The 144179-nt window shown below is 39.6% G+C and overlaps 2 protein-coding genes, 1 long non-coding RNA gene and 1 other non-coding gene across 4 annotated transcripts; 2 read left to right on the top strand and 2 right to left on the bottom strand.

Annotated features, from left to right (window-relative positions):
• Window positions 1-25995: 25995 nt before the first annotated feature.
• On the bottom strand, window positions 25996-31923 carry spry4 (sprouty homolog 4 (Drosophila)). The gene is made up of 2 exons (XM_020925041.2): window positions 31591-31923; window positions 25996-29736 (listed from the first exon to the last, which is right to left on the bottom strand). The coding sequence occupies exon 2, from the start codon at window positions 29689-29691 to the stop codon at window positions 28621-28623; it is 1071 nt and encodes a 356-aa protein (XP_020780700.2). The 5' UTR covers window positions 29692-29736; window positions 31591-31923; the 3' UTR covers window positions 25996-28620.
• A 26451-nt stretch (window positions 31924-58374) lies between these two features.
• On the top strand, window positions 58375-58446 carry trnaq-cug (transfer RNA glutamine (anticodon CUG)). The gene has a single exon. It is a non-coding gene; the product is annotated as a tRNA-Gln (tRNA).
• A 36838-nt stretch (window positions 58447-95284) lies between these two features.
• Window positions 95285-137891, top strand: LOC129407501 (uncharacterized). The gene is made up of 3 exons (XR_008631570.1): window positions 95285-95419; window positions 96027-96192; window positions 137543-137891. It is a non-coding gene; the product is annotated as an uncharacterized LOC129407501 (long non-coding RNA).
• Window positions 137892-143542: 5651 nt separating this feature from the next.
• LOC129407401 (uncharacterized) lies at window positions 143543-143992 on the bottom strand. The gene has a single exon (XM_055148268.1). It carries the CDS (start codon window positions 143990-143992, stop codon window positions 143543-143545), a length of 450 nt encoding a protein of 149 aa, XP_055004243.1.
• Between the last annotated feature and the right edge of the window lie 187 nt (window positions 143993-144179).

The raw sequence follows: 144179 nt of genomic DNA, 5'->3' as shown, positions 1-144179 counted from the left end.
TTGATCTAGTCGCTGGAGAGAAATTAAATTGAGCGGAGGCACTAGGTTGAAACAAAACACAACTCCAGGTCTGTTTTTGAGGAGGTAACAACATTCTAACATGACTTAAAGCTCAGTCAGTCACTTTTGTGTAATATAGGACATTTAACAATAAAATTCAACATCACCCAAACCCTATCCACATTTTTGTCTACATGTTTCACTGGGCCTCTTCAGCAGCGCACATCCGCCCGGTGCAGCCCTGCCCTCCCATGCGTGCTGGTGCATTGTGGTCCACCGCGGCGCTCCGTGGAGGGAGGGGGGACCCGGGGCTGCCAGTGCCTGGTGATAAGGCTCTCCCTCGGGGGAAGCGGTGCAGGACAGTGGCCCTTTGTCCTGGAGCATTACTTGGTCCCGTGCCAGTGGTCCCAGTCAAAGCCCTGCGATGCTTGGCTTGCTCCTGCCACTCCGGTGAGGGTGTGGAGGCCCCTGGTACATAGGCCCCTGCTCTGGTTGACTGAAATCTGGAACCTAAAATCACACCTATATAATCTCTGCTTTCTCCCCCACCTGCTTTTTTCATGCATCTGCTGCAGACTGAGAGGGTCAAGTGTGTAATTACATGCAGAAATTACTTTGGAAAAAAAAAAAAAAAAGCTTCCGTTGCTTTCTGAAAGTTGTATTCAAGTATTTTTAGTGCCTAGCTCAACCAGAAGGGCCTATTATGCTATTTTCTGTTGTTTCTTTATCACAAACAGACCTGGAGTTGTGTTTTGTTTCATTCACACATGTTTAACACACAGATCCTGCAGGCTGAGTTCTTCTCTTAAATGAAAAACACTTTGTTCCACCAAGTAATAGAGGAGGAAGTGCTCCGCTGTGTTTTTAAACTCCACACACTTGAATCATTTGGATAATTTTTGCTTTGGAATTGCCAATCTCTACTCATCTAAAGGTTAAAATGAGCTGTTAACTTGAAAACTACCATTGCATGACATCAGAAGGTGGAACAGAGCATTTTGAGCTTTGGAGATATAAACACATTAATCAAAACGGGGTCAAATGTGTGGATGAAACAAAACACAACTCCATGTACTGAAAAAAGAACTTGTAAGATTTAAAATCCTCGTTACAATTACACGAGAAGTTTTTATGTAAATTTTACTGCTGTATTATCAGTCAGTCTGTATTATCAGTCTGTATTATCATCAATTTACTTAGTAGTAGTTAGTAGTAGTAGTAGTAGTAGTAGTAGTAGTATTAAGTAAAATGTACTTACCACCACGATTAATAGTCATGAATTTGAGTAATTGTTATTGATTTTTTTTAAAGTTAGAAGTCATATATGTAAATAAATTAAGTAAAATATATAAAATGTTATATAAATAATTAATTAAAGAAATTATGGTACTTCAAAAAGTCCAGCCTTTGTCCCACTTGTTGGCTTGAGTATACGTTAACACTTTCTGACTTTAGATGCTTTAAGGTCCCCCTCAGTAAATAGACTAGTCTGTAGATGCAAAGGACTGAAATGGATCCATTGTAAGATGAAAACCAAACTATGCTATTGTCAAAGTAGCTGTACTGAACTTGTGTGAATCATTAACTGTCGTGCTCACGTACATTTGCACTTTATTACTGTAAAAAACACTGAAAAAGCTACATGTATGAACAAAGTGCAAATTGTGACATTGTGGTTTTGTCTTGGAACTTGACATTGCTCACACATGTTCTTTTGGTGCTCACTTTTATTCTTTAATTAACTGCATTGCTGTAATGGAATAATTAAGTAAATGGTCACGGTAAATGATCATACTTTTATACAGCGCTTTTCCACCTTCAAGATACTCAAAGAGCTTTACAACAAGAAACCACTCACACATTCACACACATTCATACACCAGTGTACGCAAACACTGGGGGCAAGGTGGGTTAAGTGTCTTGCCCAAGGACACAACGACAGCATTCATTTGTGGGAGCTAGAATCGCACTGCCAACCTGTGGGTCAGTGGATCAGACGCTCAACCAATGAGCGTCAGATCAACCAATTTTTTTTATTTTTTTATTTTTTTTATTGAGAGTGGGATTCAAACAACCACTTTTACCAACTGAGCTAAATTTTATATTTGTAGTATTTACTGAGGTATAATAGGCGAGTTTCATTGTTGACAAAAGCGCGCGTTGCATGCTGGGAATTATTTTGGTCGGCGGCAATAAACACTAATTCAACATGACGGACGGAGTGAGAAAGGATGTAAAGTGTATTGATCCCGGTTATTTATCCACTATAACGGCAGAGGACCCAAGACGATTTGACCAGAAATTGGTCATAAGCATCGACGCCAAATCACCCTTTTCAACCCCGACAGAGCCTGGACCAAACCAAATTTCTGGTCAGAATTGCCAACTACCTGGACAAATATTCACTTCGGCAATATCCACAATGACTTGTTGGAAACTCCTGGGCCATTCACAGCAGAAAAGATGAAAGCCTCCAAGAGTCTTGATGTGTTGTTGAACTTGTTGGAGTCCACAGTTTGCTAGGATCTTCTACGTTTGCTCTGCGATTGTTTGAAAGCCATTTAATTCACCGTTAGCGGTTCTTTTCACTCGGAATACGAAAAAGACATTTTCCTTCTTCCGTGCTTCTATTTGTGCATCCGATAATGCAGCAGGAATTTACCATTATCGGGGATAAATACGCGAGGTTACGCACTGTGTTTGACCGTTATCGTGTTTCTTGCCTCCGACCAAAATATTTCCCAGCATGCAACACGGGCTTTTAATAACAATGACGTCAGCTGTAACTCGCCTATAAATAAGTAACTTTTATTTATACATTTTTTGTTTGACACTTGAAATGACTTAGTTGCATTAAGTTACATTAATATTATGCAAATGCTACCACTTTTCCTTTGATAAATATTACCAATTATATTACCAATATCACCAACAGTAAACGTGTGCATAAAGGCTGACACATCACAATCTAAAAATACATGTATTAAAAAAAAAATCTTATTAACTTGAAATAGATGCCCGAAGGTGTTGCAAATGTGGTCTCCAAGTTCAGGGACTTATTTAGAAGGACTTTGGTGTTACTTAGTATTTTTGGGTTTGTGAGTAGCGACTAAACCCCTTAAAACATATTAGTGATTCTATAGTAGAAGTTACTCATTAAACACAAACTACTTCAACTACATGAGTAAAATAAGTAGATTTTGTCCATTTTCTATTAAATAAGTTGTAGTTTTCACAGAATGTTATTTCAGTGTAAAAATGGTCAAAGTTGATCTACTATATTTTATTCCCCCTAGAAGTGATTTTTTTTTTCAGTGTATATTTTTGTGGAGGTAACAAGAGTACATTTTGTGTCACACAGGACCTTTAATCTTGTACCAGCTTTTTACCGTGCGTAAATGATAGTAAAATACTTATGATGGACTTTGGATCAGATAAGCATATTCCTGCTCACGCACACACACACACACACACACACACACACACACACAGGAGCACACACAGACATGACAGAGAGAGAGAGAGAGACAGAGAGAGAGAGAGAGAGAGAGAGAGAGAGAGAGAGAGAGAGAGAGAGAGACTGGAGGAGAGAGAGAGAGAGAGAGAGAAAGATAAAGCAGACAGAGGAAGAGGAAGAGAGAGAAAGAGAGAGGAGTGAGGCAGAGAGAGTGAAAGAGAGGGAGGGAGAGAGAGGAAAGGAGAGAGAGGGAAATAGAGGGAGAGAAGGAGTGAGAGAGAGAGGGAGGGGAAGGGAGAGAAGGGGTGAGAGTGGAAGAGAACTAGAGAGAGGAAAGGAGAGAGAGTGAAAGAGATTGAGAGAGGGAGAGAAGGAGTGAGAGGGAATGAGAGAGAGGGAAAGACAGGGAGAGAGAGAGAGAGAGAAAAGAGAGAGGGAGAAAGGGAAGAAGAGGGAGGGGAAGGGAAGGGAGAGAAAGGGTGAGAGTGGGAGAAAAGTAGAGAGAGAAAGAGAGAGAAGTAATGAAAGAAAGAGTAAAACAATTGGGCTGAGGGGGAGGTAGAAAGAGAGACAGAGAGAGAAGAAGAGAACAGAGAGTGGGTGAAGGAAAGAAAGAGAGAGAAACAGTTGGGTGGGAGGTGAGGTAGAGAGAGAAAGACAGAGAGACAGAGAGAGAGGCGGTTAAAGCTGGAAAGAATGAAAGAGTTGGGGAGGTAGAGAAAGAGAGAAACTGTAGATTAGGAATAGTTTATTTGTTTTTTTGTTGTTGTTGTTTTTCAGACAATATAAGAAACGACCTTGACATTTTTCCACTGAAACTTCTGTCGACGGAGACTCACATTTGTGTTTGCTTTTGCTTTGCTTCATTTAGTTTCACCTGTATTTGAACCTGTGTGTGTGTGTGTGTGTGTGTGTGTGTGTATGTGTGTGTGCGAGCGCTCTGGTGTCACTTCTCGTCCATGTGATGTCAGGATGTCCTATTTAAACAGTGAGCAGCTCCTGTCCCACACAGACATGTCCTATTGTCTCTGTGATCACAAGAGTCTGGCTGAGTCACTGTCACTGTGTAAGCACAATGTGAAGAGGAACTCTGCATGTGACGTCATGTTCTCTTGAAGTAACCCGCTGGATGTCTACTGGTCTGGAGGCACGTTGGCAGAGTGGTTAGCTTTGGGCGTATTACTCAGCTTGCAATCATGTCCGAGAATATGCAAGAAAAGTGTGAATTTGCAGTGTAACCATAAACGAAACATAAGAACTTCTCCACAGTATACACAGTTTCAATGTACACTATATAACATTATCCACACCTTCTGTTTGCATGGAGATGCTAAAAGTCTGCCACTTGTTCTTTCACACTGACAGCAGTTGGTGCACCAAACGTTCCATTTGAACCAAAAGCTCTTAGTTCTGTTAGTTTTCGTTGGTGTGAAAGCATCAATCTTACTCGGATCTGCACTAAATCAAACAGACCGAGACCTTAAAAAAAGACATGGTCTCAGTCCACTTGACTCCGCACCAAATGCCAAAGTCTGGTGCAAGTCCAAACCACAGACAATAGAAACAAACTAGTAAACAAACTATTCAAAATGTATCATGGGAGGGCAAGCTTGGACTCCCGAATTGAGTGCACCAACCCGCCCCAGTCCTCAATTTGCACCGTCCCGTATTGAGTACGTGGGGTGTGAAGGAGGCTGGGGTTGGCTCTGGACGCCTGCCTCGCGGCTGGAGGTCGTTAGGTTTGCTTCCGGCTTCCACTTGAGGGGGATAGGGACTGGCCTGCACCCTCTGTACCCTGTGGAGGCGCTCCATGGGAAGACCACCAGGCGAGATGGTACGTCTCCGCTTTGCTTCCGACAGGTCTGACGTGCGGGAATGCCTCAGCATCAGGAATGCCTCAGCGTCCCCGAGTCGAACCTGCTGTTGAACCCACTGTGTGCAGGAGCCTTATATGTCATTCAGACCATTATTGGTTGGTTTGCAAATGTGAAATAACCACCCTGGAATCTATATGCTACATAACAACTTAAAGGTTGTATAGAGGATTTTTTTAAGGGAAGAGAAATACAGTGACAGTCCTTGTGCGCGTTCAGAATTACTGTTGAAGTTTCCTGTCTAGAGGTAATTTAGTGACCGACGCGTCAGTTTTTAGACCCTTCGTCTGTTTCAGTTGCACCATCGGTGGAAGGAATCTCCAAGAATCACCTCAGTTTGTCTTCGCTCCTTTTCTCCTTCTCTTCTTCTTTCAGCGACCTCAAAAACGGACTTTCTTTTGCGGCGAACTGGTCGTGGATTCTCGTCCGCCATCGCGACAAACTTTGTGCGAAATGCGAGGAAGCGACAGTTCCTCTAAGCCTCTAAGAACCGCTGCATAAACCACATAATCCCCACGCGCCGACGACTCAGTTACACTAGGGAGTTTGATTGACAACCTAACAGCCAATAGAAAATGAGGGAGCCTCGTTTTCTATTGGCTGATGTTTATCTGTCCTCACTACGTCCACAGTTGATAGATTTTCATTCTTTTTTTTTTGGTCATCATAATTACAAAGCTGCTGCGTCTCTGTAATGGTATTTTAAACTTTCATTGACAATTTGAAACAAAAAAATCCTCCATACAACCTTTAACATTATGACAAGGCAAGGCAAGTTTATTTGTATAACACAATTCGTACACAAAGTAATTCAAAGTGCTTTACAAAATAAGAACATTATAACATAATTTTATTGCCTGGTGCAGAGCAAATAATCAAACTAGCGGTGTGAAAGTACCCTTAAATTAAAAAGAGCGCTCCACAAACACGAGGAGAATCGTATGAGATTGTAAATGTTATGATTCTGAGCATAAAGAGCCACACCACCACAAGCTAAAAGTTGTTTCCTGTCTAGAGTTAAATGACTTGCATGTGTAAGTGTGTTATTATTATTTGTGAAATGCTTTTAATGCACAGAAGTTTGGCGATAAAGTACACAGAAAGTAGCATCTTGACTTCACCTGTCTCCTCGCTGTGTGGATGTAAACAAACACATGAGGAACTACTCTCACCTTTTTACTTTTAAAGAGCACTTCAGACTGGATTAACTGTGCTGTTTTGTGGACTTGGTGTCATTATGCACTATTTCCTGAGTTTGCATCTTGTGCCTCAACGTGTCCATCACTTGTCTGCCCCTGTGCTCTGTTTTATTGACCTTTGCCCTGGTGATGATTGGTAGTTATGGTCTGACAGAGCAGCTCAGGGTCGCACTAATCACACAGGAGGATTCAAAATTGTATTAAAAAAAATCCAAGGACGACATAGATCATAATTTTACATTTTGTTCATTGTAAACCACAACTACAACATACAAGTGGGTGGAGATTGACGAGAGGAAAAAACAGTTTTCTGAGCAGTCAAGTCTCAAATGCAGGATAATGTCAGATTATGAACCAGTCTATTTACAACTCTGAGTGAGGCGACCATTATTACTCTGGTTTAAAGGACACATATTACAGTATTTTCTGATCTACGTCCTAATGTTGTTTCCTCATCACAAACAGACCTGTAATTGTGTTTTGTTTCATTCACATCTTTAACACACAAACCTTGCTTATTTGGGCTTTAGGAGTTCTTCTCACAGAGAGAAAACACTCTCTTCCACCTTGTGATGTCATGTGGTAATACAGGAAGTGTTCTGCTCCATACACCTTCACTAGAATCAGTTGGATGAGTTCAGCTCTAGAATCTCTATGAACAAAAGGTAAAAGATTTTTCAGTTAACTTGAAAACTAAAACTACATGACATCACAAGGTGGAACAGAACATTTTGAACTTTGGAGACTTGCAGGGTGTCCCAAAGAATTTGACATAATTTGTTGAAATAACCTAAAATTTTCACAGAATGTATAGAAACATATCAAGATTATATATTTAATATTTTATAGTTGTTCTGTTTTCAGGTTGAGCCATTCACTCCCAAAGAGAAGTTATTTTGCATCTTGGAATCTGCAAAAGACTGTGCAGCCTTCAATGCAAAATTTGGAAAACCTTCACCAACTGGCAATCAAATTTGAAGGAAAGCTGATTATGCAAGGCTAAAGGATCTGTTACGCCAAACCATCATTCAAGGAATCTGAGTTTTCAAACTTGTTCTCCTTACGGACTTTTGGGGCTTCGCAAGAGTTTTTCACGAACTGCTTGACCTTCTCTTCTGATGTTGACGATGGTCTACCAGATCCTTTAGCCCTGTACAAGCAGCCTTCCTCTTAAAATTTTTGGAACCAAATCCAAATTTGTTTAGCCTGATTCATCTGCCGGTTTCACTTCGCAGAAACCGTCTGACCTTGCAGTGTTAGAATTCTTTCACTCGATGGTAACCAATCGCTGCAATTTCGTCATGATGTATGTAATGAGCCGCTAACGGGGCTAACTAGTATATTAGGTTTTCCCAAATCCTGTAGGAAGAAGAGCAATAACGTTTTTTCGACTTGATAAAATTCAACAAACGTCCTCTTTATTCTGGCTTTAAATCCACGATCTCTGGAATTGTTGACAACACAGAATATATGGCTTGGCTGGTGCCTGAACTTCCACTTCCAGGGTTTTTGCGAACCGTCTAGTGCATTTTGATTTCTGACCTAGTCACTGGAGAGAAATGAAATTGAGCGGAGGCACTAGGTGGCTCCAGCCTGGCTAAAAAAAATTTGCCAGTTGATGAAGTTTTTCCAAATTTTGTATTGAAGGTTGCACAGTCTTGGGTGAGTGTGTGTGAGCAGATTCCAAGACGCAAAAGGACTTCTCTTTGGAAGTGAACGGCTCAACCTGAAAACAGAACAAAAAACATTAAATATAAAATCTTGATCTGTTTCGATGCATTCTGTGAAGAGTTGAGTTATTTCAACAAGAATTGCCAAAATTATATAAATTTTTTGGGACACCTTGTACACAGACAAATAATAAAAGATTACTCAACTCCAGGTATGTTTTGATGAGGAAACAACATCATAACATGACTTAAAGCTCACAGAAGACAATTGTGTGTAATATAGAAGCTTTTAATTTTACTTTAATCATTTCTTCCAATTCTGTACCTTGAATATTTGTAAGTACACATTATTAGCCCATTGATTCCCGCTTCTGTATCACTTCTCCCACACGTTTAAGTCCAGCGCAGGATTACAGCTCAAACCTGCTCTAAGAGTCTTACATGTAACCCAACCTCATTCTGTGTGTTCCTACGTCCACCTCAGAGTTATTTTACCACCGCTATTACGAGTCAGATCCCCAAAGTGTCCCATATAATATCTTTAAGTAAGTACAAAAACACGGGGAGAGGGAAATGGTTGAGAAAATAAAGCGAAGTAAAGCGGGGGGCTGTGAGCGGTGCGTGGTTTGGGGATGGGGTGGGATGAGGGGGGGTTAGGATCAGGACTTTTGGGGTTGAGTACTTGACCAGATGTTAAAAATGGCTTTAGCAATATGTCATCTAAACAGCAAACTGTGGTGGGATTTCCAGAGGCTAAGTCCAAGCACATAACTGGAGAAGGTCGAAATGAGCGAGGATTCAGAGGCCAGCTGAGAGGAAGCGTCATTCTGCTGGTGTTTCTCCTCAGAGCATTAGAAGAAAATGGATTGAGACTGAGACAAAATGTTGCTGTAAGGAAGCAACTACGGGCTGCTACTTCTTAAATGCTTTCAAATGGTTTTAATTAAAGGTGCACTGTACGTAACTTTTTGGTTGGGGGTCCACCAGCTTCTTGTTGCTATGGATATGTCATTGCTCTGCCTAGAACGTTCCACGGTATGACAATAAACAGATTTACCTTACATTTATTCAATTACATGTCATTTTAAAGCCTCTCCACAGATCTTACCTGTAACTGGGTTTGATCAACATGAAAATAGGAAGGTTTAATACCATACTCTGTGTAGCAGGGTGGTCTATTGTCCACCCAATTTAGTGGTTGAAGAGGTGAGAGGGCACCTATAAAACGAGGGTCTGTAACGAGGCTTGCCCTGGCATAAAGCTGGGTGATTGCGTATCCAGTTGCGTACTTTGTTGACGTATGGTTCTAGCGGGGTTAGCCACACTGCGGCGGTATCAATTGTTGTTCTTTGTTAAGCTCTGTTCATGCTATGTCTTAATTGTGATATTTGCTGGAGAGTAAGATGATGGTGTCTAGTTTGGCTGGATGACTGGCTTCTGAAGTTTGCGCTCTACAAAGCATAATGTGGTATTTGTATTTGTTTTACCCATGTACTCCTCAAAACCTGTCTGATGTTTAAGTAAACAGTTTATAAATTCTTTGGTTTTAGCTTGTACCGGGCCTCCCCTTCTGTACCCCGTGGTTCTTCTGCGCCAGTTGCAAACTGTGATTGACAGACTGCTCCTCGGACCGTGTGCACGAGGTCCAGCTGACAGTCTAAAGGTCCGTTCCGACCAGAGTGTCAAAAAATGCCCTTGACACCTCTATTTGGACACCTTTGCATTTAAGTTTAGACGCTCCTGATGTCTTGGACACCGTGAAGAAACCGGAGAAAAGTGTGTCTGGTACCCAGTCCCGGTCTTTTCTCGAAACGATGATCAGATCAGATGATCAGATTGAGAGAGACTTTAGTGTTTTTATTATTACATAAAGCCATCAGCGGTGGCGATCAGCTCAACGGCTGCGGCGTTTATATGTATACTCCACTAATGACACTGGTTCAGTTCTGGTCTAGTCCTGGTTTAGTCCAGGTCTGGTCCTGGTTTGGTCCTGGTCTAGTCCTGGTTTAGCCATGGTCCGGTCCTGGTCTAGTCCTGGTTTAGTCCGGTCCTGGTCTAGTCCTGCTCTAGTCCAGGTCCTGGTCCTGGTCCAGTCCTGGTCTAGTCCTGGTTTAGCCCGGTCCTGGTCTAATCCTGGTTTAGTCCTGGTCTGGTTCTGGTCTAGTCCTGGTTTAGCCCGGTCCTGGTCTAGTCCTGGTTTAGTCCTGGTCCGGTCCTGGTCTACTCCTGGTTTAGTCCGGTCCTGGTCTAGTCCTGCTCTAGTCCTGGTCTAGTCTAGGTCCTGTCCTGGTCCAGTCCTGGTCTACTCCTGGTTTAGTCCGGTCCTGGTCTAGTCCTGCTCTAGTCCTGGTCTAGTCCAGGTCCTGTCCTGATCCAGTCCTGGTCTAGTCCTGGTTTAGCCCGGTCCTGGTCTAGTCCTGGTTTAGTTCTGGTCCGGTTCCGTATATATTTATCCTCCGCCAATGTTTGTGACTCTCGCTCCGGTTCTTGGGTCTTTCTCTTTCTTCTCCCTGATTGGTTGACACGGCGCGTCCGATGCGAAAAGTTCAGCATTTTCAACTTCTGACGCTGACGCCTTGGATGCACCGCAAAAACGCAGGACGCCCTAGACGCGCGTCCACATAGACTTTGCAAATAAACTGGCCATTTAACGCTCTGGTCTGAACGGGCCGTTACAGAAGTGATCTGGGCTATTAACCCCGCACACAGGCACAGCTAGGACGCCTGCGGTTTAGATTATGTGAAATGTTTAAATGATGCTGCTCAATGTAATAGTACTTAACTTATATTTTCTTAGTCTGTGTCCTGTCCAATTCAGTCCAACAAATCTGTGGGTCCTATTTAAAGCACATGGTTAAAATCCCTGGGTCCCTGAACACTTCTTCAGGGTGGTGTTGTTGACAATGTGAGAGCTTTGGGGTTAGTTGATGATGAGCCTGATCCATAAACTACAGTACCGCTCTCTATGCCACATTTGCAACATTCCAGGCAAAGCAATAACATCTCCATGGAGAAAAACATTTGACAGGCCCTCCACCAGAAAAGTTACACAATGCACGTTTAAATTTTAGTTATCAGTACTTTACTTAAGGAGATTTAAAAGTGTATACATTTTACTTTTACTTCATTACCTTTGAGAGCAGGTACACTTTCTATTCCACTACATTTTTGAACAGGACCTAAAAGTAAAAGTTCTTTTTATTATTGTCTGAGACCTGTCTGAGGGTTTATTTTTTTTTTTTTTATCAAATACATAGATTGAGCAAATAAATATATAGAAAAAGATTAAATTGTTTCTACTCAACAAAATTTTACACAATTCTGTATCAAAATCAGTACAATTGAAGCCTCATTAGATTTCAAGTTCAAGCATTTTTTACTTTTTACTACATTTTTAATCAGGTACTTTTTGTACTTTTTGTTTTATGTGGATTTTTTCTTGCTTCAAAAAACATAGATAAAGTTTTATGGTGGAATTTGACATTTAGGTCGTGTTATAAATCTGTTCCCTCATCAAAAACAGACTCAGAGTTGTGTTTTATTTCATTCACATATGTTTGAGTAACACTTTATTATTAGTCTGTCTACATTTCCAAGGCTCAAGAAGCTCTGGTCCACTTTGTGATGTCATGAAGTGATCACTTTCAATTTATCAGCCCCTTTTACCTTTAGTTCAGTAGAGATTGGCAGTTCCAGGTCTGAAATCATCCAAATAATTCTAGTGAAAGTGTGTGGAGTTTAAAAACACAGTCGAGCACCATCTTCCTGTATTACCTCATGACATCACAAGGTGGAATGGGGTGTTTTCAGTTTGTGACAAGAACTCAACCTCAATCTTTCATTTGCAGTTGTCAAATAATAATTCCTCTGTACATTAGAGGAGTTTTGACCCAGTCTACATCATGGATTTACAAAATTTTGAACCTAAAAAATGGCCAAACTGGTAAAACATGTTAAAAATGTTGAGTGAAATCTTAAAAATAATAATGTTAGCTGCGTTTTTAGTAAAGTGGGTGTCCTAACCAATCATAGACACTTGAATCTGGTATTGATTTGTATCTAGATCCGAAAACTGACATATATAACGTAAGAAGAAGTCCAAATATTTATTCACCGGGCTTTTGCAGACACAGAGTTTGAACAGTTCCTCTCTTGTCCTGTTCTCCTCTGTGGTACACAATGTTGAAAATAAGGTCGTCACACCCAACACACACAGACACACACACAGATAAAACACTGTCAGCTTTTGTCACAGGCAGGTATTTTGGTTATGTCTGTTATGTACACAGAGTACACAGAGTAATGTACATTTACTCTAACCAATACACAAAATACATACTAGATTTTATAGGATTTATATTATGCTGTTTTCTGTGTTTGTGTTTTGTTGCATTCACACATATTTAAAGGTCGTATGGAGGATTTTTTTTTTCAGTTTGAAATTGTCAGTGAAAGTTTAAAATACCATTACAGAGACACAGCAGCCTTGTAATTATGATGACCAAAAACAAAAAAAGAATGAAAGTCTATCAGCTGTGGACATAGTGAGTCCAGATAAACATCAGCCAATAGAAAACAAGGCTCCCTCTTTTTCTATTGGCTGTTAGGTTGTCAATCAAACTCCCTACGTTTCTAGTGTAACTGATTCACCAGCGCGTGGGGATTATGTGGTTTATGCAGCGGTTCTTAGAGGCTTTTTCAAACTGTCGCTCCCTCGCAGTTTGCACAAAGTTGGTCGAGATGGAGAACGAGAATCCACGATCAGTTCGCCGTAAAAGAAAGTCCGTTTTTGAAGTCGCTGAAAAAAGAAGAGAAGGGGAAAAGGAGCAAAGCCAAACTGAGGTGATTCTTGGAGATCTCTTCCAGCGATTGGGCGAATGAAGCAGACGAAGGGTCTAAAAACTGACGCGTTGGTCGTTAAGTTACTTCAAGACAGGTCACTTCAACAGTAATTCTGAACATGCACTGGCTGTAAACAAGCATGATTTCTAGAGTAAAGAGGCGGGAGGAGATGTTTCTACGGAGGGAGCTGTGGAGGAGGAAGGTGGTGTCATGCATGCACAAAAAAGACAACATCTTCCCTTAAAAAATCCTTTATACAACCTTTAACAGACAAATCCTGCATATTTAGGCTGAGTTCTTCTCTCAAACTGAAAACACGCTGTTCCACCTTGTGATGTCATGTGGTAATACAGGAAGAAAGTGCTCCACAGTGTTTTTAAACTCCACACACCTTCACTAGAATCATTTGGATGATTTCAGACCTGGAATTTTCAATCTCTACTGAACAAAAGGTAAAAGGTAAAACTTTAAAACTACAACTTGATGACATCACAAGGTGGACTAGAGCATTTTGAGCTTTGGAGATAATATAGACTTATAATAAAGGGTTACTCAAACATGTGTGAATGAAACAAAACACAACTTTGAGTATGTTTTTGATGAGGTAACAACATTCTAACATGACTTAAATCTTACAAGAGTTGATTTTGCGTAATACTTTTTCACAGAGCTACTTGCAGTACTTTTGTCCCTCAGTACCTCCTCCTCTGCCTCCTGTGCCCCTTCGCCCGTTGAAGTTTAAATGATTATTTGCGGTGAGTTTCCTCCTCGGATCCGGTCTGTGCTGTTTTCTGGAGCTCATAATGATGGGTTAGAGACATCCACCTGCCCCTGTTCCCTGCTTCCTGTCCTGATGATAGCTGTCTGTCCCGCTGCAGGAGGGGGGTGGGGGTACTCGGCGAGGAAGTGGGTGCAGGTGTCCCCGGGGCCATGTGTCGTTGCCGTTGCCGCTGCCGCTGACAGAGGCGCAGGCAGACCGTGAGCTCGCCCGACGGGAGAGACTGAGCAGCGCCTCGGGGGCTTATGGGTGCGGAGGAAACAGGAGCTTACGGGGGGGAGCTTTGGGGAGGGGGGGCAGGTCAGAGCTGGGCTGTGTCGTGTGTTCAGACAGGTGTTCCATCCAGAAATGAGGTGTCATGATAATGGTTAAAGGTTCTGTATTGGTCCGTGTCTCATTCGTTCTTTTGAATTTCAATTAACAAAGAAAAACAATAAAATGGGAAAACTGTTTGTTATTTCATTATTCTGTTTTAGTGTCAAACAAAGAAACATATTTCAACTTCTATTTCCAATATTTAATTTAAAGTTTATTTCAAATAACACCAATCAAAAACAGTCTCGGTGCCTATTTTAATTTTGATATTTTATTCTCTCTGGTTTATTTGCCCCAGAAGTTCTGTTGGTAGCAGTGGCAGTTCCAGGATTTTTCTGAAACAGGGGCCACATGTCACATTCAGGGGCCAACATCCAAGCACACAAATAATTAATTCAGTACGGTGTAAATACAAGCATAGGCAGTAAAAAAAAAAAAAAAAAAAAAACCCTACACAGGTCTATTTCTTCTCCCATTATGTTGTGTTAATGCAATAGGTCTAAAGCCGCCAAGAGTTTGGGGGTGGAATTGCATCAATAATCATTGAATTCCTCAGTTGTTCTTCTTGTCAGTTGATTGACAGAACAGTGGCACTTCAGGGGCCAATCAGATTAGCGGTGGTCCCTCCCCTAGAACCTCCCCGGGCTGCTAGAAGTACTTACATGAACATTGCAGTTTTGTGGCCAAACATGTTCTCTTCTTATATAGCGACGCGTTCGGTTTTGGGTCTTAGAATGTCACTGTTGAACTCCATGACGAGAAACAGGGAGCAGAGAGGTGATCAACTCCTTTGTTCAGTTTGATGAATTCACACTCAGTGTTCTAAGCAGTATAACAAGGGAGGGTCTATCTGGAGTATCTGAAGTATTAAATATATATATTGCTTTCTACTACTACTACTACTACTACTACCACTATAGAGGCTTTGCACCGTCACGTGACCCCTATAGCAACGGTACCTACGCCGCCATGACACCGGGCACACTATGCCATTGACTTCAGCAGCATTGGAGAAACATGGGCAGGTTTTGTTGTGTATTGGTTGTTCTAGACGCTTTGAAAGGGATAAAACGAATAGTTTCTTCACTGTTCCTCTGGAAATTACTCATCAGGAGCTCAAACATGGGAATTATTGGGGGAAAAAAATGGGAATTATGGCTAGAGAACATAAACCGCGAAAAGATTTCCTATGGTACTATCAAGACACACTCACGTCACTTTCATCAAGGTATTTGCTATTTAAATTGTTTCATAGCTTATTTAATGAGAGAAGCACATTTACTAATGTAACTAAAATTTTAAAAGTAAAAAGAGTGGCAGTAAAACTGTATCCAACGCACATATAAACATGTCACTCGTCGTAGGACCGATGTTTTCTTCATTGCCTTGCTTATCCACAACTATGTCTTCTAGAATGAATCGCTTTTTGTGAGCGGATCTTTCTAACGTTCACGAGGATCTTTTCATGGCGATTCTTTCGAGGTTCGGCTCACAGAGTCTTCGACTCGTGCGCCATGTTGATCATAGGAGCCTAATGTGGGTTCGTTGAATCGTAAACTAGTGCGGGTTTTCCTGGATAAATTAATGAAATTTTAGTTCAGTAAATGTGCTTCTTTCATTAAATAAACTATGAAACAATTTAAATAGCAAATACCTTGATGAAACTTCGGGTGTCTTGATGGTACCATAGGAAATCTCTTCGTGGTTTGTTTTTGCTAGCTATAATACGCAACTTTTTTTTCGATAATTCCCTTGTTTCCAGAGGAACAGTGAAGAAACAATTCATTTTATCCCTTTCGGAGCGTCTAGAACAACCAAATACACAACAAAACCTGCCCATGTTTCTCCGATGCTGCTGAAGTCAATGGCATAGTGTGCCCGGTGTCATGGCGGCGTAGGTACCGTTGCTATAGGGGTCACATGACGGTGCAAAACCTCTATTACTTCAGTTGTGTTTACTTTTATTTTCCTCTATATTTTGACTAGACAATATCTTCACAACATTACTTCTTACTACCAGTACATTTCATCAAAAAAACTATATAACGTTATAATTATTTACCTGAAAGTTTTCAGCAGTACTTTTTTTTTCTTTTAATTTATAACATTTGATCTAAAAAGAACCTATTGAGATGAAAAAACACAGTGGTGGTCATAAGAGCCTCTGTTGGTGCTATAAATAACTATGTCAATAAGATCTTAACTCTATATCTCTTTCTCTCTCTCTGTCTCTAGTCTAATCTCTCCATGTTTCCTAATTACCCCCCTCCTCCTCTTCTTCCTCGTCCTCCTCTGTCCCAGGTGCACTCGGATAAACACACCCAGGAAAGGAGTGTGTGGAGGGGAGGAGGAGGAGAAGAGAGAGAGAGAACGGCCCGGGGCAGAACACAACTACAGCACAGGTGGACCACGAGTGTGTGTGTGTGTGTGTGAGAAAGAAAGAAAGAGAGAGAGAAGAGCGGAAAGGAGGGTAGAGAGAGAATGAGGGGAAAGGGGGGTGACAGAGAGAGAGGAGAGAGAGAAGGGCAGAAAGAGACAAAAAGAAAATATTCAGAGAGAGAGGGGGGAGAGCGACAAAGAAAGGAGAGGGAGAGGGAGAGAAAGAGGGAGAGGAGAGAGGGACAGAGACAGGACGAGAGAGACAGAGAGTGAAAGAGAGGGCAAGAGAGAAAGAGAAAGAAGAAAGAGAGTCGAGAGAGACATGAACGAGAGAAAGATAACAAGGGGTAGGAAAAGAGAGGAGCCAGAAGGAAAGAGGGGTGAAAAGGGTAGAGAGAAGAAAGGAAATGTAATAGAAGAGAGAGAGCAATGAAGAGAGGAGAGGTGGCGAGAAGAGGGGGAGAGAGACAGGAAGACAGAGTAAGAGAAAGAAATGACAAGTCATAAAAGACTCTCTGGAAGAGAAAGAGTGAGAAAGAGAGAGAGGAGTGAGAGGGAGTGAGAGGGGGAGAGAGAAAGAGAAGGACAGAGGAGAGAGAAGGAGAGAGACAGAGAGAGAAAATGGAAGAGAGAGAGAGATTGGGTGTGAGAGAAATGGAGAAGGAAAGAGAGAGTAAGTGGAAGAGAGAGAGAAAAGCAGAGAGAGGGAGGGTGTGAGAGAAAAGAAGAGAGAGTAAGTGGAAGAGAGAGTAGGATAGAGAAACAGAGAGAGAAGAAGAGAGGAGGAGGGTGTGAGAGAAAAGGAGAGAGAGGGGAGAAAGAGAGAGACAAAGAGAAATGGAGAGAAGGAGGGTTTGAGAAAAAAGGAAAGAGAGGGAAGAGACAGTCAGTGGAAGAGAGAGAGAGAGAAAAGCAGAGAGGAGGAGGGTGTTAGAGAAAAGGAAAGAGAGGGAAAAGAGTAAATGTAAAAGAGAGAGACAGAGAGAAAAGGAGAGAGAGAAAGTAAATGGAAGAGAGAGAATGAGAGAAAAGGGGAGAGAGAGTAAATGAAAGAGAGAGAAACAGAGAAACAGAGAGAAAAGGGAGAGAGAAAGTAAATGGAAGAGAGAGAAACAGAGAGAAAAGGAAAGAGAGAGAGTAAATAGAAGAGAGAGAAATAGAGAGACAGAGAGAAAAGGAGAACGAGAGAGTAAATGAAAGAGAGAGAAAGAGAGAGGCAGAGAGAAAAGGAGAGAGAGAGAGTAAATAGAAGAGAGAGAAATAGAGAGACAGAGAGAAAAGGAAAGAGAGAGAGTAAATAGAAGAGAGAGTAATAGAGAGACAGAGAGAAAAGGAAAGAGAGTAAATGAAAGAGAGAGAAAAGGAGAGAGAAAGTAAATGGAAGAGAGAGAAATAGAGAAACAGAGAGAAAAGGAGAGAGAGAGAGAGTAAATAGAAGAGAGAGAGAATAGAGAGACAGAGAGAAAAGGAGGACGAGAGAGTAAATGAAAGAGAGAGAAAGAGAGAGGCAGACAGAAAAGGAGAGAGAGTAAATGTAAGAGAGTGAAAAAGAGAGAAGGAGAGAGACAGAGAGAGAGAGACAGAGAGAGAGTAAATAGAAGAGAGAGAAATAGAGAGACAGAGAGAAAAGAAGAGAGAGAGAGAGTAAATAGAAGAGAGAGAAATAGAGAGACAGAGAGAAAAGGAGGATGAGAGAGTAAATGAAAGAGAGTGAAAAAGAGAGAGAAGAAAAGGAAAGAGAGTAAATGAAAGAGAGAGAAAAGGAGAGAAAAGTAAATGGAAGAGAGAGAAATAGAGAAACAGAGAGAAAAGGAGAGAGAGAGAGAGTAAATAGAAGAGAGAGAAATAGAGAGACAGAGAGAAAAGGAGGACGAGAGAGTAAATGAAAGAGAGAGAGAAGAGAGAGGCAGACAGAAAAGGAGAGAGAGTAAATGTAAGAGAGTGAAAAAGAGAGAAGGAGAGAGACAGAGAGAGAGAGACAGAGAGAGAGAGTAAATGTAAGAGAGTGAAAAAGAGAGACAGAGAGAAGGAAGGACAGGGAGAGTGTGAGAGAAAAGGCGAGAGAGAGTAAATGAAAGAGAGAGAAACAGAGAAACAGAGAAAAGGAGAGAGAGAGTAAATGAAAGAGAGAGAAACAGAGAGAAAAGGAGAGAGAGAGTAAATGAAAGAGAGAGAAAAGGAGAGAGAAAGTAAATGGAAGAGAGAGAAACAGAGAGAAAAGGAAAGAGAGAGAGTAAATAGAAGAGAGAGAAATAGAGAGACAGAGAGAAAAGGAGAACGAGAAAGTAAATGAAAGAGAGAGGCAGAGAGAAAAGGAGAGAGAGAGAGTAAATAGAAGAGAGAGAAATAGAGAGACAGAGAGAAAAGGAAAGAGAGAGAGTAAATAGAAGAGAGAGAAATAGAGAGGCAGAGAGAAAAGGAGAGAGAGAGAGAGTAAATAGAAGAGAGAGAAATAGAGAGACAGAGAGAAAAGGAAAGAGAGTAAATGAAAGAGAGAGAAAAGGAGAGAGAAAGTAAATGGAAGAGAGAGAAATAGAGAAACAGAGAGAAAAGGAGAGAGAGAGAGTAAATAGAAGAGAGAGAAATAGAGAGACAGAGAGAAAAGGAGGACGAGAGAGTAAATGAAAGAGAGAGAAAGAGAGAGGCAGACAGAAAAGGAGAGAGAGTAAATGTAAGAGAGTGAAAAAGAGAGAAGGAGAGAGACAGAGAGAGAGTAAATAGAAGAGAGAGAAACAGAGAGACAGAGAGAAGGAAGGACAGGGAGAGTGTGAGAGAAAAGGCGAGAGAGAGTAAATGAAAGAGAGAGAAAGGGAGCGAGAGAGAGAGTAAATAGAAGAGAGAGTGAAAAAGAGAGACAGAGAGAAGGAAGGAGAGGGAGAGTGTGAGAGAAAATTCGAGAGAGAGAGAGAGAGAGAAAGAGAGAGCAAACAGAAGAGTATTAGGAGCAAGAGAGTGTGTGAAGGAGAGCGAGTGAGTCCAAAACATGAGTTTGTGCTTGGGCTTCGGGGAGAGAGAGAGAGAGAGAGAGAGAGAGAGAGAGAGAGAGAGAGAGAGAGAGAGAGAGAGAGAGAGAGAGAGAGAGAGAGAGAGAGAGAGAGAGAGAGAGAGAGAGAGAGAGAGAGAGAGAGAGAGAGAGAGAGAGAGGAATGTGGCACATCCCAAATATAAGAGACCACCCCGATAAACCATAAAGCCACAGGAAATGAGCACAGTCACAAACGTTTACACAAACTGACAGGGACCGAGAGACGAACTGTGACGAGAGGAAGACGAGCCAGACCTGTACACAACCAAAAACACACTCACACAAACTCATCGCACACGACAAATACACGCAAAGAAATACACGAAAAAATGACACATATGGAGAGAAACGTTCGAAAGGAGATGGACTTTTTAAAAACAAAATGATAAGACAAATACTACATACTAGAAACTATGATACGTTTTCACACACACAAACACACCGATCTGAAAAACATGCAAACCTCTCATATGTAAGTAGTAGTAGTAGTAGTAGTAGTAGTAGTAGTAGTAGTAGTAGTAGTAGCTAGTAGTAGTAGTAGTAGTAGTAGTCTAATAGTAGCATTAGTAGAAGTAGTAGTCTAATGGTCTAATGGTGGTAGTAGTAGTGGTGTGAGTCTAATAGTAGTAGTTGTAGTAATAGTACTAGCCTTATAGTAGTAGTAATAGTAGTAGTCTAACTGTAGTAGTAGTAATAGTACTAGTCTGATAGTAATAGTACTAGTCTAATAGTAGTAGTAACAGTTGTAGTCTAATTGTAGTAGTAGTAGTAATAGTACTAGTCCAATAGTAGTAGCAGTAGTAGTAGTTGTAATAGTCTAATTGTAGTAGTAGTAGTAATAGTACTAGTTTAATAGTACTAGTGTAATAGTAGTAGTAGTAGTAGTAGTAGTAGTAGCAGTAGTAATAGTCTAAATGTAGTAGTAGTAATAGTACAAGTTGTAGTAGTAGCAGTAGTAGTAGTAGTAGTGGTAGTAGTACTAGTAGTAGTAGTAGTAGTAGTAGTAGTCTAATAGTAGCATTAGTAGAAGTAGTAGTCTAATGGTCTAATGGTGGTAGTAGTAGTGGTGTGAGTCTAATAGTAGTAGTTGTAGTAATAGTACTAGCCTTATAGTAGTAGTAATAGTAGTAGTCTAACTGTAGTAGTAGTAATAGTACTAGTCTAATAGTAGTAGTAACAGTTGTAGTCTAATTGTAGTAGTAGTAGTAATAGTACTAGTCCAATAGTAGTAGCAGTAGTAGTAGTAGTAGTAGTAGTTGTAATAGTCTAATTGTAGTAGTAGTAGTAATAGTACTAGTTTAATAGTACTAGTGTAATAGTAGTAGTAGTAGTAGTAGTAATAGTAGTAGTAGTAGTAGTAGCAGTAGTAATAGTCTAAATGTAGTAGTAGTAATAGTACAAGTTGTAGTAGTAGAAGTAGTTGTAGTAGTAGTAATTGTAGTAGTAGTAGTTGTAGTAGTTGTTGCAGTAGTAGTAGTAGTTGTAGTAGTAGTGGTAGTAGTAATAGTACAAGTCTAATAGTAGTATTAGTATTATTAGTAGTTGTAGTAGTAGTAGTCTAATAGTAGTACTAGTCTAATAGTAGTAGTAGTAGTAGTAGTCTAATAGTAGTACTAGTCTAATAGTAGTAGTAGTAGTAGTAGTAGTAGTAGTCTAATAGTAGTACTAGTCTAATAGTAGTAGTAGTAGTAGTAGTAGTCTAATAGTAGTACTAGTCTAATAGTAGTAGTAGTAGTAGTAATAGTACAAGTCTAATAGTAGTATTAGTATTATTAGTAGTTGTAGTAGTAGTAGTCTAATAGTAGTACTAGTCTAATAGTAGTAGTAGTAGTAGTCTAATAGTAGTAGTAGTAGTAGTCTAATAGTAAGTTCAGTGCGTTTACTCTTGTTTCCTCATCATAAACAAACCTGTAGTTGTGTTTTGTTTCATTCACACATTTAACACACAAATCCTGCAGATTTAGGCGGCGTTCTTTTCTCAAACGGAAAACACTCTGTTCCACCTTGTGATGTCATCTGGTGATACAGAAAGTGCTCCACTGTGTTTTAAACTTCATACACCTTCACTTGAATCACACGGATGATTTCAGCCCTGGAATTACCAATCTGCACGGAACTAAAGGTGAAAAGGAACTTGAAAACTACCACTTCATGACATCACAAGGTGGAACGGGGCATTTTGAGCTTCGGAGACGTAGACAGACAAATAAGAAAAGATTACTCAGGCATGTGTGAATGAAACAAAACACAACTCCGGGTATGTTTTTGGTGACATAACAACTTACAGCTCGATAAACTTATGTAAGGGATGAGACAAAGCACTCAGATAGCACTTTCTTTTAAACATCCTTAAGTAAATAATCGGAGTGAGACTATCCGTTCTTCCACCTCTCCCCCTCTCTCTTTCTCTCCCTCCGCGTGCATATATATCACATTACGGCTCCATAGGAAGTGCGCGTTCCGGCCTCTTCCTGTGCCTTACGTAATGTTTGGATTTTCAGGTCAGCTCCTGTTTTATAGAGGTCTATCTATTCAGCCACAGGAAGGACCGTCAGGAAGCCCAAACAACTACAGCCTGTAAATGCTCTCGTAAAACGCAATCAACGGCTAGCCCGGGTTAAACACTTTTTGCCAGTTTTCTAATGACAAAAGAATCCCAGGGAAATATGAGGAAGACTGTAATGTAAATTTGTTCGCGGGGTTTAAAGGGTCCGTATTACGCTGTTTTCCGACGTGCCTCATAATGTTGTTTTCTCGACCAAAATGCCCCAGAAGATGTGTTTTGTTTCATTCACAGATGTTTCACGCGCAAAATCCTGCTTATTTACGCTGAGTTCTTCTCGCGAACTGAAAACATGTCGTTCTACCTTGTGATGTCATGTGGTAATACAGGAAGAAAAAACTCCACTGTGTTTTTAAACTCCACACACCTTCACTAGAATCTTTTTGATAATTTTTACATCTGGAATTGCCAATCTCTACTGAATCAAAGGTCAAAGGAACTTGAAAATATATATACTTTATATTTTAGAAGGGATTTTGTGTATGATGTGCAGTAGATAAAGGGATTCATTTAACTACCACTTGACTGGCATTAAACTATGATATGACTATGATGTTCACACACCATCCCACTAAGCAGAAAAACATGCACCTCTGATACCTAAGTAGTAGTAGTAGTAGTAGTAGTAGTCTAACAGTAATAATAGTCTAACAGTACTAGTAGCCTATTATTTGTAGTAGTATTCTAATAGTAGAAGTCTAGTATTAGAAGTAGTAGTAGTCTAATAAGACTAGTAGCAGAAGTCTAATATTAATAATAGTAGTAATCTAATAGTAGTGATAGTAGTAATAGTAGTAGTAGGACAAGCAGTAGTAGTCTAATAGTGGTAATAGCCTAATAAGTAATAGTAGTAGTAGTAGTAGTGGTAGTAGTAGTAGTAGTAGTAGTAGTAGTAGTAGTAGTAGTAGTAGTTAGTAGTAGTTGTTGTTGTTGTTGTAGTTGTTGTAGTAGTAGTAGTAGTAGTAGTAGTAGTAGTAGTAGTAGTAATAGTAGTAGTAGTAGTAGTAGTAGTAGTTGTTGTTTGTTGTTGTTGGCTATTAGTAGTAATAGTACTAGTAGTATTAGTCTAATTTTAGTAATAGTAGTAGTCTAGTAGTAGTAGTAGTAGTAGTAGTAGTCTAATAATACTACTAGTAGTAAAAGTAGTTGAATAGTAGTAATAGTAGTAGTAGAAGTAGTAGTCGTCTAATAGTGGTAGTAGCCTAATAAGTAATAGTAGTACTAGTACTACTACTACTACTACTACTAGTAGTAGTAGTAGTAGTAGTAGTAGTAGTAGTAGTAGTAGTAGTAGTAGTAGTAGTAGTAGTAGTAGTAGTAGTAGTAGTAGTAGTAGTAGTAGTAGTAGTAGTAGTAGTAGTAGTAGTTTTATAGTAGTAGTTGTAGTAGTAGTAGTAGTAGTAGTACCTAATAGTAGTAATAGTAGTAGTAGTTTTATAGTAGTAGTTGTAGTAGTAGTAGTAGTAGTATCCTAATAGTAGTAATAGTAGTAGTATAGTTGCAATAGTAACGTAGAAGTTTGATTTCGTTGTTCATTTTCCTATATCAGGGAAAAAAAAGATTATTTATAATTGACATGTTTTGATGGAAGCCTATATGTAGTAGTAATGACAGTGTTACTAGTAGTAGTAGTAGTAGTAGTAGTAGTAGTAATAGTAACAGTATAATTGTTTAAGGTGCTAGAAGTTAGATTTATTCATCTTCCTTTATCAGAATATAATTACACTGACATGTTTTGATGGAAGTCTGTAAGTAGTAGTAGACAGCCGTAGTATTAGTAGTAATCAGAGTTACTTTTACGCTATTCTAACAACATTATTTCCAAATTCAGTAAAGTTAGGCAACTATTTTCATTTTTGAGTCTTGTCCTTAACTCAGATTTAGCGGGCGAGCAGCACTCTGACACTGGCCTAGTATGGAAAGTGAAGCGTGTGAGCTGTGGAGCAGGCTCTTGTGCTTCCTCGGCTCACTCTAATGTTTGGGTGTAGTGCAGTGCAGCTCCTAAGCCCTGTTATAAATGACACCAGTGAAGGACAGCTGTTTCCGTGCATTTGGTTTTTAGGGCCTGTGAGGCATTATAAGAGCTTGTGTTATAGCTCTGTCCACACCACTGTTTCCTACGTAAAAACATGTCCTTTGACCTTTGCAAGTCATTTACACCGTGGACACACTCAACCTATAGCACTCATAAGTATTCAGTCACTATTTTGATACTTTATTCCTGTATCCATGACGACAGTTAGGTTAATAATATCATATTGTGAATGATGGACCTGGATAAAAGTATTTGATTACTACTACTGCTACTACTATTAGACTACTACTTCTACTACTACTAATTCTACTACTACTACTGCCGCTAATATTAGACCATTACTTCTACTAATACTACTACTGCTACTACTATTAGATTACTACTACTTCTACTACTACTACTGCTGCTACTATTAGACTACTTCTTCTACTACTACTACTATTAGACCATTACTACTAGTATTAGACTACTACTGCTACTACTGTTACTACTTCTCTTAGACTACTACTACTACTACTACTACTACTACTACTACTACTACTACTACTACTACTACTACTACTACTACTACTACTACTACTACTACTACTACTACTACTACTACTACTACTACTACTACTACTACTAGACTACTACTACTACTACTACTATTAGACTACTAGTACTACTACTACAATCATATCACTACTTCTACTACTACTTTTAATGAAATTGTATTGTAACTTTCTTGTAAAATTCTTAAATGAATACCTTATACCACTACATATACTACATTCATATGATTTTGAAGTAACTCTACTTTCACCAGAAGTTTGTGTCTTAAACTATTTTCAACGCTAATAATAAACTCAGAATTTATACCAGTGTACTTCTACTTCAAATAAAACTATTTGATTTTGAAGTAACTCTACTGTTACTTTTTGGTCCATACTTGCCTTGAATATTACCAAAGGTTACTGTGAAAGAACTTTTTTCAACACTAATGGTAAACTCAGAATTTATACCAATGTACTTCTACTTCAAATAAAAGTATATGATTTTGAAGTAACTCTATTTTTACTTTTACTTTTTGGTCGATGCATTCAACTTGCTTGAACATTACCAAAACTTACTGTTAAAGACCTTTTTTCAACACTAATGGTAAACTAAAAATGTATACTAATGTAATTCTAATTCAAATAAAAGTATATGTGTGAATGAGCTGATGTGTACTATAATTAGGGGTATTATAAAAAAAATTATTCAGTGATACATTGTGATACTTCAAAATGGATCCGAACCAATTTTTTAAATAATATTTTTCACAAAAGTTCATAAGTTACATTCAGTGTTGTCATGATTTTAAAAAGTTTATAAACTGTATTTCATACAATTGTGTTCTCTTGAAGGTGTAGTTGTATTATGAGAAGTAATTATTGATAAATCACAATATATCGTCCATGGTTTTAGTATTATATATTATATTATATATCATGATGTATTGAATCGTGACATGTGCATCATGATATGTTTCGTATCGTCAGACTCAAGGCAATGCACGCCTTGTAAATATAATTGTAAAGTATTTTGAGTAGACTACATGCAGTACCCACTGAAGCTAGTGTCAATTAAAACTATATGATTTTGAAGTAACTCTACTTTTACGTTTGCTTTTTGGTCCATGCATTCTACTTGCCTTGAACATTACTACAAGTTTCTCTCTTGAACTTTAACACTAATAATGAACTAAAAATGTATACTGATGTACTTCTACTTCAAATAAAAGTATATGTGTGAATGAGCTGGTGCGTGCTGTAACTATAAAGTATTTTGAGTAGACTACATGCAGTACCCACAGAATTGAAGACACAAGCCAGAGTAATATTTAACAATATATATTTCCATTGTCAATGTACATTCCATTTTGACATAAGCTTTCTTCACAAACAAAAAGTTGGCATCTAAATAAATACTATATAAAATAGAACTTCAAAATAAATATATCTATAAAGGGAACCTTTTATATGAGAGTTTTTTTTGTTGTTTTTTTTTACCATTTTGTTCTATCTAAACAAACAAAAGCACAGATTTCTGTATCCCCCAAACATCAACATCTGCAAAACGCAAAAATATAGGAATGGAGAAGCACTGTCCATTTGAGTGAGAGCCGTGAAGAGTCGTGTAAGTCGTAGCGCTTTCGAATAGACTCGCGTTTGAGTAAAGTATAAAGCTAACGTAAGCACACTTTTGAAGGGCGGTGATAATAAAAACGATTGGCGAAAGTTATGGCACCCAAAACAGCTGAAGAAGACATGAGCAGCGAGAGAGGGGAGAAAAGAGAGAGAGATCTGACTCTTCTTTCGCTTCCTCCCTCTTTCTGGTATGACAAGTTTATGCACCGCAGCTGTGTTTGTCAATCAAAAGGCCGAGCTGTTTGCGTCGGACCATTTTGTACTGACGGAGAGAAAGACAGAGAGAGAGAAAGAGAGAGGTAAGAGCAGGAAATGGGCGATCCGGACAGAGCAGATTATGTTCCCTGTGTGAATTCAATGCACCCAGTCTCCAGAATGCAGGAAAGAATTAGCCTAGCCTCTCGACTGCTAATGAGCCATGGATAGTGTAACCATGTGTTTTCTTTTTCTTATTGCAGAAGGACACTCTTTTACCGAATCAAGTGCTCGCCGCGACAGAAAGCATTGATCCTCTTTCCGCCTTTCCATCCCCACCCCCCTCCCCAAAAATATAAATCTAATATATTCTCTATATATTCTTGAATCGTAGTTATAATGTACCATGCAATCTTTCAAGGGACATTTAAAAGTCTCTTCTAAAGAAACACAAATGTTGTGAAACTATTTACAAGCAAAGAACATTTCACCTGCATAGCTCTAGTTCTAAATATATTGTCAAAACATTTGTGATTTTTGCTCCCCCTCGCGCACCATCTCCTAAGTCATTTTTGGCACCTTTCTTCGCAGACTTGTACATTCAAGACAAAGGACAGTGTCATTTCTAGCTGTTTTATAGTGAATGATATTAGCGTTGTGCAACTACACAAATATGAAAAAGGTGTGTTATGGGGTTGCCAAAAAAAGACTCCCCGTTATCTCCATTTGGTGCATAACAATCGTGACCACACAGACACGCTACGACTACTGTACGCTCGCTTTCCTTTGGCAACGTCCGGTCCGGGAGCTCAACGCAAGCCACATAAAAATAGACTTTGAGAATAAAACGATTTCGACGAACGATGCAGCATAACGGCTAAACGGACATGAAGAAGACACTTGTGTGCGCGTGAGGGTGTGTGTGTGTGTGTGGGGGGGGGGGGGTGAAGAGGGTGAGGGGAGGGGCCGGGCTAAATGTAGCGCGGGCCAACGTAACATGAGAAAGCTGAGGTGGTTCGTAATACTGTGCTTTAGTTCATCCGTCATAAGGGGTCTTCCTAAAAAAAGGTTGTGCAAGTGGCAGGTTGATTTCTGACTAAGGCTGACGAGATACCAACGACGTTTTTTTTTCACTCACTTGCAAAAAAAGTAAAATAAAACTGGCCTCTTCTGACTTAGCTTACGTGATTTTTAATGATTCACTATATTGCCTTTCACGTCCCTAAACGTTTCTTTGCCCGCGTGTGCAAAGAGGAAGTAGACTTAAAGGCCTTTAGGCAGTTGTAAACCAGCATGCTATCGGCCAGACGGTAACAGTCCCTGAGAAGATCGGGTGAACTTTATACATTTCTCTACGACACATGGACTCCTAGCACAGGTGGGTAACCATTAGACTAAAGCATGCAGGTCGTGACATGCATTACCTGGGAGGTGATTGGTGAACAGCATTCGCAATCTGTTCAGGAGGAATTTACCTCTTAAACTTACTATAAAGTGATTATGTCTCTGATCTGCTTCCACAGAGCACGACGCAATGGGGAAATTACTATTATCTCAAAGTCTCAACGTGTTTGTTTTTACAGCTCCTCCATGGAGATAAAATGTTAGCAAGCTCGCATCTTTAAGCTGAAAGAGGAAGCATGGCGACGCTAAGTGATGGTGATGGTCATAATAGAGGAGAGAGAGTGAGTAAAGTGGTGCTTTTACTCCTCTGAGAACTATCATAAACCACGTGGGAAGGGACTCAGGCGCAGACAGGGGCAGCGGCCTGTGCTTCTGGGGCAGGGAAGTTTACAGATATTAGACCATTCAGGTTAGTTTACCTTTACAAAATTAGCTGAGAAAATACAGAGCAGCAGAGAGGTACAATGACTTTGTGCCTTCAGCCATCTTTTGCAAAACAAACCAACTCCAGTTCCACAATCTAGTCCCATCGGCCTGTTACTCCGGCTGTTTCTCATCATTCACCCATTAAAATAAGGCCAAGAGCCACTAAGTACCGTAGTGTTACAGTCATGTTCCAGCAGATACACGGGGTCATACGGGATTGTTTGGATTGTCCTATCCATAGAACAAGCAAGCGCTGCATGGTCCAGTTCAAAGACTTTGGTCCACTATCATGACCCCGGCTGCTTCTCTATTGTCCCGATCTTTGCCTCCACACTTTTACAAACATTGGTGGGACCTTGTAAGTTCTTGCAGCGACAGCCTGGTCTGCTCACCTTGTCGTAACACTTGTGTCCCAGTTTGGCCAGTCCCACCGCGGGCAGGTAGCACACGAGGCAGGGCAGCACGAAGGAGAGCGCCGTCATGAAGGACCAGCGGGCGCAGCAGTGAGCCTGTGAACAAGAACAAGGTTTGTCCGCACACGACCCTTCATCGTCCTCATCCTCGGTGCAGTGGTAGAAGATCCCCTTAACCAGGCACATGCATGTGGCTGTGTCAACCAGGCTTTGGGCCGAGCACAGACACTCCTGGTTACACACCCAGCAGGAGGGCAGGGTCCGGGGCAGCGTGCATTCTGTGCAGCGGCACTTTCCACAGGCCTCACACACCACCAGGTGCTTCTTCTCTGCAGGAGAGGAGGGGATAAGAGACAGTGTGTGCTGGCCGATTGTGGGGCACGCCCCTCCAACAGACACCTGGGCTGACTTGAGGTCCAGAGATTTGGAGGTGCAAGAAGAGCTGAGGGCTTTAGACTCAGAGGAAGAGAAGCACCCAGGGGTGCGGCTGACCGTGTTGACTGCACTGGAGTGCAGGTTTGGGTGGTGGTCTACCACAGGGGTGGGTGCGGCATGGTCCAGCAGCCTCTGGTCTGAAGAAGTGCTGCTGCTGCTGCTGATGGAGCTGGGCCTCCCGCTGAAGGAGATCCAGGGGTGAGTGGTGTTGTCCTGGTGCAGGTGGGACTGTTGGTGGTTGTGATGAAGGTTGTGGTTGGCTCCCAGAAAGTTCTCTTGACCCTGTCCCACCCACGTGACTCTGCGGGGAGCCTTCTGACTGGGAGGCTGCTGGGACACCACGGCCGGGCTGTCGATGTAGTCGTTCTCCACATGGGTGGACTTGATCTGGTCCAGAGGGTAGATGGTGAGGTGCTGCAGGCGGCCATAGGGCACTCGACTGTCCAGCAGAGGCTGGGACATGAGAGAGGAGGACACCCCCGGGATGTGCTGTGGGACCCTGGACTCCATGTGTGGGCTGCGGCCGGGCACGTCTCTCTACAGCAGCATCCAACACTGCAGAGACAAAGGGTTATTAATAGGACAATCCTATTAGAGCTATCGATCCTTTACACTGGATCTGCCTGTTTCCCACCACACAACAGGATGCAAATGCAAGGGACATTATGAAGAGCTGCCTCCAAAGTGACTGAGGGCTGCATGAAATAATACTGTACACATTAGGTATAACCAGACAATTTAACAACATTAAAACCTCAAGTTTTATAAATCATTTCTGAAACCAAAAGCAACAAAAAAGATCAGCAGAATTCTTTTAGCTTTGTCCCTAAATTTATAAACAAAGATTTTTGAGTGAAAAGCAGCAGCATTTGAAACCTCCTCCATTTTAAGTTTGACATTAGAACAATGGAAGTTGGGCTCTCGTCGCCTCTTTGGGAGCACCACGGAGCAGGGCTTGCATGCAAAAGACCCAGAGATGTAAAACGGGGCAAAGCAAAGAGGAAAAGAGGTTGCCAACGGGGAATTTAACAAAGACTCTGGTAGGGTCAAGGAAAGCCTTTTGTATGGGGCACCACTTTAATGGGTCAGTTATTAACTCATTTCTATTTATGTGTTATGTAATTAGTAATATCAATTTAAAATAGACCATAAGAAAGAGAACCTCAAAAAGAAGCTCTGGGTTTTGTGAATGAAGCAGTGAAGGAGCCGCAGCAGGTTTTTATGAATGGAGGCTGATGGCTGACTCGGTGTTGCAAGTATGAATCAGAGAGCTCTCGTCATTATGAGCCTCATTGAAAAAAAAATAAAAAAATCAATTTTTATCAATGGGCGCTCGTCCGCGTGCGCAGACCTAACCTACTTCACAAAAAACTGAAGATAATCAGCTGAAGCGTCATTTCCACTGACCCACATGTGAACACTTTTACATTATAATAAATATAGCTCCACTGACAGCAATAGACTCCCGGGTTATTTTAACCCGTGCACTCGCCCTGGTTTTATTTTGGAGACTGTGTTTAATTTAGTCTAGAATGTACGGTATCAAAGCACGTCGTACGTTGCTCAAATCAAATTACTTTGTGGTTTATGGCAGTGTTATTACCACGGTAACCAAATCCAGCCCATTACCCGAGCTCCTTTTCGCCTGATTTCTACAGTTTTGGTGCGTAAAACCTGTTGCGACACTGTCGCTGCTGCTGGCACTGATTGCGCCGCGCTTGTGTGTAATCTCGACCATTATATGAGCTTCCAAGCCGGAACTGTGGACGTATGTGCGTGCGTGTGCGTGACTGTTCGTGTGTCTGCGTTTGTGCGCGTCCCTCCCTGCCTTCAATATGTGAATGGACTGAGTCATAAAAATACGGAGGCGGCCGCTCGGCATAGTCAAATAGCAAGTTTATATAGATATTGCGATCGAGTATTGGAGCATTATCGCTAGTTTGCGTGCTTTGGAAAGCTTTTGGAAGCGTATGGTACAGTATGTGCCCCTGAGCGAAGTGCTTGCTTAGTTTTATTTTAGCGACATTTGCCGAAGTGCGTATTGCGTAGCTGTTTTAACACAGGAATATCACGTATTTGCGCTCTAAAAGATCCCAACATATCGCAGTAAAACGCATCAACTGTGTTACAGAGTAAGTTTTATCGCCATTAAGTCGTAAGTAGCTTCGTGGCGCTTTAAACGCAAGTACAGCGCTGTGAAATGGCAAAAATATGACACTCCGCGTCTCAGTCTTCGTTTGGAATTTGCTTTCCGAGCGAAATATTAACTCATGCTTCAAAGATACAACATATGAAGCTAATGAATAGATTTGACAGTCATCTTTTAACCAAATGTCATGTTGTAAAGTCGTCTGCAGCTACTAGTGACACGAAACAATTTTAAAACGACACATAAATGCGCTCGCTTACCAATTCAGGGTAAAAGGGCCATCTCTCCGTCGTGCTCGCGTTATAGTCCAATCAGGGAATGAATAGTTCCACAGTGAACCGTATTAAGTCCAAATGTTTGAAGGATTAAAAGGCCGTGGCAGCGGAGAGCGCTCTCTTCTCCTCTCCTGTGCGTAAAAGGCAACTGACTGCGGTCGTGGACGCAGCGCTGCTTTGGATGTTGATGTTGCAACCAGCTCCACGAAAAGGGGGAGGGCCGTGCCTTTTTATGAATGGGAGGGTATAGAGACGGGGGAGAGGGACGGCGCTGCTGCTCGGTCTGTGTCTCTGCGTGAGCTCCTTGTGAATGGCAGCGCGAGAGAGAGACTCGGGAGGTGCTCAAATGCGGAGGTTACATTTTTATGAATGGGGAGGACTCCGAATGGAATTGCGCATGCGCCATGTGGAGATTTTTATGAATGGGAAAGAAATGGCGAATGAGGCGTGTGTGTGGAGAGAGAGAGAGGCGAAGGGGGAGAAATAGACAGAGGGAAAGAAGAGGAGGAGGAGGAGGGGGCTTTTTTTTTTGGTCACAAGGGCAAAGTCAGGACTGATTTACATAAAACTACAGATATTCTCTCCGTGATGGCGCTGCTTTCCTTGTGTAATAGACGGTCGTGAGTGGGCGACGAGCGCGGCGGATTTATGCTGTTGTGAGGTTCAAGAATAGCAATGAGCTGCTCCTGTGTCCATCAAAAAACAAAGATGAGCTCGTAATGAAATAGTGAAATGAAAATAATAATAATTTGCGTAAACGATGGACAAATAGTTCCACACAGTGTTATTTATTTATTTATTTATTTTTTACAATGTTCCAACTGAACACTGCATAAATGTTCTGTTGGGGGTCTGCTGCCTCTTTGTTTCTATGGATACGTCACTGATTTGTCTGGAATGTTCCACAGTGTGACATTAAACACCTCTACCTTACATTTATGCAAATACAGGTGGTTTTATAGCTCAAAAATGCACAGAAAAACTCATTGTTATTCGTTTTTTCAGTTTCGTTTTGGAGACAAATAATGAAGAAAATAGTTGTTTTCTTATTTTTGGTTTTATTTTGAAAAACAAATGAACGAATGATACATGGATTCACTCTGTTCCACCTTGTGATGTCATGTGGTAATACAGGAAGTGCTCCATTGTGTTTTTACTCTCCACACTCCTTCACTAGAATCATTCAGCTCATTAAACGATGAACAAACAATTCCAAATAATGTTATTTTTTTACAATGTTCCAATTGAACACTACATAAATTTTCTGTTGGAGGTCTGCTGCCTCCTTGTTTCTATGGATACGTCACTGATTTGTCTGGAATGTTCCACAGTATGACATTAAACAGCTCTACCTTACATTTATTCCATTTCAGGTGGTTTTATAGCTCAAAAATACACAGAAAAACTAATTGTTATTCGTTTTTTCAGTTTGGTTTTGGAGACAAATAATGAAGAAAATAGTTGTCATTTCGTTTTCTTATTTTTGTTTTTATTTTGAAAAACTAATGACAAAATGGTACACGGATTCACTCCTTTCCACCTTGTGATGTCATGTGTTCTGCTGGGGGTCTGTCGCCTTCTTCTTTCAATGGATACGTCACTGATCTGTCTGGAATGTTCCGTAGTGTGACATTAAACAGCTCTACTTTACATTTATTCCATTACAGGTGGTTTTATAGCTCAAAATTACCCTGAAAACAAATCGTTTTTGTTTTTTCAGTTTGGTTTTGGAGACAAATAATGAAGAAAATTGTTTTTTTAATTTTTTTCTTATATTTGGTTTTATTTTGAAAAACAGAATGAACGAATGATACACGGATTCACTCTGTTCCACCTTGTGATGTCACGTGGTAATACAGGAAGTGCTCCACTGTGTTTTTACTCTCCACACTCCTTGACTAGAATCATTTGGATCATTAAATGATAAAAAACAGTTCCAAATAGTGTTATTTTTTACAATGTTCCAACTGAACACTACATAAATGTTCTGTTGGAGGTCTGCTGCCTCGTTGTTTCTATGGATACGTCACTGATTTGTCTGGAATGTTCCACAGTATGACATTAAACAGCTCTACCTTACATTTATTCCATTACAGGTGGTTTTATAGCTCAAAAATACACAGAAAAACTCATTGTTATTCGTTTTTTCAGTTTGGTTTTGGAGACAAATAATGAAGAAAATCATTGTCATTTCGTTTTCTTATTTTTGTTTTTATTTTGAAAAACTAATGACAAAATGGTACACGGATTCACTCCTTTCCACCTTGTGATGTCACATGTTCTGTTGGGGGTCTGTCGCCTCCTTGTTTCTATGGATACGTCACTGATCTGTCTGGAATGCTCCATAGTGTGACATTAAACAGCTCTACTTTACATTTATTCCATTACAGGTGGTTTTAAAGCTCAAAAATACCTTAAAAATCAGCTTGATGACTGTGAGCGGGGTTGCCTCTCCGCAGATCTGGCCTGTAATTTGGTCTGGTTTGGTCTCAGTGAACATAGAAAGGTTTAATGCCATACTGTGAAACATTCCAGACAAAGCAATAATATCTAGAGACAGTTAACAAACAGCCATGACACACTATAGCCTAATGGAATATCCACAGTTCATATTTTCCGTTGCTTATCATATGTAAATCAACATACAAAACCACGCGTAACATTCTAAAAATATCACTAAAGAAATCGTTAATACGCAGAACTGAAACTGAAATTGTTTACTGTAACTGCAACAGAAACCAAGACCGGACCAGATTAGAATCTTGACGTTAACCATGACAACGCAGCCTATATCCTCCGCGCAATCTGAAGCCCTTTATTTACACTTCCTCTCTCTTTCCTTCCTCTGCTCCTGAAATGATCCTCTTTCCACTGCGGTGTTAAAGTCTGGGAGGGTGGGGGACAGTCGAGGATCAAGTACTCAGCAGTGTTACTTAAGTAGAAGTACAGATACAAGGGTGAAAGACTACTTAAGGAAAAGAAAAAGAATCAAATGGAAAATCAACTATTGTAGTACCTGCTTAAAATTACACTTTTAGAGTAAAAATTATAAGTACTTTAAGGAGATTTTTTAGAATCAAACTGTTTTCTTCATTTTTTAATCTGTTTTCGTGTATTTGTGTATCTATTTTGCTCAAAGTTGGGACGTACTAAAAATAATTCTCAGCTTTTTCGGCTGGACTCAAACCGTAAAGAAAAGTACTTTTTGTTTTTCAGTCTAGATCTAAAATGTAGTAATGTAACGTAATGTAATGTAGTGGAAAGTACAGATATATCCACTGTAAAATGTACTAAAGATACTAAAAAATGTACTTAAGTATTACACTTTCACTTTTGTATTTACGTAAAAGTAAAAGCACTTAAGTAAAACTATTGATGCACTTGTTTAAAATTGTACTTTAAGAGTAAAAAGTAAAAGTATTTTGTAGAGATTTTTAGAACTATTAAAGAATCAAATATAGAGATTTTAAGTGATTCAACTGGTTTCATAATTTTTCTAACTATTTTTTGTGTATTTGTGTATCTGTTTTGCTCAAAGTCTCAGCTTTTTCAGCAACTCAAACCATAAAGAAAAGTACTTTTTACTTTTCAGTCCAGATCTAAAATGTAGTGAAGGAGAAAGTACAGATACATCCACTGTAAAATGTACTTAAGTAAGTATATATACAAAAAATTTACTTAATTGTTATACTTTTACTTTTGTATTTAAGTGAAAGTAAAAGTATCACATGAAAAAATCTACTTAAGTGAAACTATTGAAGCACTTGTTTAAAATTGTACTTTAAGAGTAAAAGTAAAAGTATTTTGTAGAGATTTTTAGAACTATTAAAGAAGGAAATGTAGATTTTAAGCAATTCAATTGATTTTTTTGTGTGTGTAGTTGGTTTGCTCAAAGTTGGAACATTAACTCAAATGAAATGTGCTAAAAATACAGTAAGTCTCAGCTTTTTCAGCAGGACTCAAACTGTAAAAAAAAGTACTTTTTACTTTTCAGTCCAGATTTAAAATATAGTGAAGTAGAAATTACAGCTACACCCACTGTAAAATGTACTAAAGATACAAAAAATTTTACTTAAGTATTATAATTTTACTTTTATATTTAGGTAAAAGTAAAAGCAAAGTGAAACTATTGACGTTTTTTTTTTAAATTGTACTTGAAGAGTAAAAAGTGTAAGTATTTTGCAAAGATTTTTAGAACTTTTAAAGAATCAAATGTAGTGATTTAAGCGATTCAACTGATTTCTTAATTTTCTGTCTGTTTTTGTGTATTTGGTTGACTCAAAACTCTAACCAAATGTGTTAAAAATAAGTCTCAGCCATAAAGAAAAGCACTTTATACTTTTCACTCCAGATTTAAACTTAACAAAGTAAAAAGCACAGACACATCCACTGTAAAATGCACTTAAGCGAACTACAAATTGTACTGCAGTATTTGTACTTTTACTTTTGTACTTTGCTACCTTCCAGCCGTGGTTCCAGAGGGAGGGGGTGGGGCCTTTATAACGCCTGGCCCTGAAAAGCAGCATGAGGGCAGGCACGGCTCACAAAGAGACAGGATGTTGTTGATTTGTACCGAAACCACACGCAGGAAATGAGTGTGAATTTCCTTTCTCTGACCCCGAGATCCCCTTGTGCCTGTGTGTGCGTGTCTGTGTGTGTCTCTGTGTGTGTGTGTGAGTGTGTGTGAGTGTGTGTGTGTGTGTGTGGACTAGTCAAAGGTTAACTGTGCCCTCATTATCCCTTTGCACATAAAACCATGGCAACTACTAGTGCAAACGCGGATTGTTGTTTTCTATACTGTATTTTTAGCATATATAAGGTGATTTGACTGGCTTAAAAATAATGGAGCACAAGAAAATGTTGGGGGTGAAGGTTTAAAAAATAAGCGTTTGTTAAATTTAAATTCAGCGTTTATTAAAGGGTTCATATTACGCTATTTTCTGATCTGTGTTATAACGTTGTTTTCCTCGTCGAGATCGTACCTGGAGTTGTGTTTTGTTTCGTTCACACATGATTAACACAGAAATCCTGCTTATTTTTCCGAGTTCTTTTCTCAAAAACTCAAAAAATACTCCGTTCCACCTTGTGATATCGCGGTAACACCCGAAATGCTCCACTATGTTTTTAAACTCTACATAACTTCACTAGAATCACTAAGCTCTGGACGTGCCAATCTCAACTGATGTAAATGTCAGTAGTAGTAGTAGTAGTAGTAGTGTAATAGTAGTAGCAGTAGTAATAATACTAGTCTAATAGTAGTAGTATTAGTAGTAGTAGTTTAACAGCAGTGGTAGTAATAGTCTAATAACAGTAGTAGCAGTATTAGTAGTAGTTTAATAGTAGTTTAACAGTAGTGGTAGCAATAGTCTAATAATAGCAGTAGTAGTAGTAGTAAAAGTACTAGTCTAATAGCAGTAGTAGTAGTAGTAGTAGTAGTAGTAGTAGTAGTAGTAGTAGTAGTAGTAGTAGTAGTAGTAGTAGTAGTCTCATAGTAGTAATAGTAGTAGTAGTAGTACTACTAGTCTAATATTAGTATTAGTAGCAGTAGTAATTTAATAGTAGTAGTATTAGTAGTAAAAGTACTAGTCTAATAGTAGTAGTAGTAGTAGTAGTAGTAGTAGTAGTCTCATAGTAGTAGTAGTGGTAGTAGTCTAATATTAGTAGTAGTAGCAGTAGTAATTTAATAGTAGTAGTAGTAGTAGTAGTAAAATTACTAGTCTAATAGTAGTAGTAGTAGTAGTAGTAGTAGTAGTTTAACAGTAGTGGTAGCAATAGTCTAATAATAGCAGTAGTAGTAGTAGTAAAAGTACTAGTCTAATAGTAGTGTAGTCTCATAGTAGTAGATATTAAAAGTACTAGTCTAATAGCAGTAGTAGTTGTAGTATTATTAGTAGTAGTAGTAGTCTCATAGTAGTAGTAGTAGTAGTAGTAGTCTAATATTAGTAGTAGTAGCAGTAGTAATTTAATAGTAGTAGTAGTAGTAGTAAAATTACTAGTCTAATAGTAGTAGTAGTAGTAGTAGTAGTAGTAGTAGTAGTAGTAGTAGTAGTAGTAGTAGTTTAACAGTAGTGGTAGCAATAGTATAATAATAGCAGTAGTAGTAGTAGTAAAAGTACTAGTCTAATAGTAGTGTAGTCTCATAATAGTAGATATTAAAAGTACTAGTCTAATAGCAGTAGTAGTTGTAGTATTATTAGTAGTAATAGTAGTCTCATAGTAGTAGTAGTAGTAGTAGTCTAATATTAGTAGTAGTAGCAGTAGTAATTTAATAGTAGTAGTAATAGTACTAGTCTAATAGTAGTAGTAGTAATAGTAGTCTCATAGTAGTAGTAGTGGTAGTAGTCTAATATTAGTAGTTAGTAGTAGTAGTAGTAAAATTACTAGTCTAATAGTAGTAGTAGTAGTAGTAGTAGCAGTAGTAATTTAATAGTAGTAGTAGTAGTAGTAGTAAAATTACTACTACTAGCAGTAGTAGTAGTAGTAAAAGTACTAGTCTAATAGTAGTGTAGTCTCATAGTAGTAGATATTAAAAGTACTAGTCTAATAGTAGTAGTAGTTGTAGTAGTTGTAGTAGTAGTAGTAGTAGTAGTAGTAGTAGTAGTAGTAGTAGTAGTAGTAGTAATATTAGTAGTAGTAGCAGTAGTTGTAGTAGTTGTAGTTGTAGTAGTAGTAGTAGTAGTAACTAAAGGAACTTGAAAACTACCGCTTCATGACATCACAAGGTGGAACAGAGCTTTTTGATGTGTGGAGATGTGGACAGACTGATAATAAAGGGAGATTCAAACGTGTGAATTTAGAGGGATGTTAGTTCATAGTTTTCAGATCATATAATCCCTGTAGTTTCATGTTTTTTTGTCTGTGTGTTTTTCTGTTAATATCTCTGTAATTATTGGCTCTATGTGCATGAAACAAAAACAAGCACAAAGTTCAGCGTTTTATCTGTTAGTATAAATAAACAAAAGTGAAATCAACTTTTGCAACAGTAGTGCAAAGTGGTGCCAATCGTGATTTCGAATTGGGTTCAAATAGAAACAGGAAAAAAGTAAATAATGAGGTAAAATATGACAAAATTTAACTACGTGAATATTTTAAAGGGCTAATTTTTCTGATCTAAATTATAATGTTGTTTCCTCATCACAAACAGACCTGGACTTGTGTTTTGTTTCATTTCGGCTGAGTTTTTCTCTCAAACTGAAAACACTCTAATCTGTGTGTCATTCGTTCATTCATTTTTCAAAATAAAACCAAAAATAAGAAAATGAAAAAACAACTGCTTTCTTCATTATTTGTCTCCAAAACCAAAATGAAAAAACAGATAACGATTTGTTTTTTTTCAGTTTTCGATTTTGTGTTTAAATAAATAATGGAAAAAACGGATAACGGTCATTTCCCGTTTCAATGAATTAAACTGTGATGCCGGACTTTTACATACGGACTGAACCAGGACTGAACCAGGACTAAATTAGGGCTGAACCAGGACGAAACCAGGTCTAAACCAGGTCTAAACCAGGTCTAAACCGGGACTAGACCGGGACTGAGACCGGGATTGAGACCAGGACTGAGACCAAGACCAGACTGGAGCTGAGACCAGGACCAGACCGGGACTGAGACCAGGACCAGACCAGGATTGAGTGCGGGACCAGACTGGGACTGAGATGGGGATTGAAACCAGGACTGAGACTGAGACCAGACTGGAGCTGAGACCAGGACCAGACCGGGACTGAGACTGGGACCAGACTAGGACTGAGTGCGGGATTGAGACCGGGACTGAGACCGAGACCAGACTGGAGCTGAGATCAGGACCAGACCGGAACTGAGACTGGGATTGAAACCAGGATTGAGACCGGGACCAGACTGAAGCTGAGAGTAGGACCAGACTGTGACTGAGACTGGTTTAGATCTGGTTTAGACTTGTTTTAGTCCTGTTTTGATCCTGATTCAGTCCTGGTTCAGTCCAGCATTGCAGTTTAAGTCACAGAAACGGGAAACCACCTTTGTACATTTTTTTCATTATTCATTTAAACACAAAATAGAAAACATAGAAAACTGAAAAACTGAATCTTTATCCATTTTTTCAGTTTGATTTTGGAGACAAATAACGTTGTTTTTTAATTTTCTCATTTTTGGTTTTATTTTTGAAAAACAAACGAACAAACGATACACGGATTCACTCTGTTCCACCTTGTGACGTCACGTGGTAAAACACAGGAAGTGCTCCACTGTGTTTTTAGTCTCCACGCACCTTCACTAGAATCATTCGGATCATTTCAGCCCTGGAAATCTCTACTTAACAAAAGGTAAACGGTCGCTGTTGATACTTGAAAACTACCGCTTCATGACATCACGAGGTGTAACAGACTATTTTGAGCCTAAGTCAGTTTGATTTGATTCTTTATAAAGGGGGAAAAAGTCTGTGGAAGTCCATTTCTCTAGCTGCATTAAAATGTCATCACTAAGACTGTTTGAATCCACGGCAGCCTTTAATACGGAGAGTTAAAATAAACACAAAATTACACAACGGCATACACCCAAACTACTTTGTTAATAGCGAAGTAATCCTTGCGGTATTGGTCCTTTAAAACCAGTCAAAGGTAACATCGCGCCCTCATTACGTCGCCATAGAAACATCACACCCGGATTGTTGTTTTTGTGTAAAAGGTGCAAAGAAAGGAAGTACTCGGATGCGTGACACCTGCCTGTGTTACCGGGGAAGTTGCTCGGAGCCTAATCTGATTTCACAATACAGCCATTTGGTGTTCTAGTAAGTGGAATCTTTCGCCGGCTTTGTTATTTTCGAGTGGTTTGAGCCCAGTTAAGTCCCGATGTAGACTTGGTTTAGTCCTTCTATAGTCCAGGTTTAGTTGTGGGTTTAGTCCTGGTTTAGTTGTTAAAAGGACGCATGAAAAGAATCTATACAGGCTACATCAGTATGACAAAGCCTTAGTAGTTAGTTGGAAATAACAATAATATTACTCAGTTTTCAGATTTATTTATGTGTTATAATGTTTCTGCATTGCAAACATACCCGGAGTTGTGTTTTGTTTCATTCATTCATTCATTTTAAACACATAAATCTTGCATATCTAGGCTCAGTTCTACCTTGTGATGTCGTGTCAGTTGTACTTTAAGAGTAAAAAGTAAAAGTATTTTGAGGAGATTTTTAGAACTATTAAAGAATCAAACTGTTTTCTTCATTTTTTGTGTATTCCTGTATCTGTTTTGCTCAAAGTTGGGACGTTAACTCAAATGAAACGTACTAAAAATAAGTCTCAGCTTTTTCAGCAACTCAAACCATAAAGAAAAGTACTTTTTATTTTTCAGTTCAGATCTAAGATGTAGTGAAGTAGAAAGTGCAAATACATCCACTGTAAAATGGTCTTAAGTATGTAAAGATACTAAAAATTTTACCTAATTATTGTACTTTTACTTTTGTACTTAAGTATCACAAGAAAAAATCTACTTAAGTAAATCTATTGAAGTACCTGTTTAAAATTGTACTTTAAGAGTAAAAAGTAAAAGTATTTTTTAGAGATTTTCAGAACTATTAAAGACTCAAACAGTTTTCTTTATTTTTCTATCTGTTTTTGTGTATTTGTGCGTCTTTTTTGCTCAAAGTTGGGACGTTAACTCAAATGAAATGTGCTAAAAAAAAATTCAGCAACTCAAACCATAAAGAAAAGTATTTTTTACTTTTCAGTCCAGATCTAAAATGTAGTAATGTAGTAACTTAAATAAACTACAGATACCTAAAAATTGTAATTAAGTATTGTACTGTTACTTTTGTACTTAAGTATCACATGAATAAAATCGACTTAAGTGAAACTACTGAAATACCTGTTTGAAAGTATTTTGCAGAGATGTTTTAACTATTAAAGAATCAAAGACTTTAAGCGATTCAACTGATTTCTGATTTTCCTCATGAAAAACAGACCTGGAGTTGTGTTTTGTTTCACTCAGACTTTTTTAACTCATAAATCCTTCATATTTCGGCTCAGTTCTCACAAACAGAAATGATTCTGTTCTACCCCTGTGTTTTTAAACTCTATAAGCTTTCACAACAATCATTTGGATCATTTCAGCTTTGGTATTGCTGCTCTCTACTAAACAAAAGGTAAAAAGTAGCTGTTAACTTGAAAACTGCCGCTTCATGACATCACAAAGTGGAACAGCATTTTGAGTTTTGGAAATATATAGACCAGTGGCGGAGTTAACAATTTGGGGACCCTAGGCGAAATTGAGTTTGGGGTCCCCACTATTATGCACTATTTTATTATTATTTTTTTTTTTTGGGGGTATTTTTGTAATATTTATTGTCTGTTTTTCCCCATTGTTCTTGAGACATGCACATTTCTATTTATTTTTATGGTGGATTGGAAACTTGTCTTATTAGTTCAGTCGTCTACTAGATAAGCAGAGCTGAAAGTAGTTTTATTTTTTTGCTAGTACAATTACATTTTTGTTTACATCCATTATATATGATTTTGCTACTCTCATTTAATGTCATATTTAGAGAAAATCTAATTGCTCTGAGGCCTCGGCTATTGTTTGCCCCCCCCCCCCCCCGCCCCCCCGCCCAGGCACTAAGCAGCCGCCTAACGCCTAAGCTTTTGCCTAACGCTAGGCCCGCCTCTGATATAGACTAATAATAAACAAATGTTACTCAAACACTGCAGAAACAAAATCCAGCCAAGTTAAGATGACTTGAATTAAGAAAGATTTATCAAGTTAAGTCAATCTGTCAGTGGAATGAGACTTTTTGTATGAAAATACATCTTGCTAGACACAAAATAAGACAAAAAAACAACAACAATTTTTTGCACTTAAAATAAGAAACAACATCAAATGTTCCTTGAATTAAATAAAACACATTTATTTCATTGGTAGATATTTTTATTTGTCAAGTTGAATCGACTCAAATAAAGTTATATGTTCTTAATTTTTGTTATTTTAATTTAACTAGATTTTTTTTTTTTCCAGTGAACATGTGTGAATGAAACAAAACACAACTCCAGGCTTGTTTTTGAGAAGGTAACAGCATTATAACATGACTTAAAGCTCACAAGAGTCAAGTTTGCATAATTTAGGACCTTAAATAATTGTTTTGTTCATTATGAATTGTTTAAACTTTAAGACTAATTGAAGGTGTAGTTATATAAAGCTATAAAATGGTACAGAATGAATCAAAACAACATTTTTGCCTCGTTTTAATCAAGTGAAAACATGTTTTTGTTGTGAGCACCTTTACATTGACCTGACAAAATCCAGCACATGTTTTCAGCAGAGGGTGCGGTGACTAGCTGAGGCTTGAATTGCTCGTTATAGGTCACGTTATAGGCGCTAATTGATTTAAAGGTTATGAAAAGTTGGACAAAGCGTCAAATGAGAGCGTTTAAATCCACATGTCTCCACAGACCGAGCTCATCCTCACAGCTGTGGAGCTCCGGGCGTCTACATATGTGTGTAATGTGGCTTGAATTCTAGATATCTGCTTGATGCGCTCATCTGCACGCACACACACACATTCACACTGTCACACATGCACACACACACACACACACACACACATAAATGCACACACTGGTTAGGTTTTCATCCTTTTTTGGGACATTGCATTGACATACGTTCATTTTTTGGAGCCTGATTTTATGCTTAATTGTTTTTGTTGTAAATTATAATGTTGTTACCTCATCAAAAACAGACCTGGAGTTGTGTTTTGTTTTGTTTCATTCACAAATGTTTGACTAATCCTCCATTATTAGTTTGTTTACGTCTCCAAAGCTCAAAACGCTCTGTCACAGCTGATGTCACGAACCGTATTTTCAGACTATAAGACACACTTAAAATCCTTTCATTTTCTCAAAAATCAACAGTGCGCCGTATAATCTGGTGCGCATTATGTAATAATTCTGGTTGTGCTTCCTGGCCTCGAACCGATTTTATGTGGTACACGGTGCTCAAAACTCTATCAAAATGTTTTAGTACGACTTTGGTAAACTACGAAGCCGCACCACTTGATGGATTGTCAGAGCATTACGGCTACAGTAGTCAGGAGCCTCGCGGAGTCCAACAGAAGTTGACCCGATAAACGCACAAGGAGCGAGCAGTTTTTTCAGAGCTTATAGTTTATGCAAATGAGTCATGTGGTTTTGTTTCTGGAAAACATAAACAAATGTGCACAAAGCTGCATTAAACACATTATTACTCAATGTATACTTGAGTCATCCTCGTAGGAAATTTAAAAAAACAAATTTAAATTATCCACACATTCACATTCATAATACACATTCACCAAGACAGGGAGGCAACGGCGGGCGAATTACACCACGATCTGCCAATGGATCATGGATGCCTGGACTAAAGGCATCAGTCTCAAGTGTCGTCCGTTTGTTTTGCTTAATGCTCCTTATAATCCGGTGCACTTTATGTATGAAAATACTAAGAGAATTCAACATTATTGATATTGCGCCTTATAATTCAGTGCACCTTATAGTCTGAAAAATATGGTACTTTTTTTTTTTTACCTTTTGCTCAGACTGACAATTCCATGGCTGAAATTATCCAAATTGTTCTAGTGAAGGTTTATGGAGTCTAAAAACCCACTTCCTCGCAATTTGGAACAGACTATTTACAGTTTAAGCAAAAAACTCAGACTAAATATTCTGGATTTGTGTGTCAGGGTATGTTTGTGATGACGAAACAGCATTATAACATGACGTAAAGGTGCACTGTGCAACTTTTCTGGTTGAGGTTACACTACTGCATGTTACTTTGACAGGAATGTTCCAAAGTATTGCATTAAACTTGAACCAAATACGTTTTCAGTGTTTTTATTACTCAAAAATACATTAAAAAAACATACATCGTTACTTGAGGGTGGACTTGCCTTTCCACAGATCTCACGCACAACTTGGCCTGGTGGTTCTTGTCTCCATGGAGATAGAAAAGTTGACAGTGAACATTCAGGCAAAGCAATAACTCATAATAACAACTATCTATCCAGCAGAAAAGTTACACAACGCACTTTAAAGCTCACAAGAGTCAGTTTTGCGTCGTACAGGACCTTGAACTTTATCGTTGTGTTGTGTCTGATATTTGTGTGTGTGCAGATTCCAGTCCCCACAATGTGCTAAAGAGCGGCTCACACACGCGCCCACAGACAGAGGAGCAGCGGGGTCTCTGGGGTCCCGGTCCCAGTCTGGACTTCCTTCCTTCCTGCCTCATTCACGGGACACTGAGAGGCTTAAGGCCATAATGGACAGCCACATCTGCACTCTACTGCGCTGTCTGTGTGTGTGTGTGTGTGTGTGTGTCTTTTTTAACATTCACAAAAACCTCTTTGTTTTGGGCTTTTGCGTGGTATTACTTTGTTTTTTGTTTTTCTTTCATGGAAATTTTTAAATCATTTAGAGATAGGAGCAGAATGAAATAATTACCAACTAAAAGAACAACATATGGAGTTATTAAAGGTCCTATATTACACTAAAATGACTCTTGTGAGCTTTAAAGGTGCATTATGTAACTTTTCTAGTGGATTGTTTGTCAGATGCTTTTGTCTGTGGAGATTATTACTTTGTCTGGAATGTTTGACAGTACTGTATTCAACTTTTCTGTCTTTATGGAGCCCAAACAAGACCAAGTTGCAGGTCAGATCTGTGGAGAAGCGACCCCGCTCATAGTCAGAATGAATGTTTTTTTAGTTTCTGTAGACCAGTGTTTCCCAAACTTTTTTTCTGAGGATCCATATTTTAAAAGTCACAAACCTTCCTGACCCAAGTCAAGAGACATTTTTTTTTTAGGTTTGAAAAAGAAAACACACGTTGGATGAGTAAATATTCACGTCCAAACGACAACGGAGCACTGAGTGAAAACGATGTAATACATACGCCACACCTGTATGTGGCGCTGTTAAAAATGATAATAATATTTAACAATGCATATCTCATCTTTTTTTTTTTTTTACTTTAAGGTAATTTAGCCTATTTCAGAGGTATTCCAGAAATATCACCATTTTGTTTTGCAAAAGTTAAATTTATAAATATTTTGTTTTTAGCCATAACATTTGGATGAGAATTATTAGAATAACTTGGTCTCAAAATCCAACAGTTTAATTACCCGTGTGTAATCTTTGTTATTGATCTGTGTAATCTTTTCGGCAACAGCCTCGCGATCCGCAGAGGCTAGTGTGAGGACTGCGACGGGTTCACGATGTCATCGTTTTCCAAAAGCTGCGGTTTGCTTGTCCATATAACAACGCAACGCTGGCTTTCTCAGATTTCTCCACTCTGAAACCCGTTCTCAAAAAACACAGTTTTCGCCCACTCCAAAACACACACGTTTCCATGTGGACGAAAGACCAAAACGAATACAAACTTCACCGTTTTGACCAAAAAACGTTGTCGTGTGGACAGTCCCTAAAAGTCACAAACCTTCGCGTCAATAGACATTATTCGTAAATCACAAAATAAAGGTGGATTTGACCATTATTGAAAATTAATGAGGATATTCTATTGCTGACTGAGTGATCATGTCTCTGAACAATTAGTATGACTCAAGTTTTAAACAATGAAAAACAGTCAATTGAACCAACAATAAAAGGATCCATAAGTCGCCTATTTGGACATTAAATGTAGCCCATTTCTTTTTCTTTTCAACATTCAACTGAACCAGCAATACTGGAACAAAATAGTCGATAAAATAATTACAAAAAGATTAGAAATGATACAAAACATCTCTTAACATTTTAATATTTCTAATGAGAGGAGGAGGAGGAGGTGCAGGAGGAGAGCGAAACACATATATTCAGTCTGTTTTTGTGCTTTGTCTTCATTTTTGTGAGCACAGAAAATCTCATGTGTCAGAACTGTATATTTCAGACCTACATACAGATCATGACAAACGACACCCCCAAAAAATCTCTTACAACCCACCTGAGGGTAAGGAAACAGCAGTGTTGGGGAGTAACTGATTACATATACCGGCGTTACATAATCAGAGTGCAAATTATGAGTAACTGTATTCAGTTACAGTTACAGTTTCAATAAGTGGTAATTGGATTACAGTTACTTTGTTGAACTAAATGGATTACATGGCGGTATTTTCCTGTTTTCACATTTTGGGCTAAACCAGGACTAAAACCAGGTCTAAAACCAGGTCTACACCAGGTCTAAACCAGGTCTAAACCAGGTCTAAACTAGGACTAAACCAGGTCTAAACCAGGACTAAACCAGGTCTAAACCAGGACTAAACTAGCACTAAAACCAGGACTAAACTAGAACTAAACCCAGGACTAAACCCGGTCTAAACAATATGACACTTAACAGTAGGTGGACACACTTTAAGGCAGCAGTGATCTCATATATAAATCATTTCTCTATCAATAATATTTTTTAATTTGGTTAAGGAAAGACTGGGCTTTTTATTGTCTTTTATCAGATAAAATATCTTATATTTTATAAGATAATCTAGTCTTTGCTACTTTACAGCAAATAAAGTCTGTTCATGGAGACTTGGGCTCAACAACCAATTTGAAGAGAACAAACAAGAATTTTCAGGATGTGGTTGCTACATTCATGTAGTTTTAAAAAGCATGACAATATCAAGTAATCCAAAGTATTCAGATTACGTTACTCACTTTAAGTAATTTAATGGATTATGTTACAAACTACATTTTGAGGTATGTAATCTGTAATCTGTAGGGGAATACATTTTAAAAGTAACCTTTCCAAAACACTGGGAAACAGTGCTTTAGAGCTTCAAAACCACCTGTAATTGAATAAATGTAAGGTAGAGATGTTTAATGTCACACTGTGGAACATTCAAGGCAAGAAACAAGCAGGTGATGGACCAAAAACAAAAAGTTACATTCACTCACAGGTGGTTCAAAGCTCAGAAACACCTAGAAAAACAAACACTCTGACTGAGAGCGGGGTCGCCTCTCCACAGACCGATAACTTGGTCTCCACCAGGAAAGTTACACAATTCACCTTTAACGCTTATTTACGCCTGTTCCCGGATCCTTCACCGTTGAACCATGAACACGCCCGGACCTGTTCTTGAGTATTTTGTCAACATTTCTCTATTAACCCTCCAACAACAACAACGAGATTAGAAACTCAACGGGCTTTTGTTTATCACTTATAGGCTCTGCTGGATACTCAAGTACTCCATTTTGTTAGTTAAAGGTGCATTGTGTAACTTTTCACGTGGAGGGTCCGTCACCTGTCCTTGCTCGGCCTGGAATGTTCCGCAGTGTGACATTAAACAGCTCCACCAGACGCCTCCACCAGAAAATTTACACAATTCACCTTTAAATTTAGTTTTATAATTCTCTATTTTTGACTTAATTTGGCAGGATTATAACTATTATAAATATAAATTATAGTTTTTCACCAATCAAGAAGAAGAATTTGTGAGGAAAAGATGAAAAATATGTTGAAAATTACAGGAAGTGGAGAGTTCAGTATCACATTATGGACAATTCTACAAAAGTTCAGCAAATTTTACTCTTAAGAATCCCAGTTTTCTGCCACTTTAAACATGATTTCAACAAAATAACTGTTTTTGTCAGATAATTCTTTCTGTGTACTTTAGAGGAGCGTTGCCAGGTAACTAGGGATGTAAAAGTAACCAAAATATCATGATATCGTATCGTCAAAAGTCTCACAATAATATCGTGGACCATCACAATATATCGAATTACAAGTCTCTTTGCTTAAATGAAGAGTTATGGTGATTCTGGTGAGTTTCTTTGTGATTTTAACATCTTTCTTATTCTGTAAAGCCCTTTGAATTACTTTGTTTTGCTTTGCCATGGTGCAGCAGTAGCTAAAAAACACAGGGAACTACATAGACCATGATCCTTTGCTGTTGTCAGTGCAGACTACATGAAAAAACAACTGTTATTAAGCACTTTTAAGTCTTAATTCTTCATATTATAACAGTACCAATGGCTTTTCTAAGGCTTTTAAAAGGAAAACGTAGCATATTATATACAAATTTTGTAAACTTCTACAAAATACCAGAATAAATATCGAACCTTGAGATGCATATCGTGAAAATATCGTATAGAGGGATTTTGATATTGTTACATCCTTATAAGTAACAGTTATGAAATTCTCTAGTGTGATGTCACGATTTCCAACCAAGAAGTAAAATTTTAAGCCGAAAAAAATTGACAAATTGTGAAAACGAGTGTGTGTTTTTGCAAATTTCTTGAATATAACCATCTTAACTGCTTTGTTTTAGTGAAATAATCTGTCGTTTCATGGTAAGTAAAAGTACAGATACAGGAGCAAAAGATTACTCAAGTAAAAGTAAAAGAATCACACTAAAAAGCTACTTAAGGATTGTACTAAAAAAATAAAAAAGTATTTTGCTGAGATTTTAAGAACTATTAAAGAATCATTGTAGTGATTTTAATATAGAATTCCACTGATTTTAAACGATTCACCTGATTTCTTCATTTTTCTATCTGTTTTTATGTTGCGAAAAGTATATTATTGATATCGTCACATCCTTATAAGTAACAGTTATGGAATTCCCTAGTATGATGTCACAATTCCCAACCAAGAAGTAAAATTTTAAACCTAAAAAAAATAATTTGACAAATTGTGGAAACGAGTGTTTGTTTTTGCAAAATTCTTCAACAAAAATTGCTAATTTTTTGCAAAATATAACCATCTTATCTGTTTTTGTGAAATGAGTAGTCTAACCTGTCATTTCACTTTAAGAAAAAGTACAGATACAGGGACAAAAAATTACTCAAGTAAAAGTAAAAGTAACACATGAAAAAGCCACTTAAATATTGTACTAAAAATTGAAAAGTAAAAGTATTTTGCAGAGATTTATAACATATTAAAGAATTAAATGTAGTGATTTTGATAAAGAATTCCACAGATTTTAAGTGATTCAACCGATTTCTTCATTTTTCTATCTGTTTTTATGTATTTGTGTGTTTGGTTTGCTCAAAATTGTGATGTTAACTCAAATAAAACCTGTTAAAAATAAGTCTTAGCTTTTTATCAGTGAGTCTCAAACTGTAAAGAAAAGTGTTTTGTTTTTTTGTTTTTTTTACTTTTCAGTCCCGATGTAAAATGTAGTGAAGCATAAAGTGCAAATATACTGTCAAAATGTAGTGAAAGTAATGTAAAAGTCAAAAGTATCCACTGTAAAATGTACTTAAATAAAGTTCAGATACCTTAAGCTTTGTACTTTTACTTTTGTACTTTGTTACCTGCCACCTCCACTATTGCCCTGTTCTGTTCTATTGCCCTTCTATTTCCTGCCCCACTCTCGACTCTCCCAGACAATAAGATGAGAAAAAGATGTTAATTGGTGCAGTGTTGACGTGGCTGTGCGATATGAGTGAAGGGGGCGGGGTTAGGGGGTAGGTGATAATGCCTGTATGCAAATAACGCCTTCATCTACTTCAAAAGCTGTCGCGTTTTTTTTTTTTTTTTTCTTTGTTCCTCCCCTGGTTCGTCCACTCAATACGCATCGTCGGCCAATACGCACTTTTGTTGACCCGAATCCAGTAATCTCCAAATCTCAAAATGCTCCGTTCCACCTCGTGATGTCATCAAGTGGTAGTGTCTGTGTTTAGCTTCAGTACACGTTGGAAGTTCCGGGGCTGAAAGAAAGTGCTCTGTGTGGTAATACTTGAGGCGTGGATAAAGTTGTGCAACAAAAATGTGTTTTTGTAAAAGCGCGGTGGAGTCACGTGACGCTCCGCTCGTCACTCTTTGTTTTTCGTCGACGTTCAATCCTCGTTTGTCCCAATAAACAAACTCAAAGAGGCGGAGGATCGGGTTCAACTCCGGCCTTCAAAACACGCTGGATCTGTGAAGAGTCGGGAGAGAGGGAGGGAGGGAAGAGAGGGAAGAGAGGGAGGGAGAGAGAGAGAAGGAGAGAGAAAGAGAAGGAGAGACAGTGAGAGTGCGAGAAAGACAGAGAGAGAAAGAGAAAGAGTGAAAGAGAGGAATATAGAGAGGGGGAGTGAGATAGAATGAGAGAGGGAAGGAGAGAAAGAGGAGAGAGAAGAAGAGAGAAAGAGAAGGAGAGACAGTGAGAGTGCGAGAAAGACAGAGAGAGAGAGAGAGAAGGAGTGAAAGAGAGGAATAGAGAGAGGGGGAGTGAGATAGAATGAGAGAGGGAAGGAGAGAAAGAGGAGAGAGAGAGGAGAGACGGTGAGAGTGCGAGAAAGACAGAGAGAGAGAAGGAGTGAAAGAGAGGAATAGAGAGAGGGGGAGTGAGATAGAATGAGAGAGGGAAAGCAAGAGAGAGGAGAGAGAAGAAGAGAGAAAGAGAAGGAGAGACGGTGAGAGTGCAAGAAAGACAGAGAGAGAAGAGAAAGAGTGAAAGAGAGGAATAGAGAGAGGGGGAGTGAGATAGAATGAGAGAGGGAAGGAAAGAAAGAGGAGAGAGAAGAAGAGAGAAAGAGAAGGAGAGACAGTGAGAAAGACAGAGAAGGAGAGAGAGTGAGATAGAATGAGAGAAGGAAAGCGAGAGAGAGGAGAGAGTGTGTGTGAGAGAGAGAAGGAGAGAGAGAGAGAAGGAGAGAAAGGAAGAGTAAGAGAGAATGAGAGAGTGTGTGTGTGAAACAGAGAGGAGAGAGAGAGAGAGAGAAGGAGAGAGATAGAAGGAGAGAGAGTGTGGATGCAAGAAAGACAGAGAGAGAAAAAAGGTGAGAGAGAGAAGGAGAGACGGTGAGAATGAGTGTGAGAGAGAGAAGGAAGGAGAGAGGGTGTGAGAAAGACAGAGAGAGAGAGAAGGAGAGAGAGTGAAGGTGCGAGAAAGACAGAAAAAGAGAGGAGAGTGCGAGGGAGAAGATGAGAGAGAGAAAGAGAAAAAGAAAGAGAGAGCACAGAGAGAGTGAGAGAGAAAAGGAGACAGAGAGAAAAAGAGAGTGAAGAGAGAGAAGGAGAGAGAGTGAAAGAAAGGGAGACAGAGTGAGTGAGATAGAAAGAGAGAGAGAGAGAGGGGGGGAGATAGAATAAGAGAGATAGAATGAGAGAGAAGGCAAGAGAGTGAAAGAAAGGAGAGAGAGAGAGGGAGAAGGAGAGAGAGAGAGTGAGATAGAATGAGAGCGCAAGAGAGAAGGATAGACAGTGAAAGAGAGAGAAAGAGAGGGAGAGAGAGGGAGTGAGAGAGGATAGGAGAGAGAGAGGAGAGAAAGGGAGAGAGAGAGAATGAGAGCGAGTGTGTGAAAGAGAGAGGAGAGAGAGAGAGAGAAGGAGAGAGAGAGGGTGTGAAAAAGACAGAGAGAAAAGGAGAGAGACAGAGAAAGACGGAGAGAGTAAAAGAGAGAGAAAGAGAGGGAGAGAGAGGGAGTGAGAGAGGATAGGAGAGAGAGAGGAGAGAAAGGGAGAGAGAGAGAATGAGAGCGAGTGTGTGAAAGAGAGAGGAGAGAGAGAGAGAGAGAAGGAGAGAGAGAGAAGGAGAGAGAGAGGGTGTGAAAAAGACAGAGAGAAAATGAGAGAGACAGAGAAAGAAGGAGAGAGTAAAAGAGAGAGAAAGAGAGGGAGAGAGAGGGAGTGAGAGAGGATAGGAGAGAGGGAGAGAGAGAGAGAGGAGAGAAAGGGAGAGTGAGAGAGAATGAGAGCGAGTGTGTGAAAGAGAGAGGAGAGAGAGAGAGAGAAGGAGAGAGAGAGAGGGTGTGAAAAAGACAGAGAGAAAAGGAGAGAGAGAGAGAAAGAGGGAGAGAGTAAAAGAGAGAGAAAGAGAGGGAGAGAGACAGAATGAGAGAGAGCAGGAGAAAGAGAGAGACAGAGAGAAGGAGAGAAAGGGAGAGTGAGATAGAATGAGAGTGGGAGAAGGATGGAGAGAGAAAGAAGGTGTGTGAGAGGGAGAGAGAGAGAGAGAGAGAGAGAGAAGGAGAGAGAAAGAGTACTTTACAACAGTGTGTGCACTACGTAACTTTTTGGGTGGGGGTCCGTCACCTGCTTGTTTCTATGGAGATACCATTGCTCTTACTGTGAGCGGGGTCGCCTCTCCACAGATCTGACCTGTAACTTGGTCTGTTTTGGCCTCCATGAAGATAAAAAAATAGTTAACACCATGTGAAACGTTCCAGATGAAGCAATAACATCTGCACGGAGAAAAGATCTGACAAACCCTCTACCAGAAAAGTTTCACAATGCAGCTTTAAACACGGGCTTATGAGGACTTAAAAGGAAAGGTTAGATTTAGGAGGAGACGACGTTATTTTCGCAGAGAACTTGTTTTTCCAGTTCACACGAGACCCGTTTGACACCAACAAAAGTGCATTTTCAAAACCAAACTGGACGACTGAAGCTTCATTTTATTCATTCTTTTCTTATCCAAAATCTCTAATTAAAGGTCCATATTACACTGTTTTCTCATCTAAGTTGTTTCCTCATCACAAACAGACCCAGAGTTGTGTTTTGTTTCATTTAACACACAAACTCTACATATTTAAGTTGAGTTCTTCTCTATCAAACAAAAAACACCGCATTCCACCTTGTGATGTCATGTGGTAATACAGGAAGAGCTCTTTCCAAAAAAAAAAAAAAATCAAGCCCTAATTACATGATATCACTTTATAAAAAACTTAAATGATCAGTCTTTTAAGTCATTCAGTGGTCATCTTTGTGTATGTTCACTGCCAAAAACAAAATTTAGTCAAGTTAAGATGACTTGAATTAAGAAAGTTTTATCGTGATTTGAGTAAATTTCACTTGACAAGTAAAATGATCTGCCAGTGGAATAAGACTTTTTGTACTTAAAATATGAAAATACATCTTGCTGCACTTAAGAAAAAGAAAAACAACAAATTTTTGCAAGTAAAATAAGAAACAAAATCGAATTTTGAATGTTGAATTAAAGAAAAACTCTTATTCCACTGGTAGATCATTTTACTTGTCAAGTTGAATCGACTCAAATAAAACCAAATCTTCTCAATGTAAGTAATTTTAACTTATCTAGAGATTGTTTTGTTATTTTTTTGCCCAGTGTTGATTATCTGTTTTCTTATATGCATGTTTAGAATAATTTGTTTCTAATAATTTGTTTGTATAGAGCAGGGGTGTCAAACATACGGCCCGGGGGCTGGATCCGGCCCTCCAAAACCTTTAATCTGGCCCTCCGCTGATTTTCTACTAAAATATTATTTAATTATATTTTCTTTTAAAATATTGGTAATTTTCTGCAGTGCGTCTCCAGTGCCTCTGTGCGTGGCCCCTCCCACCAGAGCAGCACAAATGAAGACTTGCCTCTTTCCAAACGCTCTTAAAGGACGATCGTTTTGACCGTTGACTGTGACTTATTCCTATTTGCATACAAGTTAAAGTTTAAACATTGTGTTGAAATTGCATTTTTCTTTGTTGCAAGTTTCAGGTTGTTCATAATATTATAATGTTTCGTAAAAGAAAGAGTTCATCAGTTAAAAAAAGATTTCTGTAATAGATTTGTGTTTCTCTGCACAAATATTTGAACTCTTGATATTTTTGGGGTTTATATGCCATGAGTTTTCTGATCCAGCCCCTTTGGGATTAAAGTAGGTTGGATACGGTCCCCGAACCAAAATTAGTTTGACATCCCTGGTATAGAGGCTAAGCAAAAAATTTAGGCCCCATCCACACTTGTACATATTCGAGTCGTTTTTGTTGTGGATACAGTGTTCGTCCACACTAATCCGATGGAAAATGGCTCCAGAGACGGAACGACCTGGTGCCACCAGCTCCCACGAACTCATCCGAGTACAGATCTAATCGGGCACTGTGTGGATGCATGAAAACACTGATATGCTGATGTAGGTCTATGCACCACGAAGTAATTCACCGCCAAAACACTAAGAGGCTAGAATATATGTCCGTTCATATATACAGTCTATGTGTATGACCTGCAGACGTATAATCTCTGAAAAGTTTAACATGAACCATCTCCAATGTGATAGAAGCACAGAACAGACTCACCATCAGCAGAACACCCCTCTGTCACAGAAAGAACACTCATAATCCACTGAGTTGTGTTCTTTAGCCCGACAGAAGCTAAACCACATCAGCGCACAATAGCGAGCTGTTTTATGAGCATTCAGTTTATGCAAATTAGCCATGTGGTTTTAAGTTTCATTTCTGTAAAACGTAAACAAATATGCTCAAAGCTGTTGGATAGTGAAGGATTGGGGACACAGAAACGACGTGTCTGGACGCAGATTGTTTCCGATACGGTGATATGTGGATTAGTTTCAGTGTAAACGGGGTCTTAAACTCCATACACCTTCTCTAGAATCATTTGGATGATTTCAGGCCTGGAATTGTCAATCTGTTGTAAACAAAAGGCAAAAACTATTAGCTTTTAACTTGAAAACTACTCCAACTACAACTTCAGGTCTGTTTTTGAGAAGGTAACAACTTTATAACATGACTTAAAGCTCACAAGAGTCAAGTTTGCGTAATGTATGACCTTTAATGAACTAGTGTAAGTGTAATAGAGTCTCACACACAACCACAAACAAACAAAATTCCGGTAAGCATATAGATCAGGTAAATAAAGTGGCTAGCCCGACATTCCCTCACCTCTCTGCCCCAGCCTCCGTGTGAGTATTTTACATGTAGCTCGGTGTTCTCTTGCAGGAGTCACCTTGTGCAGATTGAGTGTGTTCGAGTGTGTATAGTTTGCCTACTGTATGTGGAGCGGTAGCAGGTAGATCGCACTATTCAAATATTGACTTCCTGTGTGGCCGGCGGCTCGAGGCGTGTCTGTGTGTTTTGGATTTGGGGCTACTGTGCTGGAGGAGGAGGAGGAGGTGGTGGTGGAAGAGGAGGAGGAAGTCCATCAATAGAAACACTTTGATGACACTGGCCAGGCTTAGTGCTCCATTATAGGAGACGTTAGGCCAGGGGTCTCCAGCCTTTTTCCTCCGGTGAGCGGCTTTTACAAAACAAAAATACCAGAGAGCTACTAGTTTTAGTGGTCACAAGAAATTGAGCATGTATAAGAGCTTGTATATATGTGTAATGCTGTATGTCTGCATGTGAGTGTGTGTGTGTGTGTGTATATATAGGTATATATGTATGGGTATGTGCATGATATGTGCGTATATACACATCTATATATTCTAAGATTTTTTCCCCTTGTGTTTATTTATTTCTGTTCCCTATATTTACTTTCACTTTATCTGCATTAATGTATTATAATTTGTATGTATGTATGTATGTATGTATGTATGTATGTATGTATGTATGTATGTATGTATGTATGTATGTATGTATGTATGTATGTATGTATGTATGTATGTATGTATGTATGTATGTATGTATGTATGTATGTATGTATGTATGTATGTATGCATGTATGTATGTATGTATGTATGTATGTATGCATGTATGTATGTATGTATGTATGTATGCATGTATGTATGTATGTATGTATGTATGTATGTATGTATGTATGTATGTGTGTATGTATGTATGTATGTATGTATGTATGTATGCATGTATGTATGTATGCATGTATGTATGTATGTATGTATGCATGTATGCATGTATGTATGTATGTATGTATGTATGTATGTATGTATGTATGTATGTATGTATGTATGTATGTATGTATGTATGTATGTATGTATGTATGCATATGTATGCATGTATGTATGTATGTATGTATTATTATTATTATTTACTATTATTTATCTTTCCTTTCTCTGGAGACAATGGGGAAGGATAAAATGGTCACATTACATGACTGCATGAATTTATGTGCACAAAACGTCATAGTAATGTTATATGTGTATATATTATAAGATTTTTGTCCTTGCATTTATTTATTTATGTTCCTTATACTTACTTTATTTTATCACTTTATCTGCATTCATGGATTATTATTTGTATTTATGAATTATTATTGTTTACTTATTATTATTATTTAATTATATTTACATTTATTATTATTATTATTATTATTATTAGTAGTAGTAGTAGTAGTAGTAGTAGTATTAATATTAGTATTAGTATATTTTTTAGTATTATTTATCTTTCCTTTCAATTGGGGAGGGTAAAATGGTCACATTACATTACTGCTAATATTTTTTTTTCTTTCTTTGACATCTGCTTTATGTGCACAAAAAAAGTAATAATAATAAAAATAAAAAAGAGCATATATAAGAGCCACGGTGAGCTTTATTTGAGGTGCACTTAGCTGCCTTTAGAACATAAACCATTATCCATTTAATAGTGTACAAAGTCAGGCATCAAAATGATACATGTACTATGGTAAAAGACATTTAATTAATTAAATTTTACTTATTCAGCACAATACATGTAATTCAGAAATCCCTTGGCGAGCTATTTGTAAGGCAGAGCAATGAAACTCCACAGAAACAAGCAGGTGACCGACCCCCAACCAAAATGTGACTCAGACTCAGACTGCAGCCTGAAGTGACCCAAATCCGATTTTTTTCGCCCCTATGTGAGCTGTATTGGATCTTTTAATGACAGCCTGAATGACACAGATCCAGTTTTTTTTTTAAACGTGACCCATGTCACTTGGATATGTGCTCCTAAAACCCATATTTATCCGATCTTTTGACATCTGAACGGTCAGGTAACATTCATCTCACCTACACGTCAGGCTCCGAGTCTAGTCAATGGAGGGAAAGTGAAGTTAGTGAGTTAATTAATATTTGTGGTTATTCGCTGTTTTCAGGCCATTTTTTTAAATGATTGCCAAGGAAATGTGCGAGCGCGGCTACAGGCGGTCCTGACTCCAACGAAAAATAAAAAGCCTGCGAGTCAAATACAAGGAGCCTAAAGACTCAAATGAACAAATCAGCCGTGGATGTGTAACCTGTCCATTTTACAAAGAACTGGACAGTATTTTGGGAGACAAGCTTGTGATGTTGTTGTGTCCTCCAATGCGCATGTGGGACACTTTTGGGTGTTTAAAGTTCACACTGGAGATCACATACAAGTCGCATTTAATTACCTCCGCCAAGGAGGTTATGTTTTTGCCGGCGTTTGTCTGTTTGTTTGTTTGTTTGTTTGTTTGTCTGTTAGCAACATAACTCAAAAAGTTATGGACCGATTTTGATGAAATTTTCAGGATTTGTTGGAAATGTGAAAAGGAAGAACTGATTTCATTTTGGGGGTGATCCGGAAGAAATCCTGGATTCTGGATCACTTTGAAATTTTAGTTAACATTGTGGTAAATGGAGCCAAAAATTTTGTTTCTCAATATCTCGGTTAATTATTGACCAAACCCCATGAAATTTGACTCAGGGATGGACAATGGGATCCTCATATTCCAAAGGCTGATCCGGATCTGATCCAGAAGACTGATTTTATCGCAATTTATATAAAAAATGGGGGTAGTCCTTGGCGGAGGTCTGCGCTCTCTGAGTGCTTTTCTAGTTTCAAATGTGAACGACCTCACACACAAAAAAATTGGATTTCACAAAAAAATTCTAATTGAGCATTAAGCCCTGCAGTCTGAATGTAGCCTTAGTGCACCTTTAAAGTTAAATTTCTTAATTTCTTTTTAAATAAAGTAACCATTTGAATTAATAATCAGACACACAGATAAATCAAGTAGTACATAAGATTCAAAAGTGCACATGTCGGGGTTTGAAGCACAGGTTAGCAGGTTCACATGTTGCAACAGAAAAGCTTATGTAAGTGTGAAGTGAAAGTAAGTGATCCAGTGCAGGCACATTCTCAGCTGCTGTGGTGAGTCTGTAGTGAGTTTGTAGTGAGCCTGCAGGCCCCTGAGCTGACGTGGGGCTGGTCTGTCCTGTAGGCCCCTCCTCTCACAGCTGGTTCCATGGTGTAATGGTTAGCACTCTGGACTCTGAATCCAGCGATCCGAGTTCAAATCTCGGTGGGACCTGATGTTTTTTTAAGAAGATGGTGACAAAGTACTACAAAATAAAATACAAGAAAATAAAAATATAAGATTGTTCAACTGAAAACTGTAAACCATGCAAAACTATGATAGAATGGATGTAGTAATTGCACATGTCTCCAACTCCAAATACACATTTGTGAATCCACTGTATATGCTACTTAAATGCTTTTTTTTTTTTTTTTTTGTCACCATCTTCTACATTTGTTATCAATGTCAATATTATATAGTGGACTTTATCATTGAGGGATGGTATAATATTTAAATTACAGTAAAATACATTTGTATGTTTTGAAATTGCAGTAAAATACATTTGGCTTTTGAAAACATTTCCATACAAAAAGTAAACTGTAAGATCACTTTTTAAAATGGCACTTACCTGTTTTTTTTTTACTTTTATGGGACTGAAACTGAAAGCTACAAGATGAACACCAGAACATAAAGTAGTAAATAAGTAGCTGGCGACAATACAAACTGGTTAGAACTAAGATCATCGACTATGCTGAGAATACATGGTGCCATGGGTGGCTGTGGTTTCACTGTATACAGTCATTGTGTCCTTAGGCAAGACACTTCACCAAATGGTAGTGGTCAACAAAGCAAATGGTGCAGATTGTCAGCCTCGCTTTGGTCAGTCTAATCCAGGGCAGCTGAGGCTATATTTACTTACCACCTATAGTCTATAAAGTGAATTACAAGTGCAAAAGACTCAAAGGATTCTTAATAACCTGAAAATGATCCATCCATTTTCTTGTTGCAGGGGCAGCACTCTAAGCAGGGACTCGCAGACTTCCTTCACCCCGGACACTCCAGCTCCTCCGGGGGGCAAGGCAAGTTTATTTGTACAGCACAATTCGTACACAAAGTAATTCAAAGTGCACCCGGGACCCCGAGGTGTTCCCAGGCCAGCAGAGAGACATAGTCTTCTTAATCTTAATCTTAATTATTCCCTGCAATGAGTTTCTAAACACTGTTCACAACTAGATCGAAGTTTTCCCTTCACGGTAGCAACAACTAGCAAGCTAACCATGCACTTCCTGAATCTCTCACAAGAAAACATTTTATTAGAATTTATTTATTAGAAGCAGACAGTTCACTAGGCGCATTCTGACCACAAGAGACATTTATACAATCTGTTCTGGGGCAAGACAAACACAAATTCAAATACAAATCGGGACAAGTCTGTTAAAGGTGCATTGTGTAACTTTTTGGTTGGGGGCCCATCACCTTCTCCTTTCTACGAATATGTCATTACTCTGTGTGACATTAAACAGCACTGCCTTGCATTTATTCAATTATAGGTGGTTTTCTATCTTAAAATTACCTAAAAAAATATACATTCTGACTCTGAGCGGGGTTTCCTCTCCGCAGATCTGACCTGTAACTTGCAACATCTCCGGAGAGAAAAGCATTTGACGGACCCTCCACCTGAAAAGTTACACAACGCACCTTCATCTAAAAAAGCCAAAATCGTAAAATACTCCAAGATAGATCTAGATTACAATATAGTTTCAGTGCATGGCTATGAAACAAGATTCAAGAAAAAGAAAGACACGGGCAGATATAAGTCAAGGAAACATAAATAAACCCAGTGTGACAAAACAGGCCATAAAGCCGCTGTTGTTTGTGGTCGGGGACAGTTGAGTGGGCCCTTTGGTCTGGAAATATCTAACCCAGGGGTCAGCTGGGCCATAACTCCACTGGACTCCTGCTCTGAAGCCCCCGTGTCCACCACCATCTGCCCCCGCTCTGGCCCTGACCCTGACCTCACCACTTCCGGGGCTACACAAGGAATTCCTCTGCCGGGATCAATAAAACAATATCAATAAAACCCACGCTACATGCTACTTTTGGGTGGTCCTGGGAACGCTGTGATGATCAGAGTCCACTTATGATGTCACCGTAGGCTGTACTTATACTTGCAGCTGATGCCATTGATATTCCCTGCGGGGGTGTGACGCTGTAAACACTGCTCATTTTGGTCTTAAAATGTTCATAATAACCTGCTCTACATGATCCTGGGGTTTTTATTTCACTTTCACGTCACACGCGCTTAGTCCACTTCTTTAAACAGTTTATGAGGGTGAGTTTCTTGATACAAAGTGAATTGGAGCCAGAGTCCACCACAAGGAGTTTTACATTTGGAGCCGAATGAATGAAACCAAACACAACTCTGGGTACGTTTTTGAGAAGGTAACACCATTCTAACAGGAGTCAATTTCCACGTTTACATGAGAGCGTTAATCCCAAATAAAAATAATACAATTTTGAATAAAAATGAATTCTGCTTTAAAAAGACCATGTAAACACTTCATTTCTAATGAAAATTATTATTTGGAATTAAACTTCATTCATTCATTTTATTTGTTTGAGCAAGATACAACAAAATCAACCACAATAACAAAAACAACAACATGTACATGTACAGATTTGGGACCTGGTGCTCAAAAGGAGTAGCCTGATTGATCAGCCGGTTTCACTTAATGAAAATCGTCTGACCTCACAGCATTAGGATTCATTTGCTCGATGGTAGACTGTATTACTGCTGTTTGGTTGTGCCTAACTGGTATATTAAGCTTTTCCCAAATCCCACAGGAAGAAGAGCTGTAACGTCTTTCCCCTTGATAAAATTCACCAAACATTCTCTTTGTTCTGGCTTTAAATGCATGATCTCGGGAATCGTTGCCAACACAGAATATATGGCTCTTTGCTGATTGGCTGGTGCCAGGACTCGCACTTCCGGGGTTTTTGCAAACTGCCTAGTGTATTCTGATTCCTGACCTAGTCGCTGGAGAAAAATGAAATTGAGCGGAGGCACTAGGTGGTGCCAGCCTGGCTATAAAAAGAGTAGGATGAAGTTTAAAAAACTTATAGTGTCCTATCCCAATTGTTTTACATAATCACATGGTTGACACTTTTCTAAAAACACCTTTGGGGTGTCCAGTACATATAGTGAATATAAATAAATATACACATACATACATATGCAAAGTTTATCGTTTAAGATTGTACAAAATAAACAGTAATGAGAATGAAAAATTTAAGGATCTTTTGTAATTCTGAAGTAAGTGGGTGGTTTATTTCCGGTCGTTCAGCACATGCTCGCTGGGTCGTCCTTCTGACGCGATGTGGATGATCCAGGCTCCACCAGTCCTGGCTTCAGGACTTTCCTCCGCGTCTCTTTGGATTTGCGAGTGGGATGTGGGAGTGGGCTGAGGCAGAGCAGCCGCTGACTCAGTTTGTCTTCTTCCTCCCTTCTCAGACACTCTTCCCTTCTCTTCCCTTGTCCTCCTCAGCTGACAGACGTAAAGCGTGATGAGAGAATTCTCCAGCTGCTGCGCAATTATCATCAGAACAACTGCGAAAAAAGTTTGGATCATATTTGCGTCCATAACGTAACTACAAACCGAGTTGACAAAACGCCGGTAGCAGCAGAAATGTGTGGTGTTTTTTTCGGTCGACGTAAATACATGCGTGTCTCTGTCCAATCACAACCCTTCTCAACCTCTAGACATCGAGCAGAAGTAAATAAAGGCGATTTAACCATGTTTTCCATGTAAACTCAAAAGAGAATATTTAATTTCCAAACTGTTTAATTCAGAATTTAAAAAAAACATCATGTAAACGTGACCAATTTTGAGTGATAAAGGATGTTTAGGTTCCATTTGTAAATTCTAATTGTCTTAACAGTGTGTACAGTTGATAATCATGTCCTTGCCCCGTTATCAGGGCCTTATCTTCCTCTATCTTCTGTTTAGACTTGTGACGCTTCCTATTCGTCCTTATCACTGTTGGCTGATGGTGAATACACAAGCACAGAGCTGTGGGTTCTGCTTTGAAAACACAGGGTTAGCATTAGCTTTAGCAGATAATTGGCCTTCAGCCCCAGTAGTTTTGTTTATGTTCCCCCGCGCCACAGAGCCCGCGGCCTGCTGGGAGTCCTCACGTCACCCCTCCTCCTCCTCCTCCTCCTCCACTGCGAAACAAAACACAATACAACTACACAACAAACTCTGAGGAATTTCACACAGGAAAAGTACTGAATCATTATGGTTTCTTGAGTAACTTCAAAATGTAGTCTACTTCTAAAAATGGACCAGAGAAATTATAGAAGTCATTTTATACTAGTGTGTAATATTTGATGTTTTTGTTTGACTCAAAATGATGCCGTTTATGATCACAGACTACAAAACCAGGACTGAACCAGGACTAAAACAGGACTAAAACAGGACTAAACCAGGAGGACTAAAGCAGGACTGAACCAGGACTGAACCAAGATTAAACCAGGACTAAAACAGGCCTGAACTAGGACTGAACCAGGCCTGAACCAGAACTGAACCAGGACTAAACCAGGTCCAAACCAGGACTAAACTAGAACTGAACCAGGTCCAAACCAGGACTGAACCAGGACTAAACCAGAACTGAACCAGGACTAAACCAGAACTAAACCAGGACTGAACCAGGACTGAACCAGGACTAAACCAGAACTGAACCAGAACTGAACCAGGACTAAACCAGGTTCAAACCAGGACTAAACCAGAACTGAACCAGAACTGAACCAGGACTAAACCAGGTCCAAACCAGGACTAAACCAGAAATGAACCAAAACTAAACCAGAACTAAACCAGGACTGAACCAACCCTGAACCAGGACTAAACCAGAACTGAACCAGGACTAAACCAGAACTGAACCAGGACTGAACCAACCCTGAACCAGGACTAAACCAGAACTGAACCAGGACTAAACCAGAACTGAACCAGGACTAAACCAGAACTAAACCAGGACTGAACCAACCCTGAACCAGGACTAAACCAACCCTGAACCAGGACTAAACCAGAACTGAACCAGGACTAAACCAACCCTGAACCAGGACTAAACCAGAACTGAACCATGTCCAAACCAGGACTAAACCAGAACTGAACCAGGACTAAACCAACCCTGAACCAGGACTAAACCAACCGTGAACTGAACCAGGCCTAAACCAGGACTAAACCAGAAGTGAACCAGGACTGAACCAGGATTAAGGATTTTATAGTCTCAAGTAAGGTAAGGCAAGGCATTTTTAACTTATACTGCACATTTTATACTCATGGTAACTCAATCTGCCTTACATGGACATGGAGGGACAAAAAAGTCTGCTGTCCCGGGTCTCAGGGTTTCAAAAGCCCAAAATTTGACTCTCTTCTAATTAATTTATATTAGAGGGGGGCTATGTAAGGCAGCTTGCCCCGGGCCCCCAAATTTCTGTCAACGGGCCTGCTTACAAATATAAAAACATATTAAAACAAGCTAAAAGAAAACATATACTTTACATAAATACACACAATTAATTTTAAATAGTTTATAAATTACAACTGTGTATAATTTAACCACAGACATGTAAGTATGTAAAATAGTCATGTTTGGGGATGACCTTACTTCACCATGCAGTCCATTCCTTGTATTTGCAGGATAATAACTAAAAGCAGCTTCACCAAGTTTAGTTTGGACTCTTGGTTTGGCGAACAGACCAGTTCTGGCATCTCGTTTCCATTCTTGGTTGATATTAATTTATTGGCATGGATTTTAGTGCAGTACTTTTTTTTTACAGTTTTGTTTCATTCCCAATCTCTGAACAAAAGGTAAAAGATAGATTTTAACATGAAAACTACCACGTCATGACATCACAACGTTCTGAGATCTAATTTTCTTTTTTGGTTAATATAAATTTATTAGCATGGCTTTTAGTACAGTTACGTGTCAACTTTTGCCTATGGGTTTTAGCTTCTTGAAAATGTTTTAATCAGTCAGTATGATACCATTTACTGTTGTTTATATGTTGAATGTAGTCATATTGATTAAAAAATTATACAAATTTTGGTTAACAATTGCAATACTTTTTTTTTGAAGCTTAAACTCAAAAACTATGGAACATATGGAAACTACTTTTTTACTTTTCAGTCCAGTTCAAAAATCTAGTGGAGAAGAAAATACAGATACTGGTTTATTCTCTCAAATGTAGTAACTAAAAGTAAAAAAGAATTAACTTTAAAATCTACTTAAAGGAACACTCCAGAATTTTTGACATAGGACCTCATCTTCTAGAGTGTTGGAGACGTGTGGAAACACTTTTTTAATTATTCCATCCAGTCCTTGTATTTGCAGAGGTCACTGGTGCTAGGCTAGTGCATGTCAATGGCCATAGTTAGCCTGCCACTAAAAACAGTCTTACCAACTCCACAAAGTACCCAAAGCAAATCTATTATTACACCAGACTGTCGATGTGAATATCTGTGTTGATAGAATAATGTCTGAAATAAATCTAACCTTGCATCGCATGAATCGTCACATTTTGAGGGACTATTTTCTCATATATCAGTCCGCTGCTGCCAAGCTTTCTATCAAGAAATAGAGCTCACTGCTGCTGCTCAGACAGAAATCCTTCAAATACAAGGTTGGTTTTACTTCTAAAATTATTCCATCAACACAGACATTTACATGGACAGTCTGGAGTAATAATAGATTTGCTTTGGGTGTTTTGTGGAGTGGGTAAGACTGTTTTTAGTGGCAGGCTAACTATGGCCATTGACATGCACTAGCCTAGCACCAGCGACCTCTGCAAATACAAGGACTGGATGGATTATTTAAAAAAATGTCTCCACACATCAACACTCTGGCTCACTAGGAAAATTCCGGACTGTCCTTTAAGTATAGAACAGACAACTAAAAATTCTACTTAAAGATGCGTTATGTTTTGGTTGGGGGTCCGTCACCTGCTTGTTTCTATGGAGAAGTAATTGCTTTGCTTGGAATGGTCCACAGTATGACATTAAACAGATCTACCTTACATTATTCAATTACAGGTGGTTTTATAGCTCAAAAATACCTAGAAAAACAGACATTCTGACTGTGAGCAGGGTTGCCTCTCCACTGACCTGTAACTTGGTCTGGTTTCGTCTCCATTTAGATACAGTAGAAAGGTTTAATACCATACTGTGAAACATTCCAGTCAAAGCAATAACATCTCCATGGATAAAAGCGTTTGACGGATCCACCAGAGTAGTTACACAATGCACCTTTAAGTACAGTACTTTACTACTTGTAGGTGTGATACTTTTCTCCTTTTAGCGAGTCATTGTTGTTGTATTCGTCAGTTCACAGTTTGGTTTAGACTTGATGGCTCTGCTCCTGGAGGCAGGTCCCCCGCTGGGCCCGCGGAGGAAAGACGAACTCCGGAGGAAGTTAACCTTTGACCTTTCCTCAGAAGAGTGACAGGACCCCGACTGCCCTCTGACCTCCCGGGGCTCAGCCAATCAGTGAAGCGTGACCCGGCTGAGGGGGCGGGCTCTGTGTGCGGTGGGCGGGGCAGAGGAAGTGCAGTCTTTTCAATGGGCCTCCTCCTCCTCGCATTCTGGGCATACCAAGCGTCGCGGAGACTGGGAGAAAAGAAACGTTAAAAAAAATCTCAAATTCCATATTATACTGTACCAATGACCTAAAGGTGCAATGTGTGACTTTTCTGGTGGAGGGTCCGGTATGTGCTTGTCTGCGTGGTGATGTTATTCTTTTGCCTGGGATGTTCCATTGTACATTTATTCAGTTATAGGAGTTTTTATTTCCCAAAACTACCTCAAAAATCCATCGTTTATTCAGTTAAATACCTTCAAGTTCCAGGACATAGTTGATCTAAACACAGCTGTTGTCATATATAAGGTTCACAATCTGTGTATCATTCATTCATTCATTTTTCAAAATAAAACCAAAAATAAGAAAACGAAAAAACAACTATTTTCTTCATTATTTGTCTCCAAAACCAAAATGAAAAAAAAAAAACAAACAGATATTCATTCATTCATTCAGCTTTTTCAGTTTTCGATTTTGTGTTTAAATGAATAATGGAAAAAAAAAAAAAAACTGATAACAGCCCTTTCCCGTTTCATCCAATTTTGGCCCTTAAGGACTGAACCAGACTGAACCAGGAGGACTAAACCAGGACTAAACCAGAACTAAACCAGAACTAAACCAGAACTGAACCAGGACTGAGTGTTGGGATGGGCCGGAGGTGCGCCTGCATAGATATCAGGTGACCGAAGATGAAAGGACCGGTGCAGAACTCTGCGCCCACTGGGCTAAGCGCAGCCGTCATCCAATCGCACTTTGTGGACATCCTGCTTCACAGGCTTGGAGTCCCTTCTCTCTCTCTCAAATCCAAGATTAGTCCTGGTTTAGACCTGGTTTAGACCTGGTTTAGTCCTGGTCAGACCTGGTTTAGACCTGGTTTAGACCTGGTTTAGTCCTGGTTTAGACCTGGTTTAGACCTGGTTTAGTCCTGCTTTAGACCTGGTTTAGACCTGGTTTAGTCCAGGTTTAGACCTGATTAAGTCCTGGTTTAATCCTGCTTTAGACCTGGTTTAGTCCTGGTTTAGACCTGGTTTAGTCCTGGTATTGTCCTGGTCTAGACCTAGGAGCACTTCCTGTATTACCACATATCACAATGGGGAACAGCGTGTTTTCAGTTTGAGAGAAGAACTTAAATCAAATATGTAGAATTTGTGTTATGTTTGTGGTGAGAAAACAACATAATAACAGATCAGAAAATAGTGTAATATGGGCAAAAAAAAAAAAAAAAAGAACTTAAACTTTTTTCTTTGTTATAAAATTTCACATATCTCGCACCACGTATGTAAATAAAATATAGAAAGTAGTAAACATAAACATACTTTTGACTACCTCAGAAGTTATTTCAAATTTGTTTTTTCAAATTGAACATTCCGTTTTTTTATCCATCAAAACCAATAAATTTAAAAGTGAACAGTGAGCTTCGAGGCCGTATATAAAAGCACATGTTATTTTTACAGCGGTGTCTGTCGACCAAATGTGGCCGTAAAATAAAATAATTCTTTCATTTTTGTTCGCACACAATGGTTTGGCCCCATACCCGCGCGCATCTCTCCAACTCCGCTACGAGAACAAAAAAACACAAAAATATTCTCTGAAGTTTGCTCCCAAATCCACACAGCCCTGTACACTTCCATCTTCAGTTTTAACTACACTTTTCCTTTGCCCTCGTTTCACTCCAAAGAATCAACCACACGCTTTCAAATGGCCCACACACGCTGTTTTTATTTTCACTTTATTTCAGACTTTGATGTGCACTTTTACAATTCGTGCGGACATGCTTCATTAACTTCTCGAGTGCGTTTCAGATCCAGAGTGCTCAGCTGTCTGCCTGTCTGCTTATCTGGGCACGTTTATGACTTTTAATATGAAGCAATGTTCCTCTGTGCGGTCAAAAGGATGGTAGTTCCTTGCTTTTTAGGCTGGTTCTTGTTGGCACCACCATGTCTGTAGTTTTTTAAATTTTTATTATTATTATTTTTTTCCTTTTACAATCAAATAACTTTATTTATTACGCACAGGCATGGTACAAACTGTCACTGGGTCCTTTGGCATCTTTTCATCTTTTTTTTTTTTCCATAGATCATTTTCAGCAACACTCAATGTGTGTATTATAAACCGTGGTGGAAGAATTACTCAGTTTTGCAGTAAAACTACAGAAATCCTCAAGTAAAAGTAAAAGTATGACATGGGGGAAAAAAAAGTATTTGAAGAGCTAAAAGTAAAACTATTTTTGCAAAGATTTTGAGATCTAATAAAACGTCTAATGTAGTGAAACTTTTTTTTTTGTTTAAGTGTTTATTTGTTTTATTTTGTTTGCTGAAATTATGATCCTCAGCCTTTTCTGCAGGTCTCAAACTATAATAAAAAAATACTTTTACTTTTCAGTCTTGTTCAAAAACATAGTGGAGTAGAAAATACAGCTACCTGCTCTCAAATGTAGCGAAGTAAAAACAAAAAGTATCCACAAAAAAATCTACATAAAGGTGCACTATGTACGTTTTCGGTGGGGGGTTCGTCACCTGCTTGTTTCTATGGCCCCATCCACACTAGAACGTATTCGAGTTGTGTTCATTGTGGGTGCAGTGTTCATCCACACTAATCCGATTGAAAACGGCTCCAGTGACGGAATGATTTGGTGGGGCCAGCTCCCACGAATTCATCTGAGTAGAGATCTGATCAGGCACTGTGTGAATGCCTGAAAACGTTGATACTCTGATGTAGCCGTGTCTTTATTGGACCACGTCACTGTGACTTGTGCCTTCCTGATTCGCTGGGTTCATGTCATCGGTCTTGTGACGCTATTGCGGAAAACAGTTTAAACAAACCATAGACAAACAGGTAACAGCGTAGCTAGAACTACTAACTACTACTACTACTTTCATGCTTGCCATCTTCCTCGGCTCGAAATTGACTGCTGCAACTTCAGACACGGTATTGCCCACTTGACGTTGTGATCATGTGTCCCGCATGCGCACTGGAGGACACGATGACGTCAACCCCATGCGTCAACCGCAGCGAGCGTGCTCTGTGTTTACGGAAGTTGTCCAAATATGGTCGCGAGCATTGAGCACCTGGCGATTTTACAGTTCCGGTTTCCGCCTGCTTCAGCGCAGAATAGTGACGTTTGTCGCTTGTTAATGACGTGTAGGTCGGATGGATGCGCTTTGGCCGTTCAGACTGAAGTCGCATGCATGTCAAAAGATCGGATATGTATCGGATTCAGGACCACATATCCAAGTGGCCTGGGTCGCATTTGAAAAATTCGGATCTGTGCCGTTCAGACTGTCATTAAAAGATCGGATACAGGTCACATAGAAGCCAAATAATCGGATTTGGGTCACTTCAGGCTGCAGTCTGAACGCAGCCTTGGATATGTGGTCATGAATCCGATATATATCCGATCTTTTGACATGCGACTTCAGTCTGAACGGCCAAAGCGCATCCATCCAACCTACACGTCATTAACAAGTAAAAAATCGCCAGGTGCTCAGTGCTCGCGACCATATTTGGACAACTTCCGTAAACACAGAGCACGCTCGCTGCGGTTGACGCATGGGGTTGACGTCATCGTGTCCTCCAGTGCGCATGCGGGACACTTTCGGGCCGTTTACCGTTCACACTGAAGTCACAGACAAGTCGCATTTAATTGGAAATGTGAACGACCTCGCAAAAACATCGGATTTCACAAAAAAATCGGAATTGAGCATTAAGCCCTGCAGTCTGAACGTAGCCTAAGTGTCCTCCCTGCTCTGCCTGTGTGGCGGAGGTCAGGTCCACTTCCTCCTGTGGTACTGGCCAGCGTCACAGTGACCCAGACAGCAGCAGAGCAGGCTCACGTTAATTACAGAGTGGATTAGACATAATATTAGCCAGCCACTAGCCTCGGAAAACAGGAATCAGATCCAGAGTCGTTCGGTGCGTTCATGTCTTGTTTCACTACTGTATATTTAGTTATGTGAGGACTGGGACGAGACAGATCGATTCACAAATGTAGTACACGTTTTGTCAGGATATACCGGGAAACCATGTACATGCAGTATTGAACGTCCATTAAAGAGTCCAAATTTCACTGGTTTCTGGTCTGTTATCATGTTTTCTCTTCACAAACGCACTTGGAGTTGTGTTTTGGTTTTTATTCATACATGTTTAAAAGTGCATTGTGTAACTTTTCTCATGGAGGCTCCGTCAAATGCTTTTCTCCGTGGAGATGTTATTGCTTTGTCAGGAATGTTTCACACAGTATGGTATTAAACCTTTCCTAAATCAGACCAAGTTACGGGTCAGATCTGTGGAGACGCGACCCCCTCACAGTCAGAATGCTTCTTTTTCTAGGTATTTTTGAGCTAGAAATCCACCTGTAATTAAATAAATGTAAAGTAGAGCTGTTTAAAGTCATACTGTGGAACATTCCAAGTACAGTAATGACGTATCCATAGAAACAAGCAGGTGATGGACCCTCAACCAAAAACATAATGCACCTTTAAGTAGAATTTTTAGGTGTCTGTACTTTGCTTAAAGGGACAGTCTGGAATTTTCTTAGTCAGAGTTTTGTTGTTTTTTTCAATTTTGGGCACATACATAGCGTATTCATTACAACTTGGACATATACATAACATATTAGTAACTTATATAGAATGTTTTGATCACTTATGTATAACTTATACCAATTAATGCTGAGCGTGTTGCCAGCGTCCACAACTTATACCCAACAACATTCTAACTTATGCAATAGCACACGGCAGCTCAACGATTTAAATCATAACTGCAGTAGACGTCTCAGCCTTGCCGGATCCTCCATCTCTCGGATGATATGGACATCTGCTCACCATGAAGTCTGTACTAACTGTTTCCCCATTTTTATAACCCAGTTCCCCTAAACACTGCCAGTACACCATTATACGGTAGCTATAAGTTAGAAACACTTCCAGTATGTTCTGTGGTCTTCAGAACATGTGTTGGAGGTAAGTTCGATATAAGTCACACATAGGTTCAAGGCACGTTACTCATAAGTCATGGGTACACTGGAAAATATCTCAATGTATTTGGACTTACGAGTAACTTACAATTAACGTGTGTGCATGTATGTCAGCGATCACATAACTTACCTACAACTTATGGCCCATGTATGCAGGACGTATAAGCACATGGTGACATAAGATAAGATAAGATAATCCTTTATTGTCTCCCATGGGAGAAATTTGTCTTAGGACAGGGGGTAACATGCTTTATCAAAAAACAGGACAAGACAACACAAAGCAGCACATAAACAAACACCATAGAACAGAATAAATATGAAACCAATTATGACCATGAGTGACGCACCAACAGGACCTTTAAATTATTCTTAACAGGCAAACCCTAGCATTCTTATTGCACTTTCCCTAAGCCTATGTGCAGTTTTAATTGCACATTCCCTAAGCCTATGTGCAGTTTTAATTGCACATTCCCTAAGCCTATGTGCAGTTTTAATTGCACATTCCCTAAGCCTATGTGCAGTTTTAATTATTGCACTTTCCCTAAGCCTATGTGCAGTTTTAATTATTGCACTTTCCCTAAGCCTATGTGCAGTTTTAATTATTGCACATTCCCTAAGCCTATGTGCAGTTTTAATTATTGCACATTCCCTAAGCCTATGTGCAGTTTTAATTATTGCACATTCCCTAAGCCTATGTGCAGTTTTAATTATTGCACATTCCCTAAGCCTATGTGCAGTTTTAATTGCACATTCCCTGAACCTATGTGCAGTTTTAATTATTGCACATTCCCTAAGCCTATGTGCAGTTTTAATACATACATAGAGAAATTTTCAGCATGCTCAAAATTTTTCGACGACCTGAACTTAGCGTATGTCGATGTATGCCAGTATGCTTCAGCGTGCTCATAACATATCTATAACTTATCTATAATTTATTCGACATATGGCAGCATATTTGCCAGATTTTTCATACGTCGGCATATGCTGGCTAAATCGTCAAGGTGTGACAGGGTCGTAAGGGAGAGCTGTTTAATGTCATACTGTGGAATATTCCAGGCAGAGCAACGGCATATTCGTAGAAACAAGCAGGTGACGGACCCTCCACCAGGAAAGTTACACAGTGCACCTTTAAATTGCACATTCACAGCAATACTTTCACCTGACTGTAAAAGAATTATAATGCAAAATGAACTTTAGACGTGTCGTGGGGTTGAACCAGTTGGGAAAATACCTCTCCACAGTCCAGACAACGGGGAATGTGTCATGAAGAGGAGAGCCTGAGGAAGCTGATGATTCTGCTGCTGTGGGAGGATGGATGTCTGGAGGAGGGGAGAGCTGACTGGTCCAGATGCAATGGGAAAAGGACGAGTAGAGGAGTCAGATATGAGGGCACTTCCTGTGACTCACCATCAGCCCCCACTGTTAAATACAACACAGAGCACCTGAGTCAGGGACGTGTGTTTAAATACAATTTGTTTAGTCTCTGTTTCGGTTTGAGCAATGATATCCTCACCATAGTCTGTACATATAAATGGACATAACTAACGTACCAAATAAGAGGTTCACATGCGGCTCTTCCGGCTCATTCTGAGGTTTATACATTTGCTAGATTACAATATGAATGTGCATTGTAAGTTTGAAATTTGAAATCAAAGTATATTTTCAAATAGCCCAGGAAACCATTCACTTAAATCACTCAGAATTATTATTAGACTTTACTGTACCAGTGCTCAGTTTCAAACAAGTGGCTCCAAAATGTCTTTTGTCTTGTCTCTTTTTTACTTAAAGGTTGTATAGAGGATTTTTTAAGGGAAGTGAAATACAGCGACAGTTCTTTTTCAAATGTTGTGCATACGTGACACCACCTTCCTCCTCCACAGCCTCAGTCGAAACACCTCCTCCTGCTTCTTTACTCTAGAAATCACATGTTTACATCCAGTGCGAGTTCAGAATTACTGTTGAAGGTTCCTGTCCTGAAATATTTTAGCAACCGACGCGTCAGTTTTTAGACCCTTCGTCTTCTTCAGTCGCGCCGTCGCTGGAAGGAATCTCCAAGAATCATCTCAGTTTGTCTTCGCTCTTTTTTCCCTTTTCTTCTTCTTTTAGCGACCTCAAAAACGGACTCTCTTTTGCGGCGAACTGGTCGTGGATTCTCGTCCGCCATCGTGACAAACTTTGTGCGAATTGGGAGGAAGCGACAGTTTGAAAAAGCCTCGAAGAACCGCTGCATAAACCACATAATCCCCGCGCGTTGACGAGTCAGTTACACTAGAAACGTAGGGAGTTTGATTGACAACCTAACAGCCAATAGATAAAGAGGGAGCCTTGTTTTCTATTGGCTGATGTTTATCTGGCCTCATTACGTCCACAGTTGATCGATTTTTATATATTTTTTTTTGGGTCATCATAATTACAAAGCTGCTGCGTCTCTGTAATGGTATTTTAAACTTTCAATGACAATTTGAAACAAAAAAAAAATCCTCCATACAACCTTTAAATGTCCGAAAATCACATAATAATGACACTGGTGCCCTTACACACTGTTTTTGGTCTTGTCCGTAACAATTCTGGCAAATGATTGACAAGAAATACAAAAAAAAAAAAAATGGCAGTAAATCTGACTACCAATCCTCTACTTCTATTGCTTGGTGCACAATAGAAAATTGTACGTAATGCTAGAAAAAGTTGACTAGTGAATTAGATATCTGACCAGGCTCCCCCTAAAGCTCAAAGGCAGAAGATGGTTCTTGGTTTTGTTTCTCTCGATTACCTGACATGTCGGTTTCATTACTTGGACTTAGATTTAGACTTAGACAAACTCTATTGATCCACAAGGGAAATGATTTGGACACAGTACCTCATACATCACAATATAATATAATAACAAAGAGCAAAAATATAAATGATAATAAAACATTCTAAATAAGTAGCAAAAAAGAGCAAGAGACAGGTGTCAGATACGACAAAATTATATAAATGTAAACGTACAAGTCAAAATAAAATAGAAGTAATAAAATATAAAATCACAGCATTCATCATAAGCATAATATTTTTAAGAAGACTTGGGAACCTTTTTTGATGTATAGTGTACTGGACTTGAGATCTGATCTATTATGAAAAAGGTATTTACATTTTGAAATGGGTGTATCTTTATTGTTTTTATTATGTTATTTATTTATTATTTAGTTTAAACTAAAAAGCAATCAATATATATGCAAAAATGTGTACTAAGTTTTCTTTCTGGGTTGTCGCCAGACCAAAAATTTTCATAAATATCATCGTTTGTCTCCATGTGCACAAGTACGACCAGATCATGTTACTGGTCAGGTTTGTGGAGTGGCGAGCCAGCTTACAGTGAAAAAACATGTTTACCTTTTGGACTAAAAATTTTATGTTGTTATTAAAAAATGTTATTAAAATGTTATTGTTATTAATATGTTATTAAAAAGTTATTATATGCAAGGAAGTTAAATTTAATGCCAGTTTAACATTCTATTCCAAAAGTTACATAGTACAACTTTAAATGCAACAGAACACTCACACCAAAGTTCTTGGAGAGGTGCAAATGCAAAGTAACAGCAATTCAAGCAATTTAAAACTGAAAAAAAGGCATCACACTCAGATGGCCGATGTCCAAATGCTTTTTTTTGTTTTTAAATAACATTTCGGCCAGACAATTTTTTTGCTTTGAGCCACAGTATACAAAATGGTTGCCAGCCCAGACGCTCATATCTCCAACAACGAATGGGAGGCCCCAAAGTTACATAGTACAACTTTAACACACAGGTACAAAATGCGTTTTACTAGATTTCTAAACGTAATTTATTTAAAAACGCATGTGACATAGACTGTATATATAAATGGACACAGCTAACCCGCTTACCGCTGACACGTTCCAAATAGGCGTGCTTTTGGCTCCATCAAATCTGGCTCCAATTCACTTTCTATTGAAAAACCGTCACCTCTCTCTCTGTAACTGCTGCTGACAGACTCATAATTTTGGTCTTAAAATGTCCGTATTAACCCGCTCTGTACGATTCTGTTTTTATTTTTGCTATTTTGTCCGTAAACGAATGGGGGACATCATACTCCCTTCTTTCTCCACTTCTTTACACAGTCTATGGTACTTGATGAATCGAAAAAACTCTCGATCTAAACACTTGTTTTAATTACTGACAGGAACACAATTACGCAATAGGAAATGTCCATCCACCTCTGCACTGTTGTTCACCATTATTCACCGTAAGACATAATGGAACGTATTAGCATCACGACAGCCTTGTTTATGTAGATGATAGCCGGGGTGATTCAGAGGGCCTTGGTGCGTACAACCTCCCATGAATCACCACCCCGCTCTCAAGATGGCCGGCGAAGCGGTGGTCCATCTCCCCGTCGATAGTACAGGATGTGAATCAGGCCACAACTCAATCTGCAGGCAAAAGAAGGAGACTATTTTTAAACAATAGCATTCGATCAGGATCAAACCGCTGGGGGCTTGGAGAGCTGAGTCAGGCGTAGTAATTACATCCCAACAATCAGGCGAGAGCTAAAAATACCGTGGAGAGCGGAGGCCTGTTTTAGACGCACTCAGGTAAAAAGGGACAGAGAGGTGCTCCATTCACAAAAATAAGGGTCATTTCCTCTACGCTCGGGGCTGTTTCACTGGAGTGTTTTCAAAAGAGAGAGAACAGGATTTTAATACAGTGTCCACGCTATGTTCTGCAGTTTTATTTTCAGGAACATTGAATTTACTCTGGGATTGATACGAGTCTAAAAAGTCATGTTTGAATACTCTATGGATGTTAACAAGGATGCACCAATTTAACACTGGTATTGAATATCGGCGTAAATATTGACAAATGTGTTGGATTGGATATCGGCTTCCAAATATTGGTTCAGCAGATCTGCCCTACAAAGACAGAATGTTTGGTGTTGACCATCGTGTTTGGTCATAAATGAGTTAATGCCTGTAATAGAGGCTTTGCACCGTCACGTGACCCCTATAGCAACGGTACCTACGCCGCCATGACACCGGACACACTATGCCATTGACTTCAGTAGCACTGGAGAAACATGGGCAGGTTTTGTTGTGTATTTGGTTGTTCTAGACGCTCTGAAAGGGATAAAATGAATCGTTTCTTCACTATTCCTCTGGAAATTACTCATCAGGAGCTCAAACAAGGGAATTATCAAAAAAAAGATGCGGATTATACCGAGCAAAAATAAACAACGAAGAGATTTCCTATGGTACCATCAAGACACCTGAAGTTTCATCAAGGTATTTGCTATTTAAAATGTTTCATAGCTTATTTAATGAAAGAAGCACATTTACTGAACTAAAATTTCATTAATTTATCCAGGAAAACCCGCACTAGTTTACGATTCAACAAACCTACACTGGGCTCCTATGATCAACATGGTGCACGAGTTGAAGAGTCTGTGAGCTGAACCTCGAAAGAATCAGCCATGAAAAGATCCTCGTGAACGTTAGAAAGATCCGCTCGCAAAAAGTGATTAATTCTAGAAGGCATAGTTGTGGATAAGCAAGTCAATGAAGAAAACATTGGTCCTACGATGAGTGACATGTTTATATGTGCGTTGGAAGATACAGTTTCAACTGCCACTCACACTGCAGATGTTTTCTTTTTAAATTTTAGTTCAGTAAATGTGCTTCTCTCATTAAATAAGCTATGAAACAGTTTAAATAGCAAATACCTTGATGAAAGTGACGTGAGTGTGTCTTGATAGTACCATAGGAAATCTCTTTGCGGTTTATGTTCTCTAGCCATAATTCCCGTTTTTTTTTCCCCCGATAATTCCCTTGTTTGATCCTGATGAGTAATTTCCAGAGGAACAGTGAAGAAACAAATCGTTTTATCCCGTTTAGAGCGTCTAGAACAACCAAATACACAACAAAACCTGCCCATATTTCTCCAATGCTACTGAAGTCAATGGCATAGTGTGCCCGGGGTAGGTACTGTTGCTATAGGGGTCACGTGACGGTGCAAAGCCTCTATACCCTGGATAGCAACCTCAGCGGTATAAGAGGAACAGAGTCGAGTTGAGCAGATTTGTAGTGCAGATCCCAAGTGTATTTATTCCGTAACCAAGACAAAAAATGCAAAAAATATTTACAAAAGTACAAAAGTTAAAAACAGGCATGGCGGTAGTGATGTTACGAGATGTGCCGAGGCTTCGAAGCGTGTGTCGAGAAATGAAGGGGTGTTTCCCGAATTTGGGGGAGGAGCCAAAAATGATGACGTCCAAAGCCTCGCTGCCCGGCTGTACCACATGATTGCTTGGGGAACTGGTTCAGATTTTGCCGTGAGCTATTGCAGCGATATAGACCCTTCAGGCTCCATTCAAAATTGAGTATTTGAAGGAGACTTGTGGTCAGTTGTGAGTTTGGATAGAGTTTGGAGAGTTTGGATACTAGAGTTTGGATAGAGTTTATAGTCTCTCCAATTCCAGGGAGGTTGTGTCAAAAAAAAAAAAAGAAATTGTTTAAACCAAAACCTATTAAGAAACTCTTTTTTCTGAATAAAAATGACTAAAGTTTCCCCTCTTCTGTACATCATCGTCCAAGTTACACAAGCATTATCTGTGCCCTTTTCCACAAGCACTTTCACTGTCCTCTGCCTGATTACTCCCTTGCCATTTTCAGAAAAACAGCTTAACCTGTCATATTATATTACCATTTTAGGAAAATTTACACACACAGAATACATACAATACAAAATTTATTATACACATATGTGATAATGTACTGAAATTATATGGTCATAATTTTTTTGTAATTCATAGTCATTCCCAACAGACATAACAGACACAAAAGTAGGTGGCTTCGTGCGCACATGAAGCTTCGTAAAATGAACCCTTTCTCAAACCTATTGGCTCAGGTGGTTCAATGGCTCATGACGCTTCATCTCACATCACTACTCTGACAAAAGTGAGGCTGGCTCCTTTTATAGGCCTCCTCCTCTAATTGGATGAACTCATCTTAAAGTGCAGGTACGTTCAAACATTTTACATTCAATATTTAAAAAGTTAGATATTAAAAACAGTGCAACAAATATTCAATTAAATCTAAATACAAAAACATAAATCTTTATTAAATTAGCAGTGTTTAGGTTGGGAATTTTTCCAAACGACTTAAGAACAAATAGCCATTTTCATTTGCTGAAAATTTTACTTTTAATTGCAAAAAAATGATAACGGTCTCCTGGCTCAGGCCGCTGCCCCCCACAATTACGGAGTGGAAAAATAAAATAAAGGATGTATATCATATGGAGCAAATAACTGCAAGGTTACAAATTAAGACAAATTTATTCATGGACAAATGGTCTTCAATTCAGGCCTATATGTCAAAAGGATGACTATCTTTTGTAGGATTTTTGTTGTAGTGTGTGTAGTGTATATTATGAAAGATGAATGAGGAGACTGTGTATGACTGTATCTATACTGTAACTTTGTTATCATTTTACTTGTGTTGCATCTTTGCTGCTGTTTCATAATTATGTGGCTTGCACCAAAATTATTTAATAAAAAGAAGTTCCAAAAAAAAAAAATTAGCAGTGTTTTAATCATTTAAAAATACTAAATAGAAAAGTTTAAATCTCTCTGCAGCCCTCCTCCTAACAAAATGGTTGCCTGCCCTGGAACCTTCTTAAGGTGTTCCTGCTACCTGGGGACTCTTTTGGCCAGAACACCTGAGGCAGACAACACAAGAGGGTAAGTAGAACTAATTTTAACCACAATAACTTGCCCACGTAATGGACTAGCTCCATTACAATGTCATGTTGTTTGTATTTGAGTCCTCCTTTATCATGTGAATCAATATCGTGAAAAATATTGAGCTCAAAATTGACCCTTGACCATTATTTGTCAGTTTCTGTACTCCGCCTTTGTATGATGAGCCAAACATAAGGAGTCGTGCAAAAGCAAAAGGCAGAAACAGTGTGTGTTTTGTTTGTGATTTAGTTAATACACTGCAAAAAACTAAATCTAGCCTAGTCAAGAATGACTTGAATTAAGAAAGTGCTATCATGATTTAAGTACATTTCACTTGACAAGTAAAACTATGCCAGTGGAATAAGACTTTTTGTACTTAGGCAACAGTTATATTTTATTTTGACGAAGGCCTAGTGCCGAAACGTTGCATGGTTTGTCCTAATAAATCTCACAATTTGCAAGTAAGACGGTGTGCGGGATTTTTCTCTATGTACTTAAAATATGAAAATACATCTTGTTACACTTAAAATAAGAAAAACAACAGGTTTTTGCACTTAAAATAAGAAACAAAATCAAATATTTCTTGAATTAAGAAAAACACACTTATTCCACTGGTAGATCATTTTACTTGTCAAGTTGAATCGACTCAAATAAAGTCAGATGTTCTTAATTTAAGTCATGTTAACTTACCTAGATATGGTTTTCTTTCCAGTGTAAATATATTTTATTTTAAAATCCAACTTCTTGCCTCGTTTTTATTGCAGTCTTGGCACAGGGTCTTAACACATTAAATAAATATACCTTTGTATTCAGTTATATTTCAGTTATCTTTAATGTGAAAGTATTTTTGTGTATTTATTCATACTGTACACACTACTTGTCAAACTTTTCAACTGTTGAAGTATTGCTGTACGATCCTGATCAGCACTAAGACTACGTTTATATGATGATGGTCTGAACAGAAGAAGCAAAAGTGACGTCATGTCTTCACTTTTTATTCCACGTTTAGATGAGCGTTTTCAGGAGGAAATCTGTGTGCATACGGTGATGCAAAAGTGTGTGGAATTGGATTGGGTATTCATGCCAGGCGGCTAGGTGGTGGCACTAGGTGGTGATGTATGTCACATACATCACTCATAAACTCATACATGATGTGAGAAGATTTGACCAGAGTTTTGCGTCTTGGGCAGTGTAGATGGAAATGCTACAGCGGACAGTATTCAGCAGTATTCAGATTTTTGCGTTTTTAAACCCCCAAAACAACGTCACTGTCTAAACGAAAGTCACTTCATATCAAATATTTTGTCATTTTTACCCGCAAGCCTTCTCATGTAAACAGGCCCTAAATAGGAAATCCAAAGCTCTTCTTTATCATTTCAAACAAAATTCATGATGACTAGACCTTGGTGAGGTGTTCTTATAGTGGGTGTACGTATGGTGAAAGTCTAACAAATAATGATCATGTCTGTTACCGCCTTTTGCCTTTGCATGAATTCTTATTTTTGGCCTATGATGCAAAGACAGGGTAAAAGGTCCATGGTGGCTGATTCTGGAAAAAAAAATGCATTACAGTCGTCTAAAGGAGAGGAGATAAAAGCGTGTGTGACCTGTTCAAATGATTTAAAAGATAAAAAAGTTTTAATTTTAGATAAAAGCCGCAAATGCTTTGGAGCCTACACTCACCTCCTACAGCAAACTCTTCAGCTGACCATATGCCCTCGACACTTTTGACGGATCAGCTCTGACCGCAGACAGGAAGAGGGACAGGAGCTTTTAGCCTCTAGATATTCATCCACATGTTTCAAATTGACCCACACAATACTCTTTCTTCTGGGGACCACACAGTTAAAGGCAGAACAGTGGTAGGTGGCAGAAGGTGGGGCTGTTGGTGAGTTTTGGGGGGAGGGGCCAAAGGTTAGGCTACAGTTAGCGGGGTCCGGTGAGTGACACTTGGATAGGGGCGGCTGGCAGGGGGGCGACAGGGGCGACAGGGGGGGCGGGAGAGGGGGAATAATGGAGGCAGGATGCGGGTGTGCTTCACCGCAGGTTACTTATGCGGGACCTTAATGGTAAACATACATTTGTTTGGAGTTTTTCTTTTACATTGACTAGAACGCATAGACTGTATATATAAATAGCTGTCACGTTCCAAATAGGAAGTGAACATGGGTGCACATCTGGCTCCATCGACTTATTTTGGTCTTAAAGTGTTCATATTAACCCGCACTACATGATCCTGGTGTTTTTATTTTGCTATATTTTGTCCGTAAATCAAGTCTTATTCCTAATATAGAACTTGACTCCAAATTCACTCCTGTAACGCCGGAATCAGTGAGCTTCATTTGACTAGAATGCAACAGGTGACATCGCACTCATTTAGTCCACATTAGGGATGGGCATTCCATGAAATGTTCTTAATCGATCGTCAGAAGAATTAACAATCGATTATTGATTAATCATTAACGTTTTTATATTAAAATGATCATCATTATTATTTCTATCTGCACTACTAATCTGCATAAATAAATTCTACTTTACGACATATAAACCGTAACCACTCTAGAGCCACATCAATCCGTTTGACATTATAATGTGTTTAATTCAGTTTTGTGCAACTCTCACAGAAACGAAACAAAACTGCATCGCTAATTTGCATAAACTAAGCGAAGATAAAACTACAGCTCTTGTGTCGCTGATGTGGTTCAACTTCTGTCGGATTAAAAGACATGACTCAGGTGAATACAGGTTAGTGTGACCATATTTGCGTTTGTCAAAACCAGGACACCGTACGGGGGGAGGGAGGTGGGGACTCGTCATCCACATTGCGCGACTCTCACCTGGTAAAACTTTTTCCCACTGGACACTGAAACATATGTTCCTGCTTTATACACTGTGCACATGGACTCACACTTGTCCCGAACGCAATGGAAAGCCTGGAATTTCTTGTACAATCATCGTTAAATACGCATTTGTGCTTCGGTACGTTGCAGACTGACCGAATGTTTGTGTTTGCTCGCTCCTTCTGAGTGCAGAGAGACACATGTATGGACCCTGTTTGGTCACGCTACGCACAGCAACCTACATTCGGTTTGTCGATTAAATTTAACGTAATCGATGAAATTCTTAATGATCAATTATCGATTAATCGATTAATCATGCCCATCCCTAGTCCACATCTTTATACAGTCTATGCTGGTACCTCACGTGTATTTGTTTTGTGAAGTGTGAATTACTACTACTGCATTTCAGCTGACAAAGAATTGATTTAATGATTATTAGAGGTGTAACAGTGCACAAAAATCACGATTCGGTACGTACCTCAGTTTTTAGGTCACAGTTTGGTTCATTTTCTGTACAGAATGGGAACAAAATGTAAAATAATTTTGCTTGTTGTTTATTTGTGTTTTTATTAAATCAACAATTTGTTTTAACATTATACAAATGGGAAAATCAAATAAATGCAAAGTGCTGCTTGGTAATACTAATAAGTTAAATAACATATTTTCAAATAAGCAACAAATGTATGAAATATTATAAAAAATAAATTTCTTGTAAACAGTAAACAAAACTTTTCAAAAAGTAAAGCACAGCACTAACAGCTCCAGCATGAAGTTTGACTCAATGTTCAGATTTTTGACCAGAAAAACCAGCCTGTCCAGAGTTTCCTTGCCAGCAAAAGGTGAAAGTGAGGACTGTGGCGCGACGACCGTAGTTTTTGACATGTAGGATTCACGTAGTTTGGAGGGACGTAGTCAAGGTGGGGGGCAATTGTTGTCAAGATGGTCGCCCTAACTATAAAGCGCTGCGGGAAACACTGCCACACCAATCACCGACCAGTTCCTTCATGAATATTAAAGCGCTGAGCCTTCTGTGTAGCTGCACATGTAGTGGTGGAATGTAAACATACACAAATTGCGCAAACTCACTCGTGCACAGTCCTGCACCGAACCAAACGTCCTGTACTGAAATGGTTCGGCATGAATACATGTATCATTACACCCCTACTGATTATATATTGTATTTTGGTCTTGGACTAGTTTTACTAAATGGGATTTTATTAAAGAGGGGGTATTTGACTTCTATGGGCTATTAACTGCAATCACATCACATATTTTGAATGATTTAATGTCCTGTATTATGCAAAAAATGATACTTGGAGTTGTGTTTTGTTTCATTCACACACGTTTGAGTAACTCTTTTTTATTGGTCTGTCTATATCTCCAAATCTTAAAATGCTTCCACCTTGAGATATCATGTAGTAGTAGTTTACAACTTAACAGCTACCTTTTACCCTTTGCTCAGTTGACGCTATTCCAAATGTGAAATTATCCACATGATTCTAGCAAAGATGTGTAGTACCACATGCAGTGTTGGGGAGTAACGGATTACATGTACCGGAGTTATGTAATCAGAGTACAAATTATGAGTAACTGTATTCAGTTACAGTTACTGTTTCAATGAGTGAGGCTATATCCCTTTTTTCTTTTTTTTTTTTTTTTTTCACCCCACGGTATTCCACTCATTGCCAGACACTGAACCAGGTCTAAACCAGGTCTAAACCAGGTCTAAACCAGGTCTAAACCAGGTCTAAACCAGGTCTAAACCAGGACTAAACCAGGACTAAACCAGGACTATAACCGGGACTAAACCAGGATTTACAGGACTAAATCATGCTGTATGGACCGTGTCTCCTCCTCTTCTATCAATAATATTTTAAATTTGGCTCAGTAAAGTCTGTTTTTTAATTTTCTTTTATCAGACAAAACATCTTATGTGAAGATTTCCTGGTCTTTGCTTCTCTACAGCAAATCAAGTAATCCAAAGTATTCAGATTACGTTACTCACTTTAAGTAATTTAATGGATTACGTTACAAACTACATTTTGGGGTATGTAATCTGTAATCTGTAGGGGAATACATTTTAAAAGTCAACCTTCCCAACACTGACCACATGGCATCGCAACATCACAGGCCGTTTTCAGTTTGAGAGATGAATTGAGGTGAGCTAAATATGTAGGATTTGTGTGTTAAATATGTGTGAATGAAACAAAACACAACTCCAGGTCTGTTTGTGACGAGGAAACAACATTATAACATGGATCAGAAACAGCGTAATATGGGCCCTTTAAGTTACTTTACTCCAAACGCCACTCAGTTACACCTGTACCTGTACTGAAGTGATTGTTGCGAAAGATTCAAATGAGGAGAACTAGCGGGGGGGGCACATCTTAAAGGGAGAGGGGTAACGGGGGAGTAACGGTGGACAGGATGCGGGCGTGCTTCTCTGCGGGCTGTAATGTGTGGGCTCCCTTGCGTCTGTTGTTTCAGGTGTCCTCTGCCCCACCCCCACCCCTCACGCCGCCTCCCCTCGTGGGCTGTCCCGTGGTGCAGCAGGCCCCGGCAGCTCATTAGGCTGATCAAAGAAGCCCCCTCCTCACCCTCACCCTCGCCCCTTCATCCCCCTTCCCCTCGGTTTTAGTGCGCGTACTCCTCGGCGCGTTTACCTGGTTAATCCCGTGGCTAATCTCTGCGCCCGGTAGGCAGGAAGTGTGGATCAATTAAAGAAATGAAGGCGTGCGCTTCCTGTTGTGATGATGATGATGATGATGGGGGCAAAGGAGGGTGAAAGGAAGAGCCCTGCTGAGAAATGTCACCAGTCTGGATTATGCAAATGATTCACTTTTTGTGGACATAGGTTCCAACAGGGACGGACTGCGACCAAAAAACTGCCCTGGACTTTTTTTTTTTTTTTTTTTTACAAAAATTAAACGTTAATTCGTGAACTTTAATTCAACTTTTGATAAATCTCCGCTCTCCCCCATATGGCCCCCATCCCATGTCCGTGACCTCTGGCCAAAAATATGAAGACTTCATGCTAGAACTGTTAGTGCTGCACTTTACTTTTTGAAAAGTTTTGTTTACTTTTTTTTAAAATGTATTTAACTTATTAGTACTACCAAGCAGCACTTTGCATTTATTTTATTTTCCCATTTGTATAATGTTAAAAAAATGTTGGTTTAATAAAAACACAAATAAACTAGAAAAGCACTCAGAGAGCGCAGACCTCCGCCAAGGACTACCCCCATTTTTTATATAAATTGCGATAAAATCAGTCTTCTGGATCAGATCCGGATCAGCCTTTGGAATATGAAAGAGGATCCCATTGTCCTGAGTCAAATTTCATGGGGTTTGGTCAATAATTAACCGAGATATTGAGAAACAATTTTTGGCCCCATTTACCACAATGTTAACTAAAATTTCAAAGTGATCCAGAATCCAGGATTTCTTCCAGATCACCCCCAAAATGAAATCAGTTCTTCCTTTTCACATTTCCAACAAATCCTGAAAATTTCATCAAAATTGGTCCATAACTTTTTGAGTTATGTTGCTAACAGACAAACAAACAAACAAACAAACAGACAAACGCCGGCAAAAACATAACCTCCTTGGCGGAGGTAACAACAAGCAAATGGTTTTTGCATTTTGTTCCCATACTGTACCGAAAATGAACCGAACCATGAGTTTTGTGTACCGTTACACCCCTATTAGTCAGTCTACAACTCTAAAGCTTAAAATGCTCTGTTCCACCTTGTGATGTCATTTAGTGGTAGTTTTCAAGTTAACAGCTACCTTTTACCTTTAGTTCAGTAGAGATTGGCAATTCCTTGGCTGAAATTATCCAAATGATTCTTGTGAAGGAGTATAGAGTTTAGAAACACAGTGGAGCACTTCCTGTATTATCACATAACATCACGGGGCATTTTCCATTTGACAGAAAAACTTAAATTGTGTGTTAAACATGTGTGGATGAAACAAAACACAACTCCAGGTATGTTTTTGATCAGGAAACAACATTACAACATAAATCAGAAAATAGTGTCACATGGGCCCTTTCAAACATAAACCATAATGACACAGGGGCCCTGCTCACGGTGACTGTGTGGTGCTCCAGACCTAATCGCTTTCTCTTACATTTCCAGCATGCAGCAGCAGGCCAGGCATAGTTTTCAAAGACAGGAAAATTGAGGTGAAAACTGCTTGCGACGGTATTTAAAGTTTAAACAAGTACGTGAGGATTTTCCAGCTTTAGGCCTCATTAGCTGTCAGACGCAAAATAGACGACATTACCATTAGTTAAAGTTAGCATGGTAGCCCGAAATGCTTTTTGTGTTACTGTTACAAAAGACAGGTGACAGGCGGTGATGGCCGTAATGCGCTGCTTCCTGGGGGATGACACTTTAACGAACGGCTCAAGGCGAAAGTCATTATGTAAGGGGGTATGGTTCACACGTGGTTGTTGTTCCTGTCTCAGACCTGTTTCGTGGGTAATGGAGAAGGTAGCAGGAAATTTAAATGAATCAAATGAATACAGTGTTCCCTTGTTTATCGTTCTAAAAATAACCCACAATAGGTGAAATTCGCGAAGTCAACTTTATATTTTACAATTATTATATCTATTTTAAGGCTATAAAACCCCTCACCTTTATACACTTTTCTCAAACAGGACAGGTGCAACCCTTTTTTACATCCTTCTTAAAACTTATTGCTGCTGTCGTCCTTATTTTATTTTCCTACTTCTTTATGTAACGAACTGCGCAGAGACCAGAACGGGTCCATTTTTGGAGACTCGCACCCGCGCAGGACAGTACAGCACCGCACCCGCCCGTTAACCCGAGATTATGTCAAACTGTTGCGCTGCATACGCCACGGACTGAACCAAGACTAAACCAGGACTAACCCAGAACTAACAGAGGACTGATTCCAGGATTGAAACAGGAGGACTAAACAAGGACTGAACTAGGACTGAAACAGGAGTAAACTAGAACTGAAACAGGACTCACTGTCGGGACGGGCTCGAAGGTGACCGCAGGAGAAAGGACCGGCTCAGCTCTGCACCTAAGGTAAGCCCGACGGTCGCCCGATCGCGCTTTAAATCCTGGTTTCAGCAACTATTTGCGGATACTCGACCCAGTGCAAGACTCTGCTACAGTGTGTAACTTCTCCCTTCCTTCAGCGTGTCCAGAAGTCCAACTTTTTGTGCGATGGTTAACATCTTCCTCTGCCTTTTGTGTGCGACCGCAGGAGCCTTTGACGGTGCAGAACGTTTTGTCGACATGGGTTTTTTCGGGGAGAAAACTTGCAAACATACAGCACTTCAGAATCACACTGCTATTACAAAATTCATGTAAATTTGGCTGAACGCATTCTGTACAGTACTACACAGGAGACAGGAGTCCCTTAGCCAATCAGGACACAGCGGGAGGAAGGCAATACGCATTCATACACTGTAAAAAAAGGCATGCAAAATTGCACAGAAAAAAAGACCGTGAAAAGTGAACCACGATATAGCGAGAGACGACTGTATTACCACAGCAGAAGAGTGGTATACTTTCATTGTGTTCTTAGGGTCTGTTTACATGGATAAAAACGACAAAAAATTTTATCGGAAGTGCCTTTTGTTTAGAAGGTGATGGCGTTTTTGGGGCTTAAAAATGCATAAATCTGAAACCACCCTCCAGAGTGTGAAAAGTTGAATACGCTCCGCCATAGTGTTTCTGTCTACACTGCCCAAGACGCAAAACTCTAGTCAGATCAGCTCACATCACGTACATGTTTACGTCACATATATACAGTACACAGAAAATTGCCATGCATACTAAATCAAATTCCACACACTTTTGCATCACCGTATGCACTCAGATTTCCTCCTGAAAACGTTCGTCTAAACGCGGAATAAAAAGTGAAAACCAGTTTTGCGTCTTCTGTTCAGACACAGCTGGTAGGCAAAAAGTCAGTGGTGCAGCTCTTTTGTGTTGACACTTGTGTTGCATATGTCGGTATTAGGTTTTGCATTTAATTGTATCAAAAATTTTGTATTTTGCATTTAATTGTATCAGAAATGTTACTTTGAAAAGTTAAAACTCGCCGATAACTGCTGACGGTGTTGGTGTTGTACTGTTGTATGATGATTGTTGATGTTGTATGCCGATAACTGTTGATGTGGAGTAAAAAGTGAAGACGCGATGCCACTTTTGCGTCTTCTCTTCAGACCATCATCATATAAACGTAGCTTTAAAGTGCCCAGATAACACTATTTTCTATTTTCTGATCTATGTTATTGTGATGTAGGTTGACCGTGAGTGAGCTGGGGAGTAAGTGAGTGAGTAAGGTTTAAAAACACAGACAAAGTTGTGGTCCATAGTTTCCTTTTTTTTGGAATGGAGGCATGCAGCAGTTTCCTCTCCAGCAGCAGAACACAGAATGATGTACAGAGGCGCCTTTTGAATAAAATTACAACAGCTAAAACAGGAATCGTAAAATTAACATTAGCTTAAAATATTAACCCAACCCTCCATAAAACAAACTCAACACCAAATAACTATTAAAACTCCAACTCATGCTTAAAAACCCTAAAACCATACACCAATGAAACTTTAAAACCCATAAACCAATAAAACACCTAACCTACTACCCCTGTACAATATAGTGCACTTGGTCCAACCCAGAACCTTAAAAGAGGGAGCTCGTTTCTGGTGGAATCTTTTAGGACCTGGACAGAAGAAAAAAGGTAAGTACAAAGCAAACCACATCATTCACTTAAACGCCATAAAGCACACCAAAACACACATCAACACTTAAAACATTTCAGAACAGATACTGTATATTGCACCATATGTATTGTGCTAATCAGTTTAAAAGGTAATAGGTAAAAGGTAAGGTAAGGTAAAAGGTAAAAGGTAAGGTAAGGTAAAAGGTTGTTTTAGTTTAGATCCGGCTTTCCCGCACGTGCGCACTGGCTGGTAGGCATAAAGTCAGTGGGCCGCTCGTTTGTGTTGACAGTTGCGTTACTTCTGTCATGAGAAACTCGTCTTATTTTGAAGTAGGTTTTGCACTTAATTGTTTTGACGTGACTTCATCTTCTTACTCTAAGTCACTGAATGTTGAGGATCAAAAACGTTACTTTGAAAAGTTAAAACTCGCCGATAACTGTTGACGATGTTGACGTTGTACTGTTGTATGATGATTGTTGATGTTGTATGCCGATAACTGTTGACGCGGAATAAAAAGTGAAGACGCGACACCACTTTTACATCTTCTGTTCAGACCGTCATCATATAAATGTAGCCCGGTCCGGTCAAGCAGAAGTAAACAGCAAGGCCAAAAATTCAAGTTAATGCATCTGATATAAAAATGTATTCAACAGATACATATGTACTCTAGTTTATGAAACTGTTTACCTTTTTTCTGTACCATTTTTGGTTCTAAAGTTACATACATTTTAAACAGACCATGTATGAAACATGGAACAAAAATTATTTCCCAAATTTCAAAGACCTGCAAATCATGTAAATAAATGGATGTATTTCATCATATCTTGTGTTATTTGATCTTGAACTGTTGATGATGGTACATGATTTAAAAAAAAAAAATAAAAATTTAAATGATAAAAAATAGCTTGGAAGGACTGACATATTTTATAGAAATAGTTTCCTTTCATTTTGAAGTAATATTAAAGTATTCGGAAGAAAAAAGCGACAAATTATGCAAAATCATGCACCTTCTACTTGTTTGCACAATTTTCCCTCTATTACTTTTCCCTCCGTTACCATCACCTTTCTAAATAAAAAATCTCATTCCTCAAAAAGTAAGAGGTTTTTCAACCTAATCTTGTACCATATGGTAGAAAACTATATGAAGCAAATATTCAAACCAGTTTGTTAAGGATATGTAAGTGAGAACCGCTAGTTATCGCAGTTTGTATTTATTGACCAAAAAGTGCTGCATATTTCATTCCCTCCGTTACCGACATGAGTTTTTAAATTTTTTGTCAACAACTTGAAAGAATATCACAGGTTTAACTTTACCCTGTTGGAGTGTAACTCTTTCCTACATTCTGATACTTTACTTATTTCAATAGTCCCTCTAGTTTCTGAATAAGAGCTGTTTGAATGTAAAAAATCTGCCCCTGTTTCCCTCCGTTACCACTTGACCGGACCCAGTCTTAAAGCGCCCATATTACACTATTTTCTGATCTACGTTATTGTGATGTAGGTTGACCGTGAGCGGGTTGAGGGTTCAGTGAGTAAGGTTTAAAAACACAAAGGCGCGAAGATGTGGTTCAGTTTACTTTTTTTTGTAACAATTGAAAACCCAAAAAAAATTGCAAATGCAAAAAGTGCAAGGTGCAAAAATATATGTATTTTCAACTGATTTATCTTTGAAGTTTAAGTGAGGTAGAGAATAAAGTGCCCAAAAGAGGTGGGAAAGTGCTGTAAAATTATATTATTTACTGTTCTTATGTTTTACTTAATGGTGCAGTATGAAACTTTTTGGGTAAGGGTCTGTCATATGCAAGTCTGGTGCTGGTCCACCCTCCTTCCCTCGAACCCACACTGTCTCGACCCATCCTTGTGTGACAAACATAAATCCACTTCCTATAGGTCCTACTTCTACAGTCCAAGGCCCAAAAACAGAAAAAGGACACACAATCACTATTATAACCACACACTGTGACAACTACATCTCTCAACACACAAACATCCAACCACAGAGGGAAAGAAGAACACACACGATCATTATTACTGGGGAAGGGAACCAATCCTAACACACGATGGGCCCTCAAAGTCCCGTGCACTGCCGAATGCTATGCCACTGATGGCATTTAACTTTTTATTCAGCATTTTTGTCTTAATGGGTGTTTAATCACTCAAAAATCACTTTCAAAACATGCATTCATACTTTGAAGGGTCTTCTCTCCACAGATCTGACCTGTAACTTTGCCCGGTAATGTCATCTGCTTGTCTCAATGGAGGTAGAGGTAGATAGTCTAATAAAATTTTAATTAAAGGTATTGGATTTCTGTGAAGTTTAAGCCATGTTATAAACTTTTATCTTTATTATTACTTTTTTTTTTTTATTAGTCTGACTACATCTCCAAAGCTCAAAATGCTTTGTTCCACCTTGTGATGTCATGAAGCGGGAATTTCCAAGTCAACAGCTACAATTTAACTTTAGTTCAGTAGAAATTGGTAATTCCAGAGATTATCCAGATAATTCTAGTAAAACTCTATGGAGTTTAAAAACACAGTAAAGCACTTCTGGTATTGCGTGTTTTGTGTTTGAGAGAAGAACTCAACATAAATACTCACTCCCCACTCACACACACTCATACACCAGTGTTAAGTTAAGTATCTTGCCCAAGGACACAACAACAGCATTTATCTGTGGGAGCTGGAATCGCCAATGATAGCTGCTGCTGCTGTAGTTAACGGGTGCCTTTCACTTTTTGTTCAGTAGAGTTTTTGATGAGGAAACAACATTATAACTTAGATCAGAAAATAGTGTAATATGGGCCCTTTAAAGAAAATGTCCCACACCACTAAAAAGTTACACAATGCACCTTTAACCAAAGAGAAGCTTGTTTCAGAGAAGCTTTTCCATCATTATGTCATGTCTCTTTTTTTTTCCCTTTTCCTCTCCTCCCCCCTCCTTTCGCCTGGCCCCCCGCTGTTCACTGATGGGTGTCACTCAAGGTGGAGGGCGTCCCGGGACAGTGCCAGTTCACTCGACCAGTGAACGCTTGTCTCCTTGTTCCCTTGTTTCCATGTTTCCTCCACTTGTCCCCTTCACTTCCACTGCGGCCTTTGTGACCCGCTGACCCGTGACCTGCGTGACCCCAGACAGCCCCAAAGACCTTTACTCACAAAAGTTAAAATACTATGGTACATCTTGGACATTTTATACATTTACTCATCCAAAACCTTTTTACTTTGAGATTACGTTTCGGCAAAATAATTTCAGATCATTTCTTGTTTTTTTTCTCCTAATTATTCACCACAATGAGTGAGAGCGGAGTTCACAATGATGGTAAAGTTAGTAATAACCTGCGTGTTTCCTTATTCTCTGACAATAAAACGCTTCATACTTACAGCTGGACAGTACACTGCAGATTTATTTTGACCTTAAGATAAATAGGCAGACAAACAGATAGATAGATAGATAGATAGATAATGTAAATACTTTATTGTATCCTCAGAAGGGGAAATTCAGGTCTTGCAGCTGTATCTCATGAGCACCTTTTAAAAAAAAAAATACAGCATACCATGAGGAGAGAAGGAGGGGGAAAAAAAAGAAACAACCCCCAGACCATTCTCCTGTGGGTAGCATCAAGTGGGACCAAAAAAAAAAAAAAAACACCCTTTGTGACATAAGTGCATGATCAAACACAGTACAACATGAAGACTGGACTTGCAACAGGGGAAGGGAGCGGGGGCGGAGTCACAGGCAAAAGACTATAAAATATAAAAAACACAATACAAGGTGGGCCTGGAGAGTCGCTCCACCTGGTGTCATCACAGACGGTCAATATGTGCAGGTGTCAGTGGCACTCGGGCAAAGGAGAGAGAGGAGAGAGTCTCACTGCAATGTCCTTCGAGGGGAGTTGTTGTTCCAGCAGTGGCCTTGGTGCTAGATGAGGGAGGCCGAAAGCAGAAGAGATTGGGGTTGTTTGGGTTTGGTGCAAGTAGCTGCATTTGAATTCCCACAACGACTCTTTTTGTCCATACTGATCTCTTTGTCTATTGATTTGTCTTTTTAGGGCTGTGAGCTTCTCCATGATGTTATCCATATTGCGGTTTAAAGCTGCTTATACAATATATCTGTACTGAAGCAGATGAATTTTGCTCAGATACATGGGAAAATTCAGCATTTAGTTGATTCTTATGTTTGTACCTTGCCTGGGATTCAGAATACACACTTTTTCAGTACTTTACTAAGTTGTGAGTCACTGGTGATTCTCAGATGGACATGATTGACAGGTGGATTAGCCAGTTAGGACATACATGGTCTGTCGTTATCTAAAACAAGTAAGGAAAAACTTATGACAGGAGCCCGAAAGACACTGTAGATTTTTTCAGAATCATTAATGGAAACACTAAACTCGGTTAATCAGAGGTGAGAGAAATTGTCTTTTACTTGAAAATAATACGTGACCAATGAGCTCCTTTGTTTCACATGTGTCACTGAAAACACACACACAAACAAACAAACAAAAAAATAATCTGTTTTCACAATCAATTGGGTTTAGATGCAAGAGAGGGTGTGAGAATCAGACAGTATTAAAATACAGACTGTATAAATATCTTTGTATTTTTATAGAGATTTTATATACCATTCTGGATTGGCCAGGCAATTCCAGTTTCTTCTGACCCAAACAAGTCAGAAAATCTATAGCTAAAAGTTGAGTATTATCACTTAGAAGCATGATGACTTTTGTATTACTGGTCACGTTCACTGTCCAGTTTTAAAATAACTGTGGAAAATGTCAGTTACAACTTTGTAAAAGTCGTAACTATATGCTTTTTGTGTGCGTTTGTTGTCATAGATGGCTGGTACTGCTCTTGACCCAGTATAGCTCTAAATTACAGGTCCCTAATGATCAGGAGGACTACACAAATATCACATTTAAAAAGTCAACTACAGTCTGGAAAACTTGTTCAAATAAAGTGACGCACGATTTCACCCAGAAAGTTCCATCTTTAAATTGTCTGTGGCCAAAAGAGGTTTTTACAATGGAGGTTCTGCCACTTCATTATTTCCATAGAGAGAAACAAGCTATGAAATATTCCACAGTATGGCTTTAAAAATTTCTGTCTACTTAGAGGCGAACAGGTGGTGTCTATCTATCCACCTGTCTATTAAAAATGTGTCCATAGTTTAAAATGTTTTCCAGTTACAGATACTTATCTTTTTGTGTGCCTTATACAAATAAGAAGTATTTAAAGTAAACCCTTGTGCTTGTGTCTGTTATACATTTGTAATTTATAACACTAGTGGATCATGGTGTTATCACTTGCACATTTTAAATCACATTATTTATCTAAAATGACTTAATAAAAGAAACAAATCTGCCATGTTAGAAAACTGTGGTGCTCAGTGGAAGCTGACGTCACTGTAAACGTCATCACAACAAAGAGCGGTGAAGTTGTTGGCACCTCCGATGGATAGTTGCAGGTCACGCTATCGAGCTGCAGATTTTATTTTTATTTTTTTCATTTTTACCACAATGACTATGTGACACTGCCAAACCACATGTATCACAGATGAAGAAAATAAAACTGAAGAAGTACAGAGCAGTGGGCGTGCACTGGTGGTGGTGAAAATGTGAGCTGATCAGCAAAATGCGAACAAACTATAACATGGTTAAAAGCTCTAAAAAGCCTTGAATTAAAAAAATCATAAGTCTTGACCAGTATAAAAGAATTCCTCTATATATTCCCCCACCACATCATCTGAGAGCTATCTTTAGTACCACATTTCCTGACACTCTACATTTCCAAAGAAAATGGAAAATGCTGCCGTCACGACAGAGCTGCTGTATCATGTGTCCATCTTCTGCATCAGGGTTTATTCGATTACACAGGGATTATTATAACACGGAGAAACACACGAGACTCCATTTAAACTGTGACAGAAGCTGTGAGTCAGAAAGAGAATCAAAGTTTCCAATGACATGACAACGTAGGACATCCTGACCTGTCATTATCACCACGTGGTTAGCTCATTTTGTATATTCAGCAAATTTTTTACATTACAAAGAGTATTTTTAGTATATTCAGTTAGCAAATCATCAGGGCAAAAATCTGCTGATGGAGCTGAAAACAAGGGTTGGTCGGCAATATGTGGTCTTGAAAATAAGTCATTAAAGATTGCTCAAACCCCACAAATCACTCCAAATACAACTTCAGGTTCATTTAATGGTGAGAAGAAACAACTATAACATGGTTAAAAGCTCTGAAAAGTCAGTTTTGTGGAATAGGTTTGCCTTAATCACCAAATTAAACAAAACAAACGCAAAGGACCCTATTTGTCTTTAACTCACAGCATACAGGATGTGGAATGCTTTCTGTTTAGCTATTTGTACATTTTGTTGTTACTTTTTTCTAAAGTAATCTTTACATAAAATGATCACAACAGGAATTTAATTATAGTCACAAACTACAGGACATTGATTTGATCAGCGTCAGAAACAATTACACTTTTTGTCTCTACTAATATGCAACTGTATAAGCTTAATGTGCTCTTCAGGCCTGAAATATGCGCACTGACACATGACCTATAGACCCATTAAAATGTGATGTCTTCGAAATGTTTGCAAAACGGAGGCATGTTATATAGTTATTTTTGTTTTTCAGCGCTTATAGTTTATGCAAATGAGCCATGTGGTTTTAAGTTTCGTTTCTGTCAAACGTAAACAAATGTGCGCAAAGCTGCATTAAACACATTATTAATCAATTTATATTTGAGTTCTCATCATAGGAAAAAAAAAAAAAAGCACATTCATAATACATATTCACCAAGACAGGGAGGCAACGCCGGACGAGTTACACCACGATTTGCCAATGGATCGTGGATAACTGGGCTAAGGGATTAGTCTCAAGTGTCGTCCATTTTTTTGCTTAAAGGACCCATCTCATGCAAAATAACTCTTTTCACATTGTATCTTCTGCACATAAACAAGCACAGTTTGGGTTTTGGAACATCCATTACACAATAGTTATGAAATCTTACTGATTTCTTGGAGGCAATCACAGACCAGGAACTATGAAAGGCCGGCTATTGCTCATCCCCCCGCCCGTCCTGAGAAAGCACAGGCTCCGCCCTCCAAACGTGACATAGGATCTGAGTGAGCCGCCCTTCCTCCGCCCATCTCAGGGAGGGAGGGGGAGACAGCTGTGCACCCTGATAGCGGCAGGAATAAACTTTTATTCATCATGGCGACACAGCGCATTCATCCGCATATGTTGGACCTGGAATCGGACGAGGCACACGAAGCACAAGCACCGCGTCGACATCAACTGAACATTACTGATTGGTAAAGTATTAATAAACACTAGTAGATAAACTTATTATATCGTGTACACTGCAGTGTAGAACAATTAGTTTATGCTGTCGCTTTTGTTTAGGTGTTCATGTGGGAATTGTCAGCCGATGCGAGGTGGAGGTGGGGCAGAGGAGGTGGGGCGGGCGTGAAGAGCTTTCTGCGACGTCAAACGCATCATAGGTGTATCTGCCGCGTCATCGTTGTAGCAGCTTTAGTTCGTTTGTCACGTGGGAGGGTGGCAGAAATACGCTGCTATTTGTTAAAAAAACGCAGAATCAATCTAAAAACCACTTTGGCGACATATACAAGGCCCACACATCACTCTTAGAAGGTAGAAAGCTCTGAAAAGTTGATTTTGCATGAGATGGACCCTTTAATTCGCCTTGTAATCCGGTGCACCTTATGTATGAAAATAGTTGAGAAAATTCAACATTATTGATATTGCGCTTTATAATCCGGTGCACCTTATAGTCCGAAAAATACGGTAATGGCTGTTTTAAGAGTGTTAAATCACCCACAGTATAAAAACTAAATTTAAAATTCTAGTTCTAATTCTGTTAACATTTGCATCGTATCCTTGTCCCTTGTATCCACACAGGGGTCAGTGCACAGCTCAGACTCAGCTCTCCGGCCGTGATCCAGGGCACAAAGTGTTCAGTTCCTCACCTCCCTCACAGGAAACAGACACATGACATCACCTTCTCATCTCCTGTGCCCCCCGGGACCACCACAGACAGGAGGGGACGAGAGGACGGACAGAAAAGGTACATGAATAATATGGGAACGCTACGGAGGTGTGAGGCTGAAAATAGATGTTTGATAAGTGTGACAATATGGCGGAAGGAAATATCCGACCGATGGACTGCTCTAGTTCTACACATGTGGATATCTGAAGGAAACCAGTCTTTGTTGTGACAGCGCACTGACCTTTTAGACTTTTCCTTATAAGGCTGAAACTACGAATCTCTACCAGCTGCTGCGTTCAGACCTACATATGTATTTGATCCACTTTGATACTTTGCAGCTGACGTCATCAACATTTCCTGGAGGTGTTGTGATGCTAACTGTAGGCTCTGCGCGGTCTGCTCTGTCTCTCATTTTGTTTTTTTTTTTTGTTTTTTTCGTGTTTCAGACTTTTTTGGCAGTGTTTGCGAGTGTCATAGTACTCAAGACCACTCTTGGGTCTCGAGACCAGACTCAAGATCTATTTTTTTTTACGGATTCTCATTGCAGCCCATGCGCTCGTTTGATATACATGTGCCAAAATAACTGTAAAATACAAATAAAATAAATGTCAAAAATTACAAAGATGGTCTCGATTTGGTCTTGATGGGCTGTGGTCTTGGTCTTGTCTCTGTCTCAACCCTCAGAGGTTTTGGTCTTGACCCTCTGAGCTCTTGGCCTTATCTCGGTCTCGACCCTCAGAGGTCTTGGTCTTGTCTTGGCCTTATCTCGGTCTCGACCCTCAGAGGTCTCGGTCTCGTCTCAGTCTCGACCCTCAGAGGTCTTGGTCTTGTCTCGGTCTCGTCTTGGTCTCAACCCTCAGAGGTCTTGGTCTTGTCTCGGTCTTGTCTCAGTCTCATCTCAGTCTTGACCCTCGGAGGTCTCGATCTTATCTCAGTCTCGACTCTCAAAGGTCTTGGTCTTGTCCTGGTTTCGGGACCCTGTGGTCTCAGACTGGTCTTGGTCTCGATTAGTGTGGTCTTGACTTCAACAATAGTGTTTTCTAATGTGTGCATTGTGTCACCATGGTAACTGCTGAACATTTTACCATATACGCCCCCCCAACCACACATACAATATTATAACACTAGATAACACTAAATAGTGAGTATTTACCTTTTGTACTTCATCCAGGTGTTAATTTTCACCTCTTGTCACCTTGTTTGTGTATTCTGAGCCTTTTGTATTATCATTCGAGCATGGATCAATACTTAAGGTAAAAAAGCAGAAAAGAAAATGTATTTCTTTCTTTTTGTGATAAAGTTTCAGTGGGGTGGTACCAGTCAAAGTGCCCTGTATCCAAAGGGTCATAGGTTCATATCTTGCGTAAAAGCGCATTGTGAAACTTTTCTGGTGGAGGGTCCATCAAATAGCTTTTCTCCTTTGCTTCGTATGGAATGTTTCACAGTATGGTATTAAACCTTTTTATCTTCATGGAGACAAAACCAGGCCGAGTTACAGGTCAGATCTGTGGACAGGTGACCCTGTTCGCAGTCAAAATGTTTGTTTTTCTAGGTATTTTTGAGCTATAAAACCACCTGTGAAAGAATAAATATAAGGTAGAGCTGTTTAATGTTATACTGTGGAACATTCGAAGCAGAGCAATGGCATATCCATAGAAACACGCAGGTGATGAGCCCCAGATCAAAAAGTTACAGTTAATTAGTTAGTCTTTCGACTTAAAAAGCCCCCAAAAAAAGGTTCAACACTGTGTCATTTTGGTGAATTTTACACTTCTGTACAAAAATTTTATATAATTTCACACCTACTTTTTTTAACCTGTGATTTAAAATTTCCAAACTAAATGTAAAATTTAGCTGTTCACGTTGATGTACATAGTGATCTAGGTGCAGTTTGAGAAAGGGTTGGTCACTGCAATGAGAAATAAAAGCCAGTACTGAAGAGTATATACTCGTAAGTCCTGTCAGAGCTGCCACAGTCATTCACACATCTATACGCACTGTTCTGAGTAATCCTCAAAGCCACATATAAGGTCAAGTAAGAAGTATACAAGTTCCATTCTTCTTAAAATAAAATGTCATCATTTTTGCTTCTCAAACATATCATGTGTTTTTTATTAAAGGGCCCATATTACAGTATTTTTCATCACAAACAGATCTGGAGTTGCGTTTTGTTTTAATAATATACAAATTATACACATATTTAAGCATTAAAGGTTCTTCTCTCAAACAGAAAAGACTCTGTTTCACCTTGTGATGTCACACAGGAAGTGCTCCACCATGTTTTTAAACTCCGTACGTCTTCACTAGAATCATTTGGATAATTTCAGCCCCGGAACTGCCAATTTCTTCTGAACAAAAGGTTCAGAGAAATAGATGGTGACTACCTTGGCTGACATGAAAACTACTGCTTCATGACATCATAAGGGGGAACAGAGCATTTTGAGCTTTGGAGATGCAGGTAATGAAACAAAACACAACTCCAGGTATGTTTTTTGATGACAATATTCTAGCATGGCTTAAAGCTTACAAGGGTAAATTTTGCGTACTGTGAGACCTTCAAACTAAATATTACAACCACGTGTTTTTTTATATAGTGTTTTATTACAGTAATTTATCAGTTTGCCATTATAAAATCTTCCTCATCTTATCACACACGCTTTTCGCTGACAATGCTCTGAGCACACGGGGGTCAAAGATCACAGAACAGGAACAAAATGGGTTATTTATGGGAGATAAAACAGCACAAGGTCTGAACAAACAGAACCACGGCTGAGGTCAGATCATCGGGTCAGTCATCACACACTTCTCTCATGGTTTTTACTACCTTTACTATTTATAAATGGGACTGTGTAGAGATTTTTGAATAGGGAATCTCTGTCAGTACATAGGGAAGTTAACATGCAGTACAATTCTGAATAATCCAAAGTGAAGTCAGAGGTGTATAAGTTCGTTTACAGCAAATATACAGTAATTCCAGGACTTATGCAAGAGATTTCCCATAGTCTAGAGGTAAAGACTTAAAGGTGTATTGTGTAACTTTTCTGGTGGAGTGTCCATCACCTGCTTGTTTCTATGGATATGTCATTGCTTTGTCTGGAATGTTCCATAGTATGAAATTAAACAGCTCTACCTTACATTTATACAATTACAGATGGTTGTATATAAAAAAATAAATTAAAAACAGGCATTCTGACTGTGAGTGGGGTCGCCTCTCCACAGATCTGACCTGTCACTTGATCTGGTTTTGGTCTCCATGAAGATAGAAATGTTTAATACCATACTGTGAAACATTTTAGACAAAGCAATAACATCGCCATGGAGAAAAGAATTTCATGAACCCTACAGCAGAAAAAAGTTACACAATGCATCTTTAAAAGGTCCTATATTTGCAAAATTGACTCTTGTGAGCTTTAAGACATGCTAGAATATTGTTGCCTCATCAAAAATATACCTGGAGTTGTGTTTTGTTCCATTATCTGCATCTCCAAAGCTCAAAATGCTCTGTTCCATTTTCTGATGTCATGAAGTGGTAGTTTCAAGATAAGGCCAAGGTAGTCAGCTACTTTTCACTTTTTGTTCAGTAGAAATGGGCAGTTACCTCCTCAACCTGGAGTTGTGTTTTCTTTCATTCACACATGTTTGAGTAACTCTTTATTATTAGTCTGTGCACATCTCCAAAGCTCAAAATACTCTCTTCCACCTTGTGATGTCATGCAGTGATAGTTTCCAAGTTAAAACCTACCCCTTCACCTAGTTTTCAGTAGATATTGGCAACCTTAAAATCCCATTATAAGTTTTGGATGATGAAACATGATCAGAAAAGGACGTAATCTGAGCTCTTTAAAGGAAACACTGCTGCGTGGTACTCTGGCACAGTTTGTCAACTGTACACAGTAATATTTGTCTAAAGTGGCTGAAACAGGTCCAATGACTTCCTGTTCAAAATTACCCAGTACTAGCCCTGCAGCAGGTTTTCCCTTACCATTCCAAAGGCCAATGTGTGTGTGTTAATAAACTGCTCTTTGTCCACCTTGTGCTAAAATGGAACTCTCTATCTCATGGACATGGAAAATAGTCTCTGTAACCCACTTATTTTCAGTCAAATCAACTATTCTGAGAAGAATCTGGAGCAGATTGTACTCCAAACCTACAAAATGGAAAAAAAAAAAAATCCTCAAAGGTTCACAAACAGTTAACAGAATTGTTATATTTTTAAGTCTGTCTGGACTTTTGGCCTAATTGCAAGTTCCTAAATCTAATTTTTAGTGAAACATGCCAGACTGGTGCCACCTAGTGCCTCTGCTCAATTTCATTTCTCTCCAGTGACTAGGTCAGGAATCGGATTACATTAGCCCAGACATGTCAAACTCAGGCCCGGGAGCCAAATTTGGTCTGCGATATAATTATATTTGGCCTACGAGATCATGTCAAATATATATAAGAGCTGCCCGCCGACTACAGATAGACTAAAGACACATTATTTATTTAAAATTTTGTTGTTATTTTATATTATACTTATTCTGGATTCAGTGTTTAAGTAAGACTATTATTAAACATTTATTTTAATAAGAAAAGGTTTAACATTACATATTGCAAAAAAAGCAAAAACTTGCAGATGATGAAAATTTTCAGTAAATGTTTAGTTTGGTCCACGACTTAGTCCCATTTTTTAATTTTGGTGCTCTGTGAATTTGAGTTTGACACCCCTGTACTCTAGACGGTTTGCAAGAACCCCGGAAATTGTAGACCGCGCACCGGCCGATCAGTGAAGAACTGTGAAGCCATGACGTCAAACTCAAGCGCCTGTCTGGGTCCCTTTTGAGGTACAGCACAACAGTAAACAAAGTGGTCGAGATGGATGTAGACGAAGCCATACATTCTGCGTTGGCAACGATTCCCGAGATCGAGGATTTAAATCCGGAACAAAGAGAATGTTTCGTGAATTTTATCAAGGGGAAAGATGTTATTGCCCTCCTTCCTACAGGATTCGGCGCATCGCATACATCCTGACCAAATAGCAGCGATTGTTTAAATTAAAAAAATACCCACCTACTGTCGAGCAAACAAATCCTAATGCTGCTGAGGTCAGACGGTTTCCACGAAGTGAAACCGGCTGATGAATCAGGCTAACATGGTTCAGCTTTGACATGGAACAAAGAACTTTAACACACCTTCACTAGAATCATTTGGATGATTTCCACCATGGAATTTCCAATCTCTACTGAACTAAAGGTAAAAGGAGATGTTAACTTAAAAACAACTGCTTCATGACATCACAAGTTGGAACAGAACATTTTGAGCTTTAGAGATGTAGACAGACTAATAATAAAGGATTACTCAAACATATTACAAATCCAGGTATGTTTTTGATGAGGAAACAACATTCTAACATGACTTAAAAGCTCACAAGAGTCCATTTTGTGTTGTATAGAATCTAACCAAGTCATTTTTGTCATATTTGGTCATATTACAAAGCGATGACACTCAAGAACAAAAATAACTTGACTTTCAGCTATTTTTAGTCTCGAGTGTCATCGCATTGTAACATGACCAAATATTGTGAGAATCCTTTTCCCCTCAGCTCCGGACAACACACATCTGTGACTATTTTGAGCCTCCTGCCGCTCCGTATTCACAATTTTTGACAATGACTCAACAGGAAGTGATTGAGCAGAGCCTCTGTGGGGTTAGCAGTGACACACATGTATTAGATTATTATGAATCACTCAAACACATTCAAAATAACAGTGTGCAAATATCAAAAGTAGTGAAGTAAAAGCAAAAAGTATCCACTGTAAACTGTACTTAAGTATCGATACCAGTGCTTTTTGAACCGAGACACTCCAATTTACTTCCACGGCAAACAGAAACGCAGCAAAATGAACAAACTTAGAGACTACAAGACTTGTTTTTCTCTATCTTTATCCCCAGCTGAAATAAAATAGGGCGTATCAAATATTTATGTACATTTTGAGAGATGCGTTACGTAACCGCGGGCTATTTTTAATCAGAGATCGTCGGACAAAACATCTGAAGTGTAAAAATATCTCCGGCTCACGTCACTGGGTGGAAAAGGACTCCGAAGTTCAATGGAAAATGCATCAGCTGGGGTCAGGCGTTCGAAAATGTGTTTGAATCAGACAATACAAGGAAATGACTGTTCATGCTTCTTATCTGACTGTTTGGGGTGTTGCCATGGAGACCGGCCAGTCTGTTTAGACTGAGAATGATAGTACTATGATCAGATAGCTGCTTGGTCATGGTCATATCTTAAAGGGCCCGTATTTTCTAATCTACGTTATAATGTTGTTTTCTCATCGCAAAAATACATGGAGTTGTGTTTTGTTTCATTTGCACATGTTTAACGCACAAACCCTGCATATTTAGGCTCAGTTCTTCTCTTAAACAGAAAATAAAACACTTTTTTCTACATTGTGATACCATGTGGTAATAAAGGAAGTGCTCCACTGTGTTTTTAAACTCCATACATCTTCATTTGGATGATTTCAGACTTGAAATTGCCCATCCCTGCTGAACAAAAGGTAAGTGTTATCTTGGAAAACTAAAGCTTCATGACAGCACAAAGTGGAACAGAGCATTTTAAGCTATATCAGTAATGTTGACTTTTCCCTTCTATTTTCATACATAAGGCACACCGGATTATAACGTGCATTAAGCGAAACAAAACAGATAAGTCAAACTTCATTCAACTCATTCACAGTAACTCAGCCCATGCTAGAGTGTGGATCAGGCTGAATTTTTCTGTCTGAGCCCGGCCCATTTTCGACAGAGCAGTGATTGAATCCGACCCGAGCCTGACAGGCATTAAGATATTTGTGTACGAACCCGACGAAACCTGACACAATTAAAATCATACAATTCTCATAGGCCTACTAATGACACACGTTGGATATTGTTTGTGTTCCTCTAACAGACACAGAGACACAAAATACAAACTCGGGAAATAGCAAAAATAATGAGAAGACTTTATTACTCTCCTCTCTTTAATTTAAAGTGCAGCATCCACATGATCCATAGAAATTGTCCTTTGCAAATAATGACATCCAGTCCACAAAACAGCACTGTTAATCCAGTTTGAAGTACAGTTTGAAGTTTAAAATTAACAAAAGTAGTTCATGTGTTTCTGTTTACATCCACACAGCGCATGGATCGAGGTGAAGCTGCAGATTCACAATAATGACTCTAATTCCTGTGCACTTTATGCTTTAAAAAACTTGTCTCTGGAGTATCGTACCACATTTCATAAATAATAATTACACAAAGTTTTGACTTGTGTCTAAACTAGAAGTGCAGAGCTCTGATCTTTTGAACACTTGAGAGTCTCAAAGTGAGTGGTTTTACTGTAGACAAGAAACCACTGATCCGCTGATGTGTCTGAGTTCGACCCAAGCCCGAACATAAGTTCTAAATATTTGTCAGGTTTGTCTGTCAGGTTCCGACATCCACGATCCATTGGTAGATAGTGGCGTAACTTGCCCGGCATTGCCTCTCTGTCTTGGTGAATGTGTATTAGTCCGCGAGGCTCCTGAATACAGTAGCTGTAATGCTCCAACAATCCATCAAGCGGTGCGGCTTCGTATCTTACCAAAGTCATACTAAAATATTTTGACAGATTTTTGAGCAGCATGTACCACATAACATCAGTTCGAGGTCAGTAAACACAACCATAAGGCGCAACCAGATTACGAGGCGCACTGTCGATTTTTGAGGAAATTAAAGTAAAATTAAGTGCACCTTATAGTCCGAAAAATACAGTAATTTATATCAAATGTGACCCATATGAGGTTTCTTGCCCCGGGCCCACAAATTTCTAGGCCTGCTAACACATCCACTCAGTTGCCAGTACTAGAAATACAATGGTTTATTACAAAATCAAGTCAACGTTTAGTGAGAAATGACTCAAAAGTGTCCACTTTTTTCACCTCACTCTGCCTCTTCTCTTGTCCAATCATCCGGTTTGGTCATTAGCCACGCCCGGAACTGTACCGGTCGCAGACCCCGCAGGGACCTAGCACCCTCCAGGGCCCTCTTCAGACGCCTCTCACGGGAGGGACAGTATGTCACCTCTGTTTTCAATCTAACACCAGCAGCGTCATGTGACTTTGGTCTAAAAATGTCCGCCGTTCTATTTATAGCCGAATGGATAGATGACTGCCACTCTCCTCAATGTCACCACAGCCCAATGACATAACAGCGGCCAATGTGAGCGCCCGCCCTGTGCCTATAAATACGAGTGGAATCAAATCATGCATGGGGCTATTTCTGGAGCTGGGTGTGAAAAAAAAACAAAAAAAAACAGTGACATGTGCTTTTATGTGAATGAGCTATGGCCCTGACCTACATTTCCACAGTGTCAGAGATGGACTGTGATCTGCATGCTTTGGGGCCGCTGTACAGTTTGTTCGTTTATTTAAGGACTTTAAATACATGTCTTATCTGTTTCAGTGTCATTCTTTACATTAGTGCACTGTGTAACTTTTTTTTTACTTGCTTGTTTCTATAGATATGACATTAAACATCTCTACCTTACATTTATTCAATTATACGTAGTTTTATAGCTCAAAAATAACTAGAAAATGTTAATTTGATTTGAGTAAATTTCATCACAAACCAGGAAGACGCTTGGAAACATGCGATGACAACTTCCTGCGGGCTCTCTTCGCGGTAGTAAGTCTGACAAAATCTAGGAAAAATTAGAAAATGGTCCAGTTTTCTTCATCTCCATGTCATTGTAGTGTTCCGTTATGTTTGGCTCATCAACAATTACATCATACCACACCTCAGTTTTTATCATTTCCCCACTGACACACAAGTCCGAGAGCACTGGGTACATGCGATTAGAATAGATGATGCTCCAAATTCAAGATGATTCTTCATTTTACCGCTGATCATAATTACTTCATTGGGTTTGATCACAGTCAGTCGGCGAGCCCAGTGTCAGTAACTACATCGAAAGTCGTCATTGCGTCTTTCCAAACATCGTAAGCGTGAATAGAGCCTGTTATCTACAAATGGAACAACTTTTTTGTAGCTGAAATAGGAAAATGCCCCTAGTTACACTGAAGATAAGAAAAACAACAACTGTTAAGCTTACTTAAAATAAGGAACTAAATCATGTGTTGTTTGAAATAAGAAAGAAATACTTATTACATTGGTAGGTTATTTTACTTGTGCAGTGAAATCTACTCAAATCTAGTTAAATCTTAATTTGAGTAATCTGAAATTAGTTACTTATGACTTTTTGCAGTGTTGGAGGACTTGAGAATTCAAGTTTACCATATCGCATTTTGTGAGGTTGTTCACATTTCCAGTTAAATGTGACTTGTATGTGATCTCCAGTGTGTTAAATGCCCCAAAAGTGTCCCACATGTGCATTGGAGGACACGACAACGTCACACACAGCGAGCGTTCTCAGTGTTTACGGAAGTCGTCCAAACATGGATGCAAGCATTGAACACCTGTCCATTTTAATGTTTCTGTTGTACCAGAGCCTAAACATGAACAAATTTGTTTTAAGGAGGAGACTGAGAAGGAGAAGGATGAGCTTTTTGGCCATGGGGTTTTGTGGGGCAGTGGCAAAAACATCTGTAGCAAGGAACGTGTGGGTGCGGATTTGCGGCCAAGAGTGGTGGGACTGAGTTCATACACAATTTACGTGTGACGAAAAGAACATTTGTGTACATTTGTGAGCGCCTACTTGTACCACTGGGGGAAGAATCGTGTCTTCGGTTTGTTGATGACGTGTAGGTGGGATGAATGCGCCCTGACTGTTTACACATAGCCGGGTATGTTGAGAAACATACCTCCCTCCGTTTTCCAAAATAACATCATGCACGTACCATCGTTTTCAAAAAGTTTTCGTTTACATCAATCCAGATAAATACGCCATCGAGCGCCATCATAACTACACCAAGCCTCTGGGCGGCACCTGGATTAGATTCAAACCTGTAGCATTTATTTCATTACAGTTGTAAGTATTACTCAGAAATACCTTGAAAAACTTGCATTACTGAGCGGGCTTGCCTCTCCACAGATCTGTTAAAGAACCTCCGAGCCTCATTTGTCTCTGGTCATGGATATGATTCATCAGCTGTGTGAACTGTAGTTTTCCAGGATCTCCACTCTATCCAGAGTTTTTAGAAACATTCCTTTCGTAGAAGGGAGTTTGCTGTTTGTGTGTAAAAGATGGGTACAAACGAAGGGAAATGTCTCTTGTCTTGTCTTTTAAAAATACCCGTGTACGTGTAAACGAGGCCTGAAGTCACATGTCAAAGTAGAAAAGCACTCAGAGAGCGCAGACCTCCATCAAGGACTACCCCCATTTTTTATATAAATTGCGATAAAATCAGTCTTCTGGATCAGATCCAGATCAGCCTTTGGAATATGAAAGAGGATCCCATTGTCCATCCCTGAGTCAAATTTCATGGGGTTTGGTCAATAATTAACCAAGATATTGAGAAACAAAATTTTTGGCCCCATTTACCACAATGTTAACTAAAATTTCAAAGTGATCCAGAATCCAGGATTTCTTCCGGATCACCCCCAAAATGACAACAAATCCTGAAAATTTCATCAAAATCCGTCAATAAATTTTTGAGTTATGTTGTTAACAGACAAACAAACAAACAAACAAACAAACGCCGGCAAAAACATAACCTCCTTGGCAGAGGTAAAGATTGGATATGTATGGGTTTTAGGAGCACATATCCAAGTGTCCTGGGTCGCATTTGAAAAAATCTGATCTGTGTCATTCAGACTGTCATTAAAAGATCAGATAGAGGTCGCACAGGAGCGAAAAAATTGGATTTGGATCACTTCAGACTGTCTAAGTCTTTTAACAAAATTACATCAACCAATAACTCCTTTTTCACAGTCATGACCAACTGTGACTCCTTTGACTCTGACCTCTCCTCACACGCACATCTTCAGAGGGCCATAACTCCTGTATTGTCCCATTCTCGTCCCCTGAAGCCCGCCCCACACCGGAGAGAGGGGGAGAGATGGAGGGATAGAGAGGGAGGGGGGGCATTATTCCAGCTCCTGCCCGCTCCGCTTTGTGACCAGCTCGGGCTTTGAATGCGAGCGATCAGCCAACCATAACAATCCATAATAGCTTTTCTGCCTCATCCACAAGTCTAGAAGCGCGTGCCTCCGGTTTGGGCTATCCCGAGTCCGCCCCTCCTCCTCCTGTGTGTGTGTGTATGCGTGTGTGTGTGTGTGTGTGTGTGTGTGTGTGTGCACGTGCAGCGGAGGTTGTGGTATGTCTCTGATCTGTGTTTGTGTAGAGATCTCGGGGCCAGTGGCTGTGAATGTGAAAGCGGAAGAGGAGCCTCCATTGAAAAGGAGTGGAGTCAGCCAGTGCACCAGGGGCCCGCAGGAGCCTGTCTGATCACGCAACACAGCCAGGGGAGGGGGGAGGCGGCAGGGGAGGGGGCGCAGGGAGGAGAGTGGAACAGCCAACTGAACACAAGAGACATGAAAGATATACAGTACTAGAGTAACAAAGGCAAAGTACTGTGTTTAAGTAAAGTACAGATTCCTAAAATTAATACTTAAAGATGCATTATGTGACTTTTTTAGTTAGGGGGGCCTGTCGTCTGCTTGTTTCTATGGAGATGTCATTGCTCTGTCTGGAATGTTCCACATTATGACTTTAAACAGCTCTACTTTACATTTATTTAATTACAGATGGTTTTATAGCTCAAAAATACCTAGAAAAACATTCATTCTGATGGTGAGCGGGGTCGCCTCTCCACAGATCTGACCTGTCTAGTTTGGTCTACATGGAGATAGAAAGGTTTAATGCCATACTGTGAAACATTCCAGACAAAGCAATAACATCTCCATGGAGAAAAGCAGCTTTAAGTACATTTTAGAGTGGTTACTTTTTACTTTTACTTCACTACATTTTTGGACAGGACTGAAAAGTAAAAGTATTTTTCGTGATTGTGTGAGACCTGCTGAAAAGGCTGGAACGAGCAAACAAAAATACACAAATAAAAACATCTTTTCAGCTATTTCTGTTGAATAAATTTCAGTGCAAATCTTTATTAAAACCACTACATTTGAAGCTTTATTAGATCTCAAAATTCACATGAAAAAATCTACTAAATCATAAGGAAAAGTATTAAAGTACTGATCTGTACTTTACTAAACTTTGTACTTTCACTTCACTACATTTGAAAGTAGGTGTCTGTACTTTCTACTCCACTACATCTTTGAACAGGACTGAAAAGTAAGTATTTATTTAAGTAAATAAGTGTTTTTCATGATTGTGTGAGGCTGAGAGTTTTATTTTTAACACATTAGTAGTCTGAGCAAAGAAAAATATACAATAAAAAGAGCTTCTCAGTTGTCTCTGTTGAACAAATTTCAGTGCAAATATTTATCAAAGTCACTACATTTGAAGCTTTATTAGATCTCAAAATGTGTGCAAAATCTGTAATCTGTAATGTAATGTAATCTGTTTGATCAATGACTAAACCTCTTAACTTGTATTGTTGCAACAGCAAAAAAAAATAATTAATTAATTAATTAATTAATTAATTGTATTTATTTTAGCTGCCTGTTTAGCTGTTGTATTAAACAGTGGTGGAAGAAGTACACAGTTTTGTTACTTAAGTAAAAGTACTGATACTGGAGCAAAAAAAAAAAAAAAAAAAAAGCTCAAGTAAAAGTATCACATGAAAAAAATCTACTTAAGTAAAAGTACAGATACTAGAGCAAAAAATAAATAAATAAAAATAACCCTCAAGTCAAAGTAAAAGTATCACATGAAAAAATCTATTTAAGTAAAAGTACAAATACTGGAGCAAAAAAACAAAACAAAACCTCAAGTCAAAGTAAATGTATCACATTAAAAAATATACTTAAGTAAAAGTACAGATACTAGAGCAAAAAAAAAAAAAAAAAACTAACCCTCAAGTCAAAGTAAAAGTATCACATGAAAAAAATCTACTTAAGTAAAAGTACAAATACTGGAGCAAAAAAAAAAAAAAAAAACTTAAGTAGACTTTTTCATGTGATACTTTTAAGTTAAAGTATTAAAGTACCTGCTTATAAATGTACTTAAAGAGGAAAAAGTTAAAGTATTTTGCACAGATTTTGAAACTTAATAAAGCTTCAAATGCAGTGATTTTTGATAAAGATTTAATATTTTTCAACCAGCCTTTTCAGAAAGTCTCAAACTATAATAAAAATACTTTTACTTTTCAGTCGTGTTCAAAAATATAGTGGGGTAGAAAGTACAGATACTTGCTGTCTAATGTAGTGAGGTAAAAGTGCAAAGTATCCACGTTCAAATCTACTCAAGTAATGTAGAGACACCCAGCATTTTTACTCAAGTACAGGACTTTACTACTTTTACTATGTTACGTTGCACCATGGTATTAAACATTATTGTCCTACAGAAAGCTGTGATGTCATGTGAAACCCTGCAATTGCCCCTGTTCCCCCGTGTACTGAACGCCTCTTTAAGCATCCTCTGTGTTTAAACTTCTAAATGTCTCCTTCTCCCCCTCCTCTCCTCTGACCGCTCCCCAGGGACCCACATCATCCATTTGAGACCGGAAAGGACCCAAATTATGGAGTACAAAGCACGGGGACAAAATCAGCATCACGGGCTGTGCTGGATCAGAGCAGAGGTTTGAGACAGAGGACACACGGAAGGGAGGAAAGGAGAAATCAAGTAGCCATCCGGTGATCGTTTTACAGGCAGAGGAAGTGAGCCTGCAGAGGGGAAGGAGCCAGGCAAATGACTGAGTAAGAGCTAAGTGGGTGGTAGTGCTGCTCTAATACGCACTGGCCTTCATCACAAATACACAGGTACAGAGAGTGAGGGGGAAGCTTATATTATGGTAAATACATGTGTTTAAAGGGCCATTTTACACTGTTTCTGATCTGTTTTAGAATGTTTCCTCATCACAAACATGCCCGGAGTTGTGTTGTGTTTCATTCGCACATGTTTAACACAAAACTCTGCATATTTAGGCTGATTCTTCTCTCAAACTGAAAAACACTCTGTTACGCTTAGTGATGTCATGTGTAATACAGGAAGTGCTCCACTGTGTTTTGAACTCCATATGTCGTCACTAGAATCATTTGGATGATTTCAGACCTGGAATTTCCAATCTCTGCGAAACAAAAAGTAAAAGGAAAACTGCTGTTTCATGACATCACAAGGTGGAAGAGAGCATTTTGAGCTTTGGAGATGTAGACAACTGACTAATAATAGACTAAAGGACTAGTCAAATATGTGTGAATGAAACAAAACACAACTCCAGGTATGTTTTATTCTCTCCAGCGACTAGGTCAGGAATCAGAATACACTAGACAGTTTGCAAGAACCCGGAAGTTGTAGCCCACGCACTGGCCAATCAGCGAAGAGCTGTGAAGCCACGACGTCAAACTCAAGTGTCTGTCTGGGTCCATTTTGTGGTACAACACAACAGTAAACAAAGCGGTCGAGATGGATGTAGACGAAGATATACATTCTGTATTGGTAACGATTCCCGAGATCAAGGATTTAAAGCCGGAACAAAGAGAATGTTTTGTGAATTTTATCAAGGGGAAAGACATTATTGCCCTTCTTCGGACGAGATTTGGCGCAATACATGCATCATGACCAAACAGCAGCGACTGGTTAAATAAAAAAAGTATCCGCCTACAGTCGAGCGAAAGAATCCTAATGCTGTGAGGTCAGACGGTTTTCACAAAATGAAACCGGCTGATGAATCAGGCTAGTGGGCATATGCCGGTGGTGATGAAATCAATCAATCAATATGGCTTCTTGAAAATAAGTAATCAAAGATTGGTTATACATGCACAAATCACTTCAAATATAACTTCAAGAGAGTAAATGAGTTATAACATGTATAAAAGCTCTGAAAAGTAAATTTTGCAGAATAGGTCTGCAACAGATGTGACTAAACCAATGTGATCTGCCGTAATGTACCACCCATCCTTATTATTATAAGGCATGTCTATGGAAGATAATTTGTTTCATCAGATTTTCAATTTTAAACACCGTTGAATTTTTCACTTCGAATTTTTTTACTCTGAAAAAACATGCTATTAACTTTAGCTCTAACTCACTTTCTGTTGAGAGACTGTTGTTCCTCTCTCTGTAACCGCTGCTGTCAGGGAAATTGTTTTGGTCTAAAAGTCACTCGACATGACATGTACGGAAGATCATTTGTTCCATTAGATTTAAAATTTTAACTACAGCTGAATTTCCCATTTTGAACTTTTTTACTCGGAAAAAAGATGTTTGAATTATTTTTATTCTGAATTTACTTGCTGAAATTTTAAGTGTATATTTTGAAAGTGTTTAAAATTCAATATTTTAAAAAATCACCTTTTAAATATTCACCACAAATATTTTCAAGCCCACAAATTCAGCAGTCAAAATTCAGAGTGTGAAATTCGCAAAGAAAAAAAATTCACAGCAAAGAGCTAAGATGCCAAGGCGGAAGCGATCGATCCACATTGATCCGATCTAACTTAGTAACAAGCAGGAAATGGTGCAGTGAACCAGTCTGATTGGTCAGAATTCACCTTATCAAAACCTCATCTTTTATTTGTTAAGTGTAAACTCCGCCCACAGATGACAGCAGCCAATAGGAAACAGCCTCTGTCCTCCTCACTCACACAGGATCGATTGCTTCTGCCTTGGCATCTTGGATCTTTGTTCGACTGTTGAATTTGAAGGCTTGAATATATTTGTGCTGAATATTTAAAAGGTGACATTTTTATTTAGAATTTGAAACATATCAAAAATGTACACTTACAATATAAGCAACTAAAATTCAGAATAAAAATAATTCAAACATCAAAATGAGAAATTCGGCTGTAGTTAAAATTTTAAATCTAATGGAACAAATGATCTTCCGTACATGTCATGTCGAGTGACTTTTAGACCAAAACAATTTCCCTGACAGCAGCGGTTACAGAGAGAGGAACAACAGTCTCTCAACAGAAAGTGAGTTAGAGCTAAAGTTAATAGAGCCAGAAGCGCACTCATACTCACTCCTATTTAGAACGCGGCGGACAGTGGGTTAGCTATGTCCATTTTTTACAGTCCATGAGGTATTCCCAGCTGCCTCCAGTCCCAATACTCAACACACACAATTATGCTTAGCTTCTGAGCTCGGACACGAAGGTATATGGTGTGGTCAGTATTTACTAATGCAGTTTTAACCTGTCTGACCTCCACGATTCAGCTTTAACTTAGGCTACGTTCAGACTGCAGGGCTTAATGCTCAATTCCGATTTTTTTGTGAAATCCGATGTTTTTGCGAGGTCGTTCACATTTCCAATTAAATGCCACTTGTATGTGACTCCGGTGTGAACAGTAAAAGGCCCGAAAGTGTCCCGCATGCGCACTGGAGGACACGATGACGTCAACCGCAGCGAGCGTGCTCTGTGTTGATGGAAGTTGTCCAAACATGGAGGTGAGCTTTGAGCACCTGGCAATTTTAAAGTTCCTCTCGTATCGAAGCCAGAACATGAACAACTTGTTTTAAGGAGGAGAATGAGAAGGAGAAGGACGAGGTTTTTGGCCGTGGTGTTTTGTGGGGCAGTGGCAGCGACGTTCGTTGAAAGGAACGTGTGGATGTGGGGACGTAGCCAAGAGTGGTGAGTGGCGATGTGCTTCGCTTCAGTGACACGGAGTTCATTAACAATTTTCGCCTACTTCAGTGCAGAATAGTGACGTTTGTGGCTTGTTGATAACGCGTAGGTCGGATGGATGCGCTTTGGCCGTTCACACTGAAGTCGCATGTCAAAAGATCAGATATGTATCGGTTTTAGGAGCACATATCGAAGTGGCCTGGGTCGCATTTGAAAAAATCGGATCTGTGTCATTCAGACTGTCATTAAAAGATCAGATACAGGTCACACAGAGGCCAAAAAATCGGATTTGGGTCACTTCAGGCTGCAGTCTGAATGCAGCCTTAGTCTCTCCCACATAACCGCCTGCCTCGGTGAGCTTCATTTGACTGGAGACGTCACACTGAGCTCACTTCTTTACACAGTCCACGGTCTCTCATGTAAAACCTATGGCAGCAGTTAGAGCCTCAAACGACCCGTAAAGAGAAGATGAGGAATGAACGGACACTTTATTTTTTCAACAATTACAATAAGTATCTTCATTATTTACCATTACTCGGACCGGCTCAGTAGTACCACCTGTAGCACTGCGGTCCGTGCCCCCCGCTCGGCCCCTTGCATCCGGTTCGTTCAGCTCGTGTTATTGCAGAGGCGTTCTCCTTCATTTACTTTCTGTTAGGGCAGGTTCCTCGTGCATTAGCGCTCATAAATTACCATGGAGACGTGTTGACGTGAACCTCGGCGTGTGTGTGGTGCACTTTGAAGCTCTGGACAAATCAGGGCCTTTGCCGGAACACTGTAAAACAAAACAAAAGGGTCAGAGCAGCCTGGTACTGTAAGCAGAGAGGCAGATGGTGAGGAGTGGTCACATATGCAGAGCCACAGTGCCAACCAGATGGGCATTTGTGTACAAGTCTCTCACCAAGTACTTTGGGACATTTGTGGTAAGATTACAATCAAGAACAAGCTTTTATAGCGGTTAAAGGAGACCTATTCCACTTGTGTCTGTTATAGCTATAATCTATGACACCCGTAGATCATTATGGTATGATTTGGACATTTTAAATCATAATATTCATTTAAAATAACTTCATAAAAGTGGGTTTGTTGACTTCCGTGTTCGAAAACTGCAGTGCCCAATGGGAGCTGATGTCACTGTGAACATCATCACAACAAAGCGCGTTGAAGTTGTCGATACCTCAGATAGATAGCTGCAGATCACACTAACGACCCATGTTATTTTTTTATTTGAACCAAAAAGACTACATTTCGATCGCTTGTATCTTGTCCTTTCGGTCATTACCTAAAGCTCATGACCACAGGTGAGGGGAGGAATGTAGATTGAGCGGTAAATTGAGAGCTTTGTCCTTTGGCTCAGCTCCCTCTTCACCACAACGGTCCGATACAGCGAATCCATCATTGGCGACGCTGCACCGATCCACCTGTCAATCTCACGCTCCATTCTCCCCTCACTCGTGAACAAGACCCCGAGATACATGAACTCCTCCACTTGAGGCAGGGTCAAAATGAGTTTCCCCATGCAGGGTGGCTGGGCGCTCCCTTAGAGAGAGGGTGAGGAGTTCGGAGTAGAGCCGCTGCTCCTCGACGTCGAGAGGAGCAGCTGAGGTTGCTCGGACATCTGTTCCGGATGCCTCCTGGACCCCTCCCTCAGCAGGTATGTCCCACCGGGAGGAAGGACTATGTCTTTCGGCTGGCCTGGGAAAGCCTCGGGGTCCCCCTGGAGGAGCTAAAGGAAGTGACCGGGTTGAAGGAAGTCTGGGAGTCCCTGCTTAGACTGCTGTCCCTGTGACCCGGCCCCGGATAAGTGGAAGAAAATGGATGGATGGAGGACTACGTGACATTGCAGAATCCTACATGAATCACAGATTAAGACAGTAAAATTGGAGAATAAACTACATACAAGTGGGCACGTCCCAGTGATGGTGAAAATAAGGGTCGATCAGCAACATGTTGTCTTGAAAATAAGTGATTAAAGATTACTCAAACATGCACAAATCATTCCAAATAACACTTCGGGTGAGTAAATGGTGAAGGGAAACAACTAAAACATGGATAAAAGCTCTGAAAAGTCAATTTGGCAGAATAGGTCTGATTTAAAACAGGATACATCCAATATTTCATGAATCTCCTGTATCCTTATTAGTCTAGCTCTTGAAGGTGCAGATTCTACTCGAGAGTCCACTACCTGTTTGTTCCTATGGAAACGTCGTTGCTTATTTGCCTGTAATGTTCCACAGTATAGAATTAAACTAACTAATCTAGTGATACCACAAGTTATAAGTCAGATTTGTGGAGAGGCAGCCTGGCTTGGGTATTTTTGAGCAACAAAGAATTAAATAAATGCAAGACTGATAAGTGTAATGGCATACTGTGGAACATTCCAGACACGAGGGACTCCAAACTTCCATAGTGACACTTTTAAATGCCAGGAATTTCATTTGAACGTTGGATGTTTTTACGATCTCTGGATTTAAGACCGCAATTTCTACTGAAATGGAAATAAAACGTAGCTGTTAACTTGAAAAATATTTCCAAGTTAACAGCTTTTAAGTTTCAAGAGAATTTTGAGGTGTGGAGATTTAGACCGGACAAGCTCACGAGAATTCATTTTTCGTAACATATCTCCTACATATTTTACATATTTTATTATTTTTGCTATAATCTCCACCTTGCAAATATTTCCATGTTCCACAAAACGTAGCACGGAGCAAATACCAACCCGCTATTTTGGCGAGCTCCCCGTACACTTTTTTTTTTTTTTTTTTTTTGGCAATCCCTAAATAGCAAACGCAAGATTCCAGTGCTTATTTGGTTACGCCAGCAGCTCCTTTTTTATCATCCAGCTAATAAACTCTAACAGGAAGGACAGATCATACCAGTGGAAAGATAATAGTCGATGTAGCTGTCACTTCGGGGACCGCGGAGCGTGTTCCAGCTCATTCGGACTGTTCAAAACTTCGAAAACATATGTAGCCAGATTTACAATACTGTGACTATGTAGACAGTGTCAGCTTGCAGATCTATGCGCGTGTCTGCGGATATACTTCATGCGAGTAGTTGTAGTAGTAGTTGTAGCAGTAGTAGCGGGGTATGGGGGTTTTGCGCTGTTGTGGACGGGCCCTGGTCAGCGGTGCAGGAATGTGGAAGTCTCTTGAAAAGTAGTTATCAGCTAATGAGAATTCCACTCGGAGCAGGAAGGAAGGGCTTACAGAGCATGTCCCACAGCGGATCAGACTGGATGTTAATCACAACGCTGGAGTTTGAAGGCAAGAGAAGAGAGAGCACAGCGGAGGAGAGGAGAGGAGAAGAGAGGAGTCTAGACCAGAGCAGAGAGAGAGAGAGAGGTGAAAAGACAGAGAGGTAATAGAAGAGAGACAGAGAGAGGGTTGAAGAGAGAGCACAACAATGACCAGAGGAGTCTAGACTAGAGGAGAGAGAGAGAGAGAGGAAATAGAAGAGAGACAGAGAGAGGGATTAAGAGAGAGCACATCAATGACCAGAGGAGTCTAGACTAGAGGAGAGAGAGAGAGAGAGAGGTGAAAAGACAGAGAGGAAATAGAAGAGAGACAGAGAGAGGGTTTAAGAGAGAGCACATCAATGACCAGAGGAGTCTAGACTAGAGGAGAGAGAGAGAGAGAGAGGTGAAAAGACAGAGAGGAAATAGAAGAGAGACAGAGAGAGAGGATTTAAGAGAGAGCACATCAATGACCAGAGGAGTCTAGACTAGAGGAGAGAGAGAGAGAGAGTGAAAAGACAGAGAGGAAATAGAAGAGAGACAGAGAGAGGGATTAAGAGAGAGCACATCAATGACCAGAGGAGTCTAGACCAGAGAGGAGAGAGAGAGAGAGAGGTGAAAAGACAGAGAGGAAATAGAAGAGAGACAGAGAGAGGGATTAAGAGAGAGCACATCAATGACCAGAGGAGTCTAGACTAGAGGAGAGAGAGAGAGAGAGGTGAAAAGACAGAGAGGTAATAGAAGAGAGACAGAGAGAGGGTTTAAGAGAGAGCACATCAATGACCAGAGGAGTCTAGACTAGAGGAGAGAGAGAGAGAGAAGAGGTGAAAAGACAGAGAGGAAATAGAAGAGAGACAGAGAGAGGGTTTAAGAGAGAGCACATCAATGACCAGAGGAGTCTAGACTAGAGGAGAGAGAGAGGGGGAGAAGGAGAGAAGAGAGGTAATATATGAGAGAAGAGTGAGAGAGGTGAAAAGAGATAGAGAGGACACTGCAGAGTAGAGAAGAGAGAGAGAGCTTTTAAGAGTGACAGAGAGAGAGAGGGGTAATAGGATTGACTGAGAGATTATAAGTGTGATACAGAGAGAGAGATTTTAAGAGAGAGAGGGGGAGAGAAAGAGAGAGAGGTTACTAGACTGACAGAGAGAGAGATTTTAAGAGTGACAGAGAGAGAGAGGTAATAGGAGTGACTAAGTGTGATACAGAGAGAGATTTTAAGAGAGAGAGAGAGAGGTTATTGGAGTGATTGAGAAAGAGATATTTTAAGAGTGATAGAAAGACAGAAAAAGAGAGAGAAAGGTCATAGGAGTGACTGAAAGAGATTTTAAGAGTGACAGAGAGAGAGGTTATAGTGACTGAGAGATTTTAAAAATGACACACAGAGAGTGATAGAGAGAGAGAGATAATAAGAATGAAAACGAGAGAGAAGTTATAGGATTGAGAGAGGGGGGGGTTATAGGAGTGTCAGAGAGATTTTAGGAGTTACAGAGAGAGACAGAGAAAGCGAGAGAGAGGTTATAAGGGTGTCAAAGAGAGAGAGAAAGAGAGAGAAGCTATAGGACTGACAGAGATTTAAAGAGTGACCAAGAAAGAGAGAGAGAGAGAGAGATTATAGGAGTGACTGAGAGATTTTCAGAGTGACAGAGAAAGAAAGAGAGAGAAGTTATAAGACTGACAGAGAGAGAGGTTATAGAGAGCAAGAGAGATTTTAAGAGGCACAGAGGGAGAGAGGTTAGAGAGAGAACGATTTTAAGAGCGACAGGTCAACTTGTGGAGGGTGAACGAAAGATCAAGAGGGTTTAAGTCGGACATCCCATAACATAATGAATGATACGGACAGAGACGGAGGAAAACACATGATAGATGGAGGAAGAGAGGAAGAGAGGAAGAGAGAGAGAGAGGGGAAAGTAAAGATAGGAAGAGGTTGTTTTTAAAAGCAGTCTCGGTGTTGTCTTCGTGGTTTGGAGCTAATTGGTTTCAGATGAGAATCAGAGAAGGCCTTAATGTTCCCCATCCTGTGCACTGATCCCCCCTTTTTCAAACCCAAACATCATCTCTCTCTTTCTTTCTCTTTCTCTCTTTCTCTCTCTCTGTCCAAACGTCACTGTCAAGCCTCATGCTCGGAAATCACATGTTTGAAGATAGAATATTATATAATTGTAATGCTGCAATACTTCCTCGCCAACTACTTCAGACTGTATAAAGAAGTGGACGAAGCGAGCGTGACGTCTCCCGTAGCATTCGGGTCCAGTCAAATGAAGCTCATCGAGGCTTGCGGTTATAGATGTGGATTCGGAGGTGAGTTTCGTGTTAGGAATTCCAACCCCGAGTATCCTAGCAACCGCAGAGCCAATCGAGAGAAAGGTTGCTTATTGGCACTGTGGAAGGTTATAATGTTCTTGATTTACGGACAAAATGCAAAATAAAAACCGAAATTTGTCACAGTTTTATATACGAAATGTCCCAGGTGTCCCTATTTTTGACAAATCTGAGCCCTGACAACAGTAAAGAGAGGCATACATAGTAATTTGTTTAGGTAAAATAGAGAAAAGCTGCTTAAAAATGAACAAAATACAAAGAAAATGTGACTATACTGACTTGCATTAGTGCAGAGTGCGCAGTGTTGGGGAGTAACAGATTACATGTACTGAAGTTACGTAATCAGAGTACAAATTATGAGTAACTGTATTCAGTTACAGTTACTGTTTCAGTGAGTGGCAATTGGATTACAGTTACTTTGTTGAAATAAATGGATTACACGGTGGTATTTTCCTGTTTTTACATTTTGGGCTATATCCCTTTTTTTTTTTTTTCCCGTAATTCCACTCATTTCCGGACACTAAACCAGGTCTAAAACCAGGTCTAAACCAGGACTAAAACCAGGTCTAAACCAGGACTAAAACCAGGACTAAAACCAGGACTAAACCAGGACTAAAACCAGGACTAAAACCAGGTCTAAACCAGGACTAAACCAGTCTAAACCAGGACTAAAACCAGGACTAAACCAGGACTAAAACAGGACTAAACCAGGTCTAAAACCAGGTCTAAACCAGGTCTAAAACCAGGACTAAAACCATGTCTAAACCAGGACTAAAACCAGGACTAAACCAGGACTAAAACAGGATTTAACAGGACTAAACCATGCTGCGCAGACCGTGTCTATTCCTCTTCTATCAATAATATTTTTATTACGGTTAAGTAAAGTCTGGACTTTTTATTGTCTTTTAATCAGACAAAACATCTTATGTTACGATATCCTCGTCTTTGCTTCTCTACAGCAAATCAAGTAATCCAAAGTATTCAGATTACGTTACTCACTTTAAGTACCTTAATGGATTACGTTACAAACTACATTTTGGGATGTGTAATCTGTAATTTGTAGTTGAATACATTTTAAAAGTAACCTTCCCAACACAGAGAGCATAACAGTTTTCCTTAATTACTCACATGTTTTACAATTTTATTATTACCACCAACCCAAACCAGGAATGTCCCAGTTTTTTTTTATTTTGAAAATCTGGTCACAGTTAGTTGAGAGAGATCAAATTGTCAAATGTGGAGCTGAACTGAAGATTGGATAATGATGAGAATAGTTGAGCATGAAAATTCCGTTATGGTTGACCAAAAACATGACCAGATCAGTAACAGTTGGTTTGAAATTGTGGGTATAAAAAATGGACGCCTCAATAAAGCGCAGATTAAGGCTCCATCCACACTAGTAACTATTCGTAAGGAGTCGTTTTTCTTGCGGATGCAGTGTTCGTCCACACTAATCCGATGGAAAATGACTCCAGAGACGGAACGATCTGGTGCCGCCAGCTCCCACGAATTCATCCGAGTACAGATCTGATCCGGCACAGTGTGGACACCTGAAATCGCTGATACACTGATGTAGGAGCTCTAGTTGTGTCCTTATTGGACCACGTTCGCTGGGTTCGTGACATCGGTCGTGTGACGTTATTGTGGAAAACAGTTTAAACAAACCAGAGACAAATGGGAAACAGCGGAGCTAATGGTCCACGAAAAGACTGAAAAAGTTACACGGTGCATCTTTAAATATTGTCTATCAATACACCTTCATTTGGCTTATTAAAAATTTACCTGTTTACATTTTATTTTAAAAAGATTCAATTGTGCAAATCAGTTGTACACACTGAAGGAGACATCCACACATTCACCTTTCTCTCTCTCACTCTTACTCTCTCTGTTTTCACCTCTGTCTCTCTTCCCTCTCATTCCAGTTTCACCTCTTTCTTTCTCTCTCTCTCACACACACACACACACACACACGCACACACACACACTCTCTATTTTCACCCCTCTCTCTCACACGCACTCTCTGTTTCTCTCTCTCTCTCTCTCCCTCACCCTATTCTCACCTCTCTCTCTCGCACGCTACTCTCTATTTTTACCTCTCTCTCACACGCACTCTATTTTCACTACTCTCTCTCTCTCTCACACACACACGCACACACACACACTCACGCACACACTGTTTTCGTCTTTCTCTGTTTTTGTCTCTCTTTCTTTCTCTCTTTCATACACACACACTCTGTTTTCACCTCATTCTCTCTCTCGCTCTTTCTCTCTCTCTCTCACACACACACACTCTGTTTTTGTCTTTCTCTGTTTTTGCCTCTCTCTCTTTCTGTCTCTCTCTCATACACACACACACTTTGTTTTCACCTCACTCTCTCTCTCTCTCGCTCTGTCTCTCTCTCTCTCTCTCTCTCTCTCTCACGCACACACTCTCTATTTTCACCTTTCTCTCTCTCTCTCTCTCACTCTGTTTTCATCTTTCTCTGTTTTTGCCTCTCTCTCTTTCTGTCTCTCTTTCTCATGCACACACAACACACAACACTCTCTCTCTCTCTCATACACACACACACTTTGTTTTCACCTCACTCTCTCTCTCTCTCTCTCTCTCTCTCTCTCTCTCTCTCTCTCTCTCTCTCTCATACACACTCTCTATTTTCACCTCTCTCTCTCTCTCTCTGTCTCTCTCTCTTTTGCCGTGAAGGACACCAGGGCTCTGGAGATCCTGTCCCTCAGGAAGAAGCCTGCGTCCCTCCTCCTCCTCCTCCTCCTTTTTCATAACCTATTATTTATGTCTGACAGAGCTGCTCCAGACAAATGGCTGCCATATGGAGAAGAGAGAGAAGGAAGGAGCAGTCAAAGTTTCTCCGGAGACAGATTTGAAATTTCGATCACTCTTGGATCATGCCATGTGAGCTTTATGGAACAGGACTACAGCTTTGGTTCGATTGTAAGAAAAATATAAATACAAAATACAAGTTAGAGTGTTTTTTATCTGGAAAAATAACACTTTGAGACATTATAAAGGTTTAGAATTCAATATTTCATAAGGGACACCTACTGTTACCAAAAAATACACAGATTTTTTCATACTTGTATAATTGTGACTTTGATGGGAAGCGTTTTTTCCAGATAAAACTTGTTAAAAGCTGAAGCTGAAGCTATAACCTGTGAGATATCCGATTCTAGATTTTTTCTACTCTCATTATAAGTACTGGTATCCAAATTTCACCGTATGATATTTTCACAATATGCATCTCACAGTACGATATTTATTGCAGTATTTGTAGATCATAAACATAAAAGTTAAGATTTAAAAGTGCTTAATAAGTTACTGTATTTCATCATATAAATTGCACTGAAACTGAGCAAAGGATCATGGTCTATGTAGTTCCCTCTGTTTCTTTTAGCTGTTGCTGCACCATAATCATGAAAAAGCAAAGATTCGATATATATTCTGACAGTCCACGATATTATTGAGAGAGTTTTGATGATACAATGGCTGGATTTTTTTATTTTTTTTTTGGTAAATATAAGAATAGGCATAGCTGGTGTCTGAGGGATCGTCCAATATGCAGTAGATTTAATGATTGTTGGGTCTTGAAAATTCATGTGAAATTTCATAGTTTCACATTAGTCCAGTTTGTGAAGAGAAGTTGAAGAGAAAAGCTGAACATCACAGGAAGTAGCTCTGTGTGTGACATCACTGATACACTAAATTCCTGAAATGTCTTGACAATTTACGTACATTTTCAGACAGTTTAAACCGTCTTTTAATAAATAATGGTGTTGTCATATATAACATTTTTTTGGGTCTGCATGTAGTTCGGACACATGAGAGAGTGAGTGAATATCCTGTCCTCAGTAGGGTTTTTCCATGCTTATTCCTTTCACTACTACATATATGTGTGAATTGGAATTTTCTATGCTCACCAAAATGAAGACAAAGCACAGAAACAGACTGAACGCTGCACCTGATCCTGCACCCAGGACTGGAACACGCTACAAAAACTCAGACGGGTCCACTCTAATCTTTTTGTTATTACTTTATTGACTATTTTATTGGTTAAACTGAATGTCGAATAGTTGAAAATGTCCAAATAGGCTACTTATGGATCTTTTTAGTGCTGGTTCAATGACTGTTTTTCATTGTTTTAAACTTGACTAATGCTAATTGTTCAAAGAGACACGATCAATAATGGTCAAATCCACCTTTATTTTATGATTTACCAATAATGTCTATTGTAGGGTGACCAAACGTCCGTTTTTCCCCAGACAAGTCAATTTTTTGCCTCCTGTCCTGGGCGTCCGGGTAGTTGTTTTTTTTTTTTGTAAAGTGATGGAAATGTCCAAGTTTTCATTATCATTCATTGGGGCCATTAAATTGAACTTCTCTCGTAGCTCTCTGTGACTCAGAAGGAGCGAGCAGACACAAACAGTCGATCAGTCTGCAACATGCCGAAGCACAAATACGCATTTAACAATGACTTGTACAAGAAATTCTCTGTTTTCCATCCCGGTCGGGACAAGTGGGAGGCCATGTGCACAGGTTGTGAGGTGAGAGTAGCTCAATGTCGAGGTCCAACCCCCCACCCCCGGTAAAGTGTCTGGGTGTTCACAAACAGAAATATGGTGACCCTATTCTATTGACCTGGGTCAAAGGTTTGTGACTTTTAAAATATGGGTCCCCAGAAAAAAAGTTTGGGAAACACTGATATATATTTATTGGTCTAATGTTAAGTATTGTCTTATTTACACTATAGAATTGACACTGTGTATGTCTCAAACGCAGTCCATGCCCAAAAACTATGAACTCAAACTAGCAAAACTAGGCAAGATTTTTTGTCAAAGGTTTTATTTCATTCACACATTATTAAAGTAACCCATTATTAGCCTTTCTACAACTCAAAAGCTCAAAATTCTCCATCCATCAAACGCTTTTCTTCATGGAGATGTCATTGCTTTGTCCAGAATATTTCACAGTATGGTATTAAACATTTTTGTCTTCATGGAGACTAAACCAGACCAAGTTGCAGGTCAGATCTGTGGAGAAGCAACTGAGACTTTGGCTACGTTTATATGATGACGGTCTGAACGCAAAAGTGGCGTTGCATCTTCTCTTTTTATTCCACGTTTAGATGAGTGTTTTCGGGAGGAAATCTGCGTGCATACGGTGACGCAAAAGTGTGTGGAATTCGATTGGTATGCATGCCAGGCGGCTCGGTGGTGATGTATGTGACGTAAACGTGCACACGACGTGAGCAGATCTGACCAGACTTTTGCATCTTGGGCAGTGTAGACAGAAACTCTACGGCGGAGCATATTCAACTTTTCCACTCTGAAGGGTGGTTTCAGATTTTTGTGTTTTTAACCCTCAAAAAACGCAGTCACCGTCTAAACAAAAGGCATTTCCGATAAAATACTTTGTTGTTTTTACCCGCAAGCGTTCTCGTGTAAACAGGCCTTTAGACTTTTCTGATCCACAAGGGAAATTACTTGAAAACTCACAGTCAGAATACTTTTTTCATGTATTTTTGAGCTATAAAGCCATCTGTAATTGAATAAATGTAAGGTAGAGCTGTTTAATGTCATATTGTGGAACATTCCAGGCAGAGAAATGTCCATAGAAACAAGCAGGTGATGTATCTCCGCCAGAAACATTGCACAGTGCAGCTTTAAATTCTTTTTTTTCAGAATTATACGTGAATAAACATAGTTGAGACGTAAAATGGTAGTTTGGCTTTAACATTTCCTCCTTTCCGAGTCCTCTACTCCAATGGAAGTACCTCCTGTCCCATAACATCACCTGTAAGAATCATCTCGTCCCATTGTACGACACGGCTGCTCGCGTAAAACTGCGTAAACTCTGAGTCCTCCGGGAAGCATTTTTCTGCCACATTTAATCCACATAAAGGATTTAATGAGCGCCAATAATAACGTTAACAGGATAGCTGGGATGTTTCAGACATGACTTGTTGGTTGCTCACGTGCACCCATGCGTTTGGAGTCGTGTCGGGCTTGTAAAAAGAGGGCTCTGAGCTACAGGTGCTTCTCCACATACATATACACAGACAGTCAGTGTGAGGTCATGGATGGAAAACACCAGCGATGGAGGTAGCGTCATAACACGAGACGTAAAAGTCATGCGCGTTACATGGAAGCCGGTTGGAGTTAAAAGTGTATTGTGTATGGTCCGACAAATGCTTTTCTTCATGGAGATGTTATTGCTTTTTCTGGAATGTTTTAGCCAGCCTAGTGCCTCCACTCAATTTCATTTCTCTCCAGCGACTAGGTCAGAAATTGGAATACACTAGATGGTTTGCAAGAACCCCAGAACCCCCTTCTTCCTACGGGATTTGGGAAAAGCTTAATACACCAGTTAGTCCCGTTAGCGGTGCATTACATACGTCACGACCAAATAGCAGCGACTGGTAAAATAAAAAAAGTGTACATCTACCGTAGGCCTGTAACGATAACAAATCTTGCAGGACGATTAATTGACCAAGAATTTATTGCGATAAACGATAATATTAACATTTTAAGTCTCTGTAACAAAATTGTCCTTTAAAGTTATTTTAGTGATTGACTTACATTGGAACATTATGTCTCATGTCTCTGTGGCTACTGCTGTTGCTTCGTCATTTTGGTCTTAAAAGTTCATATTAACCCGCGACACAGGATGCTGTTTCTCTATGAGGGATTCGGGATTTCGGGTTCTCCCGGGCGCTAGGCTAGTTGTGTCGCTTTGGGTTTATGTCGGCTGTTGGGGTTTGAGACATTTCTTCTCGTCATTTGCGCGCTCGCTGCATTTGACGCACGTGGCTGTTGAGACGTGTCCCGTTCACTCGTGTTGATTCGGCATCGTGACTTGTTTTGTCACCGATGAACTGTTTTGGTTCTGACAGCGGCGCTAGCTTGTGCTGCTAGCGCACCGCACAGACAGTGGCGCGCTAGCTTGTGTTTCTGCACTCAGACTACGCGCGCATTTGGTTCAAGCGTCATTACACTTGTTAAACGAGAAGAGTCAGAGAGCGATAGAAGCTTCTAACATTCAGTCTCTTTGAGAGCGAGAAAGAGTGAGAAAGAACGAGAGAGAGCAAGGAAAACAAACAAGCATGCAAATAGAATTTATCGTGGCTGGAAAAGTTATCGAGCTCGTTAAAAGTCATCGTACGATTAATAGATTTATTGATTATCGTTACAGGCCTAATCTACCGTCTAGCAAACAAATTCTAATGCTGCGAGGTCAGATGGTTTCCACGAAGTGAAACCGTCTCAGTATGATATTAAACCTTTCTATCTTCACGGAGACCAAACCAGACCAAGTTGCAGGTCAGATCTGTGGAGAGGCGATCCCGCTCACAGTCAGAATGCCTGTTTTTCTAGGTATTTTTGAGCTGTAAAACCACCTGTGATTGAATAAACGGAAGGTAAAGCAGTTTAATGTCATACTGTGGAACATTCCAGGCAGAGCAATGACATAACCATAGAAACAAGCAGGTGACGGACCCTCCTCCAGAAAAGTTACGCAATGCATCTTTAAGTTCAGATTTCAAGTAGTGCTGTATTGTAATTATATCTGGAGTGGATTAATTTTATAAAATAATTTGCGAAGCCATTTGGTATTACAAGGACACAGTTGTTTCTCCGCACACTATAGGCACACAGATTCGCTGACTATTACGGGGTTTGCTGCCTATTCCGACATTTTTCCCGACATGCCGGTATTATGACATGCCTCTATTTAGACGTGCTGGTTTTCTGACAAGTCTTTCTTATTTTTTTGAAAGCTGCGATAGTCTACCCAGGCGTGTCTCTCGCTGTTCTTCGATGTTCTTAACTGAACTATCAAGTCACACAAAACCTGACCAATTGAAATTTTATTACATGTCATACTTTTGGTCATTTGTAATAAAAGCACATTTCTCTCACCTAAGATTAACAGATTTAAGTGCTTCACTTCTGGATGTTTCTGCAGACATCCACAGTGTTTTTCAGTCCCCTGTAATATTTTTTTCATTTATTTTTCCCTAGTAAGTAGTCATATTCGTTTTAATCTGGACAGACCATGTGTGTTCTGATTGGCTAATCCACCTGTCAATCATGCTCATCTGAACTGGTCGATTCACCTGTGACCAGACTCATATCTTTGTAAAGTATTGTAAGTGTAAGTGTGTATTCTGGAACCCAGGCAGCAAATAAACAATAATCATGGATGGGTCAAATGCAAAGGACACTTTTTTTTTTTTCTCGCTGTAAAGTACATCTTAACCGTAAGTTTGAACTTCCATCATTATCATCTCTGCCAACTTTGGAACTTCTATCAGACCTTTGAAAAACTTTTTCTTTTGCTGTGGTTGAACTTGAGTGACTTTGTGTTTACTTATCTGTAAGCAGCTAAACTTTGCTGTGAGTTGGGCTGAACGGGCTGAGGTGGAGGTGCTGTGTAATCATGTACATGTACTTAGAACAAAGTCTACAAGCAGCAATTGTCACCTTATCTTGATGGTGTCACAATGACGTAATACTGGCACACAAAAGATTTTAATTTTCTGGACTTTTGACTATTGTAAAGAAGACCTATTGTACTTGTGTCGGGTATATAGTTAAAATTCATGACACCGTTGGATCATTATTTTATAATTTTCAAATTCTAAATTGCAATTTTCATCAAAAATGCTTAGAAAAATTGTGTACAACAAATATCCAACATTCACAAATGGGTCAAATGCAGAGGACACATTCACTAATGGGACAAATAAAGTATACAGTCCCAGTTTTGAGTCCTGTGTCTCCTGTCCAGGCAGATTTATACGTTGATTTGTCCCAGTTTTATACAAGAAAGGTCAGGATTTTTGACCAGTCTGATCCCTGCCAAGAGTAAAGAGAGGCATAAATTGTCACTTGGTTATGTAAAATACAGAAAAGCTGCTTAAAATGACTAAAGCACAAAAAAAAAGTGACTATACTGACTCACATGTTAGTCATGAATGGACCAAGTGCAGAAAAATTCTCCTTAGTTACGCACTCATTTCACAATTTTATTACGAACCACACCAAATGAGGAGTGTCCCAATTTTTGATTTTGAAAATCTGGTCAAACTACCTTAACCGTAAACTCGAACTTCCACCATTATTACCTCTGCCAACTTTGAAACTGCTATTAGACCTCTGAAAACTTTATATTTCACTGCAGTTGAACTTGATTGATTTGGTATTTACTTATCTGTGTTCAATGTAGTGTCCATTGGGAGCTGACGTCACCGTAAAACATCAACACCACGCAGATTTTTTTTTTCATCTGTACCAAAGTGTTGACGTGACCCTACCAAAACACAAACTTAGGGACTGTTTACATGAAAATGCTTGCCGGTAAAAATGACGAAATATTTTATCAGAAGTGCCTTTCATTTAGACAGTGACGACGTTTTTGGGGCTTAAAAAATGCAAAAATCTGAAACCACCCTCCAGAGGGGAAAAGTTGAATACGCTCCACCGTAGCGTTTCCATCTACACTGCCCAAGACGCAAAACTCTGGTCAGATCTGCTCACATCGCGTACGGGTTTACGTCACATACATACAGTACACAGAAAAAGGAATCGAATTCCACACACTTTTGCATCACCGTATTCACACAGATTTCCTCCCGAAAACTCTTGTCTAAACGCGGAATAAAAAGTGAAGACGCGACGCCACTTTTGCATCTTCTGCTCAGACCGTCATCATATAAACGTAGCCTTAGAATAGGGTGACCATATTTCCATTTGTGAAAATCCGGACACCTTACCGGGGGTGGGGCCTCGACATTGGGTTACTCTCACCTCGCAACCTGTGCACATGGCCTTCCACTTATCCTGACCGGGACGGAAAACGGAGAATTTCTTGTACAAGTCATTGTTAAATGCGCATTTTTGCTTCAGAATGTTGCAGACTGATTGACTGTTTGTGTCTGCTCGCTCCTTCTGAGTCACAGAGAGCTACGAGAGCCGCTCAATTTAATGGCCCCAATGAATGATAATGAAAACCTGGACATTTGCATCACCTAAAAAAAAAAAAAAACACACGGGGAAAAACAGGCATCTTACTTTAGAAAATAAAATTGGAGAACGAAGCAAGTACAGAGCAGGGAGTTCATGCCGATGGGGGTGATGAAAACGGGGGTTGATTAACGATATGACGTCTTGAAAATAAGTGATTAAAGATGACTCAAACATGCACAAATCACTCCAAATAACTTTCAGAGAGTAAATGAAAAGTCTACTTTAACTCTCTCAGCCTCTCTCTGGTTGGGACAGTATTCAAAGTGTTGCCCTATATGTGGGAAAGATCACTGGGACAAAAAAGTACTGTATACCTTAACCGTAAGTTCGAGCTTCCGTTATTATCATCTGTGCCGTCTTTTGAACTGCTATCAGACCTTTGAAAACTTTATCTTTCACTGTAGTTGAACTTGACTGACTTTGTATTTACTTCTCTGTGAGTGCCTAAACTTTGCTGTGAGTTGGGATGAATGGGCTAAGGTGGCTCTGAAGTGTCAGACATAACACTTTTCATGAGAGCAGAGGTGTCGCTACAGCTGCTCCACGTTAGCACCCACCAACATGTGAATCTGACTCTAACGGCGGCTAACTAACTTTGTGCGCCTGGCCAAGTGAGGAGGTACGGTGTTTCGAGGATATTGTAGTTTTGAGCAGAAAGAGTTCTAAAGAGGTATTCAAAAGTAGTTACATGGCAAAAAATACACTCAAGTAAAATGACAAAGGTGTAAACGTCATCACAACAAAGAGTCGGCACCTCTGATGGATAGCCGCAGAGCACTCGCCTGACCAGCCAGTCCCTTCTAGGCTCGATTCACGTTTACGTCACAAACCAGGAAGACGTTTGGAAACATGCAGTGACAACTTCCGGCAGCTCTGTTCGTGATTGTAAGTCTGACAAAATGTAGGAAAAATGAGAAAATGTCCCAGTTTTCTTCATCTACATGTCATTGTAGCGTTCCGTTATGTTCGGCTAATCAACAATTACAACCATACTTCAGTTTTTATCATCACTGACACACAACTCTGAGCGCACTGGGTACATGCAATTAGAAGAGATGAGGCACCAAATTAGAGATGATTCCAAACAGCACAAACATATGCAGTCTTCATTTTACCACTGATCACATTTATTTCGGTGGGTATTATCACAGACAGTAGTGAGTGTTGGGGAAGTTACTTTAAAAGAGTAATGTTTGCTCATTGCTCGTCAGTTCTTTCAAAAGTAATCCTTTACTTAGTTACCCACTATGGAAACTTTTTACATTAATCATTACTTTTTGGTGCTAAACTAAGGCTAAATACCGGCACAAGACCGATAGTCGACATGAACCGTAAGGGAAAGTTGAAAAGAACTTTGAAGATAGGTCAAGAGGACGTGAAACAGCTAAGAGGTAAACGGGTGTGGGTCGGTCTGTCTGCCTGGGGGATTCAAACGGCAGGCAAGGAACGACCGTTCGGTGGGGAGGATCCCCCTTGAGGGACCCCTTCTCTTTGATGGACATCTCCCCAGGTGTTGCTGCCCCCCACCAAGTGCACGAGGTGGTGCGCTGTGACTGGCTCTGGGTCAGCCAGGAAAGGTTCGAAGCGTGCTTTACAGCTCCTCCCAACAAGACCTCCCAGGGCCATGGGTGCCCACTGCACCCTTTCCAACCAGGCAGAGACAGACCCCCCCCCGCTCCCAGCACTAATGTCGACCGAGGTGGACTGTCCTCCCCAACTGCGTCATGCTACCAGGGTGGGGACCGGCCCATGTACATAAAAAAGCAACATTACACCGAAATGAAGAAGGAACTGCGTTTCATTATCCAATTTTTAGTAGTAGTGTCTTACACTAGTTTTAACCAAAAAAGTAGTTACATTACACCCAGCACTGTCGGTAGGCGAGCCCAGTGTCAGTAACTACACCAGACATTGTTATCACATGCTTCCAAACGTCTTCCAAGTTTGTGACGTAAGCGTGAATAGAGCCTATCTAGAAAGACCTGGAACCGGACGATCTCTCTGGTTCATCTGCCTGTCAATCATGCTTTCTGAAATCAGGGAGTGAGGATATGTCTCCAGACTCACTCGTCTTTGTAAAGTTTTGTTAAAGTGTGTGCTTCTGGCTGGCACATCACACTAGAGAGAAGCAGATTTTTTTTTCATTTTTTTTTTTCATTTGTTCTAAAATTACTATGTAGTGCTGCTGAATCCTACATGTATCACAAAGTAAGAAAATAAAATGAGAGAATGAAGTAAGTACAGAGCAGTGGGCATGTACCAGTGGCCGAGAAAAGGGGTTGATCTGTAAAATGGCATCTTGAAAATAAGTGATTAAAGATTACTTAAACATGCACACATCCCTCCACATACAACTACAGGCGTATAAGGCAAGGCAAGTTTATTTGTATAGCACGATTTGTACACAAAGTAATACAAAGTGCTTTTCAGAATAAGAAATACATTAAAATCAAAACATAAGAGACATTAAGTGAGAGAGAAGAATAAATGCTGAGAGAAACTATAACACGGTTGCATTATAGGTCAGCTTTAAAGAAAGAATCATTAGTTCTGAGGCATTATTTGTTGTAAAAAAAAAAAAAAAAAAAGATAAAATCCGTTTTAAATTTCCGTGGAGCGTTGAGTTGCACACATGCTAGTTGTGTTTGTGGTCAGCTGTAGCGTCTCCCGTAGCAGTTTAAACAGGTGCGTTCACTAAGGGTTTTTATCATCTCATCCTTTTGCTTTTACTTCTATCTCGTCCTGTTTATTTTCCTGTTCTGCTTTTTCATGTGCGTCCTTCCTTAGTTCCTGTCTCCTCTCCTCTCCGCTCTCTGAACTTGAATGAAAGTATCTGCTCCGGTCCCGAGGGAGCGGCTGGACACTAATCCCCTCAGGAGCTTCCTACCTCCTACCTCCTTGCCCTGTCCCCTTTGCCAGACTCACTTCCTTCCTCACGTCTAATAGTTATAATAGAATCCCCCTCTTCTCCCTCTTTTTCTTTTCCTCTTTCTCTCTTTCCATCTCACGTTGAATCTTTTTAAGAAGACATATTGTGCTTGAGCCTGCTGTATACTGTAGTTATAATCTATGAGCTATAATCTAAATCGCAATGTTATTCTAAAAGGAATTAATAAAGCTACAAAAATCAAGAAATCAGCTGAATCACTTAAAATCTGTTGTTTTTTTAAATAAAATAATTTAGAATAATCAAAATGACTTCATTTGATACTGTAATAGTCCTGAATAATCTCTGCAAAAAATACTTATTTTTATTCTTAAAGTACTTTTTTTAAACAGGTACAATATATTTTTACTTAAATACACATACTTTTACTTTTACCCCTGTATCTGTACTTTTACTTGAGTAACAAAATTGAGGTTGGTGGTTTAAATCCCGCTCTCAACATAAATATAGTTGGTAGAGCGCTCAGTAGTGTCGTAGTACTCGAGATCAAGACCGGTCTTGAGTACTGCGTCACTACTGAGTTTTTTTACGGTCTTGGTCTGGTCTCGGACCTGATCGCGTTTAGAATCTGTCTTGTCTCAGGCACTTGGACTCGGTCTTGTCTTGAACTCGACCGTGTTTGTACTCGGTCTTGTCTCAGACTCGACCGCGTTTGGACTTGGTCTTGTCTCAGTCTTGAAGGTGTTTGGACTCTGCCTTGTCTCAGTCTTGACGGCGCATGGACTCAGTCTTGTCTCGACTTGACCGCGTTTGGACTTGTCTTGTCTCAGTCTTGAAGGCGCTTGGATGTTTGACTCGATCTTGTCTCGTCTTGAAGGCTCTGGTCTTCTCTCAGTCTTGAAGGTGTTTGGACTCGATCTTGTCTCGGTCTTGAAGGCGCATGGACTCGATCTTTTCTCGGTCTTGAAGGCGCATGGACTAGATCTTGTCTCGGTCTTGAAGGCGCATGGACTCGATCTTGTCTCGGTCTTGAAGGCGCATGGACTTGATCTTGTTTTGAACTCTCTGTCTTTTGTTTCTGACACTCGTCAAGTGCGATCATATTTCATTCGGCCGCTGCTGTCGGCAATAAACTTCTTACAGCGATATGCGGTTGAAGTTTGCCTAATAAAAGTACATAAATGCATCTGTATTTATCACAGTGTAAATGTGCAGAGGCTGGTAAATACTACTGCAAAACTAGTAAGAGAAAGTAACTCCAGTTAGAAACTTGACAGCACAGGTTTAAAAATCTACCCATCTACCTACCCACTCAATTTCTTCACAGTTTCTGCAAAGTGCCAGTGGAAGTTCTCTTAAAGAGGGGGTTCTCAAACTGTGGGTGACACCCGTGGATCATCATGTTATAATTTGCACGTATTAAATGGCAATATTATTCTAAAACGATTTAATAAAAGAAACTAGTCTGCTGATTTCCACATTAGAAAACTGCATTGCCCATTGGGAGCTGACGTTGCCATAAACATCACCACAACAAAGAGTCTCCTGTCTCTCCTCATCATCTCCTATGGATAGCTGCAGATCACATCAGAGAGTACCAAAACACTACAGAGTCCTACATGTATCACCGATTAAGAAAATAAAATTGTAGAAGAGCAGTGAAATCCGTGTATCATTCGTTCATTCGTTTTTCAAAATAAAACCAAAAATAAGAAAACAAAAAAACAACTCATGTTCATTATTTGTCTCCAAAACTTAAACCAGAACTGAACCAGGATTGATCCAGGACTGAACCAGGAGGGCTAAACCAGGACTAATCTTGGACTTGAGAGAGAGAGAAGGGACCTTGGTTTGGACCTGGTTTAGTCCTGGTTTAGATCTGGTTTAGTCCTGGTCTCAGTCCTGGTTCAGTCCGTATGCGACACAAAAGTCCAGCATCTCAGTTTAAGTCACAGAAACGGGAAACGGCTGTTATCTGTTTTTTTCCATTTTTTCATTTTTTTCATTCATTTAAACACAAAATCGAAAACTGAAAAAACGAATCATTATCCTTTTTTTTTTTGTCATTTTGGTTTTGGAGACACATAATGAAGAAAAAGGTTGTTTTTTTTAGTTTTCTTATTTTTGGTTTTATTTTGAAAAACGACTGAACGAATGATACACAGATTCAGTGGGCGTGTAGCGGTGGCAGTGAAAACAGGGGCTGACTGACAATATGTGGTCTTGAAAATAGGTGATTAAAGACCACTCAAATGTGCACAAATCACTCCAAATCACTTTCAGAGGGCAAATGAGAAGGGGAAACAACTATAACTGGTTAATAATAGGTCCACTTTAAGTCTCTCAGCCCCTTTTCTCTCCGTCTCTCTGATTTGGGGAAGTACTCAGAGCAGAATGAGGTATATGGGATCAGAGGTCAGGGTCCAGCTGAGCAGATCCACTCTTTGTTACACAGGGATTAGTGCAGCAGGTGAAAGGAGGGGGCACTTTAAGGACCACCTAACCCCATTATTAGAGTACTACAGATGAGGGTGTTGTACTACAGGTTCATATTGTTTGTGTATTTTACCCAGTGCAGCCTTTAGTGGAGTGTTCAGAAATGCTAACACTGATCGATGCAAAAATAAATAAATAAATGAAATATTATTATTTATATTTTTTACCCATGAAGTTTCACATATACTGGAGTGAAAATAATGATCTCTACAAACCAAGGTAAAATTTTATGCATTTTAAAGGGCTATTCATTCTTCATAAGAACTTTAGGACGCGTAAGTTTCAGAACACATAAGAGAATGAGGTTTGCTCAACTGCACACAGGTGAGCATGAGTCCTGAGCGCTGAGAGCTCATTGAGAAACAGAACCCATACCATGAAGTTACATGCATAAACACTTGCACAAACATGAAACCAGACCTTTAACACGTTCCATGCATTAAGATTTGTAACATTGCATCTATACGTCTTTGCTTTAAACCCACTCAAACATGAAAACAATGATGTCTTGAACACTTCTACCTCACTCATGGTCCGAATACGCCACCTGAAAAAGAATACTTTCACATAAAGCATTGCGGCCGACATAATATGCCACACCTCAATGTATAGGTAGTGCGACATCTACTGGGAAACGCCGGAAATGCAGGAAAAATAAAACATCAACAAGGTTTATTACTATAATTTATTCAAGTTCGGCGGGCCGGATTAAATGGTTTAAAGGGCCGCATATGGCCCCCGGGCCGTAGTTTGCCCACCCCTGGCATAGATGTTTGTATTTTCTCACCATTTCCTCTAGCTGTGACTCAAAACACACCCGTTGGCTCCAGCAGATAAACCACGCTCACATAAATAACCAATCAGAGCGAAGACGTCGGACAATGCTGCCAACTGCTGAACAAAATTCTGCTCAGCTGAGGTGTCGAGAACAAGCCGCAAGAACTTCCAAACAGGAACTGGATGAACAAAATAATGTAGTTTTCTTTAGCCAGCCCTGGGTGCAAAAAGAACATTCTTATGAAGTATGAATAGGCCTTTATAGCAGACGTATTATTATAAATCCACCTTTCAGAGCTTTAACCATGTTCTAGTTGTTTCCCTTCACCATTTACCATCTTGGAGTTGTACTTGAAATGATTGTTGCATGTTTGAGCAATTTTTAATCACATATAGCTAATAATTAAAACCCCATATACACAGTTTTAGAAGCAAAAAGGTGGATTTAGTGTTAAAAAATTGTTTCCACTCCACTCACTTGTCTCACTGTTTTTGTGTTTGTGTGTGTGTCCCACTCATGATGTCTCTGTGTCCCACTCATGGTTTCTTTCTGTCTCTCTCATGGTGTCTGTCTGTCTCAAGCATACTTTCTCTGTCTCACTCTTCGTCTTCTGGTCTTGAGTGTGAGCTTTGAACTCCTCTCTGGGTTCTTTTGAAGGCCAGCTCATAAAACATGCTGTCTTCATGCAGTGTGCGTCTTTGATGGTTTGGTGGACACTTTGTTCAGCGCCAATAGAAAACATGAGACACGACCGCACCCTCTCACAGGAAGGACGGGCCCGTACACATGTACTACACAAGAAAGCAATAGAAAAGATGTGCATGTTTTCAATTGGGCGAGAGGGTTCTGTAAAATAGTGTGATCTGGTCATTTAAAGTGCATAGAACACATATGGAGTGTAGTAAACAAAAAAATAAACTCAAAATAACTCTGGAAAAACATTTCTTGACCCTGATGCTACAGCTGTGAAGTGAAAACTATTTCAGGAGAGAAAGCCAAGGGTTTGCTGCACTGCTGACAGAGCAAAAGTCGGCTAAGATTAGAATATAGATTTGCTACATTATACCATATATTTTGCGTCTTATATTTGATGTCTCCTATATGTATCTGAACTGTATAAAGTAGGACAAGAAACACTGGATGAGATGTAGTACCCAAATACATTGTGTGTATTTTGATTGGTATGCGCAGCAAACAATGCAGATTAAGTGGCAAAACTATGTGTCTGCCCAATGTAGGGTCAGCAATGGGGTCAGACAGGAAGGAGTTCTGTCTCAAGTTTTATTTAATTTGTATCTAAATGAACTGTCAACAGAGTTTAAAACATGTAAAACTGGTTGTGTAGCTGGAAATCTTGTGGTGAATCATTTAATGTACGCAGATGACTTGGTCTTTTTTAGTCCGAGCACCGCTGGTCTCCAGCAGCTACTCAACATGTGTTCAGCTTACGGTGTGGAGCAGCATATAAAGTATAATGCAACCAAGAGTACGGACATGATCTGTGGGAACAAAGAAAACGAGCACATAAGATATCCTGACTTTTGCCTGTCAAATATTGTGTTGAGTGTTAAAAAAAAAATGTAATATCTTGGGCATATCATCACTGCGCACATGGCAAAATACTCTTATGCGCAAGTTTGGCTCTTGTACAAATGATGTAAATTTGTTATTGTTTAAATCATATTGTACACCATCGTAAACAGCCTCTAGCCTGATTCATCAGCCAGTTTCACTTCGTAGAAACCGTCTGACCTCGCAGGATTAGAATTTGTTCGCTCGATGGTAAGCGGGTACTTTTTTTGATGTTTTAATGCACCGCTAACTGGCTAACTGGTATATTCAGCTTTTCTCAAATCCTGTAGGAAGAAGGACAATACTGTCTTTCCCCTTGATAAAATTCACCAAACATTCTCTTTATTCTGACTTTAAATCCTCGATCTCATGAATCGTTGCCAACACAGAATGTATGACTCTTCGCTGTTTGGCTGGTGCCTGTACTTCTGGGGTTCTTGGAAACCGTCTAGTGTATTCTGATTCCTAACCTAATCGCTGGAGAAATGAAATTGAACAGAGGCAGTAGGTGGCACCAGCCTGGCTACACAGCCTCTGGATTAATTACAAAAAAGCTAGTTTGCAAAGACTGCAGGTGCCTACAATGATGCTTTGTGGGTGTTTTTGAGGAGGCCACAATGGATGAGTGTGACGGAGTTGTTTGTTACTGCTCGAGTGAACACTGCAAGTTGCACTAATGCTTGAGATTCAGTGCAATGCAATATCAGTCCAAGATGTGGAGACATTGGTGTGGCTGTCTTTTAAAAATATAAATGTTTATTGTTCTGTAACGTCACTGTCTTTGTCTGTTTTAAAAATGGACCATGAGTCCGGAATAAAGATGAATTAAAAATTGTAGTGCCCAGAGTTAGCACAGAGTTAGTGTAGTTATCATAATTATATTGACAATTTAAAAACTTAAACCAAAAATCTAGGTTAGTTGTATAGGCATGATAGGTTATAATTTTAATAACTGTCTTTCATTATAATAAATGTCAGTAATTACAGACATGACGGTGGAAATAAGAGATTAGGAGAAAGATTTTGTCCTAAGCACTTAAGCCTCAAATACATGACATGTAGGATGATTCAATGTGCATTTATCAACTGAAATACAACTTTGAACTTAAGACAGTGACAAGGAACATGATTGTAACCTTGTTAGAAGCTCATAAAAGTCAATCTTGCATTGTGAGGGTTTCTTTCTGCCCCTTCTACCCCTCCTTTCCCTGCTCCCTCTTCCCTTCTCTCCTTATTTGGCATTTCCTGGGCGGGTCCCCAATTCATCACACCTGCTGAGCTCCACTCCTGGTTCCCATCAAGTAATCATCTCCTGCAATAAGAAACCGGCTGACCTGCTCTCCGGTGCCAGATTGTTCTGTCAACCCAGTGGTGAACAACTCAGGCTTTTTTGTGTGTTTTTGAGCATTCGGAAGATTTATATTCTTACCTGTTTCTTTTGTCTGTTCCTCAGTTCTTCTGTTTGGAGCCACAGCCTCATCCTGTTGCCACCTGTTCCGCAAGCCCCTGGTCAGCCTCATCCCCACATACCTCGCACTTACACCAACCTGGACCCATCCTGCCTCCCCTGGAACCGATCCCCTTTCCGAGACTATTTTTGTTAATAAATACTTTTGGTTTCTGCATATTTGGGTTCGACCAGTGATTTTCCTTAACATGCATAACATGTTCTCTTTAATGTACCTCTAACCCAGGGGTGGGCAAACTACGGCCCGGGGGCCATATGCGGCGGCCCTTTAATCTTCTTAATCTGGCCCACCGAACTTGATAATATCCTAAGTAATTTCAATAAATAGTAAATATCGTGGGACCTGAAAGACAGATATTTTGTTGTAATGATTTTCAATTATAGGATATTTCAATAACATAAGATATTTTCTACATATCCCATGTGCCAAAAACTCATCCGTGTATAGTCAAGTGGCCCTCGAGTCAAAAACCCACCCCAAAAAGTGTCGAAAAAAAGTTGTCTGAAAACTCAAGAAAAAATGGTTTAGTTGATTTAGTTTTAGCCTCAGACAGAGCAGCGCCCACAGTTAGCATTATACTATCATTCAAAAGTATTTCTGTCGGTAGATTTGCAAGTGAGCAGAACATTTCCGGACCCAGGTAAACACTGTTGGCCTAATACATCATCATTTGAACTTCCTGCCACCTGCCATGTCCAAAATGAGCCCGATGGCAGTAATCTGTTCTGTGTAATTAGTTAAAACATGTAATTACTTTAACATGCCAATTACACAACAGAGACAAGTATTACTGAGCAAGGAGGCCCCTAACCACCAGTGGGCACATGTTTACCATCGGACCCGGCTCCTCAGAATAAGGCTCTGTCTGGGTCTCGTCACATCTGTCCCTCCACGTTTTGGAAGTTTTAGCTACAACTCAATATGTTTATACAGTAGAGTAGAAAGGGACATTGTGCGGATTGACAAAATGATCCAAAAGCTGGTCACGTGATCGGCTGTGAGCTGGAGACATTTGTCACAGTGAGAGATAGGAGGACACTGGATAGACTGCACTCCATCAGGGACACCCCTGCTCACCCAGTATTATAGAGGGACAGATAATACTCCCTACGAGTGTACAACAACTCGCCTACTGCACCAGACTATAGAGGGACAGAGGAGCTCATTCTCCAACAGGCTCCTACAGCTCTACTCAAACACTAAGAGATGCAGGACTACATTCATACTATAATACTCCCTACAACTGTGCAACAACTCACCCTTATGTAACTGATAATACTCCCTACAACTGTACAACAACTCACAACACACTTTGTTTAATAATGGTCCCGCCTTTAGTAAAATATTAAAAAGATTAGTCATATTAGCTTGGCTTAATATGTAAAAGAAAATGTGGGTTTACAGTGTGTTTTATGCATCACTTACAAGCTGTAGGCTGCTCTGTGGATCAAATATGGCTCAATGTGCCCCACAGCACACACACACGCACTAACACCACACGCGCGCGCACTAACACCACACGCGCGCGCACTAACACCACACACGCGCGCACTAACACCACACACGCGCGCACTAACACCACACACGCGCGCACTAACACCACACACACGCGCACTAACACCACACACACGCGCACTAACACCACACACACACAGGCCCCCTTCACTACCCCTCCCCTACGTGTTAATTCTGCTTTTTATTCATTTATTATTGCAGTTTGTGTTTTTGTTATTTTATTGTACATTTTCAAGGTGTTTAGGGATAAACCTGCTATTGTTTGAGTGTGTAAATTTATTTATTATCGTTTCTTGTCAATATTTTCTTCAAAAATATATCGTACTTAAAATATGTAATCCTTTTCATCTGATCTCGATTTCAAAATCACTTAATTTTTTTTTATTCATGCATTATATTATCTTTGAATTTGAACACATGCAGATGCGCACAGACACACAGGCCCCCTTCACCACCCCTCCCCCACATGAACTCAAACTTTCTCGTAGAATCTATATTCACATACACATGCACACAACGGTCCTCTTCACCCACGTGAACTCTTCTCTTTCTCGCAGCACATTGATACAGTTTGTTACAGTACAGAAGTGGACTAAGTGAGTGTGATGTCACCCACAGTGTTCAGCGGCGCTCAGACGAAGCTCACAATGCTCACGAGTTACAGGAGTTAATCTAGAGCCAGGTTCTATGTTATGAATAGGGTTTTTTTGATGGACAATACAGCAAATAAAAAAATCTGGATCATGTGGCGCAGATTAATACGAATGTTTTAAGACAAAAATGATGAGGCTCACAGCAGCAGTTACAGAGAGAGAGACGAAAAGATCCCAACACAAGTCACTTACTCAGAGTCAGAAAGAACCTCCTAGAGAACTTCCTATTTGGAACGCGGCGGCTACAGCGTTAGTTGTGTCCATTCATATATATATATATATATATATATACATATATATATATATGACCCTGAACAAGAGCACACATCTGATGAGGAGAACTCAGATGTCACAAAGGCTGAAAGAGACGTCTTCAAGTCAAGAAAAGGTGACATTTCATGGTCATCAAACCCTCTTGACACCCTATACAATTATACTTATATATAATACATATAATATAAATATAATTTATATAATATAATATAATTATGATTATCGTATAATTATATAATATAATTACTCATTTTATCACTATAGGAAATATAATTAGTGAATTTAAACAGTTTTTGTAATCAAAAACGAGTGGTACATTTCTTCTCTCCTTTAATCTTCATGATTATTTATGTTTTGATTTGTTTTTATTATGATTTTAATGTATTTCTTATTCTGTAAAGCACTTTGAATTACTTTGTGTACGAATTGTGCTATACAAATAAACTTGCCTTGCCTTGCCTTGCCTACATTTTAAGATAAAAGGTCTGTGGAGTCAAAAATAAAATAAAAAAATTAGTATGTGTTCATATCCATGAAATCACTTTTAAGTTAGTTATGAGGTGAAAAACAATATTGCATGATAACTAGAGTTTTAAATTTTTTTCAGGCTGAGTTAAATCACGGGTCAAATTTGACCCGGTAGCACTAAAGATGTGTGTAGCTTTCTAACACAATATAAGGGTTAAATCTGGTCGTACACTGAGAGCTGAATATTTCCTTAGGTGTTATATTTGTAAAAGTTTGCGGATGCCTGTTTTTACCGATAGTAACGTGTAATCCCGTCTTTGTGAGCTTTTGTCATCATCAGATTGGACCTGTCCCCCATTAGCTCCTGTTGTTGGACGCCCCATTTACAGTGTGGGTTGGATTTCTCATAAGAACCCCGCACTGAGCCCATCTTTGTTCCATTGTGTGAGACTGGAGCTGGGAGAAGGGTTTGGGGAAGAAGGAGCAGGGCTGTTCCCAGGATCCTTTTCACCTGAGCGGGACAACGGTGGGCCCAGACCCAAAGAGGGCCACCTGAAACCGGGACTACATGTCAATACAGCTGTACGGGCCCTGCACAGAGCCACAGCCAAATCAATAGGAGCCATTGATGGACAGGAAGTAGGTTTACATGTAGAGATTTCAGGGGATGTGGAAGTGAATGGACTTTAGACTGTATAGAGAAGTGTTTTTGGGACCAAAATACGAGCCAAATGTAGTGAATGAAAATATTAAACAGAAAATAAATACATATAAGACTGACGTATGCTAAATATTAAGTTTCTCGTCACTCTAGAAGTAGAAAATGTATGATTTGTTTTTGCACATTCTACTTATACTATACTTGAGAAAAATGACTTTGAACTGGCTGCACACAGTGGTGGAAGGTAACCAAAGTACAAAAGTAAAAGTACAGTATTTAAGTAAAATTTTAGTATCAATGCTAAGTGAATTTTACAGTGGATACTTTTTATTTCCACTTCACTACATTGTAAGTCTGGACTGAAAAGTAAAGAGTGCTTTTCTTTATGAACTGAAACCTGCTGAAATGGCTGAGACTTATTTTTAGCACATTTAATTTCATGTAACATCTCAACTTTGAGCAAACCAAATACACAAAAACACAAACGGCTACAAAAATTAAGACATCAGTTGAATCACTTAAAATCAGCTACAATTTTATTAAATAATTTAGAATGTTCAAAATCACTACATTTGATTCTTTACTAGGAGTATACATGTATTCGTTTCAGTATGGAGTGATCTCTACGGGGCGATCGGTTCGGTGCAGGGCTGTGCACGAGTGAGTTTGCACAATTTGTGTGTGTTTACATTCAGCCACTACACGTGCAGCTTCATAGAAGGCTTGGCTTTTTAATATTCACGAGTGAACTCGTCCGTGACTGGGGCAGTGTTTCCTGTGGCGCTTTATAGTTAGGGCCACCTTGACAACAGTTGCCCCCCACCTTGACTACGTCCCTCTGAACCACGTGAATCCTCGCAGAACTATGGTCGTTGTGCCCCAGTCCTCACTTTCGCCTTTTGCTGGCACAAAATTTATTTAATAACTTATAATAATAACTTATTAGTATTACCAAGCGAGCCAGGCTGGCGCCACCTAGTGCCTCCTCTCAGTTGCATTTCTCTCCAGCGACTAGGTCAGGAATCAAAATACAATAGATGCTTTGCAAAAATCCCGGAAGTGCAAGTTCGGGCACCAGCCAATCAGTGAAGAGCCATACACTCTGTGCTGGTAACGAGTCCCAAGAAAGAGGATTTAAAGCTGGAATAAAGAGAATGTTTGGTGAATTTCAACAAGGGGAAAGACGTTATTGCCCTTCTCCCTACAGGATTTGGGAAAAGCTTAATATACCAGTTAACCCCGTTAGTGGTGCATTACATACATTACGACCAAATAGCAGCGATAGGTTGAATGATAAAAAGTACCCGCCTACCATCAAGCGAATGAAATCTAACACTGCAAGGTCAGACGGTTTCTACAAAGTGAAACCAGCTGATGAATCAGGCTATTACCAAGCAGCACTTTGCATTTAATTTATTTTCCTGTTTATATGTTAAAACAAATTGTTGGTTTAATAAACACACAAATAAACAACAAGGAAATGGTTTTGCAGTTTGTTCCCATACTGTACCGAAAATGAACCAAACCGTGACCTCAAAGCCGAGGTACGTACCAAACTGTGATTTTTGTGAACCGTTACACCCCTATTCTTTACTAGATAAATAAATAAATCTCTGCAAAAAATACTTTTTATTCTTAAAGAACATTTTTAAACAGGTACTTCAATACGTTTACTTAAATAGATTTTTCAGGTGATACTTTTACTTGAGTAATTTTTTGCTCCTGTTTCTGTACTTTTATTTTAGTAACAAAGTTGAGTACTTCATCCACCACTGATATAAAGAGCTCTGAGTGATTTAAAGATGGAAAAGCTCTTTATAAAAATGTTATTGTGACTGTTTTTCCATTTACTGTGGACCATCCAACAATAAAATATCAAAATATCTGGTGCATAGTTCCTTTAGCGTGTGTTGCCTGAAAAGTTACAAAACGTCTAGATAAATCTAACTCCATGGAGGCAGCCAGACCAAGTTGGAGGTCAGATCTGCGGAGAGGTGACCCCACTCACAGAAAAAAGTAAAAGAGATCATTTCAGTCCTGGAAATGTTAATCTCCAGTAAACAAAAGGTTAAAAAAAAAAAAAAAAAAAAAACTACCGCATCATGGTAAATGGTCACATTTTTCTATAGCGCTTTTCCACCTTCAAGGCACTCAAAGCTCTTTACAACAAGGAACCACTCACCCATTCACACACACATTCACACACCAGTGTACGCAGACACTGTGGGCAAGGTGGATTAAGTGTCTTGCCCAAGGACAGCATTCATCTGTGGGAGCTGGAATCGCACCAGCCAACCTTCAGATCAGTGGGCGAATGCTCTAACAACTAAGCTACTGCCGCCCCAACATTTTACATTTATTTTCAACAAAGAAATAGAATTAAATATAAAATCTGTGATTATTTTTTGTGAGTCTTAGCGCCTGGCGTTGCACAGAGCTGGGTACAATCTCCAGAACGCTCTGGTGTACATGCTGAGGTCTGAGCTCCCGGTGAAAATCATCTTCCCGGTGTGGAAGACACAGATCCTGACATTTTCAAAGTGAAAATAGAGGCCAGTGAACCGCTCCGGCTCGTAACTGCAGTGTCCTCGGAGCGCCTCAGACAGACGGTTCAGTCGGACGCGGAACGACTGGAACACCGTTGTGACGTTGTTGATCTTGAAATTGGAGAAGCTCACGGGGAAGCCCATCTTTTGAATGATCCGTGCAAATCGGCGAGCGGCCCGGTGTGCGTCTTCGAAACTGCATGCTCCGTAGCAGGTCAGGTGTCCTCTTTCTGTGATCATGGCCGTAGTTCTGGGAGACCGGATCCTCATTATCACCTGATTAAATCGGCTGTTGTGCTCGACGTTCCTTCCGGTCATTGAGAACTTTCTCAGATCCAGGTGACAGTTCATTGAAGCTGAGCAGATCACGTTTACAATGTTTAGACGAAGATCGACCGGTGGATTCTGGGAGCTGGAGTCTTCTGGTTTAGTATCTTCTTTAATCTTTTCTGGTTGCTGTAGATTCTTTGCAGCTTCTTCCTCCTGCTCTTCTTCCTCTTCACAG

Source organism: Boleophthalmus pectinirostris, unplaced genomic scaffold (genome assembly GCF_026225935.1).
Source record: "Boleophthalmus pectinirostris isolate CB_2022bp ecotype Guang Dong unplaced genomic scaffold, ASM2622593v1 HiC_scaffold_12, whole genome shotgun sequence".
Taxonomy (NCBI): Eukaryota; Metazoa; Chordata; class Actinopteri; order Gobiiformes; family Gobiidae; genus Boleophthalmus; species Boleophthalmus pectinirostris.
The sequence above is the reverse complement of the archived record's forward strand: the minus strand, read 5'-3'. Positions and strand labels throughout refer to the sequence as shown.

Excerpts from the sequence above, each read along its gene's own strand:
- spry4 (XM_020925041.2), bottom strand. The coding sequence starts at position 29,691 with ATGGAGTCCAGGGTCCCACAGCACATCCCGGGGGTGTCCTCCTCTCTC.
- LOC129407401 (XM_055148268.1), bottom strand. The coding sequence starts at position 143,992 with ATGACCGGAAGGAACGTCGAGCACAACAGCCGATTTAATCAGGTGATA.